This window comes from Phyllobates terribilis, unplaced genomic scaffold (genome assembly GCF_046119375.1).
Source record: "Phyllobates terribilis strain yellow unplaced genomic scaffold, ASM4611937v1 Scaffold_284__1_contigs__length_2488782, whole genome shotgun sequence".
NCBI lineage: Eukaryota > Metazoa > Chordata > Amphibia > Anura > Dendrobatidae > Phyllobates > Phyllobates terribilis.
Window position 1 is genome coordinate 2,942 of NW_027363044.1, and position 144,179 is coordinate 147,120.

Consider the following 144,179-nt stretch of genomic DNA (forward strand, 5'->3'; position numbering starts at 1 on the left):
GGGTCCATCCAGCCCCCCCTTCAGCCCCATGTCCCCATCCATGTCCCCATGGGTCCATCCAGCCCCCCCTTCAGCCCCATGTCCCCATCCATGTCCCCATGGGTCCATCCAGCCCCCCCTTCAGCCCCATGTCCCCATCCATGTCCCCATGGGTCCATCCAGCCCCCCCTTCAGCCCCATGTCTCCATCCATGTCTCCATGGGTCCATCCAGCCCCCCCTTCAGCCCCATGTCTCCATGGGTCCAGCCAGCCCCCCCTTCAGCTTCATGTCCCCATCCATGTCCCCATGGGTCAATCCAGCCCCCCTTCAGCCACATGTCCCCATCCATGTCCCCATGGGTCCATCCAGCCCCCCCTTCAGCCCCATGTCCCCATGGGTCCAGCCAGCCCCCCTTCAGCCCCATGTCTCCATCCATGTCCCCATGTGACCAGCCTGCGACCCCTCCATATATGGATGATGACCAATGCTGGGAACACTCACCCAGAAAAACGTGGCTATTGCACTTGACTTGAAGTTGAAGCAGGGAGAGCTGTAGCCAGGCCTGCAGCCTTGTTTCCAGGGTGATGGTGAGAGAGCAGAGTGCAGGTCACCGCATACTCAGCCCAGGAGCCGGCTTAAAAGGCCAAGAGAGCAGGAGAGAAGAGGGCGGTGCGCGGTGCTGGTGCGGTGTTACATACCCGGACGGGAGCCGGTGTTACAAGGCCAATTCCAAGGGAGCAGGAGCCGGGACTCGAGAGCAGAGCGCGGCGTCGGCGTATCGAAAGCCGGCAGGGGAGCAGGGAGAGGAGAGCGTGACGTCAGCGTGTCACCTGACACAACACAACTGCCAGCCACCAGCGGGAAAGCAGAGCGCGGTGCGTGTCACCGCCCACCAAGATCACGTCCTCCTGTCATGTGACTATGCGCGTCACCCGCTGTCACCACTGAATAGTATGAGTGCCGCACGCGACGCTACATTTTCTTCGGCTGCGCTTTTAAAGGGTCCGCACTTTTTAAGAGCCCCCGCTACCAATTCTCTCACTCTCTCATCGGGGCCCACCGGGAATTTATCACACCAGGCCAGTCCGACCCTGCATGGGCCCATCAGGTAAAGTGATGGAATGAAGTTTTCTCTCCTCATGTTGAAAAATGACATTTTCTGCCACCTATTGATGAGAGAAAAAAAGTGATGAAGATTTACAAACTTCTAACATTAGTCAGTGAAAAACATACAGAACAAGGATGCAAATGGATCTTTTTTTGTCAATCCAATCATTTGAATGGGCCAGTTTTATCTGCAAATCAGATTACAGTCAAACATGTCTCAAATTTCTTTTGTGAACCATCAGCATCAGAAAAGGTCCATAGACTATAATTATTATGTTTTTATAAGCAAAGAAAAGGAACACAATGCAAACTCTAAAATCAGACATTTAAATGGATGAGTTTGGTGGGCAAACAGGGTCTGACTGGAGCACCGGGACACTGGACGATTATCCGGCGGGCCAGGGTCCTTGGCAGGACCTTGAGCAGGACGTAGAGGGGGCCCACTGGTTTCAACTGAATGTGCGTCCGAGGACATTTCATTAATGATCAGTATTGTAATATTCAATCACTATGTTGTAATATCTGGTCCGGTCATGGTGTGGTATTTATCCCTGTATGTGTTATTATTTGGTCACTATGTGGTGTGGACATGGTGTGGTGGTATTTCTCCCTTGTATGTGGAATTATTTGGTCGCTATATGTTGGTAATATCTGGTCTGGTCATGGTGTGGCGATATTTCTCCCTTTTACAGTATGAGGTATTGTTCGGTCACTATGTGGTGGTCATATGTGGTCTGCTCACGGTGTGACGGTAGTTCTCCCTTCTATGTGGAATAATTTGGTCGCTATATGCTGCTAAAATCTGGTCTGGTCATGGTGTGGCGATATTTGTCCCTTTTACAGTATGAGGTCTTGTTCGGTCACTATGTGGTGGTCATGTGGTCTGCTCACGGTGTGACGGTAGTTCTCCCTTCTATGTGGAATAATTTGGTCGCTATATGCTGCTAAAATCTGGTCTGATCATGGTGTGGCGATATTTGTCCCTTATACAATATGTGGTATTATTCGGTCACTATGTGGTGGTAATATGTGGTCTGGTCACGGTGTGGCTGTATTTCTCCCTTCTACGTGGGATTATTCGGTCGCTTTATGCTGGTAATATGTGGTCTGGTCACAGTGTCACGTTAGTTCTCCCTTGAATGTGGTATTATTGGTCTTGAAAAAGTGGATTGTGTTGTGTATAGCAGTCAATTGTTCTCTCTGATATTAGGAGAATAATCTTTATTTAGATTTGTGATTAAATACTTGGAACAAGATGCACTTACAGGAATTCTACTGTGAAAACAAGTAATCACCTTTCCAAAGGATAAGTGATAAGGTATTGATTGGTGGGGGTCTGACTGCTGGGACCCGCACCGATTGGTAGAATGTGGAGCTTTTATCCCCACTAGACTGGAGCAGCATGTGCGACTTCACCACTGATCCATTCATTCCCTCAATGGCTGCGAGCGCTGCTCTTGTTTTTTTCTGGAAGCCCCATAGAGAATGAATGGATCTGGGGTCAGACATCCCACCTGCCGCTTCATTTTAAAATGGGGATAAAAGTGTCCTTTCAGGGATAAAACTTCCCAATTCTGATCAGTGCGGTTTCCAATGGTCGGACCCAAACGATCATTAAGTTATCACCAATCCCGAGGAGCCCAGGGATCGGTGATAACTTGTTTTCACCAAAGAAGCCCTTTAATGCAAACTACCGTAATTGTCCATCCCAGTTGTGCTGTGCGCACAGTAGATGTGCAGGAGCCGCCTGTGTTTTACAGTCGAGGTCCCACTATAATGGGGATAACGGCTAACAGGTATCTGCATCTAGCTGTAGGGTGGGCCCCAGTCTCCCCAGTCCCACGCTGTGGGCAAATATAACCTGTCTGGGCAATTGTAGCCAATTTTGCTGCAAAAAAAGAAAAGTCTTTTTACCTTTTTAGCCATAACTTTCAATGTCTTGGATAAATGTGTAACCCTTTATTAAATTCTGCCTTTATTATGGGGATCTCATGGTAGTAGAGTATACCAGAGGTTGACTATATTTTATTTTTTATTTATTTATTTTTTACTGAAAGATCCACATAAAGAAAAAAAAAAAAGTAAAACAAAATGGAAACCAAAAGAAAATAAACAGAACACACCTTTTTGGTAAATTTTTATACTTTGAGCAGCCCCATGATATAAGCTGGTGCAGGTCACTAATCAGACAAATCCACATGAATGAGTGTAAGAAGTGAATGCAGCACTCACCGCTATAATAAAACATTGTATTCCATCATTAATAACCATCAGCTTCTCACAGAGGGAGGTCAGCGAGTGGTAGATACAGCGCATTGTGAAAGGATTTGGCCCCCTTGAACTTTTCCACCTTTTGCCACATTTCTGGCTTCAAACATAAAGATATAAAATTCAAATTTTTTTGGGAAGAATCAACAAGTGGGAATGAAATTTATTGGATATTTTAAACTTAAAAATAAAAAATGAAAAGTGGGGCGTGCAATATTATTCGGCCCCTTTACTTTCAGTGCAGCAAACTCACTCCAGAAGTTCAGTGAGGATCTCTGAATGATCCAATGTTGTCCTAAATGACTGGTAACGATAACTAGAATCCACTGATCCAATGTTGTCCTAAATGACTGGTAACGATAACTAGAATCCACCTGTGTGTAATCAAGTCTCTGTATAAATGCACCTGCTCTGTGATAGTCTCAGGGTTCTGTTTCAAGTGCAGAGAGCACCATGAAGACCAAGGAACACACCAGGCAGGTCCGAGATACTGTTGTGGCGAAGTTCAAAGCCGGATTTGGATACAAAAAGATTTCCCAAGTTTTAAACATCTCAAGGAGCACTGTGCAAGCGATCATATTGAAATGGAAGGAGTATCAGACCAATGCTAATCTACCAAGACCCGGCCGTCCCTCTAAACCAGTGTTTCCCAAACTCCAGTCCTCACGGACCACCACAGGTCATGTTTTCAGGATTTCCTTAGTATTGCATAGGTGATGGAAGTATCATCAAGGCATCAGGAATTTTCTCACCTGTGCAATACTATGGAAATCCTGAAAACATGACCTGTGGGGTCTGTGAGGACTGGAGTATGGGAAACACTGCTCTAAACTTTCATCTCGAACAAGGAGAAGACTGATCAGAGATGCCGCCAAAAGGCCCATGATCACTCTGGATGAACTGCAGAGATCTAGAGCTGAGGTGGGTTAGTCTGTCCATAGGACAACAATCAGTTATACACTGCACAAATCTGGGCTTTATGGAAGAATGGCAAGAAGAAAGCCATTTCTCAAAGATATCTATAAAAAGTCTCGTTTGAAGTTTGCCACAAGCCATCTGGGAGACACACCAAACATGTGGAATAAGGTGCTCTGGTCAGATGAAACCAAAATCAAACTTTTTGGCCACAATGCAAAACGATATGTTTGGCGTAAAAGCAACACAGCTCATCACCCTCAAAACACCATCCCCACTGTCGAACATGGTGGTGGCAGCATCATGGTTTGGGCCTGCTTTTCTTCAGCAGGGACAGAGAAGATGGTTAAAATTGATGGGAAGATGGATGGAGCCAAATACAGGACCATTCTGGAAGTAAACCTGTTGGAGTCTGCAAAAGACCTGAGACTGGGACGGAAATTTATCTTCCAACAAGACAATGATCCCAAACATAAAGCAAAATCTACAATGGAATGGTTCAAAAATAAACATATCCAGGTGTTAGAATGGCCAAGTCAAAGTCCAGACCTGAATCCAATCGAGAATCTGTGGAAAGAGCTGAAAACTGCTGTTCACAAACGCCCTCCATCCAACCTCACTGAGCTCCAGCTGTTTTGCAAGGAAGTATGGGCAAGAATTTCAGCCACTCGATGTGCAAAACTGATAGAGGCATACGCCAAGCGACTTGCAGCTGTAATCGCAGCAAAAGGTGGCGCTACAAAGTATTAACTCAAGGGGGCCGAATAATATTGCACGCCCCACTTTTCAGTTTTTAATTTGTTAAAAAAGTTTAAAATAGCAAATAAATTTCATTCCACTTCACGATTGTGTCCCACTTGTTGTTGATTCTTCCCCCAAAAAATAGAATTTTATATCTTTATGTTTAAAGCCAGAAATGTGGCGAAAGGTAGAAAAGTTCAAGGGGGCTAAATCCTTTCACAATGCAGTGTATAGGCGACGGCAGTGCTGTGTATCTGCAGGATTCCAGGCCAGTATCTGCCACCCGCTGGATTTCCCATGTGAGAAGCTCTGGGATTTTATTACAGGGAAACTGTCATCAGGTTTTTGCTATGTAATCTAAAAGCAACAAGTCGGGGCAGAGGACCTTATCCCAGCGATGTGTCACTTGCTGGTCTGCATGATGGCATTTTGATATAATCCCTCTTTTATCTGCTGCAGATCTAGCAGTTCCCTGAATTCACAGATTATGTAGAGACCAATGCGGGAAAGTTACCCCAAATGTGATAGAAGTCAGCACTGGATTTTCTGCTTTCAGATCACCTCACAGACCAATGTAAGTTAAGGGACAAGTTCAGATGACGGTTTATCCCACTGTTTTTTGAAAGAAATTTGCCATTAAAACTCATGCATACAGTACAAAAAGAAATAGATGCCACAACCAGGGCCGGCTCCAGGATTTCATGGGCCCCGGGCAAAAGTCTCAGTGGGCCCCATTCACACCTACCACGATTCATGATGCACAGAAATATAGGTATAGTACAATGCTAAAGATTTCACTGACTTCTCACATTACATGAGTGATATCTATTGTAAAGTCTACAACAGCTCAGAAACCGGCGAATCCTCCCAGCGCACAGTTCAGACCAGACAATATAGTCCTCTATACAGTATTATGGGCCCCACGTAGTCCTCCATATACAGTATTATGGGCCCCACGTGGTCCTCCATATACAGTATTATGGGCCCCACGTGGTCCTCCATATACAGTATTATGGGCACCACGTGGTCCTCCATATACAGTATTATGGGCCCCACGTGGTCCTCCATATACAGTATTATGGGCCCCACATAGTCCTCCATATACAGTATTATGGGCACCACGTGGTCCTCCATATACAGTATTATGGGCACCACGTGGTCCTCCATATACAGTATTATGGGCACCACATGGTCCTCCATATACAGTATTATGGGCACCACATGGTCCTCCACACAGTATTATGGGCACCACATGGTCCTCCATACAGTATTATGGGCACCACATGGTCCTCTATACAGTATTATGGGCACCACATGGTCCTCCATACAGTATTATGGACACCACATGGTCCTCCATACAGTATTATGGACACCACATGGTCCTCTATACAGTATTATGGGCACCACATGGTCCTCCATACAGTATTATGGACACCACATGGTCCTCCATACAGTATTATGGGCACCACATGGTCCTCCATACAGTATTATGGACACCACATGGTCCTCCATACAGTATTATGGACACCACATGGTCCTCCATACAGTATTATGGACACCACATGGTCCTCCATACAGTATTATGGGCAGCACATGGTCCTGCATCCAGTACTATGGGCACCATATATTGCTCCATACAGAATAATGGACCGCATATAATGCTCCATACAGTATGATCCCCATATATTGCTCCATTCAGTATAATGGACCCCATATATTACTCCATAAAGTAAAATGAGCCCTATATATTGCTCCATACATAATGGGTACCATATAATGCTCCATACAGAATAATGGAGCCCAAATATTGCTCCATACAGTATGGGCCCCATATATTGCTCCATACAGTATGGGCCCTATATATTGCTCCATAAATAGTGGGCCCAATATATTGCTCCATAAAGAATAGGCCCCATATAATGCTCCATAGATAATGATCCCCATATATTACTCCATACATAATGATCCCCATATATTACTCCATGCATAATGGGCCCCATATATTGTTCAATAGATAATGAGCCCCATATAATACTCCATACATAATGAGCCCCATATAATGTTCCATAGATAATGAGCCCCATATAATACTCCATACATGAGCCCCATATATTGTCCAATAGATAATGATCCCCATATATTACTCCATACATAATGAGCCCCATATATTGTTCAATAGATAATGAGCCCTATATAATACTCCATACATAATGGGCCCCATATATTGTTCAATAGATAATGAGCCCCATATAATACTCATTACATTAAAAAAAAAAATCAAATACTCACCGCTCCTTGCTTGAAGCAGGGCTGTCTCATCAGGGTCTTCCGACTCTCTGCACTGGGACTGCTCAGCAGAGGGTGCTCTGTAGTGACGTCATCGCTCCCTCTGCCCTGAGATGTCACAGAGTAAGAAGACGCAGAAGACAGAGGAGCAGAAGAGGAACAGGGAGAGGTAAGTATTGCAAACAGTTTAAAGCACTGGGGAAGGCCCAGTGCAAGTGCCCATTCGCTGGCATCAGGCCCCGCTGACTCATGGGCCCCATAGCGCGCTGGTGTTCCAGAGGGTGAGTGGGCCCCCCTGCTCGCTCAGGGCCCAGGCACTTGCCCTGGGTACAACACATACGGCACCCGTTTTTAACTGATCCGCTGCAATGATTATGTAGGAAACTGTATTCATTTACAATCATCCACAGCGTGAGAGAAAACAGCTACAACATTACTGAATAAACAGAAACCCTGCAAGTATAAGAAAATGATTTTATTAAAAATATTTTGCATATCAATCCAGTTTGAAAAAAAATAACTTATTAAGCATTTTTTGCAACATAGCAGTCCACATCTGACAGACTCCTGTAACTCTGGACACAGTATAATAGTGTGGCCGCTGTTCTCTAGCAGGACCCTCTAATGATAGAAGCAGGACGGCATACTGGATCTCGCACAACGCTACCTGCACGCCATCTGATTGGCTACTGTAAGTGCTCCAGCCGTATAAAGATCACTATGTATACAATATACTCCGAAAAGATGTCAGTGATTACTGTGAAGTAAAAATATTGTGGCCCCCATTGAGCAGGAATGATTAGAGATGGACGAGCTCCAGTTGGCAGACAGTCAGTGATGGCGGAGAGCTGATCATCTTTACTCGCTGCTCATTAGGAAAGTGGTCGCTTTCTGAAACCATTTGACTCTGAACTCGGCGTCAGACGCCATTATGTAAGAGGCCAATGTCTGAGCGGTTTTTGTGTCCGTTTGTCCTTCCTCTGTTCTTTCTGCCAAAAGATCCTCACCCATAACCTAAGGATTAAAATAAAGTTGAATTGTTCCTAATATTTTTTTAAATTTATCACATGAATTGAATTTCATAAATTAAAAGAAAACTTTCCCTCCGATGTCCACAAAACTGAGCGCCACTACATAAGCCACAAATAGTCTCCCCTCTCTCTCCCAGTCTGTGCAGCGGACGGGAACCATTTAAATGGGTGCAGGGCCGATTTTAGATAAAGTGGGGCCCTGGGGAAAAGTTTAAAGTGGGGTCCCAAATGCTGACATACAGCACCACACAAACATTTAGCTTGTATGTACATGCGCTGAGATCAGGCCGCTAAACGAGCGCAATCCACAATACTGAAGCCGTTCGACGCTTGTTTCCCGACCTCTTTACACCAGCTGAGGAAGAATGATGGATACAGAACAATCACTAATAGATCAATCTGTCCCCATACAGCATCATGTTATCAGCAGCACATCTGCAGGTTACACCGGCCGATGTGCTGCTGAGAACAAGGATTTTTGTTCTGGCATAAACAATCCAATTACTCGATGAATAGGCAGCATTTTGCTTGTTTAGTATAATACATGCCATAGTCCTCCATATTGTATAATGTGTCCCACAGCCCCCCATATTGTATAATGAGGCCCACAGTCCTCCATATAGTATAATACACTCCCGATAGCCCTCCATATAGTATAATGCACTCCCCATAACCCTCTATATAGTATAATATACTCCCCATAGTCCTCCATACAGCCCTCCATATTGTATAATGTGGCCCATATTCCTCCAAATAGTATAATGCACTCCCCATAGCTCTCTATATAGTATAATGCACCTCATAGTTCTCCATATAGTATAATGCACCTCATAGTCCTCCATATAGTATAACGCACCTCATAGCCCTCCATATAGTATAATGCACCTCATAGTTCTCCATATAGTATAATGCACCTCATAGTCCTCCATATAGTATAACGCACCTCATAGCCCTCCATATAGTATAATGCATTCCCCATAACCCTCTATATAGTATAATATACTCCCCATAGTCCTCCATATTGTATAATGTGCCCCACAGCCCTCCATATTGTATAATGTGGCCCATATTCCTCCAAATAGTATAATACACTCCCCATAGCTCTCTATATAGTATAATGCACCTCATAGTTCTCCATATAGTATAATGCACCTCATAGACCTCTATATAGTATAAGTCACCTCATAGCCCTCCATATAGTATAATATACTCCCCATAGTCCTTCATATAGTATAATGCACTCCCCATAGGCTTTCATATTGTATAATGTGCCCCACAGCGCTCCATATTGTATAATGTGGCCCATATTCCTCCAAATAGTATAATACACTCCCCATAGCTCTCTATATAGTATAATGCATCTCATAGTTCTCCATATAGTATAAAGCTCCTCATAGTCCTCCATATAGTATAATGCACCCCATAGTCCTCCATATAGTATAATACACTCCCAATAGCCCTCCATATAGTATAATGCACTCCCCATAGCCCTGCATATAGTATAATACACTCCCTATAGTATAATGCACTCCCCAAAATCTTCAATATTGTATAATGTGCCCCACAGAGCTCCATATTGTATAATGTGACCCATATTCCTCCAAATAGTATAATACACTCCCCGTAGCCCTCCACATAGTATAATGCACTCCCCATAGCCCTCCATATAGTATAATGCACTCCCCATAGCCCTCCATATAGTATAATGCACTTCATAGTCCTCCATATAGTATAATACTCTCCCCATAGCCTTCTAAATAGTATAATGCACTCCCAATAGTCCTCCATATAGTATAATGTGCCCCACAGCCCTCCATATTGTATAATGTGACCCATATTCCTCAATATAGTATAATACATTCCCCATAGTCCTCCATATAGTATAATACACTTCCCATAGCCCTCCATATAGTATAATGCACTCCCTATAGCCCTCCCTATAATATAATGTACTCCCCATAGTCCTCCATATTGTATAATGTGCCCCACAACGCTCAATATTGTATAATGTGGCCCATATTCCTCCAAATAGTATGATACACTCCCCATAGCCCTCCACATAGTATAATATACTACCCATAGTCCTCCATATAGTATAATGCACCTCATATTACTCCATATAGTATAATACACTCCGCATAGTCCTCCATATAGTATAATGCACCTCATAGCCCTCCATATAGTGTAATGCACTCCCCATAGCACTCCATATTAGTATAATGCACCTCATAGTCCTCCATATACTATAATACACTCCCCATAGCCCTCCATATAGTATAATGCACCTCATAGTCCTCCATATAGTATAGTACACTACCCATAGCCCTCCATATAGTATAATACACTCCCCATAGCCCTCCATATAGTATAATACACTCTCCATAGCCCTTCATATAGTATAATGCACTTCATAGTCCTCCATATAGTATAATACACTCCCCATAGCCCTCTAAATAGTATAATGCACTCCCCAAAGTCCTCCATATAGTATAATATACTCCCCATAGTCCTCCATATAGTATAATGCACTCCCAATAGTCCTCCATATAGTATAATGTGCCCCACAACCCTCCAAATGGTATAATGTGACCCATATTCCTCAATATAGAATAATACATTCCCCATAGTCCTCCATATAGTATAATACACTTCCCATAGCCCTCCATATAGTATAATGCACTCCCTATAGCCCTCCCTATAATATAATGTACTCCCCATAGTCCTCCATACTGTATAATGTGCCCCACTGCGCTCAATATTGTATAATGTGGCCCATATTCCTCCAAATAGTATAACACACTCCCCATAGCCCTCCACATAGTATAATATACTACCCAGAGTCCTCCATATAGTATAATGCACCGCATATTCCTCCATATAGTATAATACACTCCCCATAGCCCTCCATATGGCATAATGCACCTCATAGCCCTCCATATAGTGTAATGCACTCCCCATAGCCCTCCATATTAGTATAATGCACCTCATAGTCCTCCATATAGTATAAAACACTCCCCATAGCCCTCCATATAGTATAATGCACCTCATAGTCCTCCATATAGTATAATACACTCCCCATAGCCCACCATATAGTATAATATACTCCCCATAGCCCTTCATATAGTATAATACACTCCCCATAGCCCTCCATATAGTATAATGCACCTCATTGTCCTCCATATAGTATAATGCACCTCATTGTCCTCCATATAGTATAATGCACTCACCATAGCCCTCCATATAGTATAATATACTCCCCATAGTCCTCCATATAATGGAATGCACCTCATAGTCCTCCATATAGTATAATGTACTCCCTATAATCCTCCCTATAGTATAATGCACTCCCCATAGCCCTCCCTATAGTATAATGCACTCTCCATAGTCCTTCATAGTGTATAATGCACTCCCCATAGTCCTTCATATAGTATAATGCTTTCTCCTCAGTCCTTAATAGAGTATAATGCAGCCTCCCTATAGTATAATGCAGCCAAACATACAGTACATATAATATAATGCAACCCATAGATCTCGATAAAGTATAATTGGGCCCCAACCATAGAGTATAATTCCATATGCCTATAATGAATTAAATAAACCATTTTCTGGTCTCCATGGGAATCAAACCCACAACCGCTATCATTGCCGGTAACAACTAAAGCTATGAGCAACAGCCTCTGCTGATATCACTGGGAGGATTTTCGATATTTGCACACTCTGAACCCACAGGCAAATGCTACTGATACATAGAGATACATCTATACATAGCAGTGTATTTTTGTCCCTGTATTATAGAGGGAAATTAAAAGATTTTTTTCCTATAACATTACTAAAAAATAATGAAAAACAATTACAATAATGGCATTTTCATTGAGCTTTTTTAGATAATAAACATCACAAATCAGCAAATACCATGGACATATGTGTTCCTGTACCTATAACGACCCGCACAACACAGCGATCAGACGATTTATGGCAGGGATGGCAAACTCAAATACACAGATGGCCAAAATTAAAAACTTAGACAAAGTCGCAGGCTAATGTTCATATTTAAAAAAATGTCTAGAATTGCAGACGTTTTTCCTTATCAAATATAATGATGATGCTTTTCTTAAAGGGGTTGTGCCACGAACCAAGTACATTTTAATTAATAGATCTTAGAATAAAATAAAACACAATCACAAATAGGGCATACTGGAATAATATAATGTTATGTAAGAGCAGTAAAAAGCAAATGGCCCAATGGCCTAATTTAAATATGTAATAACAACGGATAAAAAACTTTGACTTAATAAATAATACAGATAATAAAGTATGATGCAAACAAAAGTGCCTCCCAAACACAGTATGATACCCTCACAGTGAATTCCTCCACTGTATCATCCATACACACGGTATGATGACCCTACTGTGACGCGAACACAATATGATGCCGCAACTGTGATCTGCACAAAGTCCTCCATACAGTATAATGGGCCCCATAGAGTCCTACATACAGAATAATGTGCCACCTCATAGTCCTCCATACAGAATAATGGGCCTCACATAGTCCTCAATACTGAATAATGGGCCCACATAGTGCTCCATACAGTTTAATGTGCCACCTCATAGTCCTCCATACAGTATAATGGGCCCCACATAGTCCTCCATACAGAATAATAGGCCCCACATAGTCCTCCATACTGAATAATGGGCCCACATAGTGCTCCATACAGTATAATGAGCCCCTCATAATCCTCCATACAGTATAATGGGACCCTCATAATCCTCCATACAGTATAATGGGCCTCATATAGTCACCCATACAGTATAATGGGCCCCACATAGTCCTCCACACAGTATAATGGGCCTCACATAGTCATCCATACAGTATAATGGGCCCACATAGTCCTCCATACAAAATAATGGGCCCCACATTTTCCTCCATACAGAATAATAGGCCCCACATAGTCCTCCATACTGAATAATGGGCCCACATAGTGCTACATACAGTATAATGTGCCCCACATAGCCCTCCATACAGAATAATGAGCCAACTCATTGTCCTCCATACAGAATAATGGCCCCCACATATTCCTTCATACAGAATAATGGGCCCTAGATAGTCCTCCATACAGAATAATGGGCACCACATATTCTTTCATACAGAATAATGGGCCCTAGATAGTCCTCCATACAGAATAATGGCCCCACAAAGTCCTCCATACAGAATAATGGGTCCCACATAGTCCTCCATACAGAATAATGGCCCCACATCGTCCGCCATACAGAATAATGACCCCACATAGTTATCCATACAATGTAATGTGCCACCTCATAGTCATCCATACAGTATAATGGGCCTCACAGTCATCCATACAGAATAATGGGCCCCACATAGTCCTCCATACAGAATAAAGGGCCCCACATATTCCTCCATACAGAATAATGGGCCCTAGATAGTCCTCCATACAGAATAATGGCCCCACATACTCTTCCATACAGAATAATGGGCCCCACATAGTCCTCCATACAGAATAATGGCCCCACATCATCCTCCATACAGAATAATGGCCCCACATAGTTATCCATACAATGTAATGTGCCACCTCATAGTTCTCCATACAGTATAATGGGCCTCACAGTCATCCATACAGAATAATGGGCCCCACATAGTCCTCCATCCAGAATAATGGGCACCACATAGTCCTCCATACAGAATAATGGGCCCACATAGTGTTCCATACAGTATAATATGCCACCTCATAGTCCTCCATACAGTATAATGGGCCCCACATAGTCCTAGATACAGAATAATAGTCTCCAGATAGTCCTTCATACTGAATAATGGGCCCACATAGTGCTCCATACAGTATAATGGGCCCCTCATAATCCTCCATACAGTATAATGGGCCCCACATAGTCCTCCACACAGTATAATGGGCCTCACATAGTCCTCCATACAAAATAATGGGCCCCACATCTTCCTCCATACAGAATAATAGGCCCCACATAGTCCTCCATACTGAATAATGGGCCCACATAGTGCTACATACAGTATAATGTGCCCCACATAGCCCTCCATACAGAATAATGAGCCAACTCATTGTCCTCCATACAGAATAATGGCCCCCACATATTCCTCCATACAGAATAATGGGCCCTAGATAGTCCTCCATACAGAATAATGGGCACCACATATTCTTCCATACAGAATAATGGCCCCACAAAGTCCTCCATACAGAATAATGGGTCCCACATAGTCCTCCATACAGAATAATGGCCCCACATCGTCCTCCATACAGAATAATGGCCCCACATAGTTATCCATACAATGTAATGTGCCACCTCATAGTCATCCATACAGTATAATGGGCCTCACAGTCATCCATACAGAATAATGGGCCCCACATAGTCCTCCATACAGAATAAAGGGCCCCACATATTCCTCCATACAGAATAATGGGCCCTAGATAGTCCTCCATACAGAATAATGGCCCCACATACTCTTCCATACAGAATAATGGGCCCCACATAGTCCTCCATACAGAATAATGGCCCCACATCGTCCTCCATACAGAATAATGGCCCCACATAGTTATCCATACAATGTAATGTGCCACCTCATAGTTCTCCATACAGTATAATGGGCCTCACAGTCATCCATACAGAATAATGGGCCCCACATAGTCCTCCATCCAGAATAATGGGCACCACATAGTCCTCCATACAGAATAATGGGCCCACATAGTGTTCCATACAGTATAATATGCCACCTCATAGTCCTCCATACAGTATAATGGGCCCCACATAGTCCTAGATACAGAATAATAGTCTCCAGATAGTCCTTCATACTGAATAATGGGCCCACATAGTGCTCCATACAGTATAATGGGCCCCTCATAATCCTCCATACAATATAATGTGCCACCTCATAGTCCTCCATACAGTATAATGGGCCTCACACAGTCATCCATACAGAATAATGGGCCCCATATAGTCCTCCATACAGTATAATAGGCCTCACATAGTCCTCCGTACAGAATAATGGGCACCACATGGTCCTCCGTACAGAATAATGGGCACCACATAGTCCACCATACAGAATAACAAGCCAACTTATTGTCCTTCATACAGTATAATGGGCCCCACATAGTCATCCACCCAGAATAATGAGCCCCTCATAGTCCTCCATACAGAATAATGGCCCCAAATAGTCCTCGATAAAATATAATGGGCTCCACATAGTCCTCCATAGAGAATAATGGCCCCACATAGTACTCCATACAATATAATGTGCCACCTCATAGTCCTCCATACAGTATAATGGGCCTCACATAGTCCTCCATACAGAATAATGGATCCCACAACTTCCTCCATACAGTATAATGGGCCCCACATAGCCCTCCATACAGAATAATAGGCCCCACATAGTCCTCCATACTGAATAATGGGCCCACATAGTGCTCCATACAGTATAATGAGCCCCTCATAATCCTCCATACAGTATAATGGGCCCCTCATAATCCGCCATACAGTATAATGGTCCTCACATAGTCACCCATACAGTATAATGGGCCCCACATAGTCCTCTACACAGTATAATGGGCCTCACATAGTCATCCATACAGTATAATGGGCCCCACATAGTCCTCCATACAGAATAATTGGCCCCGCATCTTCCTCCATACAGAATAATAGGCCCCACATAGTCCTCCATACAGAATAATGGGCCCCACATAGTCCTCTGTACAGAATAATGGGCCCCAGATAGTCATCCACCCAGAATAATGGGCCCCTCATAGTCCTCCATACATAATAATGGCCCCAAATAGTCCTCTATTCAATATAATGGGCCCCACATAGTCCTCCATACAGAATAATGGCCCCACATAGTCCTCCATACAATATAATGTGCCACCTCATAGTCCTCCATACAGTATAATGGGCCTCACACAGTCATTCATACAGAATCATGGGCCCCACATAGTCCTCCATACAGTATAATTGTCCCCACATAGTCCTCCATACAGAATAATGGGCATCACATAGTCCTCCATACAGAATAATGGACCAACTCATTGTCCTTCTTACAGTAAAATAGGCCCCACATAGTCCTCAATATTGAATAATGTGCCACCTCATAGTCCTCCATACAGAATAATTGGCCCCACATATTTTTCCATCCCGAATAATGGTCCCCACATAGTCCTCCATACAGAATAATGGGACCCACATAGTCCTCCATACAGAAAAATGGCCCCACATAGTCCTCCATACAGAATAGTGGCCCAACATAGTCCTCCATACAATATAATGTGCCACGTCATAGTGCTCCATACAGTATTATGGGCCCCACATAGTCCTCCATACAGAATAATAGGCCCCACATACTCCTCCATACTGAATAATAGGCCCACATAGTGCTCCATACAGTATAATAGGCCCCTCATAATCCTCCATACAGTATAATGGGCCCCTCATAATCCTCCCTACAGTATAATGGGCCTCACATAGTCACCCATTCAGTATGATGGGCCCCACATAGCCCTCCATACAGAATAATAGGCCCCACATAGTCCTCAATACTGAATAATGGGCCCACATAGTGCTCCATACAGTTTAATGTGCCACCTTATAGTCCTCCATACAGTATAATGGGCCCCACATAGTCCTCCATACAGTATAATAGGCCCCACATAGTCCTCCATACTGAATAATGGGCCCACATAGTGCTCCCTACAGTATAATGAGCCCCTCATAATCCTCCATACAGTATAATGGGCCCCTCATAATCCTCCATAAAGTATAATGGGCCTCACATAGTCAATCATACAGTATAATGGGCCCCACATAGTCCAACACACAGTATAATGGGTCTCACATAGACATCCATACAGTATAATGGGCCCCACATAGTCCTCCATATAGAATAATGGGCCCCACATCTTCCTCCATACAGAATAATAGGCCCCACATAGTCCTCCCTACTGAATAATGGGCCCACATAGTCCTCCATACAGTATAATGTGCCCCACATAGTCCTCCATACAGAATAATGGGCCAACTCATTGTCCTCCATACAGAATAATGGCCCCCACATCTTCCTCCATACAGAATAATGGGCCCTAGATAGTCCTCCATACAGAATAATGGGCCCCACATATTCCTCCATACAGAATAATGGGCCCTAGATAGTCCTCCATACAGAATAATGGCCCCACATACTCCTACATACAGAATAATGGGCCCCACATAGTCCTCCATACAGAATAATGGCCCCACATACTCCTCCATACAGAATAATGGGCCCCACATAGTCCACCATACAGAATAATGGGTCAACTTATTGTCCTTCATACAGTATAATGGGCCCCACATAGTCATCCACCCAGAATAACGGGCCCCAAATAGTCCTCGATAATATATAATGGGCACCACATAGTCCTCCATACAGAATAATGGCCCCACATAGTCCTCCATACAATATAATGTGCCACCTCATAGCCCTCCATACAGTATAATGGGCCTCACATAGTCCTCCATACAGAATAATGGGTCCCACATCTTCCTCCATACAGTATAATTGGCCCCACATAGCCCTCCATACAGAATAATAGGCCCCACATAGTCCTCCATACTGAATAATGGGCCCACATAGTGCTCCATACAGTATAATGAGCCCCTCATAATCCTCCATATAGTATAATGGGCCCCTCATAATCCTCCATATAGTATAACGGGCCCCTCATAATCCTCCATACAGTATAATGGGCCTCACATAGTCACCCATACAGTATAATGGGCCCCACATAGTCCTCTACACAGTATAATGGGCCTCACATAGTCATCCATACAGTATAATGGGCCCACATAGTCCTCCATACAGAATAATGGGCCCCACATCTTCCTCCATACAGAATAATAGGCCCCACATAGTCCTCCATACAGAATAATGGGCCCCACATAGTCCTCCGTACAGAATAATGGGCCCCACATAGTCATCCACCCAGAATAATGGGCCCCTCATAGTCCTCCATACAGAATAATGGCCCCAAATAATCCTCTATACAATATAATGGGCCCCACATAGTCCTGCATTCAGAATAATGGCCCCACATAGTCCTCCAAACAATATAATGTGCCACCTCATAGTCCTCCATACAGTATAATGGGCCTCACACAGTCATTCATACAGAATAATGGGCCAACTCATTGTCATTCTTACAGTAAAATAGGCCCCACATAGTCCTCAATATTGAATAATGTGCCACCTCATAGTCCTCCATACAGAATAATTGGCCCCACATATTTTTCCATACAGAATAATGGGCCCCACATAGTCCTCCATACAGAATAATGGGTCCCACATAGTCCTCCAGACAGAAAAATGGCCCCACATAGTCCTCCATACAGAATAATGGCCTAACATAGTCCTCCATACAATATAATGTGCCACCTCATAGTGCTCCATACAGTATTATGGGCCCCACATAGTCCTCCATACAGAATAACAGGCCCCACATAGTGCTCTATGCAGTATAATGGGCCCCTCATAATCCTCCATACAGTATAATGGGCCCCTCATAATCCTCCCTACAGTATAATGGGCCTCACATAGTCACCCATTCAGTATAATGAGCCCCACATAGTCCTCCATACAGAATAATGGGCCCCACATCTTCCTCCATACAGAATAATAGGCCCCACATAGTCCTCCATACTGAATAATGGGCCAACATAGTGCTCCATACAATATAATGGGCCCCACATAGTCCTCCATACAGAATAATGGGCCCCACATAGTCCTCCATACAGAATAATAGGCCCCACATAGTCCTCCATACAGAATAATGGGCCAACTCATTGTCCTCCATACAGAATAATGGGCCAACTCATTGTCCTCCATACAGAATAATGGGCCCAACATATTCCTCCATAAAGAATAATAGTCCCTAGATAGTCCTCCATACAGAATAATGGGCCCCGCATAGTCCTCCATACAGAATATTGGCCCCACATAGTCCTCCATACAGTATAATGGCCCTACATAGTCCTCCGTACAGGATAATAGGCCCCACATAGTCCTCCATACAGTATAATGGGCCTCACACAGTCATTCATACAGAATCATGGGCCCCACATAGTCCTCCATACAGTATAATGGGCCCCACATAGTCCTCCATACAGAATAATGGGCATCACATTGTTCTCCATACAGAATAATGGACCAACTCATTGTCCTTCTTACAAAAAATAGGCCCCACATAGTCCTCAATATGAAATAATGTGTCACCTCATAGTCCTCCATACAGTATAACGGGCCTCACATAGTCATCCATACAGTATAATGAGCCCCACATAGTCCTCCACATAGTATAATGGGACTCACATAGTCCTCCATACAGAATAATGGCCCCACATAGTCCCCCATACAGAATAATGGCCCCACATAGTCCTCCATGCAGAATATTGGGTGCCACATAGTCCTCCATACAGAATAATGGCCCCACACCGTCCTCCATACACAATAATGGCCCCACATAGTTTTCCATACAATATAATGTGACACCTCATAGTCCTCCATACAGTATAATTGGCCTCACAGTCATCCATACAGTATAATGGGCCCCACATAGTCCTCCATACAGAATAATGGGCACCACATATTCCTGCATACAGAATAATAGGCCCACATAGTGCTCCATACAGAATAACGTGCCACCTCATAGTCCTCCATACAGTATAATGGGCCCCACATAGTCCTCCATACTGAATAATGGGCCCAAATAGTGCTCCATACAGTATAATGGGCCCCTCATAATCCTCCATACAATATAATGTGCCACCTCATAGTCCTCCATACAGTATAACGGGCCTCACATAGTCATCCATACAGAATAATGGGCCCCACATAGTCCTCCATACAGTATAATGGGGCTCACATAGTCCTCCATACAGATTAATCGGCACCACATAGTCCTCCATACAGAATAATGGGCCAACTTATTGTCCTTCATACATTATAATGGGCCCCACATAGTCATCCACCCAGAATAATGGGCCCCTCATAGTCCTCCATACAGAATAATGGCCCCAAATAGTCCTCAATACAATATAATGGGCCCCACATAGTCCTCCATACAGAATATTGGCCCCACATAGTCCTCCATACAATATAATGTGCCACCTCATAGTCCTCCATACAGTATAATGGGCCTCACATAGTCATCCATACAGTATAATGGGCCCCACATAGTAGTCCATACAGAATAATGGGCCCTAGATAGTCCACCATACAGAATAATGGGCCCCACATATTCCTCCATACAGAATAATGGGCCCTAGATAGTCCTCCATACAGAATAATGGCCCCACATACTCCTCCATACAGAATAATGGGCCCCACATAGTCCTCCATACAGAATAATGGGCCCCACATAGTCCACCATACAGAATAATGGGCCAACTTATTGTCCTTCACACAGTATAATGGGCCCCACATAGTCATCCACCCAGAATAATGGGCCCCTCATAGTCCTCCATACAGAATAATGGCCCCAAATAGTCCTCGATAATATATAATGGGCACCACATAGTCCTCCATACAGAATAATGGCCCCACATAGTCCTCCATACAATATAATGTGCCACCTCATAGCCCTCCATACAGTATAATGGGCCTCACATAGTCCTCCATACAGAATAATGGGTCCCACATCTTCCTCCATACAGTATAATTGGCCCCACATAGCCCTCCATACAGAATAATTGGCCCCACATAGTCCTCCATACTGAATAATGGGCCCACATAGTGCTCCATACAGTATAATGAGCCCCTCATAATCCTCCATATAGTATAATGGGCCCCTCATAATCTTCCATACAGTATAATGGGCCTCACATAGTCACCCATACAGTATAATGGGCCCCACATAGTCCTCTACACAGTATAATGGGCCTCACATAGTCATCCATACAGTATAATGGGCCCACATAGTCCTCCATACAGAATAATGGGCCCCACATCTTCCTCCATACAGAATAATAGGCCCCACATAGTCCTCCATACAGAATAATGGGCCCCACATAGTCCTCCGTACAGAATAATGGGCCCCACATAGTCATCCACCCAGAATAATGGGCCCCTCATAGTCCTCCATACAGAATAATGGCCCCAAATAATCCTCTATACAATATAATGGGCCCCACATAGTCCTCCATTCAGAATAATGGCCCCACATAGTCCTCCAAACAATATAATGTGCCACCTCATAGTCCTCCATACAGTATAATGGGCCTCACACAGTCATTCATACAGAATCATGGGCCCCACATAGTCCTCCATACAGTATAATTGTCCCCACATAGTCCTCCATACAGAATAATGGGCCAACTCATTGTCCTTCTTACAGTAAAATAGGCCCCACATAGTCCTCAATATTGAATAATGTGCCACCTCATAGTCCTCCATACAGAATAATTGGCCCCACATATTTTTCCATACAGAATAATGGGTCCCACATAGTCCTCCAGACAGAAAAATGGCCCCACATAGTCCTCCATACAGAATAATGGCCTAACATAGTCCTCCATACAATATAATGTGCCACCTCATAGTGCTCCATACAATATTATGGGCCCCACATAGTCCTCCATACAGAATAACAGGCCCCACATACTCCTCCATACTGAATAATAGGCCCACATAGTGCTCTATGCAGTATAATGGGCCCCTCATAATCCTCCATACAGTATAATGGGCCCCTCATAATCCTCCCTACAGTATAATGGGCCTCACATAGTCACCCATTCAGTATAATGAGCCCCACATAGTCCTCCATACTGAATAATGGGCCAACATAGTGCTCCATACAATATAATGGGCCCCACATAGTCCTCCATACAGAATAATGGGCCCCACATAGTCCTCCATACAGAATAATAGGCCCCACATAGTCCTCCATACAGAATAATGGGCCAACTCATTGTCCTCCATACAGAATAATGGGCCAAACATAGTCCTCCATAAAGAATAATAGTCCCTAGATAGTCCTCCATACAGAATAATGGGCCCCGCATAGTCCTCCATACAGAATATTGGCCCCACATAGTCCTCCATACAGTATAATGGCCCTACATAGTCCTCCGTACAGGATAATAGGCCCCACATAGTCCTCCATACAGTATAATGGGCCTCACACACTCATTCATACAGAATCATGGGCCCCACTTAGTCCTCCATACAGTATAATGGGCCCCACATAGTCCTTCATACAGAATAATGGGCATCACATTGTTCTCCATACAGAATAATGGACCAACTCATTGTCCTTCTTACAAAAAATAGGCCCCACATAGTCCTCAATATGAAATAATGTGTCACCTCATAGTCCTCCATACAGTATAACGGGCCTCACATAGTCATCCATACAGTATAATGAGCCCCACATAGTCCTCCACATAGTATAATGGGACTCACATAGTCCTCCATACAGAATAATGGCCCCACATAGTCCCCCATACAGAATAATGGCCCCACATAGTCCTCCATGCAGAATATTGGGTGCCACATAGTCCTCCATACAGAATAATGGCCCCACATCGTCCTCCATACACAATAATGGCCCCACATAGTTTTCCATAAAATATAATGTGACACCTCATAGTCCTCCATACAGTATAATTGGCCTCACAGTCATCCATACAGTATAATGGGCCCCACATAGTCCTCCATACAGAATAATGGGCACCACATATTCCTGCATACAGAATAATAGGCCCACATAGTGCTCCATACAGAATAACGTGCCACCTCATAGTACTCCATACAGTATAATGGGCACCACATAGTCCTCCATACTGAATAATGGGCCCAAATAGTGCTCCATACAGTATAATGGGCCCCTCATAATCCTCCATACAATATAATGTGCCACCTCATAGTCCTCCATACAGTATAACGGCCCTCAGATAGTCATCCATACAGAATAATGGGCCCCACATAGTCCTCCATACAGTATAATGGGCTTCACATAGTCCTCCATACAGATTAATCGGCACCACATAGTCCTCCATACAGAAAAATGGGCCAACTTATTGTCCTTCATACATTATAATGGGCCCCACATAGTCATCCACCCAGAATAATGGGCCCCTCATAGTCCTCCATACGGAATAATGGCCCCAAATAGTCCTCAATACAATATAATGGGCCCCACATAGTCCTCCATACAGAATATTGGCCCCACATAGTCCTCCATACAATATAATGTGCCACCTCATAGTCCTCCATACAGTATAATGGGCCTCACATAGTCATCCATACAGTATAATGGGCCCCACATAGTAGTCCATACAGAATAATAGGCCCCACATCTTCCTCCATACAGAATAATAGGCCCCACATAGTCCTCCATACTGAATAGTGGGCCCACATAGTGCTCCATACAGTATAATGAGCCCCTCATAATCCTCCATACAGTATAATGGGCCTCTCATAATCCTCCATACAGTATAATGGGCCTCATATAGTCACCCATACAGTATAATGGGCGCCACATGGTCCTCCACACAGTATAATGGGCCTCACATAATCATCCATTCAGTATAATGGGCCCCACATAGTCCTCCATACAGAATAATGGGCCCCACATCTTCCTCCATACAGAATAATAGGCCCCACATAGTCCTCCATACTGAATAATGGGCCCCACATAGTGCTCCATACAGTATAATGTGCCCCACATAGTCCTCCATACAGAATAATGGGCCAACTCATTGTCCTCCATACAGAATAATGGCCCTCACATATTCCTCCATACAGAATAATGGGCCCTAGATAGTCCTCCATACAGAATAATGGGCCCCACATATTCCTCCATACAGAATAATGGCCCCACATCGTCCTCCATACAGAAAAATGGCCGCACATAGTTATCCATACAATATAATGTGCCACCACATAGTCCTCCATACAGTATAATGGGCCCAGCATAGTCTTAGATACAGAATAATAGGCCCCACATAGTCCTCCATACTGAATAATGGCCCCACATAGTGCTCCATACAGTATAATGGGCCCCTCATAATCCTCCATACAATATAATGTGCCACCTCATAGTCCTCCATACAGTATAATGGGCCTCACATAGTCATCCATACAGAATAATGGGCCCCACATAGTCCTTCATACATTATAATGGGCCCCACATAGTCCTCCATATAGAATAATGGGCCACACATCTTCCTCCATACAGAATAATAGGCCCCACATAGTCCTCCATACTGAATAATGGGCCCACATAGTGCACCATACAGTAAAATGTGCCCCACATAGTCCTCCATACAGAATAATGGGCCAACTCATTGTAATCCATAAAGAATAATGGGCCCCACATATTCCTCCATACAGAATAATGGGCCCTAGATAGTCCTACAAACAGAATAATGGGCCCCACATAGTCCTCCATAAAGAATAATGGGCCCAACATAGTCCTCCATAAAGAATAATGGGCCCACATAGTCCTCCATACCGAATAATAGGCCCCACATAGTCGCCTATACTGAATAATGGGCCCACATAGTGCTCCATACAGTATAATGTGCCACCTCATAGTCCTCCATACAGTATAATGGGCCCCACATAGTCCTCCATACAGAATAATAGGCCCCACATAGTCCTCCATACTGAATAATTGGCCCACATAGTGCTTAATACAGTATAATGGGCCCCTCATAATCCTCCATACAGTATAATGGGCCCCTCATAATCCTCCTTACAGTATAATGGGCCTCACATAGTCACCCATACAGTATAATGGGCCCCACATAGTCCTCCACACAGTATAATGGGCCTCACATAGTCATCCATACAGTATACGGGGCCCCATATCTTCCTCCATGCAGAATAATAGGCCCCACATAGTCCTCCATTCTGAATAATGGGCCCACATAAGGCTCTATACATTATAATGTGCCCCAGATAGTCCTCCATACAGAATAATGGGCCATCTTATTGTCCTTCATACAGAATAATGGGCCCCACATATTCCTCTATACAGAATAATGGGCCCTAGATAGTCCTCCATACAGAATAATGTGCCCCACATAGTCCTCCATACATAATATTGGCCCCACATAGTCCTTCATATAGTATAATGGCCTCACATAGTCCTCCATACAGTATAATGGCCCCACATAGTCCTCCATACAGTATAATGGCCTCACATAGTCCTCCTTACAGGATAATAGGCCCCACATAGTCCTCCAGACAGTATAATGGCCCCACATAGTCCTCCAGACAGTATAGTGGCCCCATATAGTCCCCAGCGTCGCAGGCCAAACACAATCACCCTGAGAGCCAGACTTGGCCCGTGGGCCAGAATGTGACACGTGTGCTCTACATAGCGCCCCTGTAGGACTGGTATCTACTACTTTATGCTCACCGTATGGTGGGAATATTGGTTTTTGTACAGCAGTTTTGTCAATGATCAGTATATAGTCAGTACTGTAGTGCTGGTGATATGCGGTTATGGCCTGTTGATATATTGTGTAGTATTAATGGTAGTATCTCTATAAATTAAAATTAAAAATTCTAAAAAAATATCTGATTCATGACGGATAATTGGCACAAGTCCATTAACCTTCATTCAGATGCACGTGGTGGATCACTGAGGCGTCACATCACTTTTTTATATACGATATGTATATCTCTTTTTTTATTTATTTTTTTTTTTCTTTAGTGCAGACACTGAGGCGTCACATCACTTTTTTATATACGATATGTATATCTCTTTTTTTATTTATTTTTTTTTTTTTTCTTTAGTGCAGACACTGAGGCGTCCCATCACTTTTTTATATACGATATGTATATCTTTTTTTTTCTTTTTTTTTTTCTTTAGTGCAGACTACCCCTCACCTCCAATATACTCCTGCGACCTATACTGTATTTATAGTCCGTAAAATGAGAAACTTTGACTTTAGGGAGAGAAACTTTTTTTTCTGCTAATATAATGAGCCGCCCCTGCTGAACACCCTCCTGCTATAGACAGCTCAACTACGGCGAAAATTTAGGAGATTTACCCTGAATACACGTTACCTCTGTCCCTTTTCCCAGAAGCTCATTTGCATATGTCACTGATGGAGCTCAGTGATTGGCTGACACAGTAGCTCAGTAGTTAGTGCAGCCCTGCCCACACAGAGCTTCATTGTAGTCTTCATCCTGCCGCCATAGGCCCGGGCTGCAGACAAACGGTTTATAGTGCGACAGTTATTGTAAAACTTGTTATTCATGATGGATGTGCTCTGCTCTAGGAAACGCCCCAGACATCATCCAGCAGGGGGCAGTGTTAATGCCTTCATCAGGCTCTCTTTCCCAACAGTAAGCAGTGATGGATATCTGCTCTGTCCTAATAGAAAGGGGTTGTCTAATAACTGATGCAGATGGGAGCAGAGCGACCCCATTGATTTCTGCATGATGTGATTTTTTTCTGAGAGCGGTGTACGGACACAAGGACTTACCATTGAGCCCCCACACAGCTTATGCAGGCGCTGCGCACTTCAGAGTGGTCTTTTGACCAATAGGTGCTGGGATCAGGACCTTATATCTCATTGATTGGCAGCATAAACAGCACCTATAATATATACAAATGATTGATACATTTTTTAAGTATTTTTATTTTTTTAAGTGGGAAGGATAGATATCTTTATAGTCTCTAGCAACAACTATGGCTCCAACATCAAGACCGAAGAAAAATGTTTTTTTTTCCTAATCTATAGGGGATTTGAAGATCCAATCTCCTGATCACTTAGATCAGGGCTTTTCAGTCTTCTTATCATTGGGGCTCACTTTTTCTTATGGGGACTTTTATGTTCCATCCCTAACCCTGCCCCCTTTTGGGCTCATCAGAAATTCTCACTTCTAGGTGGGGTTAAAATAAAACCCACTACACTTTTTGTCCAATGGGTGTCAGCACATGCTCCTTTGGGTGGGGTCTGCATCTCTGCTTTGTTCTTACATGAATTAAATAAACCATTTTCTGGTCTCCATGGGAATCAAACCCACAACCGCTATCATTGCCGGTAACAACTAAAGCTATGAGCAACAGCCTCTGCTGATATCACGGAGGATTTTCGATATTTGCACAATCTGAACCCACAGGCAAATGCTACTGATACATAGAGATACATCTATACATAGCAGTGTATTTTTTTGTCCCTGTATTATAGAGGGAAATTAAAAGATTTTCTTCCTATAACATTACTAAAAAATAATGAAAAACAATTACAATAATGGCATTTTCATTGAGCTTTTTAAGATAATAAACATCACAAATCAGCAAATACCATGGACATATGTGTTCCTGTACCTATAACGACCCGCACAACACAGTGATCAGACGATTTATGGCAGGGATGGCAAACTCAAATACACAGATGGCCAAAATTAAAAACTTAGACAAAGTCGCAGGCTAATGTTCATATTTAAAAAAATGTCTAGAATTGCAGACGTTTTTCCTTATCAAATATAATGATGAAACTTTTCTTAAAGGGGTTGTGCCACGAACAAAGTACATTTAATTAATAGATCTTAGAATAAAACACAATCACAAAAAGGGCATACTGGAATAATATAATGTTATGTAAGAGCAGTAAAAAGCAAATGGCCCAATGGCCTAATTTAAATATGTAATAACAAAAGATAAAAAACTTTGACTTAATAAATAATACAGATAATAAAGTATGATGCAAAAAAAGTGCCTCCCAAACACAGTATGATACCATCACAGTGATTTCCTCCATGGTAACCCTCCACACACACGGTATGATGACCCTACTGTGACCCCAACACAATATGATGCCGCAACTGTGATCCCCACAAAGCTCTCCATACAGTATAATGGGCCCCACATAGCCCTCCATACAGAATAATAGGCCCCACATAGTCCTCAATACTGAATAATGGGCCCACATAGTGCTCCATACAGTTTAATGTGTCACCTCATAGTCCTCCATACAGTATAATGGGCCCCACATAGTCCTCCATACAGAATAATAGGCCCCACATAGTCCTCCATACAGAATAATGGCCCCACATAGTGATCCATACAGTATAATGAGCCCCTCATAATCCTCCATACAGTATAATGGGCCCCTCATAATCCTCCATACAGTATAAGGGGTCTCACATAGTCACCCATACAGTATAATGGGCCCCACATAGTACTCCACACAGCATAATGGGCCTCACATAGTCATCCATACAGTATAATGGGCTCCACATACTCCTCCATACAGAATAATAGGCCCCACATAGTCCTCCATATTCAATAATGGGCCCACATACTGCTCCATACAGTATAATGTGCCCCACATAGTCCTCCATACAGAAAAATAGGCCAACTAATTGTCCTCCATACAGAATAATGGCCCCCACATATTCCTACATACAAAATAATGGGCCCTAGATAGTCCTCCATACAGAATAATGGCCCCCACATATTCCTCCATACAAAATAATGGGCCCTAAATAGTCCTCCATACAGAATAATGGCCCCACATAGTCCTCCATACAGAATAATGGGTCCCACATACTCCTCCATACAGAATAATGTGTCCGACATAGTCCTCCATACAGAATAATGTCCCCACATCGTCTTCCATACAGAATAATGGCCCCACATAGTTATCCGTACAATGTAATGTGCCAACTCATAGTCCTCCATACAGTACAATGGGCCTCATAGTCATCCATACAGAATAATGGGCCCCACATAGTCCTCCATACAGAATAATGGGCACCACATAGTCCTCCATACGGAATAATGGGCCCACGTAGTGTTCCATACAGTATAATGTGCCACCTCATAGTCCTCCATACAGTAAAATTGGCCCCACATAGTCCTAGATACAGAATAATAGGCTCCATATAGTCCTCCATACTGAACAATGGGCCCACATAGTGCTCCATACACTATAATGGGCCCCTCATAATCCTCCATACAATATAAGGTGCCACCTCATAGTCCTCCATACAGTACAATGGGCCTCACATAGTCATCCATACAGAATAATGGGCCCCACATAGTCCTCCATACAGTATAATGGGCCTCACATAGTCCTCCGTACAGAATAATGGGCACCACGCAGTCCACCATACAGAATAATGGGCCAACTTATTGTCCTTCATACGGTATAATGGGCCCCACATAGTCATCCACCCAGAATAATGGGCCCCTCATAGTCCTCCATACAGAATAATGGCCCCAAATAGTCCTCGATTCAATATAATGGGCCCCACATAGTCCTCCATACAGAATAATGGCCCCACATAGTCCTCCATACAATATAATGTGCCACCTCATAGTCCTCCATACAGCATAATGGGCCTCACATAGTCCTCCATGTAGAATAATGGGCCCCACATAGTCCTCCATACAGAATAATGGGCCCCACATAGTCCTCCATACAGAATAATGGGTCCCACATCTTCCTCGATACAGTATAATGTGCCACCTCATAGTCCTCCATACAGTATAATGGGCCTCACATAGTCCTCCATGTAGAATAATGGGCCCCACATAGTCCTCCATACAGAATAATGGGCCCCACATAGTCCTCCATACAGAATAATGGGTCCCACATCTTCCTCGATACAGTATAAGGTGCCCCACATAGTCCTCCATACAGAATAATAGGCCCCACATAGTCCTCCATACTGAATAATGGTCCCACATAGTGCTCCATACAGTATAATGAGCCCCTCATAATCCTCCATACAGTATAATGGGCCCCTCATAATCCTCCATACAGTATAATGGGCCTCACATAGTCACCCATACAGTATAATGGGCCACACATAGTCCTCCACACAGTATAATGGGCCTCACATAGTCATCCATACAGTATAATGGGCCCACATAGTCCTCCATACAGAATAATGGGCCCCACATCTTCTTCCATACAGAATAATGGGCCCCACATAGTCCTCCGTACAGAATAATGAGCACCACATAGTCCATCATACAGAATAATGGGCCAACTTTTTGTCCTTCTTACAGTATAATGGGCCCCACATAGTCATCCACCCAGAATAATGGGCCCCTCATAGTCCTCCATACAGAATTATGGCCCCAAATAGTCCTCGATACAATATAATGGGCCCCACATAGTCCTCCATACAGAATAATGGCCCCACATAGTCCTCCATACAATATAATGTGCCACCTCATAGTCCTCCATACAGTATAATGGGCCTCACATAGTCCTCCATGTAGAATAATGGGCCCCACATAGTCCTCCATACAGAATAATGGGCCCCACATAGTCCTCCATACAGAATAATGGGTCCCACATCTTCCTCGATACAGTATAATGTGCCACCTCATAGTCCTCCATACAGTATAATGGGCCTCACATAGTCCTCCATGTAGAATAATGGGCCCCACATAGTCCTCCCCATACAGAATAATGGGCCCCACATAGTCCTCCATACAGAATAATGGGTCCCACATCTTCCTCGATACAGTATAATGTGCCCCACATAGTCCTCCATACAGAATAATAGGCCCCACATAGTCCTCCATACTGAATAATGGTCCCACATAGTGCTCCATACAGTATTATGAGCCCCTCATAATCCTCCATACAGTATAATGGGCCCCTCATAATTCTCCATACAGTATAATGGGCCTCACATAGTCACCCATACAGTATAATGGGCCACACATAGTCCTCCACACAGTATAATGGGCCTCACATAGTCATCCATACAGTATAATGGGCCCACATAGTCCTCCATACAGAATAATGGGCCCCACATCTTCTTCCATACAGAATAATGGGCCCCACATAGTCCTCCGTTCAGAATAATGAGCACCACATAGTCCACCATACAGAATAATGGGCCAACTTTTTGTCCTTCTTACAGTATAATGGGCCCCACATAGTCATCCACCCAGAATAATGGGCCCCTCATAGTCCTCCATACAGAATAATGGCCCCAAATAGTCCTCCATACAATATAATGTACCACCTCATAGTCCTCCATACAGTATAATGGGCCTCACACAGTCATTCATACAGAATCATGGGCCCCACATAGTCCTCCATACAGTATAATTGTCCCCACATAGTCCTCCATACAGAATAATGGGCCAACTCATTGTCCTTCTTACAATAAAATAGGCCCCACATAGTCCTCCATATTGAATAATGTGCCACCTCATAGTCCTCCATACAGAATTATTGGCCCCACATATTTTTCCATACAGAATAGTGGGCCCCACATAATCCTCCATACAGAATAATGGGTCCCACATAGTCCTCCATACAGAAAAATGGCCCCACATAGTCCTCCATACAATATAATGTGCCACCTCATAGTGCTCCATACAGTATTATGGGCCCCACATAGTCCTCCATACAGAATAATAGGCCCCACATACTCCTCCATTCTGAATAATAGGCCCACATAGTGCTCCATACAGTATAATGGGCCCCTCATAATCCTCCATACAGTATAATGGGCCTCACATAGTCCTCCATACAGAATAATGGGCCCCTCACAATCCTCCCTACAGTAAAATGGGCCTCACATAGTCACCCATACAGTATAATGGGCCTCACATAGTCATCCATACAGCATAATGGGCCCCACATAGTCCTCCATACAGTATAATGGCCCCACATAGTCCTCCATACAGTATAATGGCCCCACATAGTCCTCCGTACAGGATAATAGGCCCCACATAGTCCTCCAGACAGTATAGTGGCCCCATATAGTCCCCAGCGTCGCAGGCCAAACTCAATCACCCTGAGAGCCAGACTTGGCCCGTGGGCCAGAATGTGACACGTGTGCTCTACATAGCGCCCCTGTAGGACTGGTATCTACTACTTTATGCTCACCGTATGGTGGGAATATTGGTTTTTGTACAGCAGTTTTGTCAATGATCAGTATATAGTCACTACTGTAGTGCTGTTGATATGCGGTTATGGCCTGTTGATATATTGTGTAGTATTAATGGTAGTATCTCTATAAATTAGAATCAAAAATTCTAAAAAAATATCTGAAAAAATATCTGATTCATGACGGATAATTGGCACAAATCCATTAACCTTCATTCAGATGCACGTGGTGGATCACTGAGGCGTCACATCACTTTTTTATATACGATATGTATATCTTTTTTTTTTTTTTTTTTTTTATTATTTTTTTTTTTATTATTTTTTTATTTTTTATTTTTTTCTTTAGTGCAGACTACCCCTCACCTCCAATATACTCCTGCAACCTATACTGTATTTATAGTCCGTAAAATGAGAAACTTTGACTTTAGGGAGAGAAACTTTTTTTTCTGCTAATATAATGAGCCGCCCCTGCTGAACACCCTCCTGCTATAGAAAGCTCAACTAAGGCGAAAATTTAGGAGATTTACCCTGAATACACGTTGCCTCTGTCCCTTTTCCCAGAAGCTCATTTGCATATGTCACTGATGGAGCTCAGTGATTGGCTGACACAGTAGCTCAGTAGTTAGTGCAGCCCTGCCCACACAGAGCTTCATTGTAGTCTTCATCCTGCCGCCATAGGCCCGGGCTGCAGACACACGGCTTATAGTGCGACAGTTATTGTAAAACTTGTTATTCATGATGGATGTGCTCTGCTCTAGGAAACGCCCCAGACATCATCCAGCAGGGGGCAGTGTTAATGCCTTCATCAGGCTCTCTTTCCCAACAGTAAGCAGTGATGGATATCTGCTCTGTCCTACTAGAAAGGGGTTGTCTAATAACTGATGCAGATGGGAGCAGAGCGACCCCATTGATTTCTGCATGATGTGATTTTTTTCTGAGAGCGGTGTACGGACACAAGGACTTACCATTGAGCCCCCACACAGCTTATGCAGGCGCTGCGCACTTCAGAGTGGTTTTTTGACCAATAGGTGCTGGGATCAGGACCTTATATCCCATTGATTGGCAGCATAAACAGCACCTATAATATATACAAATGATTGATACATTTTTTAAGTATTTTTATTTTTTTAAGTGGGAAGGATAGATATCTTTATAGTCTCTAGCAACAGCTATGGCTCCAACACCAAGACCGAAGAAAAATGTTTTTTTTTCCCAGTCCATAGGGGATTTGAAGATCCAATCTCCTGATCACTTAGACCAGGGCTTTTCAGTCTTCTTATCATTGGGGCTCACTTTTTCTTATGGGGACTTTTATGTTCCGTCCCTAACCCTGCCCCCTTTTGGGCTCATCAGAAATTCTCACTTCTAGGTGGGGTTAAAATAAAACCCACTACACTTTTTGTCCAATGGGTGTCAGCACATGCTCCTTTGGGTGGGGTCTGCATCTCTGCTTTGTTCTTACATGAATTAAATAAACCATTTTCTGGTCTCCATGGGAATCAAACCCACAACCGCTATCATTGCCGGTAACAACTAAAGCTATGAGCAACAGCCTCTGCTGATATCACAGAGGATTTTCGATAATTGCACAATCTGAACCCACAGGCAAATGCTACTGATACATAGAGATACATCTATACATAGCAGTGTGTTTTTTTGTCCCTGTATTATAGAGGGAAATTAAAAGATTTTTTTCCTATAACATTACTAAAAAATAATGAAAAACAATTACAATAATGGCATTTTCATTGAGCTTTTTTAGATAATAAACATCACAAATCAGCAAATACCATGGACATATGTGTTCCTGTACCTATAACGACCCGCACAACACAGCGATCAGACGATTTATGGCAGGGATGGCAAACTCAAATACACAGATGGCCAAAATTAAAAACTTAGACAAAGTCGCAGGCTAATGTTCATATTTAAAAAAATGTCTAGAATTGCAGACGTTTTTCCTTATCAAATATAATGATGAAACTTTTCTTAAAGGGGTTGTGCCACGAACAAAGTACATTTTAATTAATAGATCTTAGAATAAAATAAAACACAATCACAAATAGGGCATACTGGAATAATATAATGTTATGTAAGAGCAGTAAAAAGCAAATGGCCCAATGGCCTAATTTAAATATGTAATAACAACGGATAAAAAACTTTGACTTAATAAATAATACAGATAATAAAATATGATGCAAAAAAAAGTGCCTCCCAAACACAGTATGATACCATCACAGTGAATTCCTCCATGGTAACCCTTCACACACACGGTATGATGACCCTACTGTGACCCCAACACAATATGATGCAGCAACTGTGATCCCCACAAAGTCCTCCATACAGAATAATGGGCCTCACATAGCCCTCCATACAGAATAATGGGCCTCACATAGTCCTCCATACAGAATAATAGGCCCACATAGTCCTCCATACAGAATAATGGGCCTCACATAGCCCTCCATACAGAATAATAGGCCCACATAGCCCTCCATACAGAATAATAGGCCCACATAGTCCTCCATACAGAATAATGGGCCTCACATAGTCCTCCATACAGAATAATAGGCCCACATAGTCCTCCATACAGAATAATGGGCCAACTCATAGTCTTCCGTAAAGTATAGTGGGCTTCACATAGTCGTTCATACAGTATAATGGGCCCCACATAGTTCTTCATACAGTATAATGGGACCCACTTAGTCCTCCATACAGTATAATGGGCCCCACTTAGTCCTCTATATAGTAAAATGGCCCCACATAGTCCTCCATACAGTGTAATGGGCCCCACATAGTCCCCAGCGTCGCTGGCCAAATATAGTAGAGTGTGACGTGTCTTAAAGTGATTTTCCCAGAAGGAAAAGTTAATTTTAATCAATGAATCTTGTAATAATAATTATTTCCACAATTGAATGTATTTAAATAAAATGTTCCTGTGCTGAGATAATCTTATAAATGTGCCTCTGCTCTGTATTGTGTAATGACTGTTTCTGACCGTGCAGGAACATGGTCTGATCATACCACATCTCCTGGACAGGGGAGGAAGCAAAAGAGTATACAGACATTACAGGACAGGATCACAGCTGATTCTTTCTTAGAAGTAAAACATGGTTTAAAAACAGGCAGGGAAATGTTTTACCTCAGAAAATGAATCAGCTGCGTTCCCTGCTGTAATGTCTGTATACTCTTTTCCTTCTTCCCCTGCCCAGGAGCTGTGGAATGATCAGACCATGTTCCATACACGGTCAGACACGGCCATTACACAGGGGAACATTTATAAGATTATCTCCGCACAGGAACATTTTATTAAAACACATTCAATTGTGGAACTTATTATTATTCCAAGATCTATTGATTAAAATCAACTTTCATTAGTGAGAAAACCCCTTTAAGTCTCTTTCACACGTACCGGAGACACTGACACACATAGACCCATTCAAATTAATGGGTCTGCGCACATGTCAATGTGTTTCCACAGACCGTGTGTCCATGGGCAAAACATGCTGACATGTCCGTTTTTGGATGACAGCAGCACGGATCACAAGTACCCATTCAAGTCAATGGGTCCGTGTAAACACATACCGCACACAGATGCCATCCGTGTGACACGTACCGGCGTCTGGGAATCAGCAGTACAGTTAGCGCTGTTTCCAAGCACCGGGTTCTGAATGCTGCCCTCATCACGATTCCCTGGCAACGCTGCGATCAGCACCAGTAGGGGACCATGATGAGAGTAGTAGTGTCTGCTCCTCCAGTGTCCGACTGTCAGAATAAGAATAAAATAAAAACTCCTTATACTCACCTGTTCTACTGTAAGTGTCCACCGCTGTAATCCATGTGACCGCTCAGCAGAGGAGCTGGTGAGAATGAGCCGCTGCAGTGAGTGGGCTGCGGAGCTGCGCTGCACTCAGTGAGTGCCAGGACACCGCTTACTGAGCACAGCTCTGGGGCCAGCTTGCTGCAGTAGTCATTCTCCCCGGCTCCTCTGCCTGAGCGGTCGTATGGATTACAGCGGTGGACACTTAAGACAGGTGAGAATAAGGATTTTTTATTCTATTCTTACAGTCGGACACTGCGGGAGCAGACACTACTACTCTCATCATGGTCCCTGCTGGTGCTGATCGCAGCGCCGGCAGGGAACCATAATGAGGGCAGCGTTTAGAACCCAGCGCTTGGTAACAGCGCTAACTGTACCACTGATTTCCAAGCGCCGGTACGTTTGCTCCTGATGCGGCACACAGCTGCTACATGTGTGCCACACATGGACATGGATATCTCCTGTATGGGTTTTCCCAGTACCAGAAATATCCGGACGTGTGAAACCGGCCTTAGTCTGACTGATTAGTAGGGGGCGTGACCACTTAACATGCTTAGGGCAGCATGAATGCCAAATATGGCCCTGCTGCTGACCATCTTATTGTTAGGCTGCCTGCAGGTGTTTTATAAATTAGCCAGTAGGGCAGCATTGATTCTCCAATATAGAAAAAGGCTTGGATGGTGATATACTCAGCTTCTAGCGTTCCTGTAGATCCAGTGCAGATCACTATGGAGGTCTGCACCAGCTCTGAAAACGATGCTTGCGCCATTCGTAAGTAGAAGGACTGCTACAACCTGTGATTGGCCACAGTGGTCAGGTGATGAGAAGAGCACGTCATCATATGTTTCACTAATGGTGGGCTCTGCTAGTCACTTGCCTGCTGCTAAGGCTGTGTGCCCACGATGCAGAAATGCTCCGGATTTTTCCTGAGCGTTTCTGCATCTCCCTGGCAGAAAAAACGCATGCGGATTGTACATGCAGATTGTACATGCGGATTGTACATGCGGATTGTACATGCGGATTGTGCATGCGGATTGTGCATGCGGATTGTGCATGCGGATTGTGCATGCGGATTGTACATGCGGATTGTACATGCGGATTGTGCATGCGGATTGTGCATGCGGATTGTACATGCGGATTGTACATGCGGATTGTACATGCGGATTGTACATGCAGATTGTACATGCAGATTGTACATGCAGATTGTACATGCGGATTGTTCATGCGGATTGTTCATGCGGATTGTACATGCGGATTGTACATGCGGATTGTACATGCGGATTGTACATGCAGATTGTACATGCGGATTGTTCATGCGGATTGTTCATGCGGATTGTACATGCGGATTGTACATGCGGATTGTACATGCGGATTGTACATGCAGATTGTACATGCGTTTTTCCTGCCAGGGACATGCGGATGTAAAGCGGTCTTCACTTGCATTTCCGCATGTGGGTTGACAAGCGTTTTCCAAGCGATTTTAGCATCACTTGGAAAGTGCTTGTCAACTTGGTCACACTATATAAATCCATGCAAACGGCATGGATTTATATACTGTGACCCCAAAGAATGATTAAAAATAAAAAAATAAATCAATACTTAACTTCCGATGGCCCCCGCAGTCTTGCTTCGCTCCGTCCTGGCTGCCGGCAGATCATGGTACACTGAAGGACCTGCCGACGTCAGCATCGCGTGACCCGTCACATGACTATGACGTCAGCGCAGGTCTTTCAGTCCACCGCGATCTGCCGGCATGGGAGGACGAGCGCAGCGGGGGCCATCAGAAGGTAAATATAACATTTATTTTTTATTTTATTCTTTTTTTCACAGGTTCTATGGTACCCGGGTCCGGAGGAGAGTCTCCTGTCCTCCACACCCGGGTACCATCCGCGCATTGGAACGCATGGATTCTGCATGTACAGATGCAGTGATGCGGATTCCATGCGTTCCAATGCAAGTCAATGGCGGCGAAAACGCAGCGCTTCCGCAAAATAATGCGGATTATCATTGGGGAACATGGCAGGCCTTCTACCATGCGTTTTTTAAGCGTTTCTGCAGCATTTTTGCCGGTGCGGAAACTCTTAAAAAACGCATCGTGGGCACACAGCCTAACAATCACAGACTGAAGTGATTTTGCTACTTCTTGAAAGAGCAGGCATTGCAGTCAGAGCCAGTAGAGACCTCTATTGCAACCTGCACTAGATCAGTGTCTGCACTAGTGTTGAGCCACCCCCGTAGTGTTCGGGTTCGGTTCGGTTCGTCGAACACCTTAGAACACCGTCGAACACCGTTAAAACCAATGGCAGGCAAACAAAAACACATAGAAACACATAGAAAACACCTTCAAAGGTGTCCAAAAGCTGACAAACTGCTTAGAAGACGCTTTCTTTAAAAAAGCCGGCCGGCAATTCAGCAGCGGCATACACCGGTACCCGACAATTTAGACAAGAAGGAATAGAGCCTCACACATAGATTAGATAGATAGAAACATGTCAGTCACATATATATGAAGTACAGTGACAGTGTTGCTTACTGTACTTGTCATTTAGTGTAAAGGATTTATTAAAAAATATAATAGTGTTTTCATGCACTGTCTCTTTAAAAAAGCCGGCCGGCAATTCAGCATCTGTACCCGACAATTTATAACAGACAGAATAGAGCTTCACACATAGATTAGATAGATAGAAACATGTCAGTCACATATATATGAAGTACAGTGACAATGTTGCTTACTGTACTTGTCATTTAGTGTAAAGGATTTATTAAAAAAAATAATAGTGTTTTCATGCACCGTCTCTTTAAAAAAGCCGGCCGGCAATTCAGCATCTGTACCCGACAATTTATAACAGACAGAATAGAGCTTCACACATCGATTAGATAGATAGAAACATGTCAGTGACATATATAAGAAGTACAGTGATAGTGTTGGTTACTGTACTTGTCATTTAGTATTAAAATAAAGGATTTATTATTAAAAAAATTTGGCGTGGGGTTCCCCTTAATTTTAGTCTCTAGCGGAGGTTAAGCAGACAGCTGGGGCAGATGTTTGAAGCCTGGGAAGGGGGTAATACCCACGGAGCTTCCCAGGCTACTAATATGAGCCCCCAGCTGAATACATAGCCTTTACTAGCTATTAAAATGGGGGACCCTCCCAAAAAAATGACGTGGGGTCCCCCCTAATTTAATAGCTAGCAAAGGCTAGGCAGACAGCTGGGGGCTGATATTAATAGCCCAGGAAGGGAGCCATGAATATTGGCCCCCTCCCAGGCTAGAAACAGCAGCCGTCAGCCGCCCCAGAAATGGCGCATTCATAGGATGCGCCAATTCTGGCACTTAGCCTCGCTCTTCCACGCTGCCCTGTAGCGGTGGCAGAGGGTAATAGGGCTGGGGTTGATGTCAGCTTATAATGCCAGCTGACATCAAGCCCAGGTTAGTAATGGAGAGGCGTCTATAAGACACCCCCATTACTAACCCCATAGTCAAAGTTAAAAGAAAACACAAACACCCAGAATAAAGTCCTTTAATTGAAATAAAGACACAATCCTTTATTGTTCTAAATTAAACCATACTTACCATCACGCCCATTCCAGCTGAAGCCAACGATCTCCTGCAATAAAAGAAAAATAATAAAGCAACATCATCCTTACCTTTCCATGGTCCCCACGACAGCTTCAGCTCTGCTACATCGAGATGACAGGCTGGACCGCAGCAGAACGCTGCCATCCAGCCTGTCATCCCGCAGACACAGAAGCGCAGGCATGCTTGCGCTTCACAGTGTCTCTCTGTGAGGGCATCCAGATGAGCCGAGTTAATGTCCAATGAACTCGGCGCACCTCATGCACGTCACTGACAGCGTGGGAAAATTCTCACGCTGAAGCGCTGAGTGCAGGAGAATTCTCCCACGCTGTCAGTGACGTGCATAAGGTGAGCTCATGTCCAATGAACTCAGCTCACCTCCTGCACGTCACTGACAGCGTGGGAGAATTCTCCTGCACTCAGCGCTTCAGCGTGAGAATTCTCCCACGCTGAAGCGCTGAGTGCAGGAGAATTTTCCCACGCTGTCAGTGATGTGCATAAGGTGAGCTCATGTCCAATGAACTCAGCTCACCTCCTGCACGTCACTGACAGCGTGGGAGAATTCTCCTGCACTCAGCGCTTCAGTGTGAGAATTCTCCCACGCTGAAGCGCTGAGTGCAGGAGAATTTTCCCACGCTGTCAGTGACGTGCATGAGGTGAGCCGAGTTCATTGGACATTAACTCGGCTCATCTGGATGCCCTCACAGAGAGACACTGTGAAGCGCAAGCAAGCCTGCGCTTCTCAGTGTCTGCGGGATGACAGGCTGGATGGCAGCGTTCTGCTGCGGTCCAGCCTGTCATCTCGATGTAGCAGAGCTGAAGCTGTCATGGGAACCATGGAAAGGTAAGGATGATGTTGCTTTATTATTTTTCTTTTATTTCAGGAGATCGTTGGCTTCAGCTGGAATGGGCGTGATGGTAAGTATGGTTTAATTTAGAACAATAAAGAATTGTGTGTTTATTTCAATTAAAGGACTTTTTTCTGGGTGTTGTGTTTTTTTTAAATACTTTACTAGAAATTCATGGTGGTCATGTCTAATATTGGCGTGACCCCATGAATTTTGGGCTTAGGGCCAGCTGATAATGCCAAGCTGGCCCTAACCCCTTTATTACCCAGTGAGCCACCGCATCAGGGCCCTGGATGAGTTGGGTACAGCGCCAGAAGATGGCGCTTCTATGAACGCGCCATTTTCCGGGGTGGCTGCAGACTGCAATTTGCAGCGGGGGTGGCCCAGAAAGCTTGAGCCTCCCTGCGCTGCGGATTCCAGCCCCCAGCTGCCTAGTTGTACCTGGCTGGACACAAAAACAGGGCGAAGTCCCACGTCAATTTTCTTTAAATTATTTCATGAAATAATTAAGAAAAAAAGGCCTTCCCTACATAGTTGTGTCCGGCCAGGTACAAATAGTCAGCTGGTGGTTGGGGGCAGCCCGTTCCTGCCTGCTGCACCTGACTGGACACAAATATAGTGCGAAGCCCCACGTCAATTTTTTTTTAATTATTTCATGAATTTCCTGAAATAATTTAAAAAAATTGAAGTGGGGCTTCGCACTATATTTGTGTCCAGCCAGGTACAGCAGGCAGGAACGGGCTGCCCCCAACCACCAGCTGACTATTTGTACCTGGCCGGACACAACAATATAGGGAAGGCCTTTTTTTCTTAATTATTTCATGAATTTCATGAAATAATTAAAAAAAAAATACGTGGGGCTTCGCCCTATTTTTGTGTCCAGCCAGGTACAACTAGGCAGCTGGGGGCTGGAATCTGCAGCGCAGGGAGACCCCAGCTTTCTGGGCCCCCCCCCCGCTGCAAATTGCAGTCCGCAGCCACCCCGGAAAATGGCGCGTTCATAGAAGCGCCATCTTCTGGCGCTGTACCCAACTCATCCAGGGCCCTGGTGCGGTGGCTCACTGGGTAATAAAGGGGTTAGGGCTAGCTTGGTATTATCAGCTGGCCCCAAGCCCAAAATTCATGGGGTCACGCCAGTATTCGACATGACCGCCATGAATTTCTAGTAAAGTATTTAAAAAAAATACAACACCCAGAATAAAGTCCTTTAATTGAAATAAACATACAATTCTTTATTGTTCTAAATTAAACCATACTTACCATCACACCCATTCCAGCTGAAGCCAACGATCTCCTGCAATAAAAGAAAAATAATAAACCAACCTGATCCTTACCTTTCCATGGTTCCCACGACAGCTTCAGCTCTGCTACATCGAGATAACAGGCTGGACCGCAGCAGAACGCCGCCATCCAGCCTGTCATCCCGCAGACACTGAGAAGCGCAGGCATGCTTGCGCTCCTCAGTGTCTGGCTGTGACGGCATCCAGATGAGCCGAGGTCATGTCCAATGAACTCGGCTCACCTCATGCACGTCACTGACAGCGTGGGAAAATTCTCACGCTGAAGTGCTGAGTGCAGGAGAATTCTCCCACGCTGTCAGTGACGTGCATGAGGTGAGCTCATGTCCAATGAACTCAGCTCACCTCATGCACCTCACTGACAGCGTGGGAAAATTCTCCTGCACTCAGCGCTTCAGCCTGAGAATTCTCCCACGCTGTAAGTGACGTGCATGAGGTGAGCCGAGTTCATTGGACATTAACTCGGCTCATCTGGATGCCGTCACAGAGAGACAATGTGGAGCGCAAGCAAGCCTGCTCTTCTCAGTGTCTGCGGGATGACAGGCTGGATGGCAGCGTTCTGCTGCGGTCCAGCCTGTCATCTCGATGTAGCAGAGCTGAAGCTGTCGTGGGAACCATGGAAAGGTAAGGATGAGGTTGCTTTATTATTTTATTTTTATTACAGGAGATCGTTGGCTTCAGCTGGAATGGGCGTGACGGTAAGTATGGTTTAATTTAGAACAATAAAGAATTGTGTCTTTATTTCAATTAAAGGACTTTATTCTGGGTGTTTGTGTTTTTTTTTAACTTTGACTATGGGGTTAGTAATGGGGGTGTCTTATAGACGCCTCTCCATTACTAACCTGGGCTTGATGTCAGCTGGCATTATAAGCTGACATCAACCCCAGCCCTATTACCCCCTGCCACCGCACCAGGGCAGCGTGGAAGAGCGAGGCTAAGTGCCAGAATTGGCGCATCCTATGAATGCGCCATTTCTGGGGCGGCTGACGGCTGGTGTTTCTAGCCTGGGAGGGGGCCAATATTCATGGCACCCTTCCTGGGCTATTAATATCAGCCCCCAGCTGTCTGCCTAGCCTTTGCTAGCTATTAAATTAGGGGGGACCCCACGTCATTTTTTTGGGGGGTCCCCCATTTTAATAGCTAGTAAAGGCTATGTATTCAGCTGTGGGCTGATATTAGTAGCCTGGGAAGCTCCGTGGGTATTACCCCCTTCCCAGGCTTCAAACATCTGCCCCAGCCGTCAGCTTAACCTCCGCTAGAGCCTAAAATTAAGGGGAACCCCACGCCAATTTTTTTAATAATAAATCCTTTATTTTAATACTAAATGACAAGTACAGTAACCAACACTATCACTGTACTTCATATATATGTGACTGACATGTTTCTATCTATCTAATCTATGTGTGAAGCTTTATTCTGTCTGTTATAAATTGTTGGGTACAGATGCTGAATTGCCGGCTGGCTTTCTTAAAGAGACGGTGCATGAAAACACTATTATTTTTTTAAATAAATCCTTTACACTAAATGACAAGTACAGTAAGCAACACTGTCACTGTACTTCATATATATGTGACTGACATGTTTCTATCTATCTAATCTATGTGTGATTCTCTATTCCTTCTATTCTAAATTGTTGGGTACAGATGCTGAATTGCCGGCCGGCTTTTTTAAAGAGACGGTGCATGAAAACACTATTATTTTTTTTGATAAATCCTTTACGCTAAATGACATGTACAGTAAGCAGCACTGTCACTGTACTTCATATATATGTGACTGACATGTTTATATCTATCTAATCTATGTGTGAAGCTCTATTCTTTCGGTTCTAAATTGTCGGGTACCGGTGTATGCCGCTGCTGAATTGCCGGCTTTTCATGTTTCACTGTGAGCAGTTCCCATCGATTTGGGCAATCACTGTAATGCCACAACCACCATGGCTGTGGCATTACAGTGAGTGGCAGACAATCCCTGCATGATTGGTGCTCTAAATAGCGCCAGACATGCAGGACACGCTTTTGGTGCACGAACAGTTATCGAACATAACCTCGAACAGCTGAATTTTTTGCAAATCGTTCGGGTTCGTCGAACAACTCGAACACCGCCCAAAACAGCTCGAATTTGAGATTGGCGAACAGTTCTAGTCGAACACCGCTCATCTCTAGTCTGCACCAAAAGGTGAGTTTAAGGCCACGTGCACATGTTGAGTGTTTGGTCAGTATTTTATCTCAGAATTTGTAATCCAAAACCAGGAGTGGGTGATAAATACAGAAGTGGTGACGAGTTTCTATTATACTTTTCCTGATTGTTTCATTCCTGGTTTTGGCTTACAAATACTGAGATAAAATACTGACCAAATACTGAACGTGTGCACGTGGCCTAATGCCATTTTTATATTAAGACCATCCGTGAGTTAGGGTATGTGCACACGATGCAGAAATGAAGCAGAAAATTTCTGCATCATTTCTGCATCTCCCTGGCAGAAAAAACGCATGCAGATTGTGCATGCGTTTTTCCTGCAGAATACATGCGGATCCACATGCAGATTCACATGCGTTTCCGCATGCAGATTGACAAGCGCTTTCCAGGCGATGTTAGCATCACCTGGAAAGTGCTTGATAACTAGGTCACACTGTATAAATCCATGCAAACAGCATGGATTTATACAGTGTGAACCGAGAGAGTGTATATACTTACCTCCGATGGCCCGCGCTGTCCTGCTCACTCCGTTCTCCCGGCTGCCGGCAACTTTGAATTGAAAGACCTGCCGACGTCAGCGTCACGTGACCCGTCACATGACTCTGACGTCACCGCAGGTCCTACAACTCACTGCAAGTGCCGGGAACCAAGCGGGAGCGCTGTGCGGGCCGACAGATGGTAAGAATACATTTATTTTTTATTTTATTCTTCTTTTTACAGCTTTTTCAATGGTACCTGGGTGTGGAGGAGACTCTCCTCTCCTCCACACCCGGGTACCATCCGCACATTAGAACGCACCAATTACGCAAGTACAAATGCTGTCTTGCGGAATTGGCGCGTTCTAATGCAAGTCAATGGCGGCGAAATCGCCGCGTTTCCGCAAAATTAATTGACATGCTGCGGATTTTTGACCGCAGCGTTAACGCTGCGGAAAAATCCGCATCATGGGCACAGCACATGCGGATTTCCATTGGGGAACATTGCTGCCCTTCTACCATGCGTTTTTCATGCGTTTCCGCGGCGTTTACGCAACTGCAAAAACGCCGCGGAAACGCATGAAATACGCATCGTGTGAACACAGCCTTAAAAATGTTTTTTCCTATATTGCGCAACCTCTTTAAGATTATACCTTAATGGGGTTGTTCAGCCGAGTGCAATTTGCCAAACCTTAAAAGCGAGTAATATACACAGTGTTAGGCTATGCATGAGTTTTTTTGAGATGTTAAAAAACGACAGCTTTTTCAAGGGTAAATTGCTTCAGCAAAGTATTCTCTTTTCCTTTTGGTTTTAGAAGATTTTTTTTCCTAAAGCATTATTTCCTGCCTTCAGATTGGACAGTGCCTAGTTTGGTGCAGTTTCCATCAGGTCACACTTCAAAGAAGTGACATGTACTTTATTTTTTTAGACCAGGATTTTTTTTTCATTTTTTAGAAAAAAAAATCTCATCATCAGCAAAGTGGATTTGCCACAGAAATGAATAGGGAGAGTTTTCCAAGTGTTTTTGAAAAGGTTTTTGATGGGAATTTTGGAAAGCAAAAGCAAAAAAAAGCTCCTAAATAAACTCTGCATGTATATAGAATTAGGGTTTGAGTCTGCTTGCCAATTTGAATAGTCGTCACTTGACCACAAGTTAGCGATTTGTATCCTTATGTCACATGCCAACTAGTTTCTTTTCCTGCCACTCTCAATAGAACACTGAGAGAAGCAGATGAGAATCTAGTCGGCATGTGAGTGCAGCTAAGCAAATCCCATACTTGGGGTCACATGGCGACCACTTGAATTGGCAAGAATATTACACACTATTAGGACTCAATTAACTGCAGTGCTTGCCAAAAATGTTGGGAACCTGACAACTGATACATGCTGCCCAATCCTAGGGTAACCTGCATGTATCAGTCACTGGCTGTAAGATTTCAGCAATGTTTGTTTGACCTGAAACACTGCAGCATTTCAGAGAAAAAGATACTTAAAAAGCCACCTGGACTGAGCTGCACATGTGACTAGTCAGAAAGGCGGGTCCCTGGCAGCTCATCCCTGCCTGCTCCCCTTGAGTGACTGGTCTCTCTCTATGCATGCACACAGGGGACTGGCCTTCTCGACTAGTCACTGCGTGGCTTGGTCCTTGACAGCTTTTAAAGTAAATGCTGTGGCGTTTCAGAGTCAAACATACCTGGCTGTGATAATACAGCCAGTGACTGATACACGCATGGTATCAGTGGACCGGGCAGCATGTATCAGCTGTCAGGTTCCCTTTAAGGACAGGAACAATGAATTTTCAGATAAGTGTTTTAATACCATAGATGGTCCATATTGAACAAGGACTACTTATGGCTGATGTCATCATTTTACTGCTTTTAAAGCCTTTAAAGAAGAGTGGACCAAAAATTCATTTCATAAAAGCTTTAACCGATGAAGTAAAAACCTTCAATGAATTAACCTTGAAAACTGAAATGAAGTCTTTTAAAAGATTCCAAGTATGGACACCTGTCCTGTCTCATGTATAAGAATACACCGTCTCAACAATACAGACAGCAATCTAAGGGATTTTCAAGTGATTCTATAAAATGTGTTGAATATAGAGTTTAGGTGACTTTTATCTAACTTTCAATGCCCATTTAACGCTATCAGAAACGTTCAGCACATGGATCCATATGTATTTTAACTCTTCTTATGCTCTCCTCCAGGTCGTCAACCAGATCTCCAATGTTTTACCAAGGATTTGTTAGGTCTTATAATGTGATTCTTCCTTTGAGAGTACATTCTTGTTTCCCTCCCGCGCTCTTCGCAGCTCCCTTCAGTCAGATGCAGTTAGGTCCATATATATTTGGACAGAGACAACATTTTTCTAATTTTGGTTCTAGACATTACCACAATGAATTTTAAACAAAACAATTCAGATGCAGTTGAAGTTCAGACTTTCATCTTTTATTTGAGGGTATCCACATTAAAATTGGATGAAGGGTTTACCAGTTTCAGCTCCTTAACATGTGCCACCCTGTTTTTTAAAGGGACCAAAAGTAATTGGACAATTGACTCCAAGGCTATTTCATGGACAGGTGTGGGCAATCCCTTCGTTATGTCATTCTCAATTAAGCAGATAAAAGGCCTGGAGTTGATTTGAGGTGGGGTGCTTGCATTTGGAAGGTTTTGCTGTGAAGTAAACATGCAGTCAAAGGAGCTCTCCATGCAGGTGAAACAAGCCATCCATAAGCTGCAAAAACAGAAAAAACCCATCCGAGAAATTGCTACAATATTAGGAGTGGCAAAATCTACAGTTTGGTACATCATGAGAAAGAAAGAAAGCACTGGTGAACTCATCAATGCAAAAAGACCTGGGCGCCCACGGAAGACAACAGTGGTGGATGATCACAGAATAATCTCTATGGTGAAGAGAAACCACTTCACAACAGCCAACCAAGTGAACAACACTCTCCAGGAGGTAGGCGTATCATTATCCAAATCTACCATAAAGAGAAGACTGCATGAAAGTAAATACAGAGGGTTCACTGCACGGTGCAAGCCACTCATAAGCATCAAGAATAAAAAGGCTAGACTGGACTTTGCTAAAAAACATCTAAAAAAGCCAGCACAGTTCTGGAAGAACATTCTTTGGACAGATGAAACCAAAATCAACCTCTACCAGAATGATGGAAAGAGAAAAGTATGGCGAAGGCGTGGTAGAGCTCATGATCCAAAGCATACCACATCATATGTAAAACATGGCGGAGGCAGTGTGATGGCTTGGGCATGCATGGCTGCCAGTGGCACTGGGTCACTAGTGTTTATTGATGATGTGACACAGGACAGAAGCAGACGAATGAATTCTGATGTATTCAGAGCCATACTGTGTGCTCAGATCCAGCCAAACTGATCGGTCGTCGTTTCATACTACAGATGGACAATGACCCAAAACATAAAGCCAAAGCAACCCAGGAGTTTATTAAAGCAAAGAAGTGGAATATTCTTGAATGGCCAAGTCAGTCACCTGATCTCAACCCAATTGAGCATGCATTTCACTTGTTAAAGACTATAAACTTCAAACAGAAAGGCCCACAAACAAACAGCAACTGAAAACCACCGCAGTGAAAGCCTGGCAAAGCATCAAAAAGGAGGAGACACAGCGTCTGGTGATGTCCATGAGTTCAAGACTTCAGGCAGTCATTGCCAACAAAGGGTTTTCAACCAAGTACTAGAAATGAACATTTTATTTACAATTATTTAATCTGTACAATTACTTTTGGTCCCTTTAAAAACAGGGTGGCACATGTTAAGGAGCTGAAACTCCTAAACCCTTCATCCAATTTTAATGTGGATACCCTCAAATGAAAGCTGAAAGTCTGAACTTCAACTGCATCTGAATTGTTTTGTTTAAAATTCATTGTGGTAATGTCTAGAACCAAAATTAGAAAAATGTTGTCTCTGTCCAAATATATGTGGACTGTAACATACCTGGCGGCGTCCTTGCATAGTGGTCCATCTCCCACTGTGCAGGAGCGCGCACTTGATCTCCTGTCCAGAATGTCTCTCTGGCTTCCCTCCATGCTGTCTGTTTGTGTCTGTCTCTGCTGCTTAAGGGCGGCGCCCGATCACTTCCTGCTCTTTGTACCTGCTGTGGGTCACGCCCCTTGTGCGTCCTCAGCCTATTGCTGTCTGACACTTGGTATATAGCTCAGCAGCTCCCTTCTATCCCTGCCTGAGCATAGTGTTTTCCTTCAGTGTGTGCTTGCACTCTGAAGGTGCCAGGTCCTGTCTTTGTTCCTTGTCTGCCTTTCCTGGAGGCTGTATTTCCAGGCCTGTCTGAACTTAGTCCTGTATGTCTCCTGCTTTGCGGTATCAGCTCCCGTGTCTGAACTGTGTCCTGTATGTCTCCTGCTTTGCGGTAATAGTTCCCGTGTCTGAACTAAGTCCTGTATGTCTCCTGCTTTGCGGTATCAGCTCCCGTGTCTGAACTGTGTCCTGTATGTCTCCTGCTTTGCGGTGTTAGTTCCCGTGTCTGAACTAGTCCTGTATGTCTCCTGCTTTTCGGTATTAGTTCCCGTGTCTGAACTGAGTCCTTTCTGTGTATCTTGTCTGTCCTGTCTGAACACGCTCCTAGCCTGTTCCTCCCGCCTTCTAGGGGCCGATTACCTAGACCCGCTCCTGTATTTTGTCTGTCCTGTCTGAACACGCTCCTAGCCTGTTCCTCCCGCCTTCTAGGGGCCGATTACCTAGACCCGCTCCTGTATTTTGTCTGTCCTGTCTGAACACGCTCCTAGCCTGTTCCTCCCGCCTTCTAGGGGCCGATTACCTAGACCCGCTCCTGTATTTTGTCTGTCCTGTCTGAACACGCTCCTTGCCTGTTCGTCCTGCCTCTCTGGGGGCAGTATTCCCAGACCCGCTCCTGTATCCCGCTGCAGTGTCGGTCCCCTCCGTACACTCAGTTCCAGTCTGAACTCTCTCCTATCCTTTACCTGTTTTTCCTCTATGTCCGTTCCCTTCCTTTTTCTGCAGAGTCTGAACTTGTACCTAACTCCTGCCTGTTGTCTCTGTACTCCCGTTTGTGAGTTTGCGGTCCACTCGCTACTTCACTGCAAGTACCCTGTGGGTGTCTGGCTCTGTCTTTCCCTTCCTGTCTGTTCCGTGTGTACAGAGTCCTGTCCTGCCCTGCTTCTGCCCGCTGCTCCGGCAGTCCTGTCCTGCCCTGCTTCTGCCCGCTGCTCCGGCAGTCCTGTCCTGCCCTGCTTCTGCCCGCTGCTCCGGCAGTCCTGTCCTGCCCTGCTTCTGCCCGCTGCTCCGGCAGTCCTGTCCTGCCCTGCTTCTGCCCGCTGCTCCGGCAGTCCTGTCCTGCCCTGCTTCTGCCCGCTGCTCCGGCAGTCCTGTCCTGCCCTGCTTCTGCCCGCTGCTCCGGCAGTCCTGTCCTGCCCTGCCTGAACCCCTCTGCCTGTAATGTTCCTGAGTCCCAGTGTGTACTGGGCCCTATCACGCCTGTGTTCCTACCTGCTAGTGCCTCCCTGTCTGCACTCTAGCTGTGCTTGCCTGTACCCCCCTGCCTGCTTACCCGCCTGCCTGCATACCAGTCGTGCCTGCCTATACCCACCAGTCTGTGTGCCAGCCTACCAGTCTGTTCCTGTATTCCCCTGTGTGGGTCAACAGCCGTGTCCGGGGTCTGTCCTGGAGTAGCACCTGGTCCCTCTGCTCGGTTCCTCCTTGGTGCACTGGCGTCGTATGCCGTCGTGCGACCCTGGTCGGATCGGGTGAATACCTAGTTACGCCCCTCCAGGCATTCACTCTCCAGCACGGTCCAGTGGAATCACTACCAATCACACGCACACGCCGCTTAGCCCGGGCGTGTGCATAACAGCATGCTCAGGCCATGGTTCCCGTTGAGCCCCACGGCCTTCGCCCTCTGAGAAGTTTTCCAGCGAATATATGCATTAAAATAAATAAATAAATTTTTTTTTTCTCTTAGCTGAGTTCCAGGCGAAATTACGCACCGTCCAGATGGATCTATCAGCTCTCATTCCTGCGGATCCGCCACGTTACTATGGGGATCCAAGACAGTGTCGTGCATTTGTGGAGCAATGCATGCTACACTTTAAGGCCTACCCTCTCTATTTTCCTTCCGATTGGGCTAAAGTGGCCTTTATGATGTCTTACCTGGCGGGTGATGCCTTGGAATGGATCAACCCCCTATATGAAACACAGGATCCGATCCTCCGGGACCTAATGGCCTTCCTGGTGGCCTTTCTAATGGTCTTCGATGATCCTCACCCGGAGGCTCCTGCTGAAGCTTCACTTCCCAATATCCCGGAGCAGCCCCAATGGGTAATGTGTGTGGGTAGCGCAATAGTCCTCCAGCCCAATGAGACTACTGCCCACCCAGAATCCTCACAGGGTGACTACGCTTTCCGGAATACTTCTCTCAACCTCAAGAGGCAGTCCAGACGTGCTAGACTTAGAGGCAAGCCGTCACGCCAGGGTCTGTCCTCCCTGAGACCTACTGACCCCAACCTTGAAGTCCCTACTGAAGCTTCATCTCCCTGTATCCCGGAGAAACCCCAATGGGTAATGTGCGTGGGTAGTGCACCAGTTCTCCTGCCCGAAGAGACTTCTGCCCATCCAGACTCCACACAGGAGAACTTCCTGCACCCAGCATCAGTTGCTTCTCTCTCTTTAACCGGTGTGCATGTCCAAGGATGCTCCAAAGCTGTGGTTACCTCAGAGTCTGTGCACCTCTACTACCTGGCGGAGGATCCCCTGTTGCCTCCAGAATCCTCCGGGATACCTCTCGATGACAAATGGAGAGAGACTTCTCTACACCCGGTACTCAATACTTTGTCCGCTTCGTCCTGTGAGCCTGACAATGGGTACCCTAAAGTGGTAGTTACCCCCGAGTCTCTACACCCCTCCGACCAGGCGGAGGATCTCCAGTTGTCTCCTGAACCCTTCGGGGTGCTACCTGGTAGCGAAAGGACAGAGACTCTCCTATACTCTGTACCTGATACCTCGCTCGCTTCGTCCAGTGAGTCCAACCTAGTGTACTCCGAAGCAGAGGTTACTCCCGAGTCTCTACACCCCTCCGACCAGGCGGAGGACCTCCAGTTGTGTTCAGAACCCTTTGGGGTGCCACCTGGTGGTGAAAGGACAGAGACTCTCCTATACTCTGTACCTGATACCTCGCTCGCTTCGTCCAGTGAGTCCAACCTAGTGTACTCCGAAGCAGAGGTTACTCCCGAGTCTCTACACCCCTCCGACCAGGCGGAGGACCTCCAGTTGTGTTCAGAACCCTTCGGGGTGCCACCTGGTGGTGAATGGACAGAGACTTTCCTATACTCGGTACCCGATACCTCGCCTGCTTCCTCCAGTGAGTCCAACCTAGTGTACTCCGAAGCAGAGGTTACTCCCGAGTCTCTACACCCCTCCGACCAGGCGGAGGACCTCCAGTTGTGTTCAGAACCCTTCGGGGTGCCACCTGGTGGTGAATGGACAGAGACTTTCCTATACTCGGTACCCGATACCTCGCCTGCTTCCTCCAGTGAGTCCGACCTAGTGTACTCTGAAGCAGTTGTTTTCTCTGAGCCTCTGTACTCTTCTGACCCGGCGGAGGACCTCCAGTTGTTTCCTGAATCCTCCGGGGTACCACCAGATAACAAAGAGACAGTGACTTTTCCTCATTATGTACCTGATAACCCGTCTATTTTTTCCTGTGAGCTTGACAAGATGTACCTCGAAGCAGAGATTACCCTCAAGTCTCTGTCCCCCTCCAACCCAGTGAACGACTGGTCCTCGAATTCCCTGCGGAAGATTCTGGCAGGCCTGAAGAAGAGGGGGCGTAAGGGGGGAGGTACTGTAACATACCTGGCGGCGTCCTTGCATAGTGGTCCATCTCCCACTGTGCAGGAGCGCGCACTTGATCTCCTGTCCAGAATGTCTCTCTGGCTTCCCTCCATGCTGTCTGTTTGTGTCTGTCTCTGCTGCTTAAGGGCGGCGCCCGATCACTTCCTGCTCTTTGTACCTGCTGTGGGTCACGCCCCTTGTGCGTCCTCAGCCTATTGCTGTCTGACACTTGGTATATAGCTCAGCAGCTCCCTTCTATCCCTGCCTGAGCATAGTGTTTTCCTTCAGTGTGTGCTTGCACTCTGAAGGTGCCAGGTCCTGTCTTTGTTCCTTGTCTGCCTTTCCTGGAGGCTGTATTTCCAGGCCTGTCTGAACTTAGTCCTGTATGTCTCCTGCTTTGCGGTATCAGCTCCCGTGTCTGAACTGTGTCCTGTATGTCTCCTGCTTTGCGGTAATAGTTCCCGTGTCTGAACTAAGTCCTGTATGTCTCCTGCTTTGCGGTATCAGCTCCCGTGTCTGAACTGTGTCCTGTATGTCTCCTGCTTTGCGGTGTTAGTTCCCGTGTCTGAACTAGTCCTGTATGTCTCCTGCTTTTCGGTATTAGTTCCCGTGTCTGAACTGAGTCCTTTCTGTGTATCTTGTCTGTCCTGTCTGAACACGCTCCTAGCCTGTTCCTCCCGCCTTCTAGGGGCCGATTACCTAGACCCGCTCCTGTATTTTGTCTGTCCTGTCTGAACACGCTCCTAGCCTGTTCCTCCCGCCTTCTAGGGGCCGATTACCTAGACCCGCTCCTGTATTTTGTCTGTCCTGTCTGAACACGCTCCTAGCCTGTTCCTCCCGCCTTCTAGGGGCCGATTACCTAGACCCGCTCCTGTATTTTGTCTGTCCTGTCTGAACACGCTCCTTGCCTGTTCGTCCTGCCTCTCTGGGGGCAGTATTCCCAGACCCGCTCCTGTATCCCGCTGCAGTGTCGGTCCCCTCCGTACACTCAGTTCCAGTCTGAACTCTCTCCTATCCTTTACCTGTTTTTCCTCTATGTCCGTTCCCTTCCTTTTTCTGCAGAGTCTGAACTTGTACCTAACTCCTGCCTGTTGTCTCTGTACTCCCGTTTGTGAGTTTGCGGTCCACTCGCTACTTCACTGCAAGTACCCTGTGGGTGTCTGGCTCTGTCTTTCCCTTCCTGTCTGTTCCGTGTGTACAGAGTCCTGTCCTGCCCTGCTTCTGCCCGCTGCTCCGGCAGTCCTGTCCTGCCCTGCTTCTGCCCGCTGCTCCGGCAGTCCTGTCCTGCCCTGCTTCTGCCCGCTGCTCCGGCAGTCCTGTCCTGCCCTGCTTCTGCCCGCTGCTCCGGCAGTCCTGTCCTGCCCTGCTTCTGCCCGCTGCTCCGGCAGTCCTGTCCTGCCCTGCTTCTGCCCGCTGCTCCGGCAGTCCTGTCCTGCCCTGCTTCTGCCCGCTGCTCCGGCAGTCCTGTCCTGCCCTGCCTGAACCCCTCTGCCTGTAATGTTCCTGAGTCCCAGTGTGTACTGGGCCCTATCACGCCTGTGTTCCTACCTGCTAGTGCCTCCCTGTCTGCACTCTAGCTGTGCTTGCCTGTACCCCCCTGCCTGCTTACCCGCCTGCCTGCATACCAGTCGTGCCTGCCTATACCCACCAGTCTGTGTGCCAGCCTACCAGTCTGTTCCTGTATTCCCCTGTGTGGGTCAACAGCCGTGTCCGGGGTCTGTCCTGGAGTAGCACCTGGTCCCTCTGCTCGGTTCCTCCTTGGTGCACTGGCGTCGTATGCCGTCGTGCGACCCTGGTCGGATCGGGTGAATACCTAGTTACGCCCCTCCAGGCATTCACTCTCCAGCACGGTCCAGTGGAATCACTACCAATCACACGCACACGCCGCTTAGCCCGGGCGTGTGCATAACATGGACCTAACTGTAGAATACAGTAGTTAGACTGGATCCAGCTTTGTTCTGGTAGTTATTGCAGCTTTTATCTCACAAGCGACCATTTTAACTCACGGTGAGACAAAATGGGTTCACAGTCATCAATGCTTTTCCCCATTCTTTTCATAAAAGCACACTATTATACTAAACTAATTGATCAAATAATAGGAGGACAATTTTGAAAATGTTTCTGAAAAAGTCATGAAAAGCTACCTTGCTGATAATCTCTGCGGGAAGCTAATGGCATAGTGCTCTTATGATTACTAAGAGAAACACGCAATTCTGTTACTGATATGTAATTGATTCTGACGGATTGCCAAGGGCAGTGTCACACTCTGCTGTGCACTCGTTCTAGAAATGTTGCCCACTTTGCTAGTGTCAGTTAATGGTTACAGTATGTGTAGGAGACAATTGTCGGAGCTTTGGTATTGGTTTGGCATTATACAATAAAAGCATAAAGAAGAGGGCAAGCAGTGATCTATGGACGCTGTCCTCCCATCAGTTCCCAGCATTGACTGAAAATATAATCTCTTAGTGGTGGGCAATTAATATTCCCGAGGGGCCACATGAGAGACAGTTACTATTCTGGATGCCGAACCAGAAGTCTAAAATTAATTCTGCTCAATATTAATATTAACATATTAATTATAATTATTATATATTAATATTAATTGTATCATTTAATATTGAGCAGAATTAAGTATGCTAACACCCTCCCATATACCATATGAGGCTGTGTGCCCACGTAGCGTTTTTCAAGCGTATATGCTGCGGAATTTCCGCAGCGTAAACGCTTGAAAAACGCATGTATATCCGCACCCCATGGTCCCCAATGGCATTCCGCAATGTCAATGCCCATGCTGCGGATTTTTCCGCAGCGTATATGCTGCGGTCAAAAATCCGCAGCATGTTCATTAATTTTGCGGAAGCGCAGCGGAATCAATGTGCGGATGGTACCCAAGTCTGGATGAGAGGAGACTCTCATCCAGACCTGGGTACCAAAGAACCTGTAAAAAAAAGAATAAAATAAAGTTTATACTTATCTTCTGATGTTTTCCCTCCGTCGCGCTGTTGTCTGAAGGACCTGCCACGTCATTGAGTCATGTGACCCACCACATGACTCAATGACGTCACCGCAGGTCCTGCACACAACAGCGTGAGCCGCTCAAGCCTCCGGACGGGGCAGAGAATGCATCAGAAGGTGAGTATAAAGTTTATTTTTTTATTTTTTACCATTCTGAACAAGTTGTCAAGCACTTTTCCAAGTGATGCTTGGAGAAGTGCTTGATAACCCGCATGCGGAAATGCATGCAAAGACGCCTCACAAACGCTTCTACCTGGCGGGAAAACCGCATGTAGTATCCGCATGCGATTTTCCCGCCAGGGAGAAGCGTAAAAAATATGCTTCAGGTCCGCAACGTGGGCACATAGCCTGAGCCTGCACACAGCCCCATATATACAGTATGAGCCCCCACACAGCCTCCTACATACAGTGTAAGCAGGTGACCAGATGCAACGCGCAGGGACAAGGTGGAAGTACCCAATGAAACTGTTTGTGTCCCTAATGTGGCTGGAAATTGTGGTAACTATAGCAATGGTAAATAATAGTGTTGAGCGAGCATGCTCGACACTGCTCGGTACTCGCCCGAGCATCACGCTACTCGGGATATTCGGCGAGCACCGAGCATTTCCGGGTTACTCGGGCGGGAGCTCGGGTCTCCGCCCTGCACGTTTGGTGCTCTTTACAGAGCCAATGAACATGCAGGGATTGCCAGGCAGTCACTGTAATGTCGCAGCCATGTTGTTTGTGGGCATTACAGTGATTGGCTGGCCGCACAGCGTCACCTCGAGTACTTAAAACCGGGCGCCGCCATCTTGGACACAGTCGCTCCGGATCAGACAGTGTAGGCACAGCACTGCTGATTTAGGGAGAGATATATCCTGCGAAATAGTTAGTGTAGGGTCTGTAAAGGCTGCCAGATCAAACAAACCGTCCTTCTCAGGACTAATATCCATCCCAGATATCAGGCAGGCAGGCTGTATAGGAGAGTGGTTATACCAGCAAACGCTGCATTACAGTCCTCTGTGCTCCTGTTGCTGAAATTAATGGACTTAGCTCCAGGTCTCGGGGGGCCAGGAAAAATCCTTTTTTTTTCATATAAATCCTCTTTTTTTTTCCTCCTTCACACTGTACAAATACCCGTCTTATTAACCTTTTGGTGTCCCCCCCCCCCCAAAAAAAAAAAGTGTGTCTCTGATTTTTCAGACACAAATATATCTGTTGAAAATAGTCTGGTGTAGGCCCGAGAAATACAAGTGTGGTTTTGCAGTTCCACGGTTCAAACCTCTGTGTTACCCACTTTTGGACCATTTATATCTAAAAAAAACAGTTTGAGTGTGTCGCTCACTGTTCAACCGCAAATATATATATTAAAAAAAAGTCTACTATACCCTAGTAAACAATAACTGTGGTTTTGCCATTCCATGGTAAAAAATCTCTATTATCCAGCTTTTGGTATTTTTTCCGTAAACAGTAATAGTTTCTCCCTGATTGTTCAGATTGTTTAAAAGAGTCGGGTGTAGGCCAGAGAAACAGAACTGTGGTTCTCCTCTTCCACGGTTCTAATCTACTTTTTTTACCCTTTTTCCATTGATAGTGCGAGTGTCAGCTATTTTACTTCATTTACAATGGGCAAGGCGCGTGGCAAGGGACGTGGAACTGGACGTTCTGGTGATGGTGCGTGTAGAGGACGGGGCCGTGGCCAAGGTGAAAATGTGCCACAACCAACAACCACATCTTCTCGCTCCCACTTCTTGACCGAATTACTAGGGAAGCACAGAACAACACCAGTATTGTGAACTGATCAGTGCGAACAGGTTATTAATTGGATAGCAGATAATACTTCCAGTTACCTGGCACCACCACCTCCGGTCTGTCTTCCACATGGTCAACTCTTAGAAGCCGTGAGTTTCGACCGCATACTCCTCCTCACCCTGATGCTCCTTCCTCCCACCATGCCGAGTGTCGTCAGACAGCAACTGATCCCACACTTGGACACTCTGAAGAGCTATTCACTGGTCCATTTCCAGATTTGTGCCCCTCGCCTGCTCCGCTTGAAGTGGTGGAAGAGGAGATCCCATGTAGCGATGCCCAAATATTTGAACAGCCACGGCCACAGGAAGTCGACGCTGGCAATTTGTCACAAGAGGTGGACGATGACGAGACACAATTGCCAGGAAGTGAGGAGGAGGATCGTGGTGTGCAAGTGGAAGAGGAGGAGGTGGTGGATGATCTAGTAACTGACCCAATGTGGCAGGAGGAAATGCAGAGCGAGGCCAGCAGCACACAGGGTGAGGGAGGCAGAGTACCCCAACAGGCAGGAAGAAGCAGTGTGGTGGCCGAACACAGAAGGCGGGCAACAGTTTCCCGTAACACCAACATGAGGTCAGGAATTTTTTTAAAGACTCTACTGATAACCCCAAAAAGGCCATTTGTACCACCTGCCATGCCAGTATCAGCAGGCGTGACAAAACTACAAGCCTGACCACCACCAGCATGATCAGGCACATGGCAGCAAAGCACCCGACTTTATGGGGCGAACCCCAGGGTCCACAACCCATGTCAGCGGGTGTCACCACTGCTTCTTCCACTGTTGTGCATGCAATAGAACCCCCTGTTGTGTGTGCAAGGCAATCCCCTGTCCATACTGCATGCAAAGATGCCCCCTCCTCTCAGTCTTCACTTGTTATGGCAGTTTCTCAAGAAACAGCATCAACGTCCACCTCCACGTCCCACCGCAGCGTTCAATTGTCCATATCCCAGACCTTTGAATGAAAGCGGAAATTCGCAGCTAACGCCCCACAGGCCACAGTCCTAAATTCGCACATTTCACTACTGCTTGCGTTGGAATTGCTGCCTTTTAGGCTGGTGGAGACAGAATCCTTCCGCAACCTTATGGCGGTGGCCGTCCCTCGGTATTCGGTCCCCAGCCGACACTATTTTGCCCAGTGTGCCATCCCCACACTACACAAGCACGTGTCCCAAAACATCTGCCGTGCCCTCAACAACGCAGTTTCTGGGAGAGTCCACCTGACAACGGACACGTGGACAAGTGCTTGTGGCCAGGGTCGGTACATCTCCCTGACGGCACACTGGGTAAACATAGTGGAAGCCGGGACCCAGTCGCACCTTGGGACGGAACACATCCTCCCCACACCGAGGATTGCAGGCCCTATGTCAGTCAGAGTTGCCCCCACAGTGTACAGCTCCTGCGCATCATCCTCCTCCTCCTCATGTTCAGCCTCTATCTCAGATATCACCACATCAGTTACAAGCTGGAAGCACTGCAGTACTGCCTCCGCCAAGCAGCAACAGGCTGTGCTGAAACTCATAAGCTTAGGTGAGAAACCTCACACTGCTTGTGAGTTGTGGACAGCTGTGAAAGAGCAGGCAGATCTGTGGCTGAGACCGCTGAACCTACATCCAGGCATGGTCGTGTGTGACAATGGCCGTAACCTGGTGGCGGCTCTGAGGCGAGGCGAGATCACACACGTACCATGCCTGGCTCATGTGCTTAACCTCGTGGTTCAGCGGTTTCTTAAATCGTTCCCCAAGTTGCCAGATCTGCTCGTCAAAGTACGCCGCCTGTCAGCTCATTTTCGCAAGTCGGCTACAGCTTCCGCCGCCCTTGCAGCTTCCGGCACACCGACTTGTGTGTGATGTCCCTACACATTGGAACTCCACCCTCCACATGTTGCAAAGGATTTGTGAGCAGAAGAGAGCAGTTGTGGAATACCAGCTGCAACAAGGCCGTCGATATTCAGGTCAGACTCCACACATAAGACCTCAGGAGTGGACCTGGATGTCTGACATATGTACCATCCTGACAAACTTTGAGGATTCCACCTAGCTGGTGAGTGGCGATGACGCCATCATTAGCGTCAGCATTCCACTTGTCTGTCTTTTGCAACGCTCTCTGCAGAGAATTAAAGAGGAGGCATTGCACCCAGAGTATGATGAGATGGATCAAGAAGCCGTAGCGGGCGATTACACACAGCCCAGCCTCATCTCATCCAAACATGCATTGGGGGACAATGAGGGAGAGGAGGAGGAAGAACAGGAGCTGGTATCATGCGCTGTAGACGGTAGTACCTGTACAACTGTCATGCCGTCGGTTCAGCGTGGGTGGCCTGAGGGGAGGGAGTAGGAGGAGGAGGAAGAACAGGAGCTGGTATCATGTGCTGTAGACGGTAGTACCTGTACAACGGTCATGCCGTTCGTTCAGCGTGGGGGGCCTGAGGGGAGGGAGGATTAAGAACAGGAGCTGGTATCATGCGCTGTAGACGGTAGTACCTGTACAACTGTCATGCCGTCAGTTCAGCGTGGGTGGCCTGAGGGGAGGGAGGAGGAGGAGGAAGAACAGGAGCTGGTATCATGTGCTGTAGATGGTAGTACCTGTACAACTGTCATGCCATCGGTTCAGCATGGGTGGCCTGAGGGGAGGGAGGAGGAGGAATAAGAACAGGAGCTGGTATCATGCGCTGTAGACGGTAGTACCTGTACAACTGTCATGCCGTCGGTTCAGCGTGGGTGGCCTGAGGGGAGGGAGGAGGAGGAAGAACAGGAGCTGGTATCATGCGCTGTAGACGGTAGTACCTGTACAACTGTCATGCCGTCGGTTCAGCGTGGGTGGCCTGAGGGGAGGGAAGAGGAGGAGGAAGTACAGGAGCTGGTATCATGCGCTGTAGACAGTAGTACCTGTACAACTGTCATGCCGTCGGTTCAGCGTGGGTGGCCTGAGGGGAGGGAGGAGGAGGAAGAACAGGAGCTGGTATCATGCGCTGTAGACGGTAGTACCTGTACAACTGTCATGCCGTCGGTTCAGCGTGGGTGGCCTGAGGGGAGGGAGGAGGAGGAAGAACAGGAGCTGGTATCATGCGCTGTAGACGGTAGTACCTGTACAACTGTCATGCCGTCGGTTCAGCGTGGGTGGCCTGAGGGGAGGGAGGAGTAGGAGGAAGAACAGGAGCTGGTTTCATGCGCTGTAGACGGTAGTACCTGTACAACTGTCATACCGTCGGTTCAGCGTGGGTGGCCTGAGGACAGGAGCAGGAGGAGGAGGAGGAGGAGAGCATGGTCAGTCGTCATCTTGGTGAGGACACGGAAGTCTTGCCCGTTACCAGTCTGGCACGCATGGCTGACTTTATGTTACGCTGCCTTAACCGTGACCCTTGCATTGTCAAAATATTGGGTGACAGTCATTACTAGTTGGTGACACTTTTAGACCCCCGCTACAAGGAGAACTTTCACTCTCTTATTCCTGAGGTGGAGAGGTCTACAAAAATGGGGCAGTACCAGAAGGCCCTTGCTGCAGAACTGTTAAAAAAATTCCCATCTGAACACGCTAGCGGCAGAGGTCACAGTTCGTTGACCAACCAAGGCGTACAAGCGAGAGAGAGGCAACTCCAATCCAGCAGAGGCAGGGGAACACTGTCAGCATTCTGGGACAGTTTTCTGAGACCCGCCCAGCTTACAGGCCCTGAGGCGCGGGGTACTCTCACAAAGAGTGGAAAGTTTCAAAAGATGGTGAGGGAGTACCTTGCCGACCATACCAGCGTTCTCTGTGATTCCGATGTTCCTTTTAATTATTGGGTATCCAAGCTGGACACTTGGAATGAACTCGCTCTGTACACCTTGGAGGTCCTGGCCTGCCCTGCCGCTAGCGTGTTATCGGAGCGTGTTTTTAGTGCCGCTGGGGGAATTATAACTGATAAGCGCATTCACCTGTCAACTGACAATGCTGACAAGCTGACCCTTATCAAAATGAACAAGGCCTGGATTGGGCCAGACTTCTCATCACCACCAAATGACAGCAGAGTAACATAAAGTCAAATCCAATGTGTTATTTCGGGAGGTGTATTCACATGCACTGCTTCACACCCACACATGGGTATACGCTTCCTCATTTCGGCTGTTTTATGTTCTTCTCCTTATCCTCAGCCTCCACCACCACTATACCACCAGGGTGACCGTGGTCCATGTTGCCATTATTGAAAGTTCCTCCGTCCTTATTTTTGTCAGCTTTTGCTTGGAAGGCATAAGCAAAGACTGTGGGAGACCCACTCCTCAATAATGGGAATAATATTTTTAAGATGCTGTACTGTATGGCTCTTGTAAGGGGCATTAAAAGCATCTTGTTAAGCTACTGCGACCCCCACCACTTTTCCGAGGGGCATTAAAACCGTCTTGTTAAGCTACTGGGACCTCCACATCTCTTCCAAGGGGCATTCAAACCGTTTTGTTAAGCTACTGGGACCTCCACGTCTTTTCCGAGGGGCATTAAAACTGTCTTGTTAAGCTACTGTAACCTGCACGACTCTTCCAACGGGCATTGCATTTCCTCCTAATTTTAGTCAGCTTTTGCTTTTCAATGCAAAGGCGAAAACTAAGGGAGACCCACTCCCCAATAATGGGTAGAAGGGTTTTAGTATGCTGTAATCCACGTCTGTTTCAAGGGGCATTGCAGCTCCTCATAATTTTTGGAAAGCCTTCCATTCACTGCTTAGGCCAACAGTGTACAGGAGACCCAGTTGGTATAAATGGAAAAAACAGTTTAGTTAAGGCCCTCTGACCTCCATGTCATTTCCAAGGGGCATTGGAGTGCCTCAAAATTTTTGGTAGGCATTGCACTCACTGTATGCCCTATAACTGTGTAGCCGAACCGCTCCTTTTGTTACAGAAACATATCCTACAAGACATATGTGGTTGACTGGCCTGATATTGATGTGAATGGTCCCTGTTGCTCCTGCTCTTCCTCTTTTGCCAGCACCTCATCCATCATTTATCACCTGAAGCTTTGTTTTAACAGGAGTCATAGAACTGGGATAGTAGCAAGAAAACATCCAGCAATCCTCGGAGGAGGTAGGATGTGCGCCAAAACGCTGACCACCTCAGGCCTAGCCGCTACTACATACATGCGCTTGCATTCCAAGAAAACAAAGCAGATGCTAACTTCTATCATCATCATGCTCCTCACCTTGGCACTCTCAACTCCCCTGATGGAGAAGCCAGGGCCCACCGGAGGAGTCTGGTTCTCTGGTGGGCTCGTCCAATGCTGCCCTAAAGCTGGCCGGGCTAAGAAAAGTGTGTGGGGAGAATTTGACAGGAGAAATAGGGGAGGCTGGGGACCTGTGTGTGGACACCCGGCCGCGGGGACCGAGTATGGATACCAGGCCGCCAACGCAGCCATGACGTGGTGGCCAGATTCCGCCTCCACATGCCTAAAAGGCCCATTTTCAAGTGCAAGCAAGCAGTATAGTATTGCACCCTGGGGGGGGGGGCGGAGTTGGGTGGTTGGCTGCATATTTGCACTTGCATTGCAAGGAATGGAGGAGGTACAATTGATCACTGCCCTGGACAAGAACTTGCACGGGGATAGTTGCAAGTCTGCATCTTCTGATGCGGCAAAGATGATTTCTGATGGGCACACTTTTAGGCAGTGACCTGGGTGTCAGAGATGCTTCCAGGGGTCTTCCCCATGCTGTTCCCATGTCTTTTCAGCACTGTATGCATGTGTCACACAGCACATGGCCAGATAAGGTTGTAAAATGTTAAAATGACATTTCTCGGTGAATGCATTTGTCACGGTTGAAAGCAATTGCACCTCGAACCAGAGGTGTGGTATTCCACTCCCGGGTAAGGATGGAGTGTGGACTAGGGCTCAGTAAGCTGCATGCACCACACACACCCCATTTCCGAGGGACAGCTCAACGGTGCTCCCACTAGACAGAAGTGCAGGCACGACAGCATCTGTCCCTGGCTGGAGTGGGGAGGGGAAAGTAAACCCAGTGGTGTAGGAGCAGATAGGGGTGGGTCTCTGGGCATAAGTAGGAGCCCATTGGTTGCTAGTCACCTGGGCTCACACACAACGGAGGTATATAAGGTGGGCACCATCTTAGATCAGTGTGCAGTGCAGAGAAGAAGTTAAGAGTGAGAGGAGAAGACAGGAAGCAGAGCCTCTGCATGGGCTCTGCTCCACGGGCAGGCCTTGTCAGGAGGCCGGAGCCTGGGAGAGAGAAGAAGGAACAGAAAGGAAAGCAAGAAAGGAAACAAGGAACAGGAACACAGAGAAAGGCCCAGAGACACGAGTGAAGAAGGAACCCTAAGAACCCACGAGATAACGGGTGAAGGGTTGGCAGAGCAGGGTACCGGAACCCAAATTGGTGGAGGCGACTAATCCTCAGCCAAAACCGGAGGTTGTGACCACATCTTGGTGCGACCCCTCACTACATCCACCAGGAAAGCATACCACATAGGGTCAGGGAAACAGGAGAGAGGTTTCGCCAACAGAAGGCCCGAGGAAGCTGGACAAAGGTGGGTCACTGGTGGGGACGGCCAGAGAAGGGAGCCCTGTGCCACGCTCTGGAATTGCCTGGGAGTTGGTCGAGCCCCTTGCCTGGTGAACGCAGCACGGCTCAGGCGGTCCTTCATGTGCACAAGTGACCTGGATGAGAACTGTGAGTAAAGCATTGGAAACTGCAACCACACGTCTCTGTGTTTCATCGCCGCACCAGCACCATTAGTACTGGGACGCTCACACCATCACTACCATCATCTACTCTAGCTGCTCTGAGGCAATACTTCTCCCGTGGGGAGTTATCCCATTCTTGGCTGCGCATATAACATCAGCCTCAGCGGTCTGCAGCGCAGCGGCGGTCCCCACTGACCGCAATCCATGGGTGGCGTAGTCGGACAATTACAACACAAATAGACTGCCACTGGTTTGACCACCCTGAGCCCCGGACCGGGTCGCCGCCACACGGAGACTACAACCCCCAGCATCCCACAAGAGGACCGGTTCCGGGTTCCCCACGCGGCCTAGGGGGCGAGTCAAATACAAAAGTGCAAAAAAGCATAAAAAAATGCTACTTGCGAACATAGCCCAAGGTGTGGAGGAGTATTTTTGTTTTTGGTTATTTATTTTACCTTTTACACAAGTCTTTACCCTGGAAAGGAACTTCCTTAACATATTTCACAGAAAAGCAGTTTCAGTTTCGTTTTTGAACGTTTTATTGTGAGCCCGTAAAAGTGGCTTAATACCTCTGACCACGTTGTTGACAGCAGTGACCTGGGGGTCAGAAATGCTTCCTGGGGTGATCCCCATGCTGCCCCCATGTCATATGAGCACTGTCACTATCGTTTTGGGCACTTGTTAGGCTTTTAAAAGACTGCCGGGGGTGCCACCGCAAAAATGCTTGGGTCTCCCATAGACTAACATTGGGCTCGCTGCTCGGGTCGAGCACCCGAGTATCACGGCGAGCTCGGCCCGAGCTTCGAGCACCCGAGCATTTTAGTGCTCGCTCAACACTAGTAAATAATGAATAACAGGGTAATTACAGCATGAAATATACAATATCAATCATATAATGAATCCTCAGGTCCACTCTATTATAACAGTCTCTTCTTATATACAGTATTTGTATAGTCTTCTAGCAGGCATGGTGTTCCCGATAACGAGAGTCACTGTACTGTTTCTTCCTCTAGCACAGGCACTAGCGGGCGTTTCCAGTTCTTCCCTCTAGTCCGCAAGAACTCCTGACAAAGTCTAGCAAGGCTCACTGGGCCTCCTTCACTTCTCCCTTTCTGTTGCACTGGCCCAGGCCGACCGCTGTACCGTACGTCAGTGCTGGAAGCAACGGCCCAGCTCACTCGCGCCTCCTGTTGACACAGCTGTCCACCCCCAAGCATAGTTTCCTCAAAATCTTCAGGTATTGACCAACGGCGGATGTCTCTCGTACCCGGTGGGATGAGGGCTGGGGCTCCGGTACTTGGGTCTGATCTTTAGGACTTGAAACTTGTCTTGGGCAGGTCTGGTCTTTGGGCCTTGACTGGCATCATCTGGATTCTGGGGCTTGTTCGGGACTGCCTAGGTCTTGCTTCCAGGCGCGCCACAAGGTTTGCGCTTCCTGTAACGGCCCGGCACCCCGCCCTCAGCATCTCTCAAGACACACATCCTGTCCATCCCTTCTCTTGGCGTCAAGTGTTAGTAGCCGTGAGTCTCGACTGCATACTCCTCTTCACTCTGATGCACCTTCCTCCCACCATGCCGAGTGTCATCAGACAGCAACTGATCCAACAGTTGGACACTCTGAAGAGCTGTTCACTGGTCCATTTCCATATTTGGGCCCCTCGTCTGCTGCGCTTGAAGTGGTGGAAGAGGAGATCCCATGTAGCGATGGCCAAATATTTGAACAGCTATGGCCACAGGAAGGCGACGCTGGCAATTTGTCACAAGAGGTGGACGATGATGAGACACAATTGCCACGAAGTGAGGAGGAGGACAGTGGTGCGGAAGTGGAAGAGGAGGAGGTGGTGGATGATCTAGTAACTGACCCAATGTGGCAGGAGGACACGCAGAGTGAGGCCAGCAGCACACAGGGTGAGGGAGGCAGAGTACCCCAACAGGTAGGAAGAAGCAGTGTGGTGGCCGCACAGAGAAGGCAGGCAACAGTTTCAAGTAACACCAACATGAGGGACGTTGCCAGTACAACCGGTAGGTCTTCCAGAGTCAGGAATTTTTTTAAAGACTCTGCTGATAACCCCAAAAAGGCCATTTGTATCACCTGCCAGGCCAGCATCAGCAGGGGTGACAAAACTACCAGCCTAACCACCACCAGCATGATCAGGCACATGGCAGCAAAGCACCCGACTTTGTGGGGCGAACCCCAGGGTCCACGACCAGTGTCAGTGGGTGTCACCACTGCTTCTTCCGCTGTTGTGCGTGTAAGAGAACCCCCTGTTGTGCATGCAAGGCAATCCCCTGTCCATACTGCATACTCCTCTCAGTCTTCACTTGTTATGGCAGTTTCTCAAGAAACAGCATCAACAGCTACGTCCCACCGCAGCGTTCAATTGTCCATATCCCAGACCTTTGAACGAAAGCGCAAATTCGCAGCCAATGCCCCACAGGCCACAGTCCTAAATTCGCACATTTCATGACTACTTGCGTTGGAAATGCTGCCTTTTAGGCTGGTGGAGACGGAATCCTTCCGCAACCTTATGGCGGCGGCCGTCCCTCAGTACTCGGTCCCCAGCCAACACTATTTTGCCCGGTGTGCCATCCCCACACTACACAAGCACGTGTCCCAAAACATCTGCCGTGCCCTCAACAGCGCAGTTACTGGGAGAGTCCACCTGACAACGGACAAGTGCTTGTGGCCAGGGACGGTACATCTCCCTGACGGCACACTGGGAAAACATAGTGGAAGCCGGGACCCAGTCGCACCTTGTAACGGAACACAGCCTCTCCACACCGAGGATTGTGGGCCCTATGTCAGTCAGAGTTAAGGCCCTGTGACCTCCATGTCATTTCCAAGGGGCATTAAAACCGTCTTGTTAAGCTACAGCGACCTCCACCACTTTTCCCAGGGGCATTAAAACCATCTTGTTAAGCTACTGCGACCTCCACCATTTTCCCAGGGGCATTGATATTGTCTTTTTATTCCACTGCAACCCCCATCACTTTTCCAAGGGGCATTAAAACCGTCTTGTTAAGCTACTGCGACCTCCACGTCTATTCCAAGGGGCATTAAAACCATCTTGCTAAGCTACTGCGACCTCCACCACTTTTCCCAGGGGCATTGATATTGTCTTTTTATTCCACTGCAACCTCCACGTCTCTTCCAAGGGTCATTAAAACCGTCTTGTTAAGCTACTGCGACCTCCACCACTTTTCCCAGGGACATTAAAACCGTCTTGTTAAGCTACTGCGACCTCCACCACTTTTCCCAGGGGCATTAAAACCGTCTTGTTAAGCTACTGCGACCTCCACCACTTTTCCCAGGGGCATTAAAACCATCTTGTTAAGCTACTGCGACCTCCACCACTTTTCCCAGGGGCATTGATATTGTCTTTTTATTCCACTGCAACCCCCATCACTTTTCCAAGGGGCATTAAAACCGTCTTGTTAAGCTACTGCGACCTCCACGTCTCTTCCAAGGGGCATTAAAACCATCTTGCTAAACTACTGCGACCTCCACCACTTTTCCCAGGGGCATTGATATTGTCTTTTTATTCCACTGCAACCTCCACGTCTCTTCCAAGGGTCATTAAAACCGTCTTGTTAAGCTACTGCGACCTCCACCACTTTTCCCAGGGGCATTAAAACCGTCTTGTTAAGCTACTGCGACCTCCACCACTTTTCCCAGGGGCATTAAAACCGTCTTGTTAAGCTACTGCGACCACCACTTTTCCCAGGGGCATTGATATTGTCTTTATTCCACTGCGACCTCCACCACTTTTTCCAGGGGCATTAAAACCATCTTGTTAAGCTACTGCGACCTCCACCACTTTCCCCAGGGGCATTAAAACCGTCTTGTTAAGCTACTGCGACCTCCACCACTTTTCCCAGGGGCATTAAAACCATCTTGTTAAGCTACTGCGACCAGCACTTTTCCCAGGGGCATTGATATTGTCTTTTTATTCCACTGCGACCTCCACCACTTTTCCCAGGGGCATTAAAACCGTCTTGTTAAGCTACTGCGTCCACCACTTTTCCCAGGGGCATTGATATTGTCTTTTTATTCCACTGCGACCTCCACCACTTTCCCAGGAGCATTAAAACCATCTTGTTAAGCTACTGCGACCTCCACCATTCTTCCAAGGGGCATTAAAACCGTCTTGTTAAGCTACTGCGACCTCCACCACTTTTTCAAGGGCCATTGATATTGTCTTTTTATTCCACTGCGACCTCCACCATTCTTCCAACGGGCATTGCATTTCCTCCTAATTTTAGTCAGCTTTTGCTTTTCAATGCATAGGTGAACACTAAGGGAGACCCACTCCCCAATAATGGGCAGAAGGTTTTTAGTATGCTGTCATTCACGTCTGTTTCAAGGGGCATTGCAATTCCTCATAATTTTTGGAAAGCCTTCCATTCACTGCTTAGGCCAAAAGTGCACAGGAGACCCAGTTGCTATAAATGGAAAAAACGGTTTAGTTAAGGCCCTCTGACCTCCATGTCATTTCCAAGGGGCATTGGAGTGCCTCAAAATTTTTGGTAGGCATTGCACTCACTGTATGCCCTATAACTGTGTAGCCGAACCACTCCTTTTGGTACAGAAACATATCCTACAAGACATGTTTGGTTGACTGGCCTGATATTGATGTGAATGGTCCCTGTTCCTCCTGTTCTCTCCTTTGCCACCACCTCATCCATCATTCATCTGTAAGGTGCCCCAGCAAGGTAGTCGTGGGCGAGCTGTAGCCTCCTCTCGCTCTGACACCCTACAGACAATTCGTGTCCTCCCTCTGATGTGTGGCTGTGTATGTGGTGCTCTCCACTTACTTCAAACCATCCGATCACGGCTGTCTCCAGGCATTTCTCTTCTGGGACCAGGGCAGCAATAAATTCAGAGGACACTAAGTTCTTAACCAGAACTTGAACTTTACTTGGGGTTGAGGAATATGTACAATATTTACAGGCAGATATAATGGATAAGGCCCGACAGGTTATTATCTCTATCACAGGCACTGGCAACATCTTCAGCCCTTGTTCCCTCTTTAAGTGAAGCATCTCTGTGACTCTAATCTCTAGCCCAAGAGACTCTTCTGCAATACCAACATTGATCTGGATCCGATCTCTCCCCCACGTCTTAGCCGGGAGTCCTATTTATCTTCCTCTGCTTCCTGCAGACTAGAAGTGCCCCGGGTCCTCACTACCTCTGATGAGTTTCTCCGGCTGGCTAACAGGACTCTTGCTCTTGCGTAGGGAGACTTTCACACTAGTGATCCCACTGTCTGAGGGTATGGAGCTCCCGTCTACCCTAGCAGCCACCATACATTCAGGCTGCCCGTACGGTTCACCGTCCTATCTCTAACTGAAGAATCACTTCCTGATCCTGGAAACTAAACAGAGATTTTCCTAATGTGCCCACCCTCAGTGAGCTGTCTTCACACAGCATTAACCCATCACTGTTTGTAACACTGCCAGCAGACTCAACCTAACATCTGCACCCAGGACAGTGGCATCTTGTGGCTGTTTACAGGTACTGCAGCCCACAAGGAATTATGTCAGGAACAAGCTCTATATCACTCAAGGCTTGATCAGGGCACTAAGTTCCCCCTCCACTCTACTGAATGGACCACTAAAGCTAACCCCTTAGCTTGGTCTACCAACAGTTCAGAGAGGTCTAACTACGGGAACACTTTCTTTAACTACTTCAGTGCCAAAGGAAGGTTACGTCCTTCCCCACTATTACACATCACCTGAAGCTTTGTTTAAACGGGAGTCATAGAACTGGGATAGTAGCAGGAAAACATCCAGCAATACTTGGAGGAGGTAGGATATGCGCCAAAACGCTGACCACCTCAGGCCTAGCCGCTACTACATACATGCGCTTGCATTCCAAGAAAACAAAGCAGACGCTAACTTCTATCATCATTATGCTCCTCACCTTGGCACTCTCAACTCCCCTGATGGAGAAGCCAAGGCCCACCGGAGGAGTCTGGTTCTCTGGTGGGCTCGTCCAATGCTGCTCTAAAGCAGGCCGGGCTAAGAAAAGTGTGGGGGAACTTCCAAGGAGAAATAGGGGCGGCTGGGGACCGTTTATGGACACCCGGCCGCCCCCTGGCGGCTGGGGACCGAGCGTGGACACCCGGCCGCCGGGCGGCTGGGGACTGAGTATGGATACCTCGCTGCCAAAGCAGCCATGAGGTAATGGCCAGCTTTGGCCTCCTCCAAACTAAAAGGCCCCAATTCAAGTGCAAGTTAGCAGTATGGTATTGCAGTCTGGGGGTGGGTGGGTGGCAGGTTGCATACTTGCGCTTGCATTGCAAGGAATGGGGGAGGTACAAATTGAACACTGCCCTGGGACAAGGACTAGCACGGGGATAGTTGCAAGTCTGCATCTTCTGATGCGGCAAGGATCACTTCTGATGGGCACACTTTTAGGCAGTAACCTGGGTGTCAGAGATGCTTCCAGGGGTCTTCCCCATGCTATTCCCATGTCTTTTCAGCACTGTATGCATGTGTCACACAGCACATGGCCAGATAAGGTTGTAAAATGTTAAAATGACATTTCCCGTTGAATGCATTTGTCACTGTTGAAAGCAATACAAAAGTGCAAAAACGCATAAAAAATGCTACTTGTGAACATAGCCCAAGGTGTGGAGGAGTATTTTTGTTTTTGGTTATTTATTTTACCTTATACACAAGTCTTTACCATGGAAAGGAAGTTCCTTAACCAGGGGCGTACATAGAAATCATGGGGCCCCATAGCAAAAGTCCAAATTGCCCCCCCCCCCAATAAAAAATAATAATAAATTCTGCAGTGTAAGTAGAATCGCAGTATATAGGTGCTTTCACAAAGAGCATAGCTCAACTTTTGAAGACAGGGAAATAACATGTCTTGTGGCATGCACATAGTGAATGTGCCCATACTGAAGTCCTTTAGTGTTCTCATCCCTTTTTATCACCCTGTTGATTTAAATATAACAAAACATGCATCCAACACACAGTATTATACCCCCCTACAGTAAATTCCCCTACAGTAACCCTGACACACATGTAGCACCCTGAGGATTCGGCTGCTACAGGGGTATTGCACCTCAACCCAGAGGTGTGATATTCCACTCCCGGGTAAGGATGGAGTGTGGAACTGAGCTCGGTAGGCTGCATGCACTACACACATCCCATTTCCGAGGAGCAGACCGACGGTACTCCCACTTAGAAATGTGCAGGTACGACCGAGTCTGTTCCTGGCGGGAGTGGGAGGGGGGTGGTACATCCCAAGTAGTGTAGGGGCAGATAGGGGGAGCAGCCTGGGTAAAGATAGGAGCTCATTGGGTGCTGGTCACCTGAGCTCACACATAGAGGGTGTATATAAGGTGGGCACCAACTAAGATCAGGGTCAGATGCAGAGAGTCAGTCAGCTGCAGAGAACAAGTCAGGAGCAGAGGAGAGAAGAAAGACCCAGAGTGAGAGAGGAGAAAAGAGAGAGGCCCAGAGCACAGAAGAGAAGGACTCCGAGATCCCAACTAAAATCCCCGGGTGAAGAGTCGGCATCAGGGTACCGGAACCCAAGCTGGTGGGGGTAAAAACATTCCCCAGCCAGAGACCGGAGACCGTGGGCAGCGTTTGCCACGGTCACCCACCACATCCACCCCGAAGGCACACCACATGAAGGGTCAGGGAACCCAGGGCCAAGGGTGTCCCAACAGAAGACCCGAGGGAGCTGGACCTAGGTGGATCACTGGTGGGGACGGCCAGAGAACGGGACAGAAAGAGAGCTCAGGGCCACGCTCCGGACTTGTTTGGGGGTTGGTTGGATCCAGGACCTGGTGGACGCAGCACGGCTCGGGTGGTCACTCGCAGCTGGAGTGACCAGTACAACATCTGCAGTAAGTAAACACCCTTAACTGCACAACCCGACTCTGTCTTCACTGCCGTCTGCACTACACCACCACAACCCCCATCCTCTGCACCTGTCCCCTCTGAGGCTATACCCCTCCCGTTGGGGGTTATCCCACCAAGCTGCGCACCCACCATCAGCCTCAGCGGACCCTGCTGCAGCGGCGGCCACAGTGACCGCATCACAACGGGTGGCGTAGTCGACACAAAAGAACTCTTAATAACATCTGTAGGACTGCCACATCACACTGAGCTTGACGCCCTGGGCACGGGCCGGGTCACAGCCGCTCGGAGACTACAACCCCCCATCTGATCCGGTGCCGGGTATTCCCCTCAAAAAGGAATATGTCCCAGGGGGCGCGTCACACACACACAGTAAGATGACTCCATAGTCCCCCCAGGAAGGTATGATGCCCTCACAAACACCCACACAACATGATGGCCCCCCATATACCCACACTGTATGATGGCTCCCTAGCAACTCCCCTCCTTCACACAGTATTATGGTTCCCAAGAAGTATGATGGTCCCCACAGACCCACATTGTATGATGGCCCTCACAGCTGCCCACACAGTATAATGGCCCACAGGTCCTCCACTGTATCATGGTCTCCACAGGACCTCCATACAATATGATGAAAGTACCCACAGTATAATGGCCTGCACAGTTACCCCACACACAGTATGATGACCCCACAGTAGGCGCCTCCACAGTATAAGGCTCCACAACCCCCTACAAGTCCTGACTGATAAAAAAATATATAAAAATTAATCACCTACCCCTGTTTCCCCAATGAGCTGCTCTATGCACTGTGTGAACGGAGGCGATGCACAGCAGACGTGACATAGTGACATCATGCTTGGTGCGCTGAGACACAGACTCATGGCTGAATGGTACAGCAGGGAGCCTTTAAGCATCTGGTCTCCTAAAGAGCTCAAATGTGGCCATATGATCTGCCGCTATTAGTGGTATGCCACTGGTACTATAGTAAGAGCTATTTTACACAGTGACATTCTTATGTACATATGTGTGACGCTGTAAGCCCTACCCTGGGAGATGGGGGACTCGGAGCCGGGTCCTGTGTTGTAGATGGGGTGCAGCCGTGGCCCGGACCCGCTCCGTGCCCAGGGCCGTCACATTAAAAAGGATGGTATGGGCTTATCCGGGTTGAGTGGCTGATCTCGACTACGCCACCTGTGGCACCTGGTGAAGGCCACCAGCGCCGCTACAGTCCGCTGAGGCATGGTGTTATTGCAGCCATCGTTGTTACTACTCCCCACAGGCGGAGCAGGGCCTCAGGGCAGAGGGAAAGGATGGAGGGGGTTGTAGTCTAGGAGGTCTGGTACTGCGTAGTGCGGTGTAATGCAAAATAAAGAGTCCGGAGGCCATAGGGGTTAACTTCCAGAGTTTTTACTCACGGTGGAGATTGCAGTTGGAAGGCTTCTCCCTGCTCCTCGCGGAGTTCTGCGGTCACCAGAGACGGGGGGGGCGGTGGTCTGACAACCTCTGAGTAAGTCCAGTGTTCAATCAGGACCCCGCCCCAGAGTGTTCCTAGACTTCAGACCGGGTCCTTTCCTGTCTGTGTGTGTGTAGATAGGCCGGGTCTCCCTCTGAACTTCACTCAGAAAAAGGGTACGGGTGGCAGCTCCGCTCCTTCCGTTACCCGGTGGGATCCTCAGGGCCTACCGGACTTCCCTGACCAGGACGTAGAGCGGCAAGGTCAGGTGTCGGGAGCCGGTACCCCTCTTGCAGCCGGAATCCCTCTGAATAAATCAGGTTGGCGAGGACAGGTGGCGTATACCGCTCCGTCTGCATCCCCCTGGGATCCATTTGCGGTGGAGCTACACTCCTGAGCTCCGGGCCTTCTTGGTCATGGTCCTTGACCTGGCTGAGACATTCATTATCTGCAACCTGCCCCTCGACCCAAAGCCAGGGTACGAGGGCCGTGCCTCCATCCTCTGGAGGTCCACACAGGATCCACGCTCAGGGAGGAAGGTCACGATCAAAGAACGATCAAAGAACCCAGAACCAAGATGGCTTTGTATTAAATATGAAATTTAAAGTGTCACTAAAATGTGAATCCTCCACCCTCACCCACTAATTGATTCCCCTATCTCTTGGTTCCCCAGTCTCCCGATTCCCAGTAGGGGCAGCACCTAGTGCCTACTAGCCCCCTCTGGTCGGAGAAGTGAGGTGTTGGATGTGGAGGTAGGGTCCTGACCATCGCACTGTTCTTACCTCAGAGGAGGAACACTACACCCCATTAAAGAGGTGCAGCATCCCTGTGGCGGTCGAACCCTCAGGGGCGCCACATTCCCCCCTGGTGAAACACAGCACGTCCGTGGGCTGCAAAAGAGCAATACCTGGTACAGTTTTTTTTTATATATATATATGAACAATAAACTATCTTCCCTTTATGGGAGGCACTTCTTCTTAAACGTTTCGAACAGCATATAATATAAAAGTACAAAGGTATAAAAATATAAAAGTACAAGAATCATCCAGAGACATTTATGCACAGACAGATGGGTTAAAGTGCAGGGACTTAAAGGCAGTTCAGAAGCACGAGGGACCTGTCCCAAACCCCCAACGTAGGCCCTGGGGTGGCTGCAGGGCATGAAGATCCCGAGTTGGACCTACAGGAGAGCCACTCCAGACAGGTTTTTCTTCTGAGGTCTGAGGTAGAAATAGCCGCGGTTTTACATAAAACCAATAAGGAGCACCTAAAGAGATGCAAACTATTTACAGGGTATGAGTCTGTCTGCTGCAAGTCCGCAGGGCCAAATGTCTCTAGAAACCGGGAATGTAAATTAAAACATAAACACAACCATTACAACTTTAAACAAGTTACAGCCGCTGGGGCTGCTTAATTCTCGGGTCCCCTCCGGGGAAAAGGCTCATTCCTCCCGACGGAGGCTGACCGGTCCTCTAAGGCCGAGCGCGATGGGGCATCACTCCCGGACACCTTGTGGACATCCAGGGCGTACCACCCCCGCACCCCGTGGTGGCGGGTGTACGTGACTATGTCACCCGGGACGAGGTTCCGGCCAGGGTGTCCCTTTTTCAGCCGCGACTCGACGTCCTGCCGGCTGATGAAGACGTCGTGCTCATGCTGGGAACTCCGAATGAATCCCCACCCCGCCTCATGGTGGAAGAGGACAACTTGCCATTCCACACGGGGGCTTGGACGGGTCTTCTCCTCCTGGCGGGCCCGGGACTTTGCAGCCTTGGCGTGCACCTCGAGGCGCTTGCAGCGAATCTCCCTCTGGCGTTGCTCCCGGCTGAGTTGAAGGATCTGCTGATGGCACAGCTCGCTCCTCCTGCGCGCTTCAGCCCGGGTCTCCCGGGGGGAAGCCCATCAGGTCCCCCCCCTGGTTGTCCCAGGCCCACTCCTCAGTCGCCGGCCAGGTGACTGTCGGTGCGGTTAGCGGTGTCAGCAGAGGTTGCTGCGGGTCCTCTGCAAGTGCGGACCGGTCCGGGTTGGGGTCGGTGGATACCCCAGCAGCCTCAGGTATTTCCGAATCAGGAGTTGGACGGCAGTGCAGGTCTCCGCCTATAGCAGAAGCTTGCAGCTCCGGGGCAAAGACCTGCTCCCAGGTGACCGCGCCAGGCAGGAGATACTCGGCCATGAGGTCCAGTACGGGCACGGTAGGTTCAGCAGCCGGGGCAGGCGAAGCACACTCACCCACCTCTGGGCCGCTCACGACCTCTGTCACCGCTTCTCCCTGAGCTTCAGCTCCTTGATGGCGGGTTCGTATGCGCAGCAGCATTTCTTCCTGCCACGCAGCAGACACCGCCTTCTGGGCCTCATCCAGTCTATGTGCAAGACCCGGGGCTTCCTGGTGGAGAAATTCAATATCTCCCGCTGTAAGTATTGTGCCGCTTCGCTCCCTGCCGGGGGAAGGACCTGGGCCAGGTTCGGAAGGTTCCGTTTGTTGCGCTCCAGCAGCATCCATGTCCGCTCCTGAAGGCCGCCAAACCTCAACTGCAATGGCCGCACCTTGTTGTTTTTTTTCTTTTTCCTCCTCTTTTGGGGCGGCTCCAGGGCGGTATGCTGACAGCCACATCTTCGTTCGGCCCATCCATTTTGACGGGCATTACCCCGCGGACAGTTTCTGATGGAAGGGGCGGTCCACACTTTTGGCGCCATGTGGGAGCCTGGTCCACGATAGGAGGTGTTAGAAGACCGTCTTTCTAATACACTATGGCGTCTGTTCTTCTTGGGCGGGCGCCATTTTAAGTGGAAATGACAGTCTAAGGTGTAAGGCACACAGTACCCTGTAGCAATGGGTAATTCCTTCCTTTGCTGCGGGCACACGATCCTGCCGACTACGCCAGTTGAGTGATGCTGTAAGCCCTACCCTGGGAGATGGGGAACTCGGAGCCGGGTCCTGTGTTGTAGATGGGGTGCAGCCATGGCCCGGACCCGCTCTGCGCCCAGGGCCGTCACATTAAAAAGGATGGTATGGGCTTATCCGGGTTGAGTGGCTGATCTCGACTACGCCACCTGTGGCACCTGGTGAAGGCCACCAGCGCCGCTACAGTCCGCTGAGGCAGGGTGTTATTGCAGCCATCGTTGTTACTACTCCCCACAGGTGGAGCAGGGCCTCAGGGCAGAGGGACAGGATGGAGGGGGTTTTAGTCTAGGAGGTCTGTTACTGCGTAGTGCGGTGTAATGCAGAATAAAGAGTCCAGAGGCCATAGGGGTTAACTTCCAGGGTTTTTATTCATGGTGGAGATTGCAGTTGGAAGGCTTCTCCCTGCTCCTCGCGGAGTTCTGCGATCACCAGAGACGGGGGGGGGGGGTCCGACAACCTCCGAGTAAGTCCAGTGTTCAATCAGGACTCCGCACCGGAGTGTTCCTAGACTTCAGACCGGGTCCTTTCCTGTCTGTGTGTGTGTAGATAGGCCGGGTTCTCCCTCTGAACTTCACTCAGAAAAAGGGTATGGGTGGCAACTCCGCTCCTTCCGTTACCCGGTGGGATCCTCAGGGCCTACCGGACTTCCCTGACCAGGACGTAGAGTGGCAAGGTCAGGTGTCGGGGGCCGGTACCCCTCTTGCAGCCGGAATCCCTCTGAATAAATCAGGTTGGCGAGGACAGGTGGCATATACCGCTCCGTCTGCATCCCCCTGGGATCCATTTGCGGTGGAGCTAGACTCCTAAGCTCCGGCCCTTCTTGGTCATGGTCCTTGACCAGGCTGAGACATTCATTATCTGCAACCAGCCCCTTGACCCAAAGCCAGGGTACGAGGGCCGTGCCTCCATCCTCTGCAGGTCCACACAGGATCCACGCTCAGGGAGGAAGGTCACGATCAAAGAACGATCAATGAACCCAGAACCAAGATGGCTTTGTATTAAATATGAAATTTAAAGTGTCACTAAAATGTGAATCCTCCACCCTCACCCACTAATTGGTTCCCCAGTCTCCCGATTCCCAGTAGGGGCAGCACCTGGTGCCTACTAGCCCCCTCTGGTGGGAGAAGTGTGGTGTTGGATGTGGAGGTAGAATCCTGACCATCGTACTGTTCTTACCTCAGAGGAGGAACACTACACCCGATTAAAGAGGTGCAGCATCCCTGTGGCGGTCGAACCCTCAGGGGCGCCACACATACATATATAGTGAAGTCCATATTACGTATAGAGCTTCACTTATAAAGACAACCTTTGTCCATTTGCCGAAATATCAACATCGTGGATGAAATCCCCTGATAAGAAACTGAGCTAACTTTAGGCTATGTTCACATGTTGCGTTTTTGCAGCATTTATGAATTTTCTGCTGCGTTTTACAGTACCAGCAAAGTCTGAGATTTCAGAAATCTCATGCACACTCTTTGTTTTTTTTTTCCTGACTTTTGTCAAAGAGCTGCATTTTTGCAAACAGCAGCATGTCACTTCTTTTAGCGTTTTTCACCCATAGAAAGCAATGGGTAGCGCAAAATTGCAGGTATCAAGTTTTGCTGTGTTTTTGGTGCAAAAACCTGAGGAAGTTGAATCATGTTTCTTTTCATGCACTAAACTTTATCAGCATGCACAAGAAACAAATGTACCCTGACAAAAACGCAGAAAAAAACTCAGCAAAACCTGCTTTTTCTCTACTGCCAAGAGAGCAGGTTTTGGCAGCGGAAAAAAAATTTGCAAAAACACAATGTGTGAATATAGCCTTACGGGTTGTAACCTGTGAAGATTGTGCAAAGCGCATCTCTCTACACTCCACTGTGTTAGCACTCAGAACGTCAGCTGGCTGTGAAGAACAGACTGGCCTGCCGAGAATCTGATCAAAAATATGGATGTGTGAATGAGGTCTTAGGCTGATGGGAGGGGATCAGTCAGATATGGAGACAGTCACCACCTCCAATAGTATATGATCTCCCATCAGCCTAAGGCCTCAATCACACGTGCAATATTTGCATACGAGTGCTATCCATCGTCTTCAAGGATAGCACTCGTACCTGTGATAGTCTATGGGGCCATTCACATGTCTGTGATTTTAGAGACATGCCCGATTTTGATCCAAGGGTCAGATTACACTTGGCCATGCAAGGTCAATGGGTTTGTGAAAAAAAAACGGACTGCACTCTGACATCTCAGTGCAGTCGATTTTTATGGTCTGTAAGAATGAAGAAGGTGGAGAATTGTTTTATTTTTTTATTTCTCCAGATACGAGAACAACGGATGACACTCAGGTCACACTCTGATTAAAGTCCGATCAGAATAATTGGCCATTTTTCTTGTATGTGGAAAAATCAGAAGTGTGAATGAGTCCTAAGGTTGTTTTTAATTAGTAGTGGATCCTACCTGCCCTTTAAATTTGGTTAGACAAAAAAGGGGGTGGGGTGGAAAAGCGCAGTGCTTGTGTGAACCTGTATGGAAGTGGAATATACGTGCAGATACAGTGGTCTGCTCACCTGAGTGGGTTGTGCAGACCGCACAACCCAGGTTAAACAGCTACTGGCGCTGATAGCGCTGCCACGATGCCTTCAGTGTCTCCTCTGGATTAGCAGATGGAGCTTCCAATCATGTGATTCCGGGTGGGGTCACATGGGTGATGACATCATCGCAGGTCCTACAGGTCCTGCAGCTGAAATTGTATCCAGTTCTCTGCAGCCTCCAGCCACAACTCCCAAGGGAAAAGTGAACAGTGTGCAAATTGAAGTGGTCAGTGGGGCGCTAGAAACTGGATAAGGCGCTGGAAAAGGATAAAACAAACCTCTTTATTGAAGTATTAATGCCCACAACACGTTTCTGCAGCGGTCTGCTGCCTTCATCAGGTGGAGTTATGGGAAAATGGCAGAAACAGGCACTTTTTGGCACTGACCACTTCAATTTGCACACTTTAAATTTGGTTAGTCCTATGAAAGAATGGTACATCTTGTTGTTCTTGATGGGCTCCCATGAATTGGCCAATTTATGCACCAAGTACCTTCATTTTCCATATCTCTACGCTTACAGAGGCGACTGTATTCTTTATTATGCAGTGATAGCAGCAGCGCCTGTTCACACTTAATTTATTCTGTCTGGAGGCGATATACATATGACGCGCCCCTGGGCCTGTGTCGCGCTGCGTTGCGCAGGCGGGAGCTTACCCGGAGCCGGATCTGTTGAGGGTTGTAGTCTCGTGGCGGTGACCCGGTCCGTGCCCAGGGAGTCAGACTAAGTGGCGCTGTATCAGCGGTAGATGTAGGACGACTACGCCACCCGTTGAATGCAGCTATGGAGCTGCCGCTGCAGGGCAGACCGCTGAGGCCGGTGGAAGGATGGTGCAGCGTGGATGGTATAACCCCCAACGGGAGGGGTATGGCTTCAGGGCAGCCGACGTGGATGATGGGGGTAGCAGGAATCACTCAGAGACGCTGCGGTGTGATTCAGGGTCTTTACTGGTGACAAAGATAGACCCTCCCGGAGTACTGGCTAGCGATCGGGGCCTGGTCAGTCCTTGAGCAGATGGGATCTCCCCTGGCCAGGCGGAGTTGTAGGCCTCCCAAACTGACTGTACTCTTCTGGCTACCTTGCTAGAGGCGGGTATAAGTAGCCCACGTCCCTGAGTGTACCGTGTGGTGCTCACCCGTATGGCCGGTGACTCGGGGCCTTCTAGTAGCTTCCGCTCCATGACGGCGGTGCTGGTCCCATGCGTGTGACCGTGCCTTCGGGTTTCTTGGCCAGAGGACCTGAAATCCCCTGCCTGACGGATTCTGCTGCTGGGTAGGAGTTAGTCCCCACAGCCTCGGACTCCGGGTCCGGTAAGAAATCTTCTCAGTCAGGGCGAGCTCTGCAGCTGCCAGCCCCTGACTCCTTGTAGCACTGCTCCCACAGAGCTCCTGTTGTTTCTTCCTATGCTGCTTCTCTTCTCTACTTCTGGCATGGCCCAGGAGCTGGGCCCAGCCGGAGCCACAGCTCCCTGTCAGCCCTCCTGGCTGAACTCTCCCTCTGAACTCTCTAACCCTGCCTCAGCCCCAGGTTTATACAGGGGAAGTTCTTCCCCTCCCAGGACTGGGCAGGAGGTGTGGCATGCACAGGATCCCTGACCAAGAGACCTCCCACCTGCTCTCAGACATAACATTGCTTGTTACTGTGGAAACCAGACCCCTGGGGTGCCACACATACATAAACACAGAGGGGTTGTCCAAGTTTGGGCTGAAAGTTTACAATCGCTCTATATGACTACGGTCATCTGAATCCTCACATCATACGCTGTCAGGATTCTTCGATGACAGTGGCAAGAGTAGCTGGTCACGTACAAGTATGTGTTTTGCATATCTGTGGTCACGTGTCGATTAAACGTGCTCGGCCGCATTCAGTTCCCTTGTATTGATCGAGGACGAACACGTCTAGTCAGAATGTGACTGGAAGCATGCAAATTGTTAGAACCCTCCTGTTTGTTTGTTTTTTCCTTCCTGTGTATAGCGGTCATGTGACCATTTGCCTTTATATTACAGCTCCGCCCTTTTGGCTCTGTTGGACTTCAGTGTTGTTTGACTGCTTCTCTAGCCAGGTGCTTCTGTGCCTATCTGGCAGCTCGCTTGGTCCTTCTGGGACCTCTAGTACCCTTTTGTCAGTTTGTATTTTTGTGTTCTGCAACTACTCTGTTTAGGAGGTGTCCCATTTTTGTCCCAGTCCTTAGTTCTTTTAGGGACCCCTCTCCTTTATGCTATAGGTCTCCGTTCAGACTAGCTGAAGACTAAGGCGGGTCTGTTCACTCGGAACAGGCAGCCCGCTACAACGTAGGGATTCAGCTTAGTCTTATTGTAGGGACAGCCTTCCCCTATCTTTCCTTAGTTCATGTTGCAGATCATAACACAAATCACATACTTGTGGTGGCATGACCGCCTGCACGCGATGTGTGCGCTCTGAGGATTCAGAAGTCTGCAGTCATAGAGTGATTGCAGACTTTCATCTCAAGACTGGACAACCCTTTAAAGGGGTTGTCCACTACTTTGACATTGATGCCCTGTCCTTAGGATAGGGCATCAATGTATGATCGGCTGGGGTCCCACACGTGGCATCGCTGCCGATCAGCTGTTATCGTGCCGGTGGCCGCCGGCCGGAAGTCCTTGCCTGTGGTGCCTGGCCGTCAAGTTATAGTGGCGGCCGCTTGTAACTGTATATCCGCCTCCTATTCAATTGAATGGGAGGCGGATGTGCAGTTACGAGCGGCGGCCACTACAGATGGACGGCCAAGCACCGCAGATAAGGACTTGTGGCCGCTGCCGCCGGCATGATAACAGCTGATTGATGGGGATGGGGCGTCCGGGACCCCGGCCGATCATACATTGATGCCCTATCCTATGGATAGAGCATCAATGTCAAAGTAGTGGATAACTTTTTTAAGAGTACATTCCCACTTTCAGGATTTGTTGCGGTTTTCACGCTGCAGAATTTTTGTACTTATTATGTAAATTACTGGACACGCATTTTTACACATGCGGATCTTCCTCAACTAAGCAAGTCTATGAGGAAAGTCTACATGCGGACCCACAAGAGAAATCGACATGCTCGGGGTCTGAAGGACACGCCGCATCTCAGTTTCCGCTGGTGATCCGCTGGTGCACAGAGATGCATAGTGGACAGAAAAGAACATCCACTATGCTGTAACATCTGGCTGTTGCGGGTTTGACGCTGCATAAATATGCAGCGTCAAAACCGCAGCAAATCTTGAACGTGGGAACGTACCCTTAGGCTATGTGCCCATGATCCGGAGCCGCTGCGGGTTTGACGCTGCGTGTTTATGCAGCGTCAAAGGAAAGTCTGCAGGTGAAAAAAAAATGGTAGCTATTCCGCAGCATTGGGGCCGCAGGCTGGTACGCATTGTGCGCACATACAGTGTGGCTAGCTGCAGCAATACTAGTGATTAGTGATGGTCTGGGGTCAGATGTACTCACTCTGACAGCCGTGTCCTTTGCTCTGCTGTGCACTCTGCAGCCTGTCCATTCCTCCTTCAGTTAATCCTTCATTAGGAGTGCATGATCTGCAATGCAGATAAATGTGTGTAAAGAAGTCATTTAAACAATTTATTAATAGGCTTCCATTGTCACAGGTGTCCTAATGTTTAGCTCAACCCTCTGGTCCCAGGTTCAGGATCTCTGTGGTGACTGACAGACACAAGACAGTGGCTTGGTGTGAGGGGCTTCCTGACTTTTTATTTGTTTGCAGCCCTCCTCCCCAGTTACCCTAGATAGTTGGCAGAATTCCAAACACGACCCCTCCCCCCTGCCTTAACACCCGCACATCCAAAACAGGACACAAAGTAAAAGAAATTCATTTACATTTCACACTTACAGTACAGAGTGCCAGTCAGAGACTTACCCTGCAGCCAGGCCAGCTCCCTCTGCAGCCAGTCACAGACTTACCCTGCAGCCCTGCCGGCTCCCTCTGCAGCCAGTCAGAGACTTACCCTGCAGCCAGGCCGGCTCCTCTGCAGCCAGTCAGAGACTTACCCTGCAGCCAGGCCGACTCCCTCTGCAGCAAGTCAGAGACTTACCATGCAGCCCGGCCGGCTCCCTGTGCAGCCAGTCAGAGACTTACCCTGCAGCCAGGCCGGCTCCTCTGCAGCCAGTCAGAGACTTACCCTGCAGCCAGGCCGGCTCCCTCTGCAGCCAGTCAGAGACTTACCCTGCAGCCAGGCCGGCTCCCTCTGCAGCCAGTCAGAGACTTACCCTGCAGCCCTGCCGGCTCCCTCTGCAGCCAGCCAGAGACTTACCCTGCAGCCAGGCCGGCTCCCTCTGCAGCCAGTCAGAGACTTACCCTGCAGCCAGGCCGGCTCCCTCTGCAGCCAGTCAGAGACTTACCCTGCAGCCAGGCCGACTCCCTCTGCAGCCAGTCAGAGACTTACCCTGCAGCCAGGCCGACTCCCTCTGCAGCCAGTCAGAGACTTACACTGCAGCCAGGCCGGCTCCCTCTGCAGCCAGTCAGAGACTTACCCTGCAGCCAGGCCGACTCCCTCTGCAGCCAGCCAGAGACTTACCCTGCAGCCAGGCCGGCTCCCTCTGCAGCCAGTCAGAGACTTACCCTGCAGCCAGTCAGAGACTTACCCTGCAGCCAGGCCGGCTCCCTCTGCAGCCAGTCAGAGACTTACCCTGCAGCCAGGCCGGCTCCTCTGCAGCCAGTCAGAGACTTACCCTGCAGCCAGTCAGAGACTTACCCTGCAGCCAGGCCGGCTCCCTCTGCAGCCAGTCAGAGACTTACCCTGCAGCCAGTCAGAGACTTACCCTGCAGCCAGGCCGGCTCCCTCTGCAGCCAGTCAGAGACTTACCCTGCAGCCAGGCCGGCTCCCTCTGCAGCCAGTCAGAGACTTACCCTGCAGCCAGGCCGGCTCCCTCTGCAGCCAGTCAGAGACTTACCCTGCAGCCAGGCCGGCTCCCTCTGCAGCCAGTCAGAGACTTACCCTGCAGCCAGGCCGACTCCCTCTGCAGCCAGTCAGAGACTTACACTGCAGCCAGGCCGGCTCCCTCTGCAGCCAGTCAGAGACTTACCCTGCAGCCAGGCCGACTCCCTCTGCAGCCAGCCAGAGACTTACCCTGCAGCCCTGCCGGCTCCCTCTGCAGCCAGTCAGAGACTTACCCTGCAGCCAGTCAGAGACTTACCCTGCAGCCAGGCCGGCTCCCTCTGCAGCCAGTCAGAGACTTACCCTGCAGCCAGGCCGACTCCCTCTGCAGCCAGTCAGAGACTTACACTGCAGCCAGGCCGGCTCCCTCTGCAGCCAGTCAGAGACTTACCCTGCAGCCAGGCCGACTCCCTCTGCAGCCAGCCAGAGACTTACCCTGCAGCCCTGCCGGCTCCCTCTGCAGCCAGTCAGAGACTTACCCTGCAGCCAGTCAGAGACTTACCCTGCAGCCAGGCCGGCTCCCTCTGCAGCCAGTCAGAGACTTACCCTGCAGCCAGGCCGGCTCCTCTGCAGCCAGTCAGAGACTTACCCTGCAGCCAGTCAGAGACTTACCCTGCAGCCAGGCCGGCTCCCTCTGCAGCCAGTCAGAGACTTACCCTGCAGCCCTGCCGGCTCCCTCTGCAGCCAGTCAGAGACTTACCCTGCAGCCCTGCCGGCTCCCTCTGCAGCCAGTCAGAGACTTACCCAGCAGCCAGGCCGGCTCCTCTGCAGCCAGTCAGAGACTTACCCTACAGCCCTGCCGGCTCCCTCTGCAGCCAGTCAGAGACTTACCCTGCAGCCAGGCCGGCTCCCTCTGCAGACAGTCAGAGACTTACCCTGCAGCCAGGCCGGCTCCTCTGCAGCCAGTCAGAGACTTACCCTGCAGCCAGGCCGGCTCCTCTGCAGCCAGTCAGAGACTTACCCTGCAGCCAGGCCGGCTCCCTGTGCAGCCAGTCAAAGACTTACCCTGCAGCCAGGCCGGCTCCTCTGCAGCCAGTCAGAGACTTACCCTGCAGCCAGGCCGGCTCCCTCGGCAGCCAGTCAGAGACTTACCCTGCAGCCAGGCCGGCTCCCTCTGCAGCCAGTCAGAGACTTACCCTGCAGCCAGGCCAGCTCCTCTGCAGCCAGCCAGAGACTTACCCTGCAGCCAGACCGGCTCCTCTGCAGCCAGTCAGAGACTTACCCTGCAGCCAGGCCGGCTCCTCTGCAGCCAGTCAAAGACTTACACTGCAGCCAGGCCGGCTCCCTCTGCAGCCAGTCAGAGACTTACCCTGCAGCCAGGCCGGCTCCCTCTGCAGCCAGTCAGAGACTTACCCTGCAGCCAGGCCGGCTCCCTGAGCAGCCAGTCAGAGACTTACTCTGCAGCCAGGCCGGCTCCTCTGCAGCCAGTCAGAGACTTACCCTGCAGCCAGGCCGGCTCCCTCTGCAGCCAGTCAGAGACTTACCCTGCAGCGCGGCCGGCTCCTCTGCCTCCACTAGGCAGCTCTAATGATGGTCGCTCAGGCTGCTCAGCCTCAACTCCTCTCTGCTGTGCATGCAGCGTAGCCATCTAGAGGGGCGTGTCTATCGACAGGACATCCGACGCCGGGCCCCCTGATCACTCGGGCCCCATAGCAGTTGCGTGGTCTGCCTCTATGGACGGTACGCCACTGCCTCTGAGTTTGTTTGTATGTTGTTCGTTTTTGTCTTAGGCTATGTGCCCACGATGCAGAAATGCTCAGGATTTTTTCCTGAGCGTTTCTGCATCTCCCTGGCAGAAAAAAACGCATGCGGATTGTACATGCGGATTGTACATGCAGATTGTACATGCAGATTGTACATGCGGATCGTACATGCGGATTGTACATGCGGATTGTACATGCGCTTTTCCTGCCAGGGACATGCGGATGTGAAGCGTTCTTCACATGCATTTCCGCATGCGGGTGTCAAGCGCTTTCCAAGCGATTTTAGCATCACTTGGAAAGTGCTTGTGACAACTAGGTCACACTATATAAATCCATGCAAACGGCATGGATTTATATAGTGTGACCCGAGAGAATGGTTAAAAATAAAAAAATTAACCTATACTTACCTTCTGATGGCCCCTGCAGTCTTGCTGCGCTCCTGTGCTGGCTGCCGGCAGATCGCTGTACGCTGTACTGAAAGACCTGCCGTCACATGACTGTGACGTCACCGCAGGTCCTTCAGTCCTGCGCGATCTATCGGCAAGCACAGGGAAGGAGTCCGGGGGCCGTCGGAAGGTGAATATAATCTTTATTTTTTATTTTATTCTTTTTTTTACAGCTTTTAATGGTACCTGGGTGTGGAGGAGAGTCTCCTGTCCTCCACACGCGGGTACCATCCGCACATTAGAACGCGCCAATTACGCAAGTACAGATGGAGTCTTGCCAAATTGGCGCGTTCTAATGCAAGTCGATGGCGGGGAAAACGCAGCGCTTCCGCAAAATTAATGGACATGCTGCAGATTTTTGAGCGCAGCATAAACGCTGCGGAAAAATCCGCAGCATGGGCATTGAAAGTGCGGAATTGCATTGGAGACCATGGGGGAAGGTTTACCAAGCGTTTCCCAAGCGTTTACGCTGCGGAAATTCCGCAGCATAAACGCTTGAAAAACGCATCGTGGGCACACAACCTTACTGGATGACATATTATTGTACCCTTTTAATTGCACTAAGTAAAGGTTATATTTTAACTAAACTTTGATACCACTTTGCTTGGATTAATGTCTATAAGGACGTCCTCTGTACAGTAACTTCAATCTAGATGTCTCAGTACAGAGGTGACTAGATGGGAGTTGCTGTACTGAGGTTCATGATCTCTGTGCACTGTACTGTGTATAAGGACGTCCTCTGTACAGTAACTTCAATCTAGATGTCTCAGTACAGAGGTGACTAGATCGGAGTTGCAGCACTGAGGTCCATGATCTCTGTGCACTGTACTGTGTATAAGGACGTCCTCTGTACAGTAACTACAATCTAGATGTCTCAGTACAGATGTGACTAGATCGGAGTTGCTGCACTGAGGTCCATGATCTCTGTGCACTGTACTGTGTATAAGGACGTCCTCTGTACAGTAACCTCAATCTAGATGTCTCAGTACAGAGGTGACTAGATCGGAGTTGCAGCACTGAGGTCCATGATCTCTGTGCACTGTACTGTGTATAAGGACGTCCTCTGTACAGTAACTACAATCTAGATGTCTCAGTACAGAGGTGACTAGATCGGAGTTGCTGCACTGAGGTCCATGATCTCTGTGCACTGTACTGTGTATAAGGACGTCCTCTGTACAGTAACCTCAATCTAGATGTCTCAGTACAGAGGTGACTAGATCAGAGTTGCTGCAGTAAGGTTCATGATCTCTGTGCACTGTACTGTGTATAAGGACGTCCTCTGTACAGTAACTTCAGTTTAGATGTCTCAGTACAGATGTGACTAGATCGGAGTTGCTGTACTGAGGTCCATGATCTCTGTGCACTGTACTGTGTATAAGGACGTCTTCTGTACAGTAACTTCAATCTAGATGTCTCAGTACAGAGGTGACTAGATCAGAGTTGCTGCAGTAAGGATCATGATTTCTGTGTACTGTACTGTGTATAAGGACGTCCTCTGTACAGTAACTTCAATTTAGATGTCTCAGTACAGAGGTGACTAGATCGGAGTTGCTGCACTGAGGTCCATGATCTCTGTGCACCGTACTGTGTATAAGGACGTCCTCTGTACAGTAACTTCAGTCTAGTTGTCTCAGTACAGAGGTGACTAGATCGGAGTTGCAGCACTGAGGTCCATGATTTCTGTGCACCGTACTGTGTATAAGGATGTCCTCTGTACAGTAACTTCAATCTAGATGTCTCAGTACAGAGGTGACTAGATCGGAGTTGCAGCACTGAGGTCCATGATCTCTGTGCACCGTACTGTGTATAAGGACGTCCTCTGCACCGTAACTTCAATCTAGATGTCTCAGTACAGAGGTGACTAGATCGGAGTTGCTGCACTGAGGTCCATGATCTCTGTGCACCGTACTGTGTATAAGGACGTCCTCTGTACAGTAACTTCAGTCTAGTTGTCTCAGTACAGAGGTGACTAGATCGGAGTTGCAGCACTGAGGTCCATGATCTCTGTGCACTGTACTGTGTATAAGGACGTCCTCTGTACAGTAACTTCAATCTAGATGTCTCAGTACAGAGGTGACTAGATCGGAGTTGCTGTAGTGAGATTCATAGTTTGTGTGCACTGTACTGTGTATAAGGACGTCCTCTGTACAGTAACTTCAGTCTAGATGTCTCAGTACAGAGGTGACTAGATCGGAGTTGCTGTAGTGAGATTCATAGTTTGTGTGCACTGTACTGTGTATAAGGACGTCCTCTGTACAGTAACTTCAGTCTAGATGTCTCAGTACAGAGGTGACTAGATGGGAGTTGCTGCACTGAGGTCCATGATCTCTGTGCACTGTACTGTGTATAAGGACGCCCCTTGTACAGCAACTCCATGCTAGCCGTCTCACTACAGAGGTGACTAGCTTGGAGTTGCTGTATGGAGGCTCGTGATGTCTGTGCACTGTAAGGAATATAAGTATGTTCTCTATACAGTAACTCCATTCTGTCTCACTACAGAGATGACTAGAACTGAGTTGCTGCAGTGAGGTACATGATTTCTGGGCACAGTAGCATAGCTTGCCTAACGGACGTATCTAAATAATAATGATTGTGCCTGCGCACAGAAGCATTTTTTGGGGGGCTTGCACCAAGATCCCTTGGAAATGAGCAGTAAACATTATTCTGCATTAATTTATTGATCAAATTGGGGTAAATAAACAGCAAAACAGCTATGTTAGGCATGTGTGAGAAGCACACGATCACTCATGTCTACGGATGGGACTAGCTAGACTATTATTATAACCACGTGCACTCTGCCTAAAGGATAGTAACTCTGCAAAGGGATTCTGTCATAAAGACAAAAAAAGACGGCTCCAATGTAGTACAGGCACTCGGTGCACCCTTGTTGTGCCGGACAGTTCAGTGCACTTTACCACATACTTGCTTTTCTCTAGTCCAGGTGTATGAGCCTTAATGGGGTATAATTGTCCGCACCTAGAAAAATAAATAATTTGAGTGGGGTGAGGGGGGTTGTGCTTCATTCTTAGCAAGACAAAGTGCTATTTTCAGGGACACCATATTTCTTTTCTACAACCCCTGGCAAAAATTATGGAGTCACCGGGCTCGGAGGATGTTCATTCAGTTGTTTAATGTTGTTGAAAAAAAGCAGATCACAGACATGGCACAAAACTAAAGTCATTTCAAATGGCAACTTTATGGCTTTAAGAAACACAAAAAGAAATCAAGATTAAAAATGTGGTACCACATCCTGATCCTCATCTTCTAGTCCTGTTCCCATCCTGGTCCCCTGCGGACATTAGCTGCTGGCCTGTGATTGACCCACAGTTGGCATTGGTAGAGCTGAGCAAAGAGCTTGTCTGTGCACGGCGCCTGCAATATGTTCCACTGAAAAAGTGCTGACGTGCCACAATCCTCCAGGTGTACGGTGCCTGCGGCCTGCATGAAGCAGCCCCTGTGGCCAAATGTTTAAGACCCCCGCTCGAGTCTATAAAGCTACAGCTGCCAATCAAAATACAGGGTGCCATGATATACTGAGGGGCTGCCATTGGTTTGATTAGTTATTCTGTGATGACAGAGTCTCTTTACCCCCTGAGTGATTTCAGACCAATCACCTATTCTGTGGAGAAGTGATAAAGATTTACAAGACAGTGACTTGAAGGGTCAACCTGATATTTGACATTTTTTCTCAACATTTTATTTCAGTTCTATTTTCAAGCAGATCAGGGGGTGTTCATATCCTGAGACGACCATAAGCTGCCCCCAAAAAACTCACTGTCTTCACCGAGGGGTGCGCAGTTCAGGCATAAGAAAGGTATACTCAGTCCATAATATGGATATCCATGGAAAACGGAGGGCTTGTAGTGATCGATGGGTTATTGCATTGTGGGGTGTCTAGGTTCTGCTTGAAAGTATAAGGACATTCACAAATGAAAAAGATATAATACAAGGTTTACTTAAATCTTGCAAATGAGAAAACAGGTGTACTGGTGTGATAATTCTAATAATCCAGGTGCATCTCACTAAATTAGAATATCATCAAAAAGTTAATTTATTTCAGTTCTTCAATACAAAAAGTGAAACTCATATAGAGTCATTACAGACAGAGTCATCTATTTCAAGTGTTTATTTCTGTTAATGTTGATGATTATGGCTTACAGCCAATGAAAACACAAAAGTCATTATCTCAATAAATTAGAATAATTAACAAAAAACACCTGCAAAGGCTTCCTAAGCATTTAACAAGGTCCTTTAGTCTGTTTCAGTAGGCTCCACAATCATGGGGAAGACTGCTGACTTGACAGATGTCCAGAAGGCAGTCACTGACACACTCCACAAGGTCTCAGAGTCTGGAGGAAGAGTGGAGAGCCCACAATCCAAGCTGCTTGAGGTCTAGTGTGAAGTTTCCACAATCGGTGATGGTTTGGGGAGCCATGTCATCTGCTGGTGTAGGTCCACTGTGTTTTATCAAGACCAAACTCAGCGCAGCCGTCTACCAGGACATTTTACAGCACTTCATGCTTCCCTCTGCCGACAAGCTTTTTGGAGATGGAAATGTCATTCTCCAGCAGGACTTGGCCCCTGTCCACACTGCCAAAAGTACCAATACCTGGTTTAAAAACAACAGTATCACTGTGCTTGGTTGGTAGCAAACTCGCCTGACCTTAACCCCATAGAGAATCTATTATAGAGAATCTATGGGGTATTGTCAAGAGGAAGATGAGAGACATCAGACCCAACAATGATGACGAGCTGAAGGCTGCTATCAAAGCCATTTAAAAGTGTACTCAATAGTACAACTAGGACAAAAATTAACTACACATATCAATAAAAGCACCATATGAGGGATGGATAATAAGGGTGGTAGGTAGTACAGACAGACTTGCCCTAAGCAGCCCTAGTGGAGTATCTCTCCCTCCCTAACATCGGAGTGTTTTCACCCTAGTAGTGCAGATTGGTGTCCCCGCTCCTCGGAGGCTGTCCCTTGCTTATCCCTACGTATCCCTAAGCACACACACAAACAATAAACATATTGACCAGCAGTATATACTAGTCATGCCATAATTGACATGCTAAACATCAAAAAATCACACAACATTTATGTCAGTGGAAAAAACAATAAATACACAAATTTATGGATCCCATAAATAATTTGTCAACAAATAAGGACCACCCTCCCTAAATTTTTGCTCATATAGGTAGATAGATAAGAGCAGCAATCACCCACTTATCCAAATGAGTACCATTACATGACAGAAATACTGGTCAAAACACCAAAAAAGAGAAATGGACTTATCTGATCTCTAGTCCATCTGAGGTCACGGTAGATGCCTTGGGCGATGTTTCTTTTAAATCCCTCAATAGGTAACTGTCCAGGACAAATCACAGAGGTTCTACAATGTTTCAAAGTATGGTTCCAAACACACCAGACATCCGCTTTTCCAATCCCTCAAAGAAATATATAGCCATCAGCAAAGAACAAAAGTCCCAACGCGTTTCACCCCCTCCTCGATATGGGGCTCATCAGGGGACAGGGAAATGTTAGAGGAGAGAGACCATAATAGGTGCACCCAGGATAAGTGCTTCCATTCCTATATTTCTTTGAGCGATTGGAAAAGCGGATGCCTGGTGTGTTTGGAACCATACTTTGAAACATTGTGGAACCTCTGTGATTTGTCCTGGACAGTTACCTATTGAGGGATTTAAAGGAAACATCGCCCAAGGCATCTACCGTGACCTCAGATGGACTAGAGATCAGATAAGTCCATTTCTCTTTTTTGGTGTTTTGAACAGTATTTCTGTCATGTAAATGTAGCACCCTGAGGATTCGGCTGCTACAGGGGTATTGCACCTCAACCCAGAGGTGTGATATTCCACTCCCGGGTAAGGATGGAGTGTGGAACTGAGCTCAGTTAGCTGCATGCACTACACACATCCCATTTCCGAGGAACAGACCGACGGTACTCCCACCAGTTTATGTGCAGGTACGACAGTGTCTGTTCCTGGCTGGAGTGGGAGGGGGGGTGGAACATCCCAGTAGTGTAGGGGCAGATAGGGGGAGCAGCCTGGGTAAAGCTAGGAGCTCATTGGGTGCTGGTCACCTGAGCTCACACATAGAGGGAGTATATAAGGTGGGAACCATCTTAGATCAGGGTCAGTCTGTCAGAGTTGAGTCAGAGAAGCAGAGCAGCTCAGCCAGCTCCAAGGCCAAGAGAGAGAGAGAGGAGAAAGAAGGACCCAGAGGGGGAGAAGAGGGAACTCCAAGAACCCAAAATTAGATCAGAGGGTGAAGAGTTGGCACAAGGGTACCGGATCCCAAGCTGGTGGAGGGCCCTAATCCTTAGCCAGAGACCGGAGGTCGTGGGCAGGATCTGCCACGACCACCCACTAAATCCACCCGGAAGGCAAACCAAGAATAGGGTCAGGGAACCCAGAGACAAGGGTTTACCAACAAGAGGCCCGAGGGAGCCGGACTTAGGTGGATCCCTGGTGGGGAAGGCCGGAGAGGAGGACAAGTCAGAAAGGGAGCTCAGGACTACACTCCGGAGTTGCCTGGGAGTTGACCGAGTCCAGGACCTGGTGGACGCAGCACGGCTTGGGTGGTCACTGCTGTACACAGTGACCCGAGCAACACCAGTAAGTAAAACCCTGGAACTGCATTTTATGCCTCTGAGTCTCCTTGCTGCACCTTCACAACCACCATCCTCCACGGCTGACCCCCTGAGGCTATACCCCTCCCGTTGGGGGTTATACTACCGCAGCTGCACACACACCACCAGCCTCAGCGGACCATCTTGCAGCGGCGGCCTTTTGACCGCAAATCAACGGGTGGCGTAGTCGACACTAATAACATCTATAAGGACTGCCGCACACTGAGCTTGACACCCTGGGCACGGACCGGGTCACAGCCACTCGGAGACTACAACCCCCATCTGATCCGGCTCCGGGTATTCCTAACAACATGGCCCAGGGGGCGCGTCATAATGGTACTCATTTGTATAAGTGGGTGATTGCTGCTCTTATCTATCTACCCACAGTACAGACCAAAAGTTTGGACACACCTTCTCATTTAAAGATTTTTCTGTATTTTCATGACTATGAAAATTGTACATTCACACTGAAGGCATCAAAACTATGAATTAACACATGTGGAATTATATACTTAACAAAAAAGTGTGAAACAACTGAAAATATGTCTTATATTCTAGGTTCTTCAAAGTAGCCACCTTTTGCTTTGATGACTGCTTTGCACACTCTTGGCATTCTCTTGATGAGCTTCAAGAGGTAGTCACCAGAAATGGTTTTCACTTCACAGGTGTGCCCTGTCAGGTTTAATAAGTGGGATTTCTTGCCTTATAAATGGGGTTGGGACCATCAGTTGTGTTGTGCAGTAGTCTGGTGGATACACAGCTGATAGTCCTACTGAATAGACTGTTAGAATTTGTATTATGGCAAGAAAAAAGCAGCTAAGTAAAGAAAAACGAGTGGCCATCATTACTTTAAGAAATGAAGGTCAGTCAGTCCGAAAAATTGGGAAAACTTTGAAAGTGTCCCCAAGTGCAGTTGCAAAAGCCATCAAGCGCTACAAAGAAACTGTCTCACATGAGGACCACCCCAGGAAAGGAAGACCAAGAGTCACCTCTGCTTCTGAGGATAAGTTTATCCGAGTCACCAGCCTCAGAAATCGCAGGTTAACAGCAGCTCAGATTAGAGACCAGGTCAATGCTACACAGAGTTCTAGCAGCAGACACATCTCTTCAACAACTGTTAAGAGGAGACTTTGTGCAGTAGACCTTCATGGTAAAATAGCTGCTAGGAAACCACTGCTAAGGACAGGCAACAAGCAGAAGAGACTTGTTTGGGCTAAAGAACACAAGGAATGGACATTAGACCAGTGGAAATCTGTGCTTCGGTCTGATGAGTCAAATTTGAGATCTTTGGTTCCAACCACCGTGTCTTTGTGCAACGCAGAAAAGGTGAACGGATGGACTCTACATGCCTGGTTCCCACCGTGAAGCATGGAGGAGGAGGTGTGATGGTGCTTTGCTGGTGACACTGTTGGGGATTTATTCAAAATTGAAGGCATACTGAACCAGCATGGCTACCACAGCATCTTGCAGCGGCATGCTATTCCATTCGGTTTGTGTTTAGTTGGACCATCATTTATTTTTCAAAAGGACAATGACCCCAAACACACCTCCAGGCTGTGTAAGGGCTATTTGACCAGGCAGGAGAGTGATGGGGTGCTACGCCAGATGACCTGGCCTCCACAGTCACCAGACCTGAACCCAATCGAGATGGCTTGGGGTGAGCTGGACCGCAGAGTGAAGGCAAAAGGGCCAACAAGTGCTAAGCATCTCTGGGAACTCCTTCAAGATTGTTTGAGGACCATTTCCGGTGACTACCTCTTGAAGCTCATCAAGAGAATGCCAAGAGTGTGCAAAGCAGTCATCAAAGCAAAAGGTGGCTACTTTGAAGAACCTAGAATATAAGACATATTTTCAGTTGTTTCACACTTTTTTGTTAAGTATATAATTCCACATGTGTTAATTCATAGTTTTGATGCCTTCAGTGTGAATGTACAATTTTCATAGTCATGAAAATACAGAAAAATCTTTAAATGAGAAGGTGTGTCCAAACTTTTGGTCTGTACTGTATATGAGCAAAAATTTAGGGGGGTGGTCCTTATTTGTTGACAAATTATTTATGGGATCCATTCCTCTGTGTATTTATTGTTGGGTTCAGGTCTGGTGACTGTGGAGGCCAGGTCATCTGGCGTAGCACCCCATCACTCTCCCTCCTGGTCAAATAGCCCTTACACAGCCTGGAGGTGTGTTTGGGGTCATTGTCCTTTTGAAAAATAAATGATGGTCCAACTAAACGCAAACCGGATTGAATAGCATGCCGCTGCAAGATGCTGTGGTAGCCATGCTGGTTCAGTATGCCTTCAATTTTGAATAAATCCCCAACAGTGTCACCAGTAAAGCACCCCCACACCATCACACCTCCTCCTCCATGCTTCACGGTGGGAACCAGGCATGTAGAGTCCATCCGTTCACCTTTTCTGCGTTGCACAAAGACACGGTGGTTGGAACCAAAGATCTCAAATTTGGACTCATCAGACCAAAGCACAAATTTCCACTGGTCTAATGTCCATTCCTTGTGTTCTTTAGCCCAAACAAGTCTCTTCTGCTTGTTGCCTGTCCTTAGCAGTGGTTTCCTAGCAGCTATTTTACCATGAAGGTCTACTGCACAAAGTCTCCTCTTAACAGTTGTTGAAGAGATTTGTCTGCTGCTAGAACTCTGTGTAGCATTGACCTGGTCTCTAATCTGAGCTGCTGTTAACCTGCGATTTCTGAGGCTGGTGACTCGGATAAACTTATCCTCAGAAGCAGAGGTGACTCTTGGTCTTCCTTTCCTGGGGTGGTCCTCATGTGAGCCAGTTTCTTTGTAGCGCTTGATGGTTTTTGCAACTGCACTTGGGGACACTTTCAAAGTTTTCCCAATTTTTCGGACTGACTGACCTTCATTTCTTAAAGTAATGATGGCCACTCGTTTTTCTTTACTTAGCTGCTTTTTTCTTGCCATAATACAAATTCTAACAGTCTATTCAGTAGGACTATCAGCTGTGTATCCACCAGACTTCTGCACAACACAACTGATGGTCCCAACCCCATTTATAAGGCAAGAAATCCCACTTATTAAACCTGACAGGGCACACCTGTGAAGTGAAAACCATTTCCGGTGACTACCTCTTGAAGCTCATCACGAGAATTCCAAGAGTGTGCAAAGCAGTCATCAAAGGAAAAGGTGGCTACTTTGAAGAACCTAGAATATAAGACATATTTTCAGTTGTTTCACACTTTTTTGTTAAGTATATAATTTCACATGTGTTAATTCATAGTTTTGATGCCTTCAGTGTAAATGTACAATTTTCATAGTCATGAAAATACAGAAAAATCTTTAAATGAGAAGGTGTGTCAAAAAATTTGGTCTGTACTGTAGGTAGATAGATAAGAGCAGCAATCACCCACTTATACAAATGAGTACCATTACATGACAGAAATACTGTTCAAAACACCAAAAAAGAGAAATGGACTTATCTGATCTCTAGTCCATCTGAGGTCACGGTAGATGCCTTGGGCGATGTTTCCTTTAAATCCCTCAATAGGTAACTGTCCAGGACAAATCACAGAGGTTCCACAATGTTTCAAAGTATGGTTCCAAACACACCAGGCATCCGCTTTTCCAATCCCTCTTTTCGCCGCACTTCCGCAGAATAATTGGTAGTGCTGCGGATTTTTCCGCAATGATAATCCGCAGCGGAAATTTCCGCATGTGCACAGCACATGCGGATTATCATTGGGGAACATGGCAGACCTTCTACCAAGCATTTTTAAGCGTTTCTGCAGCGGAATTGCCGCTGCGGAAACGCTTAAAAAGCGAATAGTGGGCACACAGCCTAAAAAAAATTATTATAATTAATATTGTGCCAAATTAATTTCACGTGAACTATCACATGATCTATCACAGGGGATCATGTGACATGTCACATGATACATCAGGTGTGTGTGTGTCCTGGGCCCTTGCCACTCTTAATCCACTCCTGGCCCCCTCACACCACCCACACAGCCCCCTGGATGCCCCTCACACCAACCCCCTTTATGCCAGCACAGCATTTATTCACATGGTCAGTTCTCCCCGCCTCAGTCCTCACAGCACAACGCTGAACACGAGCTCCTCATCACCATCCTCCTGTCCCGGCACAATGTGCGCACTGCTGCAGCTGCAGGTGGAATAGTGTCCACTGGACTGAGAAGGCCCCGCCCCTTCCGGTGACATCATGATTCCATAAAATCACTCCTCCCCCTCAAGACATCAACTCCAATCTAGACGCTCCCCTGTTGCTGAGGCGTGGTGACGCTGTAGCTGGGTGATTGCAGTCAGAGTAGTGGTGTTTGGCGTCTGTACTACAGGTAAGAAGATGGGAATGTGCCAAGGTGATTACTACATTCAGGACAATAAGTAGCTAGCTGTAGGTGTGCAGAATCCCACTTCCAATATTGTCAGGGTCTCACACCCCCTGGTGTCGTGGGCTGTCGGGCTCCCGCACCCCCTGGTGTCGTGGGCTGTCGGGCTCCCGCACCCCTTCGTGTCGTGGGCTGTCGGGCTCCCGCACCCCCTCGTGTCGTGGGCTGTCGGGCTCCCGCACCCCCTGGTGTCGTGGGCTGTCGGGCTCCCGCACCCCCTGGTGTCGTGGGCTGTCGGGCTCCCGCACCCCCTCGTGTCGTGGGCTGTCGGGCTCCCGCACCCCCTCGTGTCGTGGGCTGTCGGGCTCCCGCACCCCCTGGTGTCGTGGGCTGTCGGGCTTCCGCACCCCCTCGTGTCGTGGGCTGTCGGGCTCCCGCACCCCCTCGTGTCGTGGGCTGTTGGGCTCCCGCACCCCCTTGTGTCGTGAGCTGTCGGGCTCCCGCACCCCCTCGTGTCGTGGGCTGTCGGGCTCCCGCACCCCCTCGTGTCGTGGGCTGTCGGGCTCCCGCACCCTTCATGTCGTGGGCTGTCAGGCTCCCGCACCCCCTCGTGTCATGGGCTGTCAGGCTCCCGCACCCCCACGTGTCATGGGCTGTCAGGCTCCCGCACCCCCTCTTGTCGGGGGCTGTCAGGCTCCCACACCCCCTCATGTCGTGGGCTGTCAGGCTCCCACACCCCCTCATGTCGTGAGCTGTCAGGCTCCCGCACCCCCTCGTGTCGTGGGCTGTCAGGCTACTGTGCCCCATCGTGCCGTGGGCTGTCAGGCTCCCGCACCCCGTCGTGTCGTGGGCTGTCAGGCTCCCGCACCCCCTGGTGTCGTGGGCAGTGGGGCTCCCGCGCCCCCTCGTGCCATGGGCTGTCAGGCTCCTGCACCCCCTGGTGTCGTGGGTTGTCAGGCTTCCGCACCCCCTCGTGCCGTAGGCCGTCAGGCTCCCGCACCCCCTCGTGCCGTGGGCTGTCAGGCTCCCGCACCCCCTCGTGCCGTGGGCTGTCAGGCTCCCGCACCCCCTCTTGCCCTGGGCTGTCAGTCTCCCGCACCCCGTCGTGCCGTGGGCTGTCAGGCTCCCGCACCCCCTCGTGTCGTGGGCTGTCAGGCTCCCGCACCCCCTCTTGTCGTGGGCTGTCAGGCTCCCGCACCCCCTCGTGCCCTGGGCTGTCAGTCTCCCGCACCCCGTCGTGCCGTGGGCTGTCAGGCTCCCGCACTCTCCCCTTGTCGTTGTCTGTGGAGAAGATTAATACATATTTTCATTTTTCAGGTTTTCTCTTATAAAACAAGATCCCTGAGCTTCTGTCTTTGACTGAAAAAATGGCGTCTGACAAGTCGCTGCTGTCTGCAGAAATGAGCACAAACATGGAGGAAGCGCTGTATGAACAGATGCTGATGAAGGTACGAAAGATGAATTGGAGAGGCCGGCAATCACCGGGTGAATGTCTCCTCCGTCAGCCGCCGGGGGCGCTGCAGTCTCCAACATTTACCTAATGTGTATTGTTGGCTTTAGACCCCTCACAGTTGTACTATTTTGGTGCAGGAAAAATCAGTTTGCAGACCCATCCTGTTCATGTTACTCACTGATTCTCACTTGTTGCCTCATTTCAGGCCAAACAGGAGATACAGAGCAGAATACCGAACTTACCAGAAAGCAGACAGATCAGACCCCAATCGGGTGAGATGGGCGTCCTCTGATTATTATCCAGATTACTTTGTGCATATTATGTGACAGATACCACAGTGGGGCAGTGGGGTCTTATTGACTGCAACGGTCACATGATGCAACCAACGTGGGGGGTCACATCGTTTTTTCTTATACAGTTGGTTACATGTAAATGCTGCTTGGCTTTTGCCAATTTTATTGTATTTTTGTTCAGTTTTTGTTTTTATTTCTGTGTTAGGTTTCTGCATTAAAACTCGCACATCCAAAAATACCAAAATCTTTATTAACATCTGCAAGTCGAACCAGATCCCAGCGTCCCCGGACCTGACGGAGAAGGAGTTAGTCAGCATCCTGGAATCTGATGATCCCTCTGGCTATCGAGTCCCCATGAGCCTTGGAGAGCCCCACGTTGAAGTTGATAATAGTACGTTTTTTTTTAATACAGCGCGTCTCTTTTTAAAGGGGTAGTCCAGAGATATCCTTAAAGGGGTTAAAATAGCAAGTATTACAACTTACTTATCCTCAATGGTCAAAGGTGCCATCTCCACAGGTTCTGGTAGGTCCACTTCCAGTCTGCGGAATAAAGTTTGACATCTTGTTGTTGACTTTTGAACTTTTTTGGTTTAGATTTGGGACTTAAAGGGATTTCCACTACTTGGATTCCCCTTTAAGAACTTATACCACTTATTCATAGCAGCCCTACTAAGGTCAATGGATTGAGTCGGCACCGCAAAGTATCTAAGTCCTGGTGCACTTTGTCCTACAGGTGGATGCGGCTGCACTGCATACGACATAGTGATTAATGGCACCTTCTTTGAGAAAATTAAGGTAACTGCAATTGCTTATTTCGACATACGAGTTGTCTGCTCTCCTTTGTGTCAGCTCCTTACTTTGTATTTTTTTATTAGAATAATGAGCTTTTCAGGGAATTTTTTATCACCGTGGCCATGGAGGGACTAGAGAACAAGTACCAAACGGAGCTGTCAAGAGGTAACGACCGCATCACTGATATTTTCCTTGATTTTTTCCATCGACCACACAAGGACTTGTTCTTTCGTGGAGCAAGTTTACCATATAATATATTGAACATTTTTATGTACCAACCTGTTGTATGGCACCGTATCAAATGCCTTTGAAAAGTCCAGATAGACAACATCCACTAAGTTTCCCTGGTCCAACCTAGAACTTACCTCCCCATAGAATCTTTTCAGATTAGTTTGCAGGACAGATCCCTCATAATCATATGTTTAGGTTATTCTTATTGAGGTGCTCCAGGTTAGTATCTCTTAGCAAACCCTCAAAGATGTTGCCCACAGTACAAGTTAAACTTACCGGTCTATAAATTCCAGGCTCAGATGTTATCCCCTTCTTGAATATTGGTACCACATTTGCTATGTGGGTGTAACACTGGTGGATATGGACCCACTGCCCCACGGGAGGGTTGTGACTAGGTGTCTACTGGGTCTCCACTAGAACCTCTGGTGGTGAGGATAGACTGGGCCGCCGATAGACACCAGGTACCACTTCGGGGCAGTCCCCGGGACTATAGCAGCATTCCAGAGGTACCAGGGTACCAGACACAGGAGAGCGAAGACAAGGACTAGGTCAGACAGTCTGAGATCGGGGCAGGCAGCACAGGTTCAGGATAGAGAAAAATGGCAAGGGGGACAGGGGTTTTTGATACCAGAAAACTCCTTTAACGCTTGCAACCTCTGTTGCTTGACTGCAACTCAAACAGTCAAATCAGTCAGTAAGAATTTAGGGCACTTCCATGGCGATATTTTGCATCAGTATTTGTTAGCAGATGCCAGGAGTGGATCCAAAACAGAAGAGGTGAAAGTGTTTCAGTTACTATTTTTCACTGTGTTTGTTCCCCTCTGGTTTTCAGCTTACAAATACTGATGTAAATTAGTGCCCAAAATACTCACTGTGTGAATGAGGCGAGGAAGCTGCTTGTAGTACTGTAATAGAATTCCTTATTCTGAGGATGAGTGCTATAATTCTTGTCTTCTCTGCTCCATCAAACTCCCCAGAGTAGGGGCAACCCCTGGGGCAAAACTGCTGGCAGCAGATGTCCAGACGTATGACTCAGTGAAGTGTGATGGACCCCGACTCCCAAACAAAATGAATCAGACACATACAAAATAAATACACAAAGCATTGCAATTAGGTGTCAAACGTTCTCAACTTTATTTAAATTTACATGACACCGAAAATGGCACAACCCTCGACTCACGAAGAGTCACCCTCCAGCACTCAGGAGAGGAAAAACCCCTGTGGAGGAAACCTCTAGGGAACCATGGCTTGAGGGCTGCCCTTCCCTTGGGCTTAGAGAGTTAGTGCCGATATATGACGGAGTTTTAGAATTTCTACATATTTACAGAGAACGACATAACAAATATAGACTATTAATGTGATAAACTGGATGTGGGAGAGATATGGCTGCGATATCTGTCACCACATTTGTTGCTGGAACGAATTTAGTTGATCTGATTTCCCAGATGGATCTACCACTTCTCCCTTACAGATCCAGCTCCGTCTCTCAAGAAGTTGGGTACTTGGTTACAGGGGTTGCTCATTATGGATAACCCCTAATAGGATGAGTATCCCCTCCCCCTCCCAATTTATCACCCATTAAAGTCAAGGATCCATCCATGAACTCCCAAAGAAGAGCAGCTGTTTGTACATAGTAACAGAAGGGGATCCTGTTTTGGGGACCCCCCGTTCTGTTACCTTCCCTTCCCCCCGGGGTGTCTAAGAAGACAACCCCTTTCCCTGCTAGAACCTCCAAATTACACCAACGTTGGCATATTACGTGGGGTGGTCAAGCTCAAGGTCCTCAGGCGCATCATCAGTAATGGCGCTGATCGTGGCAGCGCGGCATTCTTTTATGGAATCTTCTTTATGACACTTGTTTATGCCCTCACAATAGTTGTCATGATTACTACAAGGGCTATTACTGATGCAGGGTCCAAGTATTAACCCTTTCATCATTGGTAATTCACTTTCATTATAGAGGCAAATAACTGCACTTGTTACCAAGCAGGAGTCTTATAATTATGGCTTCCCTTAGGCACCATAAGAAATACAGATTATAGAACATACGTACAAGTGTTTCAGGAGTGTTTTGCACTTTTTAGATCCATAGATTGGGCTTATAACTAGCACTTTACAAAGCAGAAAATTAAGAGGAAATTACTTGTAAAATAATATTATAGGGAATTGCATTTCAAGCATTTTCCTAATGTGCATTCTGCATACTTGCATAGTTACATAGGTTGAAAAAGTTTGAACTTTAATGTCCTTGGTCTATCTCCAAAGTTATCCATTTTCTTTTTACTAGATTATTTATAACCCACAATGTCATGTTTTGTTAAAAAAGTATCCAGCCCTTCTATAAATGCTGTTATACTATCTGCCATTACTATATCTTGTGGTTGGCATTCCACAGTCTGACTGCTCTAACTGTAAAGAATCCTTTCCTATTAAGTTGCCAGAATCGCTTCTCCTCCGCTTGTTATGAATGTTCCTGGTGCTTTGTAAGGTCCTGGAAAGTGATAAGTCATGTGCCAGTACTATGCATTGACCACATATGTATTTATACATATAAATGTATATTTATGAAGGAGATGATAATTACCCTTCATAGAGGTGTTACGATCATTCATAAATTGCTTTCATAGGTTTGATCTCCAGGATTAGCAGAGATTTGGGGTGTAAACGTAATAAATAATGAGTAAAACATCAAAGCAAACGAAAAAGGGTTTTTGACCCAAACTGGTAGGTGAGACCGGCTAGCCCCATATTATACGAGGTCACAACCACGTTTCGCCTGAGGAGGGCAGCACTAATGAGTCCTCAGGAGCGCATAACCCTGAAATATGCAGCGATTCTACACTGCCCATTATAAAAGGGTTTAATATGCTACTTACTACCATGTTTTAGCTAAGATACAAGGCATACTTGTAAGGAGAGATGAAAAAGGTGATGGGGGACAACATATAAATATACTGAGGAACTCTATACACTAGTGGCCAAAATTGAGGCAACAACCCCAAGGTTTATAAATTTTTAGCATTTTGCCAATACAAATACAAATTTCATGAATGTTTTTGATTTCACAGTAAAGTTTTTAAGTAGAAATAAAATATCATATAGAAACACAATATTAGCAGGGAATTTGTTCATTTGTCAACAAATTGGACACTATTGTCACTCAGATGACTGTGGGAGAAAAGCCATTGATTTGTCCTATTTTCATATCTAACACTAAATGTTAATACTCAGTTGGATAGCCCTCGGCCTTGATGACTGCCTGGCATCTACTTGGCATGCTATCTACCAGTTTGTGTAAATCAGATGGTGTGATGATATGAAGCCATGATTTGATGATGGCTGCAGTGAGTTCCTGCTTGTGTGAAGCCCGCTGTTTTGACACCGCTCTTTTGAGCCGAGCCCAGAGATTCTCAATAGGATTGAGATCTGGGCTGTTTCCTGGCCAATTCAATAGCTGGACATTTTTGTCCTTGAACCAAGAGAGACATTTTTTAGCTATATGGCATGGGGCTCCATCTTAAAATAAACGGTGTCCTTTCACTAAATACATCATGTGCCGAAGGAATGAGTTTAGGCTGAAGGACGTCCTTGATGTACTTTTCAGCATTAACTGTTCCTTCAATTACCTGCAGCCGACCACCTGCATCTCTGGACACGCAGCCCCCTACCATAACACTCAGAGGAGGCTTCATGGTGGGTATTGTACCCTCTGGCAACCAGTCCTCTCCAGGTCGTCGTCGAACGTAGCGGACACCGTCGCTGCCAAAGATGGATATGCGTGTCTCATCGCTCCATATAACATTTCTCCATTGTTCAATGGTCCATTTACAATGTTCTTTGGCCCCTGCAGACGTTTCTGACGCTGTGAGGTTTTCAAAAATGGCTTTTTACCTGGTATTCTGGCTCTTAACCCCGCGTTTACCAGTCGTCGTCGAACCGTCCGATCAGACACTGTCACTCCGGTGTTGATAAGCTCCTTGTTGATGTTAACAGCAGTTTATTCCCTGTTATTTAGGGTGATTCTAACAATTCTTCTATCAGTCTGAGGACTTGTAGCCTTCTTCCTTTCTCTACCTGGTTTATTCTTTATCGAACCAGTCTCTTGAAACCGCTTACACACTTTGAGAACGAATACATGTAATTGCTTACCTTTTGATGACAAACTGGCTTTAAAATATAAAAACCGCATTTTAATCGCACAATATCTGTCTTAAATCACACCCAGGTCACTATAAACCAACATAGAATACATATCGCAGAAGAGGGCGTGTGTACAAGTAAGTAGGTCAGTGAAAACTTCCATTAAATATTGGTGATGGTGAAAAAGTGAAGGTGTTGCCTCAATTTTGGCCACTGGTGTATAACACAAAATATAAACAAAAAAGAAAGGGAAGAACATTTCTGAACAAAAAACATGTCGCTCGGCAGGAAAATCCCCTTGATATTGCGTTTTTTGAGATTTTTTTTGTCCCGTTCTTTAGAAACGCTGCAAAAATACTGAAAGAATAGACATGAAACTGCTTCAAATCTGCGAGGATTTACTTTTCCTGGTACTATCAAACATAGCGTTTTTGGGAACTTGGAGCTCTATATTACAAATATGTCCGTCCCTCCAGTTGAAAGAAATTAACATTTTCCTGGAGGGAAGTTTATATTTTACATTATGTCAGTTTTTGTCTATCGATGATAAAGTGCAGTTTGCAGCAATTTTTATTGTGACATATACCCAAATCATTCACGAAAATATTTCAAATTCAACGCGCGTCGGGCGGGCCTGCGTGCTCTCACATGCCAGAGCTGAGTTTCAGTTCCAGTCCGACCCTGTTAATCATCTATGGTTTCCCTTCAGAGTGGAAAATGCCGAAAAATCGGAAGTTCCTGGGATCCATTTTTGAACAGAATATCAGAACCAAATCAAAACCGATGATTCAGGAAATGGACACAATGGGGTAAGTCCAAACTCTAAGGTACAAGTCTATGGCATACAGTCTGTAAAAGACGACAGAGTAGGCTGCTGTTGAGCATCGGCGGCTTCTTCTCTGATGTTCCTCGCTCATCCATGCAGTACATGGTCGGCCATTCAATTGATTGGATATCTTATAATACCACATTTCCTCTAGGTACACAAAGTATGAAGAGCGCCACTCCTCCTGGTGATAGGTTATACCCAACAGAAGAGGCAGCGCCACTCCTCATGGTGATAGGTTACACCCAACAGATGGGGGAGCGCCACTCCTCATGGTGATGGGTTACACCCAACAGATGGGGGAGCGCCACTCCTCGTGGTGATGGGTTAAACCCAACAGATGGGGGAAGTTGCAGAATGGCTTGTTATGGTGCAAGAACAATGTGGACATTGTTTTTTTTTTGTTTTAACTATTATGCCTTTATGTTCTTTATTTTTTTCCTACAGACCCTCCCAGCTAACTCCAAGCAAGTCCCTCATCTCAGAAGTTGAAAGGTTTGGGTTACTTTGAGGTTTAATGCATGCATTTACTTTTTTTAGAATCCCATCTTACAAAAGATATAGGATATCCAACTTCTTGGACTCCAAGAATAAGGGGGCTGCAGCCTGGAAGTAACCCCGCTGCCCTTTTTAAAGAATATGCTGGTGTGGGGCAGCTACCCGGATTTTCACTGTGCAGGAGAACTGCAGCTAAGCCCATTCACTTTGCTGGATCTATGCTGTCGTTCCGCTGCACAGTGGAGGCCATGATGCCAATGTGCAGGGAATGACTGTGAAAGGGGCTGTTCCTCATTACCAGCATCAGTGCCCCTTTATTATATTAGAGATTGACCCCAACAGATCATAAATTGATGGTGTACCCTTGCAATATACTGCTGCCTTCCTTTTTTTTATCAGTTCACCCGTGAAACCAGATTACATGATTGTGGCGGAACCTCCTGTAGGACACCCAAGTTTTCTGGTGGCTGAAATCTCTTTACCTAAAGTGGTGAGACCCTCAGATGTGGTTTAGGATTGTGACCTTTTTGCATTTCATGTGATTTCCAAAAGTCTTCCCTTATTAAAAGTCTGTGCCAACCTCGTGCTACCGGTCCTCCTCTGCCAACTTTTATCATCACAGCTTTGATGTGTCCACAGTAGCCAATCGCTGGCAGCTGTGACACATTTACTGGATGATGATGATATAATTTTTTTTTCATACCATGGTGGGTTGTTTGCAAGCTGTTGGAATTGGAAAGAAGATCTCTGTAAACGACTCTGTCAGCAGAGAACGACTGTTCAAACCAAGCACAGACGCCCAGTGCTTCACGGCGGGACCAGTCATTTATATAAGCCTTCCCCCCTGCTTGTTTCCCCTCCATCTCCACCATCACCTCTTCTTTGACAGTTCTGGCTTCATAGATCCAGAGAGGAGATAGAGGGAAAACAAGCTGGTGGGAAGATGTATATATTATTATTATTATTATTTAATTATATAGTGCCATTGATTCCATGGTGCTGGTGCATATAAATGATGTTATAATGATGATAGAAATGATGAAAGAGGCTTGTTGCAATAGTGTAGAACACGCCGCTCTTTATTTTTTCTATATTAATGCGACATTTGGAGGAATCGCACAGAAAATGCTTTAAATGTATTTATTTTTTAATTTGATTTTTCTCATGTCCATGATTCACATTGCGTTAAATGAGGCATAATGAAGATGAAGAATGTTTCAGCTAATGTAGCCTTCATCAGACAGGATAATGTAGCTTAAGGGGACCCACTTGGTTAAATATAGGGGTCAGTTCTGGTCTTCCCAAAAAGCAGATTAAGTAGTCACCACACGGGAATCTGGTGATTACTGGGTTTGCTTTTGGGGACCCCAGATTTCTTCATATAACCGAGTGGGCCTTCTGCCTAATGAAGGCTACATTATGTGAAATTCTGGTACCATTCATTATGCCTCACTTAAAGGGGTTGCCTGGCAATTTAATATTGATGACCTATCCTAAGGATATTCCATTAGTATTAAAGTGGTGGACAACCCCTTTTAATGCAGTGTGAATCCTAAAAAATATTTTTCAGCATTTTCTGTGAACAGTTCCTCCACGTGTCAGATTTAATGTAGGAGACGTGTGGAGCTACACAGTAACTTCTAGTTGGCCACGTATCAAGATAAAAGTTTAGATTTTTGTGCACTTGTTGGTTACAACTTTCTTTCCCGTACAGAAGCATTCAGCGACATAAGCGTTGTTACTACGCTGGTCTTCTCTTTACAGTCTTCTGCTAGATCTCTTGTATTGGACTTGGGTGAAGACAGAATAGTCAGACGTCCCGATTTGTATCATCTAGACGTCTTCATTCCTTACAATATCATCCAAGAACAAAGTGGAGCTCAGTTCAGCAAGGACAGTAAGGTGAGACAATTAAGCAAAGCTGGACATGTCTTCTAGCCCATTCTGAAATCTCCTTCTTAAAGAGGTTCTCTGAGAAAATGTATAAAATAAAATTTTAAAAAATGTATACATTTATTTACCAAAAATAAATTGTTTTAATTAGTGGATAATTCTATGTGAATACTTTTATGCCCAAAAATGGCAAAAGTATTCTTGGAGTGATACCTTTATTGGCTAACCAGAAAAAAAAAATATATGCAAACTTACAGAGCACAGAGGCTCCTTCTTCAGGCAATATTACAAATGAATTCTTAACATTTGTAATCCTGCCTGAAGAAGGAGCCTCTGTGCTCTGTAAGTTTGCATATATATATATTTTTTTCTGGTTAGCCAATAAAGGTATCACTCCGAGAATACTTTTGCCATTTTTGGGCATAAAATTATTTCCATCAAATTTTCTGGCTAACACGGTACCACAATATAAATTTGTACTGTACATCACAATTAGCGGATAATAATTGCGTATGGACATAATGGCCAACGATGTCAGCAGCCATCCATCCTAGATGGGTGAAGGTAAACTGTTTGAGACGGACATCTCTGACCTACCTGTCGGAATCAAGAACGTGCATCTATGTCATTGATTGACTGACTGATCACGTCCATGAGTCAACATGTTGTAAACCTGTCATGATGAGTGAGCAGATAGGATGCTGCCCCTCACCCTGACAGGAACTTATCTATCACAACATATAGTTGCCCAGAGACATCTGAATGCATCGGCTTTCCTTTATGCCATTCATCAAACATGTCGTATATTTTGTGTATAGCGAGTCACAAGCCTCGCACTGCTCTGCGTCTTATCATTTGGTTCTATGAGCTGCAGTAAAACGTGACGTATATTCCAGGTGCTGACGATCACAATGCCGGTCCAGCCAGCATAGCGGTGGGCTCAGAAGATCAGCTTTGGAAAGCGTTCCTCTTATATAGATCCAGTGGATCCTACTTACATTTGCTGCTGTTTACATTGTATGGTTACAATTCTATTTAGACTTCAATATGACTCCAGAATAAATTTTTGTCTTTCTTATACTTGCCGTATATTTTTCCCAAGGAAGGGGTTTAGGTATTGTGTTTTTTTTTTTTTTATTTCTACTGTAATATTTCATAATATCTGTGAATAAGTCTTGAAAATAATTTGCATCGAAAAGGTTGAGATCCTCTGAATCTACAGGGATTTTTAGGAATTAAAAATCTACAGCAGTAAATCTGCAGCAGAATTTACATTTTGCACCATGTCTGGATTTAGTAGCAGCTGCCCCTTTAAATGGAATATGTCAGCAGGTTTTTGCTATCCCATTTGAGAGCAGCATAATCCGAGGCCCTGATTCCAACGATGTATCACTTACTGGGCTGCTTGGTGTTATTTTGATAAAATTGCAGGTTTTTTTTTCTCATGCAGATCTCTGAATGCTGAGCTCTGTATAATAACCCCACCCACACCTCTGATTGGCAGCTTTCTGTGTACACTGTATTTAAACTGCCAATCAGTGGTGGGGGGCGTGGTTGGACTACCTGGCTGCAGGTTTACTAGTCCTCTAGTGATAATCTTCTGCTAATAAAAGTGTGATTTTTATCAAAACTACAACAAGCAGCCCTGTAAGTGAGACGTCCCTAGATTGAGGGTTCAAGGGGTCAATGTGTCAAAAGACCTTTATTATAATAATTTGGGTACATGGCGGCAAAGAAAAGAGCACACACACATATATATAGTAATACCATATAATAGTGAGGAGGTATAATGTAAATATTTGAATTGCAGAGACACCAGGGCTAAATAGTAGTAGCTCCAATTGTGCTAATGCATACTGATAGTATATCCTAGGTCACATAGTAAAAGGATATAATCCTAAATAATAAAAGCCAATATAGGCATTCCCAAGATAATGACCTTATGGTATATACATATCAAGGGATGTATTATATCCAAGTAGGTTAATTCCCAAGTAACAATAATGTTGTATTGGATTCATTCATACCTGGTATATATTGTCTGCACGTCTTGCAATAGCTCTGGGCTCGGTGGTCCTACTCCTAGTGTGGCGCTCACCCCATCATGCTGCTCTCAGAATAGCCAAGAAAAACCTGCTGACAGATTCCCTTTACAAATAGCTGAAATGGCTCCTAGATACCAGAGAAGGAAAACGTTATTAAAACGGTTTTGTTTCCTAAATAGAAAAGCAAATTAAACACCACTGGATAATGTGGTGTGTGAAACCGTCCATTGGATTGCTGTTTCGGGTGGGCTCAGGAGCAGAGCCCCCATCCTACACAGCTGACATCTTGCTGTAACAGCAGCGGCCAGAGCGGAGCGTCAATCACTGCTGTTTAACCATTTATATGCCGTCAATCACTGATGGCAAGTTAAATAGCGCAATCACCGGTACGCTATGCAATGTTACTAGAATTTTTTTTTTACTTTTCCATTTCCTTGAATTACTTGTTGTGATTTGCGGATCCATTGACTGGCCACGTGGAAAGGCTGCAGCCGATCATTCATGTCCGTAGCAGATACACATTTACATGTGTAAATAGGCCCTTATAGAAATCAATCAATAGAACGTATACCTGGATATCCAGGTTTATCCTTTGCATACATTTAAAGAGGTATAAGTCATGGCATATTACTAGGATGTCATTCTTGGGGGTCTGACAGCCTGATTTAGAAAGAAGTGGATGCATTATTTTTTTCACGCTCCCAATTTAACAATTTGAGTACAGTTGGATCTATTGTTTTTTTTATTTTTTGCACTATGGGTGGGTGGTTGGGAGCACAGCTGTGCAGGAAAAAAAAAGCTTACAGGTTCTCAATTCCTTCATTCTTGGGATCGGTGGCGGAACCACAGGTCGGACCATCGCCAATCAAGATATTATATCCCTTCACACTCATCATTGCTCCCAATTAACAATTTGAGTACGTGCATTTTTTTAGGGTATTTTTGCGCAATGGGTGGGAGCACAGCTGTGCAGGAAAAAAAGCTGATAGGTTCCCCATTCCTTCTTTCTCAGAATCAGTGGATGGAACATCGCCAATCACAATATTATATCCCTCACACTAATCGTTGCTCCCAATTATCAATTTGAGTACGGTTATACCTATTGTTTTTTTAGGGTTTTTTTTGCACTGTGGGTGGTTGGGAGCACAGCTGTGCAGGAAAAAAAAAAGCTGATAGGTTCCCCATTCCTTCATTCTCAGGATCAGTGGTGGAACCAGAGGTTGGATCATCTCCAATCAAAATATTATTTTATTCACACTAATCATTGCTCCTAGTTAACAATTTGAGTACGGTTGAACCCATTGTGTTTTTTTGGGGTTTTTGTTTTTTTTTGCACTATGGGTGCAAGTTATTGTAATATGTGTCACCGTAAAAAAAAAAACTAATAGTGTCTCCTGATTGTTCAGACACAAATATATCTGTTGAAAATAGTCTGATATACACCAGTAAATTATAACTGTGGTTTTGCTGTTCCACGGTAAAAAATCTCTATTATCCTGCTTTTGGCATTTTTTGCTGCAAAGAAAAACAGTAGTAGTGTCTCCTGATTGTTCAGACACAAATATATCTGTTGAAAATAGTCTGGTGTAGGCCCGAGAAATACAAGTGTGGTTTTGCAGTTCCACGGGTCAAATCTCTGTATTATCCTGCTTTTTTGCATTTTTTGCTGTAAAGAAAAACAGTACTGTCTCCTGATTGTTCAGACACAAATATATCTATTTAAAATTTTCTGGTATACCCCAGTAAACAATAACTGTGGTTTTGCCATTCCACGGTAAAAAATCTCTATTATTCACCTTTTGGTATTTTTTCCGTAAAGAAAAACAGTAATAGTTTCTCCCTGATTGTTCAGATTGTTTAAAAGAGTCGGGTGTAGGCCAGAGAAATAGAACTGTGGTTTTCCTCTTCCACGGTTCTAATCTACTTTATTACCCTTTTTCCATTGATGGTGCGAGTGTAAGCTATTTTACTTACTTTACAATGGGCAATGGGCAAGGCGCGTGGCAAGGGACATGGAAGTGGACGTTCTGGTGATGGTACATGCAGAGGACGGGGCCGTGGCCAAGGTGAAAATGTGCCACAACCAACAGCCATATCTTCTCGCTCCCACTTCTTGACCGAATTACTAGGGAAGCACAGAACAACACCAGTATTGCGAACTGATCAGTGTGAACAGGTTATTAATTGGATAGCAGACCACCACTTCCGGTCTGTCTTCCACACGGTCAACTCTTAGTAGCCGTGAGTCTCGACCGCATACTCCTCCTCACCCTGATGCTCCTTCCTCCCACCATGCCGAGTGTCGTCAGACAGCAACTGATCCCACACTTGGACACTCTGGAGAGCTGTTCACTGGTCCATTTCCAGATTTGTGCCCCTCGCCTGCTCCGCTTGAAGTGGTGGAAGAGGAGATCCCATGTAGAGATGCCCAAATATTTGAACAGCCACGGCCACAGGAAGTCAACGCTGGCAATTTGTCACAAGAGGTTGACGATGACGAAACACAATTGCCAAGAAGTGAGGAGGAGGATCGTGGTGCGCAAGTGGAAGAGGAGGAGGTGGTGGATGATCTAGTAACTGACCCAACGTGGCAGGAGGACATGCAGAGCAAGGCCAGCAGCAGACCGGGTGAGGGAGACAGAGTACCCCAACAGGCAGGAAGAAGCAGTGTGGTGGCCGCACACAGAAGGCCGGCAACAGTTCCCCGTAACACCAACACGAGGGACGTTGCCAGTACAACCTGTGGGTCTTCCAGAGTCTGGAATTTTTTTAAAGACTCTGCTGATAACCCCAAAAAGGCCATTTGTACCACCTGCCATGCCAGCATCAGCAGGGGTGACAAAACTACCAGCCTGACCACCACCAGCATGATCAGGCACATGGCAGTAAAGCACCCGACTTTGTGGGGCGAACCACAGGGTCCACGACCAGTGTCAGCAGGTGTCACCTGTTGTGTGTGCATGGCAATCCCCTGTCCATACTGCATGCAAAGATGCCCCCTCCTCTCAGTCTTTATGGCAGTCTCTCAATTGTGTGCAAAGCAGTCATCAAAGCAAAAGGTGGCTACTTTGAAGAATCTAGAATATAAGACATATTTTCAGTTGTTTCACACTTTTTTGTTAAGTATATAATTCCACATGTGTTAATTCATAGTTTTGATGCCTTCAGTGTGAATGTACAATTTTCATAGTCATGAAAATACAGAAAAATCTTTAAATGAGAACGTGTGTCCAAACTTTTGGTCTGTAATGTATGTACCATCTTGACCAACTTTGAGGAGTCCACCAAGATGGTGAGTGGCGATGACTCCATCATTAGCGTCAGCATTCCACTTGTCTGTCTTTTGCAATGCTCTCTGCAGAGAATTAAAGAGGAGGCATTGCAGCCAGAGTATGATGAGATGGATCAAGAAGCCGTAGCGGTCGATTACACACAGCCCAGCCTCATCTCATCCCAACGTGCATTGGGGGACAATGAGGGAGAGGAGGAGGAGGAAGAACAGGAGCTTGTATCATGCGCTGTAGGCGGTAGTACCTGTACAACTGTCATACCGTCGGTTCAGCGTGGGTGGCCTGAGGACAGGGGGGAGGAGGAGGAGGAGAGCATGGTCATTCGTCATCTTGGTGTGGACACGGAAGTCTTGCCCGTTACCAGTCTGGCGCGCATGGCTGACTTTGTTACTCTGCCTTAACCGTGACCCTCGCGTTGTCAAAATGTTGGGTGACAGTCATTACTGGTTGGTGACACTTTTAGACCCCCGCTACAAGGAGAACGTTCACTCTCTTATTCCTGAGGTGGAGAGGTCTACAAAAATGGGGCAGTACCAGAAGGCCCTTGCTGCAGAACTGTTAAAAAAAATTCCCATCTGAAGACACTAGCGGCAGAGGTCACAGTTCGTTGACCAACCAAGGCGTACAAGCGAGAGAGAGGCAACTCCAATCCAGCAGAGGCAGGGGAACACTGTCAACATTCTGGGAAAGTTTTCTGAGACCTGCCCAGCTTACAGGCCCTGAGGCGCGGGGTACTCTCACAAGGAGTGGAAAATTTCAAAAGATGGTGAGGGAGTACCTTGCCGACCGTACCAGCGTCCTCCGTGATTCCTCTGTGCCTTTTAATTATTGGGTATCCAAGCTGGACACTTGGAATTAAATCGCTCTGTACGCCTTGGAGGTCCTGGCCTGCCCTGCCGCTAGCGTGTTATCGGAGCGTGTTTTTAGTGCTGCTGGGGTAATTATAACTGATAAGCGCACTCGCCTGTCAACTGACAATGCTGACAAGCTGACCCTTATCAAAATGAACAAGAGCTGGATTGGGCCAGACTTCTCATCACCACCAAATGACAGCAGAGTAACATAAAGTCAAATCCACTGTGTTATTTCGGGAGGTGTATTCAAATGCACCACTTCACACCCACACATGGGTATACGCTTCCTCATTTCGGCTGTTTTATGTTCTTCTCCTTATCCTCAGCCTCCACCACCACTATACCACCAGGGTGACCGTGGTCCGTGTTGCCATTATTGAAAGTTCCTCAGTCCTTATTTTTGTCAGCTTTTGCTTGGAAGGCATAAGCAAAGACTGTGGGAGACACACTCCCCAATAATGGGAATAATATATTTAAAATGCTGTACTGTATGGCTCTTGTAAGGGGCATTAAAAGCATCTTGTTAAGCTACTGCGACTTCCACCACTTTTCCGAGGGCCATTAAAAGCGTCTTGTTAAGCTACTGGGACGTCCACCACTTTTCCGAGGAGCATTAAAACCATCTTGTTAATCTACTGGGACTTCCACGTCTCTTCCAAGGGGCATTCAAACCGTCTTGTTAAGCTACTGCGATCTCCACCACTTTTCCGAGGGGCATTAAAAACATCTTGTTAAGCTAGTTGGACCTCCACGTCTCTTCCAAGGGGAATTCAAACTGTCTTGTTAAGCTACTGGGACTTCCACGTCTCTTCCAAGGGGCATTCAAACCATCTTGTTAAGCTACTGCGATCTCCACCACTTTTCCGAGGGGCATTAAAAACGTCTTGTTAAGCTAGTTGGACCTCCATGTCTCTTCCAAGGGGAATTCAAACTGTCTTGTTAAGCTACTGGGACATCCACGTCTCTTCCAAGGGGCATTCAAACCGTCTTGGTAAGCTACTGCGACCTCCACCTCTTTTTCGAGGGGCATTAAAAGCGTCTTATTAAGCTACTGGGACCTCCACCACTTTTCCGAGAAGCATTAAAACCGTCTTGCTAAGCTACTGGGACCTCCACGTCTCTTCCAAGGGGCATTCAAACCATCTTCTTAAGCTACTGGGACCTCCACATCTCTTCCAAGGGGAATTCAAACCGTCTTGTTAAGCTACTGGGACCTCCACGTCTCTTCTGAGAGGCATTCAAACCGTCTTGTTAAGCTACTGGGACCTGCACCACTTTTCCAAGGGGCATTCAAACAGTCTTGTTAAGCTACTGCGACCTCCACCACTTTTCCAAGGGGCATTAAAACCGTCTTGCTAAGCTACTGGGACCTCCACCACTTTTCCGAGGGGCATTAAAAGCATCTTGTTAAGCTATTGGGACCTCCACCACTTTTCTGAGGAGCATTAAAACCGTCTTGTTAAGCTACTGGGACCTCCATGTCTCTTCCAAGGGGCATTCAAACAGTCTTGTTAAGCTACTTAGACCTCCACGTCTCTTCTGAGGACATTAATAGCGTCTTGTTAAGCTACTGTGACCTCCACCACTTTTCCGAGGGGCATTCAAACCGTCTTGTTAAGCTACTGGGACCTCCACGTCTCTTCCAAGGGGCATTCAAACAGTCTTGTTAAGCTACTGGGACCTCCACGTCTCTTCCAAGGGGCATTCAAAGCGTCATGTTAAGCTACTGGGACCTCCACCACTTTTCCGAGGGGCATTAAAAGCATCTTGTTAAGCTACTGGGACCTCTACCACTTTTCCGAGGAGCATTAAAACCATCTTGTTAAGCTACTGGGACCTCCACCACTTTTCCGAGGAGCATTAAAACCATCTTGTTAAGCTACTGTGACCTCCACGTCTCTTCCAAGGAGCATTCTGACCGTCTTGCTAAGCTACTGCGACCTCCACCACTTTGGCGAGGGGCATTAAAACCGTCTTGTTAAGCTACTGGGACCTCCACGTCTCTTCAAAGGGGCATTTAAACCGTCTTGTTAAGCTACTGGGACCTAAACGTCTCTTCCAAGGGGCATTCAAACCGTCTTGTTAAGCTACTGCGATCTCCACCACTTTTCCGAGGGGCATTAAAAACGTCTTGTTAAGCTAGTTGGACCTCCACGTCTCTTCCAAGGGGAATTCAAACTGTCTTGTTAAGCTACTGGGACATCCACGTCTCTTCCAAGGGGCATTCAAACCGTCTTGGTAAGCTACTGCGACCTCCACCTCTTTTTCGAGGGGCATTAAAAGCGTCTTATTAAGCTACTGGGACCTCCACCACTTTTCCGAGAAGCATTAAAACCGTCTTGCTAAGCTACTGGGACCTCCACGTCTCTTCCAAGGGGCATTCAAACCGTCTTCTTAAGCTACTGGGACCTCCACATCTCTTCCAAGGGGCATTCAAACCGTCTTGTTAAGCTACTGGGACCTCCACGTCTCTTCTGAGAGGCATTAAAAGCGTCTTCTTAAGCTACTGGGACCTCCACCACTTTTCCGAGGGGCATTAAAACCGTCTTTTTAAGGTACTAGTACCTCCACGTCTCTTCCAAGGGGCATTCAAACCGTCTTGTTAAGCTACTGGGACCTGCACCACTTTTCCAAGGGGCATTCAAACAGTCTTGTTAAGCTACTGCGAACTCCACCACTTTTCCAAGGGGCATTAAAACCGTCTTGTTAAGCTACTGGGACCTCCACCACTTTTCCGAGGGGCATTAAAAGCATCTTGTTAAGCTATTGGGACCTCCACCACTTTTCTGAGGAGCATTAAAACCGTCTTGTTAAGCTACTGGGACCTCCATGTCTCTTCCAAGGGGCATTCAAACAGTCTTGTTAAGCTACTTAGACCTCCACGTCTCTTCTGAGGACATTAATAGCGTCTTGTTAAGCTACTGTGAGCTCCACCACTTTCCCGAGGGGCATTCAAACCGTCTTGTTAAGCTACTGGGACCTCCACGTCTCTTCCAAGGGGCATTCAAACAGTCTTGTTAAGCTACTGGGACCTCCACGTCTCTTCCAAGGGGCATTCAAAGCGTCATGTTAAGCTACTGGGACCTCCACCACTTTTCCGAGGGGCATTAAAAGCATCTTGTTAAGCTATTGGGACCTCCACCACTTTTCTGAGGAGCATTAAAACCGTCTTGTTAAGCTACTGGGACCTCCATGTCTCTTCCAAGGGGCATTCAAACAGTCTTGTTAAGCTACTTAGACCTCCACGTCTCTTCTGAGGACATTAATAGCGTCTTGTTAAGCTACTCTGACCTCCACCACTTTCCCGAGGGGCATTCAAACCGTCTTGTTAAGCTACTGGGACCTCCACGTCTCTTCCAAGGGGCATTCAAACAGTCTTGTTAAGCTACTGGGACCTCCACGTCTCTTCCAAGGGGCATTCAAAGCGTCATGTTAAGCTACTGGGACCTCCACCACTTTTCCGAGGGGCATTAAAAGCATCTTGTTAAGCTACTGGGACCTCCACCACTTTTCCGAGGAGCATTAAAACCATCTTGTTAAGCTACTGGGACATCCACCACTTTTCCGAGGAGCATTAAAACCATCTTGTTAAGCTACTGTGACCTCCACGTCTCTTCCAAGGAGCATTCTGACCGTCTTGCTAAGCTACTGCAACCTCCACCACTTTGGCGAGGGGCATTAAAACCGACTTGTTAAGCTACTGGGACCTCCACGTCTCTTCAAAGGGGCATTTAAACCGTCTTGTTAAGCTACTGGGACCTAAACGTCTCTTCCAAGGGGCATTCAAACCGTCTTGTTAAGCTACTGCGACCTCCACCACTATTCAAAGGGGCATTAAAACCGTCTTGTTAAGCTACTGGGACTTCCACCACTTTTCCGAGGGGCATTAAAACAGTCTTGTTAAGCTACTGGGACCTCTACGTCTCTTCCAAGGGGCATTCAAACCGTCTTGTTAAGCTACTGGGACCTCCACTTCTCTTCTGAGGGGCATTAAAAGTGACGTGTTAAGCTACTGTGACCTCCACCATTTTTCCGAGGGGCATTAAAAAAGTCGTGTTAAGCTACTGGGACCTCAACGTCTCTTCCAAGGGGCATTCAAACCGTCTTGTTAAGCTACTGGGTCCTCCACCACTTTTCCGAGAAGCATTAAAACCGTCTTGTTAAGCTACTGGGACCTCCACGTCTCTTCCAAGGGGCATTCAAGCCGTCTTGTTAAGCTCCTGGGACCTCCACGTCTCTTCCAAGGGGCATTCAAACAGTCTTGTTAAGCTACTTAGACCTCCACGTCTCTTCTGAGGACATTAATAGCGTCTTGTTAAGCTCCTGTGACCTCCACCACTTTTCCGAGGGGCATTCAAACTGTCTTGTTAAGCTACTGGGACCTCCACGTCTCTTCCAAGGGGCATTCAAACAGTCTTGTTAAGCTACTGGGACCTCCACGTCTCTTCCAAGGGGCATTCAAAGCGTCATGTTAAGCTACTGGGACCTCCACCACTTTTCCGAGGGGCATTAAAACCGTCTTTTTAAGGTACTGGGACCTCAACGTCTCTTCCAAGGGGCATTCAAACCGTCTTGTTAAGCTACTGGGACCTCCACGTCTCTACCAAGGGGCATTCAAACCGTCTTGTTAAGCTACTGCGACCTCCACCACTTTTTCAAGGGGCAGTAAAAGCGTCTTATTAAGCTACTGGGTCCTCCACCACTTTTCCGAGAAGCATTAAAAGCGTCTTGTTAAGCTACTGGGACCTCCACGTCTCTTCCAAGGGGCATTCAAGCCGTCTTGTTAAGCTCCTGGGACCTCCACGTCTCTTCCAAGGGGCATTCAAACCATCTTGTTAAGCTACTGGGACCTCCACGTCTCTTCTGAGAGGCATTAAAAGCGTCTTGTTAAGCTACTGTGACCTCCACCACTTTTCCGAGGGGCATTAAAACCGTCTTGTTAAGCTACTGGGACCTCCATGTCTCTTCCAAGGGGCATTCAAACCGTCTTGTTAAGCTACTGGGACCTCCACCACTTATCTGCGGGGCATTAAAAGCGTCTTGTTAAGCTACTGTGACCTCCACCACTTTTTCGAGGGGCATTAAAACCGTCTTGTTAAGCTACTGGGACCTCCACGTCTCTTCCGAGGGGCATTCAAACCGTCTTGTTAAGCTACTGGGACCTCCACGTCTCTTCCAAGGGGCATTCAAACCATCTTGTTAAGCTACTGCAACCTCCACCACTTTTCCAAGGGGCATTAAAACCGTCTTGTTAAGCTACTGGGACCTCCACCACTTTTCCGAGGGGCATTGAAAGCATCTTGTTAAGCTACTGGGACCTCCACCACTTTTCTGAGGAGCATTTAAACCATCTTGTTAAGCTACTGGGACCTCCACGTCTCTTCCAAGGGGCATTCAAACCGTCTTGTTAAGCTACTGGGACCTCCACGTCTCTTCTGAGGGGCATTAAAAGCGTCTTGTTAAGCTACTGTGACCTCCACCACTTTTCCGAGGGGCATTAAAACCGTCTTGTTAAGATACTGGGACCTCCACGTCTCTTCCGAGGGGCATTCAAACCGTATTGTTAAGCTACTGGGACCTCCACGTCTCTTCCAAGGGGCATTCAAACCGTCTTGTTAAGCTACTTGGACCTCCACGTCTCTTCTGAGGGGCATTAAAAGCGTCTTGTTAAGCTACTGTGACCTCCACCACTTTTCCGAGGGGCATTAAAACCGTCTTGTTAAGCTACTGGGACCTCCACCACTTTTCTGAGGAGCATTAAAACTGTCTTGTTAAGCTACTGGGACCTCCACGTCTCTTCCAAGGGGCATTCAAACCGTCTTGTTAAGCTACTGGGACCTCCACGTCTCTTCTGAGGGGCATTAATAGCGTCTTGTTGAGCTACTGTGACCGCCACCACTTTTCCAAGGGGCATTAAAACCGTCTTGTTAAGCTACTAGGATCTCCACGTTTCTTCTGAGGGGCATTAAAAGCTTTTTCTTAAGCTACTGTGACCTCCACCACTTTTCCGAGGGGCATTAAAACCGTCTTGTTAAGCTACTGGGACCTCCACCACTTTACCAAGGGGTATTAACACCGTCTTGTTAAGCTACTGGGACCTCCACATCTCTTTTGAGGGGCATTAAAAGTGTCTTGTTAAACCACTCTGAACTCCACAGCTCTTCCAAGGGGCATTGATATGTTGTTTTTAATTAACTCTAACCTCCACGACTCTTCGAACGGGCATTGCATTTCCTCTTAATATAATGTTTGTAATATGCTGTACTGCATGGCTCTTGTAAGGGGCACTGCAAGTTCCTCCGTCCTAATTTTTGGCATCTTTTGCTTGGAAGGCATAAGCAAAGACTATGGGAGACCCACTCCCCAATAATGGGAATAATGTTTGTAATATGCTGTACTGCATGGCTCTTGGAAGGGGCATTCAAATCGTCTGGTTAAGCTACTGGGACCTCCACGTCTTTTCCGAGGGGCATTAAAACCATCTTGTTAAGCTACTGTGACCTCCACGTCTCTTCAAAGGGACATTAAAACAGTCTTCTTAAGCCACTCTGAACTCCACAGCTCTTCCTAGGGGCATTGAAATGTTGTTTTTAATTACCTCTTACCTCCACGACTCTTCCAACGGACATTGCATTTCCTCCTAATTTTAGTCAGCTTTTGCTTTTCAATGCGAAGGCGAAAACTAAGGGAGACCCACTCCCCAATAGTGGGTAGAAGGTTTTTAGTATGCTGTAATCCATGTCTGTTTCAAGGGGCATTGCAGTTCCTCATAATTTTTGGAAAGCTTTCCATTCACTGCTTAGGCCAACAGTGTACAGGAGACCCAGTTGCTATAAATGGAAAAAAACGGTTTACTTAAGGCCCTCTGACCTCCATGTCATTTCCAAGGTACATTGGAGTGCCTCGAAATTTTTGGTAGGCATTGCACTCACTGTATGCCCTATAACTGTGTAGCCAAACTGCTCCTTTTGTTACAGAAACATATCCTACAAGACATATGTGGTTGACTGGCCTGATATTGATGTGAATGGTCCCTGTTCCTCCTGCTCTTTCTCCTTTGCCACCACTTCATCCATCATTCATCACCTGAAGCTTTGTTTTAACGGGAGTCATAGAACTGGGATAGTAGCAGGAAAACATCCAGCAATCCTCGGAGGAGGTAGGATATGCGCGAAAACGCTGACCACCTCAGGCCTAGCCGCTACTACATACATGCGCTTGCATTCCAACAAAACAAAGCAGATGCTAACTTGTATCATCATCATCATGGTCCTCACCTTGTCACTCTCAACTCCCCTGATGGAGAAGCCAGGGCCCACCGGAGGAGTCTGGTTCTCTGGTGGGCTCGTCCAATGCTGCCCTAAAGCAGGCCAGGCTAAGAAAAGTGTGTGTGGGGATGTTCCAAGGAGAAATAGGGGCGACTGGGGACCGTTTATGGACACCCGGCTGCCCCCAGGCGGCTGGGGACCGTGTGTGAACACCCGGCCACGGGGCGGCTGGGGACCGAGTATGGACTCCCGGCCGCCCCCTGGCGGCTGGGGACTGAGTGTGGACACCTGGCAGCCGGGCGGCTGGGGACTGAGTATGGATTACAGGCCGCCAATGCTGCCTTGACGCGGTGGTCAGATTCCGCCTCCACGTGCCTAAAAAGGCCCAATTTCAAGTGCAAGCAAGCAAGCAGTATGGTATTGCAGCCTGGCGGTGGGTGGGTGGATGGCAGGCTGCACACTTTGCTTGCATTCCAAGAAAACAAAGCAGATGCTAACTTGTATCATCATCATCATGGTCCTCACCTTGTCACTCTCAACTCCCCTGATGGAGAAGCCAGGGCCCACCGGAGGAGTCTGGTTCTCTGGTGGGCTCGTCCAATGCTGCCCTAAAGCAGGCCGGGCTAAGAAAAGTGTGTGGGGGGATGTTTCAAGGAGAAATAGGGGCGGCTGGGGGCCGTTTATGGACACCCGGCCGCCCCCTGGCGGTTGGGGACCGAGTGTGGACACCCCGCCGCCGGGCGGCTGGGGACTGAGTATGGATACCAGGCCGCCAACGCTGCCATGACATGGTGGCCTGATTCCGCCTCCACATGCCTAAAAGGCCCAATTTCAAGTGCAAGCAGTATGGTATTGCAGCCTGGGGGTGGGTGGGTGGTTGGCTGCATATTTGCGCTTGCATTGCAAGGAATGGGAGAGGTACAATTGAACCCTGCCCTGGGACAAGAACTTGCACGGGGATAATTGCAAGTCTGCATCTTCTGATGCTTCAAGGATGACTTCTGATGGGCACACTTTTAGGCAGTGACCGGGGAGTCAGAGATGCTTCCAGGGGTCTTCCCCATGCTGTCCCCATGTCTTTTCAGCACTGTATGCATGTGTCACACAGCACATGGCCAGATAAGGTTGTAAAATGTTAAAATGACATTTCCCGGTGAATGCATTTGTCACGGTTGAAGCAATACAAAAGTGCAAAAACGCATAAAAAATGCCACTTGTGAACATAGCCCAAGGTGTGGAGGAGTATTTTTTTTTTGTTATTTATTTTACCTTATACACGAGTCTTTACCCTGGAAAGGAACTTCCTTAACTGAAAGCAGTTTCATTTTCGTTTTTGAACGTTTTATTGTGAGCCCTTAAAAGTGGCTTAATACCTCTGACCACGTTGTTGACAGCAGTGACCTGGGGGTCAGAAATGCTTCCTGGGGCGATCCCCATGCTGTCCCCATGTCATTTTAGCACTGTCACTATCGTTTTGGGCACTTGTTAGGCTTTTAACAGACAGCCGGGGATGCCGCCGCGAAAATTCTCGGGTCTCCCATAGACTAACATTGGGCTCGTGGCTCAGGTCGAGCAACCGAGTATCATGGCGAGCTCGGCCCGAGCTTCGAGCCCCCGAGCATTTTAGTGCTCGCTCTTCACTACTAAATACCCTTCATTATTTATTATTTTTGCACTTTGCGATTAACCCATTCACTTCCGGTTACTTGGGTATTTTGCTTGTCTTTGGTTTTTCTTTGTCTAGTGGCCTTGTGTGAACATGCATTTACATTTTGCATGCACATCAATTTATGTTTCAGTTCAGACTTCTAGGTTTTTTCTTTGTAGTTCAGTGTGCTTTAGTACATATAAGGGTGTGGCCGCCCTTTGTCTGAGCTGAAATGTTTATTCTGCCTCAGGTCTATGCTTCTACTAGGGGGTCAGTCTCTCTGCCCTTATCCATATGTACGTCACTTGACAAATGGTAAGGTTTTAATATTAGAGTTAGGACTGTCCCATAAGGGTTGCCGTGATGTGGCGGGATAGCTTTTGCATTATTTTTATCAAAATTATGTTAACTAAATACCCTTCATTATTTATTATTTTTGCACTTTGCGATTTACCCATTCACTTCCGGTTACTTGGGTATTTTGCTTGTCTTTGGTTTTTCTTTGTCTAGTGGCCTTGTGTGAACATGCATTTACATTTTGCATGCACATCAATTTATGTTTCAGTTCAGACTTCTAGGTTTTTTCTTTATATGCTATATATGCTGTATGTGCGGGAAGGGAGCTTGTATGTACACTGTTTGCTATGTATGGGGGAGGGAAGCTGTCGGACAAAGAGGGGTCCTGCAAACATCCAACTAATGGCCCCCCATATATATTACAGGAAGGTAAGTCAAACCCAAGGAATTTTGCTGGAGCAGCCGACCATGTGCTGTGTATGGGGCCATCTCCCCCACACATATAACCACATTCATGTATATGGGGGAGTCGGGATGTGTTGTGTGGACAAGCGTCCGGTCTAAAGCTAACTAGTGTATGGGCACCTGAGACTAAGGCAAGTTATCATCCAGAAAGTCTTTCTCCAGCCTGCTGAAAAAATGCCGGATAGAGAAAGGCTTTTATCACCTAAGCCAGATCTCACTGGAGGGGAAGCAAGAAGAAAAAAGGAGAAATGTAAAATAAGACACAAGTCCAGACAGTTGTCATCCAAAACTTTATCTGGTATCGACCAAGAAAATTACAATCAGTAAAAGTATAATCCACATTTAGGAAAAACACAGATGAGCTGCGGGACCATCGCTTCTTCTTCTGGGACTTTTTGGCGGACAGGTTGCTCTGCTGTCGGAGGCCTTTCTTGTTCTTGGACTTCTCCTTCATGTGGATTCTGAAGACTAGGAGGCTCCTGAGGGTCCATCTCTCCTGCCGGCAGCTCAGAGTGACTTGGAGATATGTTTCCTTCAGTCCAGGAAAGCAAGAGAGGAAAAAGATGAATGTGATGTAATAACAAGACAAACCTAAAAAAAAACGTATAAAAAATCATGTAACTGCAAACTGCACAAAAATGACCCCAATAACGTAAGTGCTGTAGTATTAAAGAACCTGCAAAACGAGTGGTGTGAAAAGACCTGGGACTTGTCAGAAATATGTAATGTTTTGTCTAAAATGACAAAAAAAAAGAAAAGATTCAAGGGATCAGCAGCATTTTATAACAGGTAAAAAATATACAAATTTGTGACAAGTGATCGGTATTAAGTATTGTGGATGATAACCAGACGTTTATTTCAAATGAAGAGTTTAATGAACGTCTTGTATTTGGCCAATTGGAACCTTCCCGGAAATGTCTGCGCCGGTGATAAAATTTACTTACTAATAGAGTTCCCGACTGGACACAAAGAACTGCAGCTCATGGAGGAATGAAGCTTCTTTCCTTCTCAGCCAAGAACTTCTTATATCAGTCCCGTACGGCCTCTATCATGTCCTGATATCTAGCAGAAAGAGAAAAAATCAATTATAAACTAAATAAAATTTATTAAAGAAAAAAAAACCTCCTGCAAACATGAAGCATTTGTAGCAAAGCACAGCCATTATTTACACAGCACAATTGTTTTACTTTATTCTATATTAGTGGCCGCTCTGTGCAAAAACTTGTGGGAAATTACTGCAGCACTAATATTGTCCGTCCAGAGAGCACCCAAGTATTCCCCAATTTCTGACTCCACCGCCCGATTGCCCTCACAAGCACAATGCTGCACCGCTGTCACCTGCCTGGTACAGGCTCCTTTATAGGGTCCTTTCAGCTGTTGTTCACCAAGATGTGAAGTAATCCGAGTACAGGGTTTCCCATGTCTGAGTGCAGGGGTGGAGAGCAGAGAGGATCAGACAGGGACAGGCCCATACACAGACTGCTGGTATATAGAGGACAAATCTCGCTGAACAGCAGCTACAAGAAGCTTCTGGATGGGGGCAGTGGGGGTGAGACAGCACTTCAGCAACGTGTTTGGGAGAGAAGTAAGAATATAAGCAAATGAAGAATATTTATAAAGTTCACAAGTCTGCAATGTGAGGAGGATAATTACATGAAGAAAACCCTCTAGGTGCAGCGTCGGCAACCGGAAAACCGCCCCAAGGTCCACCTGTGTCATCAGCGCCCCCCCTGCTGGACCCCTAATCAGTTGTACTGCAGACTCAGATGATTGATAGTGACACTAGGTCAGCTCTTTCCCTATGGCGGCACTAGCTGACCATCCTGTGGATAGGACAGGTGCCGGATCATTCAGTCCTTTCCCTCTTCCCCAACGTGAAGCAAACAGCCCCCTGACCAGACAAACATCCCCCTGACCAGACAAACATCCCCCTGACCAGACAAACATCCCCCTGACCAGGCAAACATCCCCCTGACCAGGCAAACATCCCCCTGACCAGGCAAACATCCCTCTGACCAGGCAAACATCCCTCTGACCAGGCAAACATACAACCCCTTATTTTCTTTCCCATTTTACTTCCTTTATTAATTTCTCCTCCAACATTACTGACAACTCCAAGTTCGATAGTATGATAGTCTCATCTCCTGCCTTTGTATGTGGAGGAGACAATAAACAGCCGTATACATCCTAAACCTGTCACAAGGACTTTCTCTGCAACTCCCTACTCTCAGCTGTCCCCCTGTAACAATCCACCTTTTTCTCTTTCTCGCTCATACATTTCAGACACTTTATTAACATGTTAATCATATTTCTAAACTTACTGCATTCCACTTCATCTGATCATACATCACCGTTTAAAAGAATCACACTCACTTACTTGTCTGCTGCTGTAATTCTTGGATTGTTTTCTTGCTGTTACTTGGTCTTATTTTGCTGTTTGCTGTCCTTAAACCACCATCTGCCTCACAGTGTCCACATCTTGTTCCACCGGGTCGCTCTTTTGATCCCTGCAACAACAGACACTATGCGAGTATGACTTCACATGTGACATTTCCAAGTCCCTTTACCATTGTGGTGCCAATGGAGTACCCCTTTTCTCATTATCATGCCCCCGAAGCACACAATTTCCCGCTAGCATGCCACCGTAGCACACCTTTTCCCGTTAGTATGCCACCGGGCACACCTATTCCCGTTAGCATGCCATAGGAGCACACCTATTCCCGTTAGCATGCCACCGGAGCCAACCTTTACCATTAGCATGTCACGTCTCCACGTCTCTTCCAAGGGGCATTCAAACCGTCTTGTTAAGCTGCTGTCACCTCCACCACTTTTTCGAGGGGCAATAAAACCGTCTTGTTAAGCTACTGGGACCTCCACGTCTCTTCCGAGGGGCATTCAAACCGTCTTGTTAAGCTACTGGGACCTCCACATCTCTTCCAAGGGGCATTCAATCCATTTTGTTAAGCTACTGCGACCTCCACGTCTCTACCAAGGGGCATTCAAACCGTCTTGTTAAGCTACTGCGACCTCCGCCCCTTTTTCGAGGGGCAGTAAAAGCGTCTTATTAAGCTACTGGGACCTCCACCACTTTTCTGAGAAGCATTAAAACCGTCTTGTTAAGCTACTGGGACCTCCACGTCTCTTCCAAGGGGCATTCAAACCGTCTTGTTAAGCTACTGCGACCTCCACGTCTCTTCTCAGGGGCATTAAAAGCGACTTGTTAAGCTACTGTGACCTCCACCACTTTTCCGAGGGGCATTAAAACCGTCTTGTTAAGCTACTGGGACCTCCACGTCTCTTCCAAGGGGCATTCAAACCGTCTTGTTAAGCTACTGCGACCTCCACCACTTTTTCGAGGGGCAGTAAAAGCGTCTTATTAAGCTACTGGGACCTCCACCACTTTTCCGAGAAGCATTAAAACCGTCTTGTTAAGCTACTGGGACCTCCACGTCTCTTCCAAGGGGCATTCAAACCATCTTGTTAAGCTACTGGGACCTCCACGTCTCTTCTGATAGGCATTAAAAGCATCTTGTTAAGCTACTGGGACCTCCACGTCTCTTCCAAGGGGCATTCAAACCGTCTTGTTAAGCTACTGGGACCTCCACCACTTATCTGAGGGGCACTAAAAGTGTCTTGTTAAGCTGCTGTGACCTCCACCACTTTTTCAAGGGGCAATAAAACCGTCTTGTTAAGCTACTGGGACCTCCACGTCTCTTCCGAGGGGCATTCAAACCGTCTTGTTAAGCTACTGGGACCTCCACGTCTCTTCCAAGGGGCATTCAAACCGTCTTGTTAAGCTACTGCGACCTCCACCACTTTTCCAAGGGGCATTAAAACCGTCTTGTTAAGCTTCTGGGACCTCCACCACTTTTCCGATGGGCATTAAAACATCTTGTTAAGCTACTGGGACCTCCACCACTTTTCTGAGGAGCATGAAAACCGTCTTGTTAAGCTACTGGGACCTCCACGTCTCTTCCAAGGGGCATTCAAACCGTCTTGTTAAGCTACTGGGACCTCCACGTCTCTTCTGAGGGACATTAAAAGCGTCTTGTTAAGCTACTGTGACCTCCACCACTTTTCCGAGGGGCATTAAAACTACCTTGCTAAGATACTGGGACCTCCACGTCTCTTCCGAGGGGCATTCAAACCGTCTTGTTAAGCTACTGGGACCTCCACGTCTCTTCCAAGGGGCATTCAAACCGTCTTGTTAAGCTACTTGGACCTCCACGTCTCTTCCGAGGGGCATTAAAAGCGTCTTGTTAAGCTACTGTGACCTCCACCACTTTTCCGAGGAGCATTAAAACCGTCTTGTTAAGCTACTGGGACCTCCTCGTCTCTTCCAAGGGGCATTCAAACTGTCTTGTTAAGCTACTGGGACCTCCACTTCTCTTCTGAGGGGCATTAATAGTGTCTTGTTAAGCTACTGTGACCTCCACCACTTTTCCGAGGGGCATTTAGACCGGCCAGTTAAGCTACTGGGACCTCCACGTCTCTTCCAAGGAGCATTCAAACAGTCTTGTTAAGCTACTGGGACCTATACCACGTTTCTGAGGGGCATTAAAATCATCTTGTTAAGCTACTGGGACCTCCACCACTTTTCTGAGGAGCATTAAAACCGTCTTGTTAAGCTGCTGGGACCTCCACGTCTCTTCCAAGGGGCATTCAAACCGTCTTGTTAAGGTACTGTGACCTCCACGTCTCTTCCAAGGATCATTCAAACCGTCTTGTTAAGCTACTGCGACCTCCACCACTTTTCCAAGGGGCATTAAAACCATCTTGTTAAGCTACTAGGATCTCCACGTTTCTTCTGAGGGGCATTAAAAGCGTCTTCTTAAGCTACTGTGACCTCCACCACTTTTCTGAGGGGCATTAAAACCGTCTTGTTAAGCTACTGGGACCTCCACATCTCTTTTGAGGGGCATTAAAAGTGTCTTGTTAAACCACTCTGAACTCCACAACTCTTCCAAGGGGCATTGATATGTTGTTTTTAATTAACTCTAACCTCCACGACTCTTCGAACGGGCATTGCATTTCCTCTTAATTTTTGGCTGCTTTTTCTTGGAAGGCATAAGCAAATACTATGGGAGACCCACTCCCCAATAATGGGAATAATGTTTGTAATATGCTGTACTGCATGGCTCTTGTAAGGGGCACTGCAAGTTCCTCCGTCCTAATTTTTGGCAGCTTTTGCTTGGAAGGCATAAGCAAAGACTATGGGAGACCCACTCCCCAATAATGGGAATAATGTTTGGAATATGCTGTACTGCATGGCTCTTGTAAGGGGCATTGCAAGTTTCTCCATCCTAATTTTTGGCAGCTTTTGCTTGGAAGGCATAAGCTATGACTATGGGATACACACTCCCCAATAATGGGAATAATGTTTGTACTATGCTGTACTGTATGGCTCTTGGAAGGGGCATTAAAAGCCCCTTTTCCGAGGGGCATTCAAAACGTCTGGTTAAGCTACTGGGACCTCCACGTCTTTTCCGAGGGGCATTAAAACCATCTTATTAAGCTACTGTGACCTACACGTCTGTTCAAAGGGACATCAAAAGTCTTCTTAAGCCACTCTGAACTCCACAGCTCTTCCTAGGGGCATTGAAATGTTGTTTTTAATTACCTCTAACCTCCACGACTCTTCCAACGGACATTGCATTTCCTCCTAATTTTAGTCAGCTTTTGCTTTTCAATGCAAAGGCGAAAACTAAGGGAGACCCACTCCCCAATAGTGGGTAGAAGGTTTTTAGTACGCTGTAATCCACGTCTGTTTCAAGGGGCATTGCAGTTCCTCATAATTTTTGGAAAGCCTTCCATTCACTGTTTAGGCCAACAGTGTACAGGAGACCCAGTTGATATAAATGGAAAAAACGGTTTAGTTAAGGCCCTCTGACCTCCATGTCATTTCCAAGGTACATTCGAGTGCCTCAAAATTTTTGGTAGGCATTGCACTCACTGTATGCCCTATAACTGTGTAGCCAAACCGCTCCTTTTGTTACAGAAACATATCCTACAAGACATATGTGGTTGACTGGCCTGATATTGATGTGAATGGTCCCTGTTGCTCCTGCTCTTCCTCTTTTGCCAGCACCTCATCCATCATTTATCACCTGAAGCTTTGTTTTAATGGGAGTCATAGAACTGGGATAGTAGCAGGAAAACATCCAGCAATCCTCGGAGGAGGTAGGATATGCGCCAAAACGCTGACCACCTCAGGCCTAGCCGCTACTACATACATGCGCTTGCATTCCAAGAAAACAAAGCAGATGCTAACTTGTATCATCATCATCATGGTCCTCACCTTGGCACTCTCAACTCCCCTGATGGAGAAGTCAGTGCCCACCGGAGGAGTCTGGTTCTCTGGTGGGCTCGTCCAATGCTGCCCTAAAGCAGGCCAGGCTAAGAAAAGTGTGTGGGGGGGATGTTCCAAGGAGAAATAGGGGCCCCTGGGGACCGTTTATGGACACCCGGCTGCCCCCAGGGGGCTGGGGACCGTGTGTGAACACCCGGCCGCGGGGCGGCTGGGGACCGAGTATGGACACTCGGCCGCCCCCTGGCGGCTGGGGACCGAGTGTGAACACCTGGCAGCCGGGCGGCTGGGGACTGAGTATGGATTCCAGGCTGCCAATGCTGCCATGACTCGGTGGTCAGATTCCGCCTCCATGTGCCTAAAAAGGCCCAATTTCAAGTGCAAGCAAGCAAGCAGTATGGTAATGCAGCCTGGCGGTGGGTGGGTGGCAGGCTGCACACTTACGCTTGCATTCCAAGAAAACAAAGCAGATGCTAACTTGTATCATCATCATCATGGTCCTCACCTTGTTACTCTCAACTCCCCTGATGGAGAAGCCAGGGCCCACCGGAGGAGTCTGGTTCTCTGGTGGGCTCGTCCAATGCTGCCCTAAAGCAGGCCGGGCTAAGAAAAGTGTGTGAGGGGATGTTCCAAGGAGAAATAGGGGCGGCTGGGGACCGTTTATGGACACCCGGCTGCCCCCAGGCGGCTGGGGACTGAGTATGGACACCCGGCCACCACCTGGCAGTTGGGGACCGAGTGTGGACAGCCCGCCGCCGGGCAGCTGGGGACTGAGTATGGATACCAGGCCGCCAATGCTGCCATGACATGGTGGCCAGATTCCGCCTCCACATGCCTAAAAGGCCCAAGTTCAAGTGCAAGCAAGCAGTATGGTATTGCAGCCTGGGGGTGGGTGGGTGGTTGGCTGCATATTTGCGCTTGCATTGCAAGGAATGGGGGAGGTACAATTGAACCCTGCCCTGGGACAAGAACTTGCACGGGGATAGTTGCAAGTCTGCATCTTCTGATGCGGCAAGGATGACTTCTGATGGGCACACTTTTAGGCAGTGACCGGGGAGTCAGAGATGCTTCCAGGGGTCTTTCCCATGCTGTCCCCATGTCTTTTCAGCACTGTATACATGTGTCACACAGCACATGGCCAGATAAGGTTGTAAAATGTTAAAATTACATTTCCCGGTGAATGCATTTGTCACGATTGAAGCAATACAAAAGTGCAAAAACGCATTAAAAATGCTACTTGTGAACATAGCCCAAGGTGTGGAGGAGTATTTTTTTTTTGGGTTATTTATTTTACCTTATACACAAGTCTTTACCCTGGAAAGGAACTTCCTTAACATATTTCACAGGAAAGCAGTTTCAGTTTAGTTTTTGAACGTTTTATTGTGAGCCTTTAAAAGTGGCTTAACACCTCTGACCACATTGTTGACAGCAGTGACCTGGGGGTCAGAAATGCTTCCTGGGGCGATCCCCATGCTGTCCCCATGTCATTTGAGCACTGTCACTATCGTTTTGGGCACTTGTTAGGCTTTTAAAAGACAGCCGGGGATGCCGCCGCGAAAATGCTCGGGTCTCCCATAGACTAACATTGGGCTCGTGGTTCAGGTCGAGCACCCGAGTATCATGGCAAGCTCGGCCCGAACTTCGAGCACCCGAGCATTTTAGTGCTCGCTCTTCACTACTAAATACCCTTCATTATTTATTATTTTTGCACTTTGCGATTTACCCATTTACTTCCGGTTACTTGGGTATTTTGCTTGCCTTTGGTTTTTCTTTGTCTAGTGGCCTTATGTGAACATGCATTTAAATTTTGCCTGCAATTTATGTTTCAGTTCAGACTTCTAGGTTTTTTCTTTGTAGTTCAGTGTGCTTTAGTGCATATTAGGGTGTGGCCACCCTTTGTCTGAGCTGAAATGTTTATTCTGCCTCAGGTCTATGCTTCTACTAGGGGGTCAGTCTCTCTGCCCTTATCCATATGTACGTCACTTGACAAATGGTAAGGTTTTAATATTAGAGTTAGGACTGTCCCATAAGGGTTGCCGTGATGTGCGGGATAGCTTTTGCATTATTTTTATCAAAATTATGTTAACTAAATACCCTTCATTATTTATTATTTTTGCACTTTGCGATTTACCCATTCACTTCCGGTTACTTGGGTATTTTGCTTGTCTTTGGTTTTTCTTTGTCTAGTGGCCTTGTGTGAACATGCATTTACATTTTGCATGCACATCAATTTATGTTTCAGTTCAGACTTCTAGGTTTTTTCTTTATATGCTATATATACTGTATGTGCAGGAAGGGAGCTTGTATGTACACTGCTTGCTTTGTGTGGGGGAGGGAGGCTGTCGGACAAAGAGGGGTCCTGCAAACATCCAACTAATGGCCCCCCATATATATTACAGGAAGGTAGGTCAAACCCAAGGATTTTTGCTGGAGCAGCCGACCATGTGCTGTGTATGGGGCCATCTCCCCCACACATATAACCACATTCATGTATATGGGGGAGTCGGGATGTGTTGTGTGGACAAGCGTCCGGTCTAAAGCTAACTAGTGTATGGGCACCTGAGACTAAGGCAAGTTATCATCCAGAAAGTCTTTCTCCAGCCTGCTGAAAAAATGCCGGATAGAGAAAGGCTTTTATCACCTAAGCCAGATCTCACTGGAGGGGAAGCAAGAAGAAAAAAGGAGAAATGTAAAATAAGACACAAGTCCAGACAGTTGTCATCCAAAACTTTATCTGGTATCGACCAAGAAAATTACAATCAGTAAAAGTATAAACCACATTTAGGAAAAACACAGATGAGCTGCGGGACCATCGCTTCTTCTTCTGGGACTTTTTGGCGGACAGGTTGCTCTGCTGTCGGAGGCCTTTCTTGTTCTTGGACTTCTCCTTCATGTGGATTCTGAAGACTAGGAGGCTCCTGAGGGTCCATCTCTCCTGCCGGCAGCTCAGAGTGACTTGGAGATATGTTTCCTTCAGTCCAGGAAAGCAAGAGAGGAAAAAGATGAATGTGATGTAATAACAAGACAAAGCTAAAAAAAACATGTATAAAAAATCATGTAACTGCAAACTGCACAAAAATGACCCCAATAACATAAGTGCTGTAGCATTAAAGAACCTGCAAAACGAGTGGTGTGAAAAGACCTGGGACTTGTCAGAAATATGTAATGTTTTGTCTAAAATGACAAAAAAAAAGAAAAGATTCAAGGGATCAGCAGCATTTTATAACAGGTAAAAAATATACAAATTTGTGACAAGTGATCGGTATTAAGTTTTGTGGATGATACCCAGACGTTTATTTCAAATGAAGAGTTTAATGAACGTCTTGTATTTGGCCAATTGGAACCTTCCCGGAAATGTCTGCGCCGGTGATAAAATCTACTTACTAATAGAGTTCCCGACTGGACACAAAGAACTGCAGCTCATGGAGGAATGAAGCTTCTTTCCTTCTCAGCCAAGAACTTCTTATACCAGTCCCGTATTGCCTCTATCATGTGCTGATATCTAGCAGAAAGAGAAAAAATCAATTATAAACGAAATAAAATTTATTAAAGAAAAAAAAACCTCCTGCGAACATGAAGCATTTGTAGCAAAGCACAGCCATTATTTACAGAGCACAATTGTTTTACTTTATTCTATATTAGTGGCCGCTCTGTGCAAAAACTTGTGGGAAATTACTGCAGCACTAATATTGTCCGTCCAGAGAGCACCCAAGTATTCCCCAATTTCTGACTCCACCGCCCGATTGCCCCCACAAGCACAATGCTGCACCGCTGTCACCTGCCTGGTACAGGCTCCTTTATAGGGTCCTTTCAGCTGTTGTTCACCAAGATGTGAAGTAATCCGAGTACAGGGTTTCCCAAGTCTGAGTGCAGGGGTGGAGAGCAGAGAGGATCAGACAGGGACAGGCCCATACACAGACTGCTGGTATATAGAGGACAAATCTCGCTGAACAGCAGCTACAAGAAGCTTCTGGATGGGGGCAGTGGGGATAAGACAGCACTTCAGCAACATGTTTGGGAGAGAAGGAAGAAAATAAGCAAATGAAGAATATTTATAAAGTTCACAAGTCTGCAATGTGAGGAGGATAATTACATGAAGAAAACCCTCTAGGTGCAGCGTCCGCAACCGGAAAACCGCCCCAAGGTCCACCTGTGTCATCAGCGCCCCCCTGCTGGACCCCTAATCAGTTGTACTGCAGACTCTGATGATTGATAGTGACACTAGGTCAGCTCTTTCCCAATGGCGGCACTAGCTGACCATCCTGTGGATAGGACAGGTGCCGGATCATTCAGTCCTTTCCCTCTTCCCCAACGTGAAGCAAACATCCCCCTGACCAGACAAACATCCCCCTGACCAGACAAACATCCCCCTGACCAGGCAAACATCCCCCTGACCAGACAAACATCCCCCTGACCAGGCAAACATCCCCCTGACCAGGCAAACATCCCCCTGACCAGACAAACATCCCCATGACCAGGCAAACATCCCTCTGACCAGGCAAACATACAACCCCTTTTTTCTTTCCCATTTTACTTGCTTTATTAATTTTGCCTCCAACATTACTGACAACTCCAAGTTCAATAGATTGATAGTCTCATCTCCTGCCTTTGTATGTGGAGGAGGCAATAAACAGCCGTATACATCCTAAACCTGTCACAAGGACTTTCTCTGCAACTCCCTACTCTCAGCTGTCCCCCTGTAACAATCCACCTTTTTCTCTTTCTCGCTCATACATTTCAGACACTTTATTAACATGTTAATCATATTTCCAAACTTACTGCATTCCACTTCATCTGATCATACATCACCGTTTAAAAGAATCACAATCACTTACTTGTCTGCTGCGGTAATTCTTGGATTGTTTTCTTGCTGTTGCTTGGTCTTATTTTGCTGTTTGCTGTCCTTAAACCACCATCTGCCGCACAGTCTCCACATCTTGTTCCACCGGGTCACTCTTTTGATCCCTGCAACAACAGACACTATGCGAGTATGACTTCACATGTGACATTTCCAAGTCCCTTGACCATTGTGGTGCCAATGGAGTACCCCTTTTCTCGTTATCATGCCACCGAAGCACACCATTTCCCGCTAGCATGCCACCGTAGCACACCTTTTCCCGTTAGTATGCCACCGGGCACACGAATTCCCGTTAGCATGCCATCGGAGCACACCTATTCCCGTTAGCATGCCATCGGAGCACACCTTTACCATTAGCATGTGACCGCAGCACACCTTTTCCCGTTGGCTTGCCACCGGAGCACGCCACTTTCCCGTTGGCTTGCCACCGGAGCACGCCACTTTCCCGTTGGCTTGCCAACGGAGCACGCCACTTTCCCGTTGGCTTGCCACCGGAGCACGCCACTTTCCCGTTGGCTTGCCACCGGAGCACGCCACTTTCCCGTTGGCTTGCCACCGGAGCACGCCACTTTCCCGCTGGCTTGCCACCGGAGCACGCCACAGTCCCGTTGGCTTGCCACCGGAGCACGCCACAGTCCCGTTGGCTTGCCACCGGAGCACGCCACAGTCCCGTTGGCTTGCCACCGGAGCACGCCACAGTCCCGTTGGCTTGCCACCGGAGCACGCCACTTTCCCGTTGGCTTGCCACCGGAGCACGCCACTTTCCCGTTGGCTTGCCACCGGAGCACGCCACTTTCCCTTTGGCTTGCCACCGGAGCACGCCACTTTCCCGTTGGCTTGCCACCGGAGCACGCCACTTTCCCGTTGGCTTGCCACCGGAGCACGCCACTTTCCCGTTGGCTTGCCACCGGAGCACGCCACTTTCCCGTTGGCTTGCCACCGAAGCACGCCACTTTCCCGTTGGCTTGCCACCGGAGCACGCCACTTTCCCGTTGGCTTGCCACCGGAGCACGCCACTTTCCCGTTGGCTTGCCACCGGAGCACGCCACTTTCCCGTTGGCTTGCCACCGGAGAACGCCACTTTCCCGTTGGCTTGCCACCGGAGCACGCCACTTTCCCGTTGGCTTGCCACCGGAGCACGCCACTTTCCCGTTGGCTTGCCACCGGAGCACGCAACTTTCCCGTTGGCTTGCCACCGGAGCACGCCACTTTCCCGTTGGCTTGCCACCGGAGCACGCCACTTTCCCGTTGGCTTGCCACCGGAGCACGCCACTTTCCCGTTGGCTTGCCACCGGAGCACGCCACTTTCCCGTTGGCTTGCCACCGGAGCACGCCACTTTTCCGTTGGCTTGCCACCGGAGCACGCCACTTTCCCGTTGGCTTGCCACCGGAGCACGCCACTTTCCCGTTGGCTTGCCACCGGAGCACGCCACTTTCCCGTTGGCTTGCCACCGGAGCACGCCACTTTCCCGTTGGCTTGCCACCGGAGCACGCCACTTTCCCGCTGGCTTGCCACCGAAGCACGCCACAGTCCCGTTGGCTTGCCACCGAAGCACGCCACAGTCCCGTTGGCTTGCCACCGGAGCACGCCACAGTCCCGTTGGCTTGCCACCGGAGCACGCCACTTTCCCGTTGGCTTGCCACCTGAGCACGCCACTTTCCCGTTGGCTTGCCACCTGAGCACGCCACTTTCCCGTTGGCTTGCCACCGGAGCACGCCACTTTCCCGTTGGCTTGCCACCGGAGCATGCCACTTTCCCGTTGGCTTGCCACCGGAGCACGCCACTTTCCCGCTGGCTTGCCACCGGAGCACGCCACTTTCCCGCTGGCTTGCCACCGGAGCACGCCACTTTCCCGCTGGCTTGCCACCGGAGCACGCCACTTTCCCGCTGGCTTGCCACCGGAGCACGCCACTGTCCCGCTGGCTTGCCACCGGAAGCACGCCACTTTCCCGCTGGCTTGCCAAGGGAGCACGCCATCATCCATTTAATAAAATTGGCCACACTTAGCTTTTTCTTTTATATAATGGGCCCATATAGTTTTTCATTGAATATATTGGGCCCTACATAACCTTACATTTAATATATATAATCGTCTTATCATGTCTGTCTGTCTGTCCTTCTGTCCAGGACGTCCTGCGTCGCTGATTGGTCCGACCGTGGTCAATCAGCGACGTGGGATTTCAGAAAAAGATGGCGGCCATTAGCAGCTCATCTGCCGCACGGAGGTCAGCGGCGATGTAGCCGGGAGATGACTGGGGCTAGCCGGTCAACTCCCGGTTGCTCGCAGCAGAAGTACCCCGACCAGCGGCGCCGCTGACCTCCATGCAGCTACCGTCGGGAGATCAGCGGTTAGGGCCGCTGATCTTCCGACGGAAAGTGTGAAGGGAGGACCGGGGAGCGGCGCCACCGGTCGGGATACTTCTGCTGCGAGCAGCCGGTCATTTCCCGGCTGCTCGCAGTGGAAGTACCCGCACAGGCAGCGCCGCTCCCCTGTCCTCACTAATACGATTCGGCGGCCACGACCAATCAGCGATATTGGCTCCAAATTTAAACACCGCTCTGCACAGAGGTCAGTGGCGATGCAGCCGGTCATCTCCCGGCTGCTTGCAGCAGAAGTACCCCGACCTGCGGCGCCGCTGACCTCCATGCGGCTACCGTCGCTAGATCAGCGGCTAGGGCCGCTGATCTCCCGACGGCAAGTGTGAAGGGAGGACCGGGGAGCGGCGCCGCCGGTTGGGATACTTCTGCTGCGAGCAGCCGGTCATCTCCCGGCTGCTCACAGTGGAGGTACCCGCTCCCCGGTTCTCACTAATACGATTCGCTGATTGGTTGCGGCCGCCAGCCGTGACCAATCACCGGTTTTGGCGCCAAATTTAAACATGCTCTCCGGTCCTCACTAACACGGTTCGCTGATTGGTCGCGGCCGGCCGCATACATATTCTAGAATACCCGATGAGTTAGAATCGGGCCACCATCTAGTTTAATATGATGGGCCACAAATTGCCTTCTAGTTATTACAAGAGGTCCTGCATAGTCTTCCATTTATTTTAATAGGCCCCATATAACCTTTCAGCATCTGAAACAATGGATACTGAAAGCCTGTGCTAGCATTTCTTCTGCGGTGTTGCTATCAGTGTGTCAAGAGTGGGAGAAGAGGGTTGCATTGACAATCCAACACAATGGGCAGCACTTTAAACACATTTTATAAGTGGTCATAAACTTGTAAAAAATTCATGAAAGAATAAAGTTATGTTAAAACCAAGCACACCATTGTATTTTCTTATGAAATTCTCAATGAGTTTGATGTGTCACATCACCCTCTTCCCATTGAAAAAAATAAAGTTAGATCCAAAATGGCCGACTTCAAAATGGCCGCCATAGTCACCACCCATCTGGAAAAGTTTCCCCCTCCCATATACTAATGTGCCATAAACAGGAAGTTGACATCACCAACCATTCCCATTTAATTTAGGTGTATCCATATAAATAGCCCACCCTGTATTATTACCATTTTTATTATTGCTGTACATACTGTAGCTTTTCATTTAATTTATTGGGCCCCATATAGGCTTACATTTAATATAATGGGCCCCACATAGCCTTCCATTTAATTTAATGGGGTCCACATAGCCTTCCATTTAATTTAATGGGGTCCACATAGCCTTCCATTTTATTTAATGGGACCCACATATGTTTTTATATAATATAAAGAGCCCCACATAAGCCCCTAATTAATATAATGGGCCCCACCTTGCTTTCCATATAAAATAATGGGTCCCACATAGCCCTCCCTTTAGTTATGATGAGCCTTACATATCACACCATTTCCCGATGGTCTGCCACCGAAGTACACCATTGGCTGCTGGGGTGCCACTGGAACACACTCTTTACAGTTGGGGTGCCAACAGAGCACACCTTTCACCATTAGCATGCCACCGGAGTACACTTTTTGCCACTGGCATGCCACTGAAGCACACCCTTTACCATTGGAGTACCATCGGGCACACCCTTTACCGTTGGTGTGCCATCGGAGAACTCTATTTCCCGTAGGCCTACCAGAGGGGCCCAATATGTGACCTTTTTTGCTTACCACCGGGGCACCCATCTTGGGCTTTTTAGCTTCCACCGGGGTGCACTCTTTGGCCTTTTAGCTTACCACCGGGGCACCCAACTTGGGCTTTTTAACTGCGACCGGGGTACACTCTGACCATTTTGCTTACCACCGGGGCACTCATTTTAGGCTTTTTTAGCCTGCCACCGGGGTGCACTTTTTGGCCTTATTGCTTACCACTGGGGCGCACTCTAGGGCTTTTTAGCCTACCACCAGGGTACATTCTTTGGCCTTATTGCTTATCACTGGGGCGCACTCTAGGGCTGCTCAGTCTGCCACCAGAGTCTACTCTTTGGCCTTTTTGCCATTGGTGTGCCACCAGAGCACACCCTATGACGTTGGAGTGCCACCGGAGCACACCCTTTACCTTTGGAGTGCCACCGGAACACACAATTTGCCATTGGCAAAAGTATAATGGACCCCCACATAGAATTCTATAAAGTATAATGGCCCCCACATAGCCCTCTATATAGTATAATGAGCCGCACATTGCCTTCCATGTACTATAATTTAATTTATTGGGCTCCACATAGCTTTTCATTTAATTTATTGAACCCCACATAACCGTCAATTTAATATAATAGGCCGCACTGGACTCCATTTAATATATTGGACCTGACATAGCCTTCCATTTAGTAAAATGGGGCAAAAATATCCCTCTATTTAATATAATGGGCACCAAAAAGCCTTCCATGTTTTATATTGGGCACCACATAGCCCTCTATTTAATACAATTGGCCCCACTTAACCTTCCATCTAAAATATTGGGCCCCACATAGCTTTACATTTAATTTACTGGGCTCCATATAGGCTTCCATTTAATATAATGGGCCCCACATAACCCTCCATTTAATATAATGGTCCCCACATTGCCTTCCATTTATTATAATGGAGCCAAGATACATCTCTATTTAATATAATGGACAAAACACAGGCTTCCATTTAATATAATTGGCGCTACATAGCCCTTTATTTGATAAATGCGCCTCACATAGCCCTCCATATAATATTATGGGCCCCGCAACGCTTTCCATTTAATTTAATAGGCCTCACATAGCCCTCAATTTAATACAGAGGGCCCCACAAAACCTTCCAGATAACATAGTGGGCCCCAATATAGCTTTCTTTTTAATGTATTGGTCCCCACATAGCTCTCTATTTAATATAATGGGCCTCACATAGCCTTCCATTAAATATCATGGGCCCCATATAGAATTTATCATATACGTAGATGTCCCTTTAAGATAACGGGCCCCACATAGCTTTCCCTTTAATATAATGGGCCCCACATAGATTTTATTATTATATAATGGGCCCCACATAGCTTTCCCTTTAATATAATGGGCCCCACATAGCTTTCTCTTTAATATAATGGGCCCCACATAGCTTTCCCTTTAATATAATGGGCCCCACATAGCTTTCTCTTTAATATAATGGGCCCCACATAGCTTTCTCTTTAATATAATCGGCCCCACATAGCTCTCTCTTTAATATAATGGGCCCCACATAGCCATCCATTTAATATAATGGGCCCCACATAGCTTTTTCTTTAATATAATGGGCCCCACATAGCTTTTTCTTTAATATAATGGGCCCCACATAGCTTTCCCTTTAATATAATGGGCCCCACATAGCTTTCTCTTTAATATAATGGGCCCCACATAGCTTTCTCTTTAATAAAATGGGCCCCACATAGCTTTCTCTTTAATATAATGGGCCGCACATAGCTTTCCCTTTAATATAATGGGCCCCACATAGCTTTCCCTTTAATATAATGGGCCCCACATAGCTTTCCCTTTAATATAATGGGCCCCACATAGCTTTTTCTTTAATATAATGGGCCCCACATAGCTTTATCTTTAATATAATGGGCCGCACATAGCTTTCTCTTTAATATAATGGGCCCCACATAGCTTTCTCTTTAATATAATGGGCCCCACATAGCTTTCTCTTTAATATAATGGGCCCCACATAGCTTTCTCTTTAATATAATGGGCCGCACATAGCTTTCTCTTTAATATAATTGGCCCCACATAGCTTTCTCTTTAATATAATGGGCCCCACATAGCTTTCTCTTTAATATAATGGGCCCCACATAGCTTTCCCTTTAATATAACGGGCCCCACATAGCTTTCCCCTTAATATAATTGGCCCCACATAGCTTTCCCTTTAATATAATTGGCCCCACATAGCTTTCCCTTTAATATAATGGGCACCACATAGATTTATTATAATATAATGGGCCCAACATATCCGTCCCTTTAATATTATGGACCCCACATAGATTTATTATAATATTATGGACCCCACATAGATTTTATTATTATATAATGGGCCCCACATATCCGTCCCTTTAATATTATGGACCCCACATAGATTTATTATAATATGATGGGCCCCACATAGATTTATTATAATATAATGGGCCCCACATAGATTTATTATAATATAATGGGCCCCACCTAACCCTCCAGTTTATACACTGCAGTCGCTCTCTTTCTTCTCTTCTTTACCTAGTCCAGTCTTTCGTGACGACTTCCCGCCATGATTCGTCTTTGCAGTTTGCTGTCCAGGTTTCGGCTGCTCCGCACTTTTCAGCAGATCACCGCACTCCTGAAAAACAAAAATGTTACAAATATAAGCGACTTAAATAAATAATGCCGCCCACTGTGCCACCAAATGCAAATATGTGCCACACTGTGCCCATGAGTATATCATTCACCACAATGAATCCTGCTCCACTGAGAATATAAATCAGTCACTAGCTTGTGCCCCCGTTATAAATAGTGTTGAGCGAGCACTAAAATGCTCGGGTGCTCGAAGCTCGGCCCGAGCTCGCCGTGATACTCGGGTGCTCGACCTGAGCAACGAGCCCATGTTAGTCTATGGGAGACCCGAGCATTTTTGCGGAGGCACCCCCGGCAGTCTGTAGAAAGCCTAAAAAGTGCCCAAAATGATAGTGACAGTGCACAGATGACATGGGGACAGCATGGGGATCGCCCCAGGAAGCATTTCTGACCCTCAGGTCACTGTTGTCAACAACGTGGTCAGAGGTATTAAGCCACTTTTACAGGCTCATAAGAAAATGTTCAAAAACAAAAGTGAAACTTTTTTCCTGTGAAATATGTTAAGGAATTTCTTTTCCAGGGTAAAGACTTGTGTATAAGGTAAAATAAATAACCAAAAACAAAAATACTCCTCCACACCTTGGGCTATGTTCACAAGTAGCATTTTTTATGCGTTTTTGCACTTTTGTATTGCTTTCAACTGTGACAAATGCATTCACCGGGAAATGTCATTTTAACATTTTACAACCTTATCTGGCCATGTGCTGTGTGACACATGCATACAGTGCTGAAAAGACATGGGAACAGCATGGGGAAGACCCCTGGAAGGATCTCTGACTCCCAGGTCACTGCCTAAAAGTGTGCCCATCAGAAGTGATCCTTGCCGCATCAGAAGATGCAGACCTGCAACTATCCCCGTGCAAGTCCTTGTCCCAGGGCAGTGTTCAATTGTACCTCCCCCATTCCTTGCAATGCAAGCGCAAATATGCAGCCAACCACACACCCACCCCCAGGCTGCAATACCATACTTCTAGCTTGCACTTGAAATTGGGCCTTTTAGTTTTGAGGAGGCCGAAGCTGGCCACTACCTCATGGCTGCTTCGGCAGCGAGGCATCCATACTCAGTCCCCAGCCGCCCGGCAGCCGGGTGTCCACAGCTGGTCCCCAGCCGCCTGGGGGCGGCGGGGTGTCCATAGACGGTCCCCAGCCACCCCGATTTCTCCGCGGAACATCCCCACACACTTTTCTTAGACTGGCCTGCTTTAGGGCAGCATTGGATGAGCCCACTAGAGAACCCGACTCCATCAGGGGAGGTGAGAATGCCAAGGTGAGGAGCATGATGATGATAGAAGTTAGCATCTGCTTTGTTTTGTTGGAATGCAAGCATAAGTGTGCAACCTGCCACCAACCCACCCCGAGGCTGCAATACCATACTGCTAGCATGCGTGCACTTGAAATTGAGCCTTTTAGGCATGTGGAGGCCAGAGCTGGCCACTACCTCATGGCTGCTTCGGCAGCGAGGTATCGATACTCAGTCCCCAGCCGCCCGGCGGCCGGGTGTCCATGCTCGGTCCCCAGCCGCCAGGGGGCGGCCGGGTGTCCACACTCGGTCCCCAGCCGCCCCGCGGCCAGGTGTCCATAAACGGTTCCAAGCCGCCCCGATTTCTCCGCGGAACATCCCCACACACTTTTCTTAGACTGGCCTGCTTTAGGGCAGCATTGGACGAGCCCACCAAAGAACCCGACTTCTCCGGTGGGCCCTGGCTTCTCTATCAGGGGAGTTGAGAGTGCCAAGGTGAGGAGCATGATGAGGATGATAGAAGTTAGCATCTGCTTTGTTTTCAAGGAATGCAAGCGTCCTCTGTTTGGACGTCTTCAAACAGAGGCTGGACAGACATCTGTCTGAGATGATTTAGTGAATCCTGCTTTGAGCAGGGGGTTGGACCAGATGACCCATGAGGTCCCTTCCAACTCTACCATTCTATGATTCTATGATTCTATGTATGTAGTAGCGGCTAGGCCTGAGGTGGTCAGCGTTTTGGCGCATATCCTACCTCCTCCGAGGATTGCTGGATGTTTTCCTGCTACTATCCAAGTTCTATGACTCTCGTTAAAACAAAGCTTCAAGTGATAAATGATGGATGAGGTAGTGGCAAAGGAGAAAGAGCAGGAGGAACAGGGACCATTCACATCAATATCAGGCCAGTCAACCACATATGTCTTGTAGGATATGTTTCTGTAACAAAAGGAGCGGTTCGGCTACACAGTTATAGGGCATACAGTGAGTGCAATGCCTACCAAAACTTTTGAGGCACTCCAATGCCCCTTGGAAATGACATGGAGGTCAGAGGGCCTTAACTAAACCTTTTTTTCCATTTATGGCAACTGGGTCTCCTGTGCACTGTTGGCCTAAGCAGTGAATGGAAGGCTTTCCAAAAATTATAAGGAACTGCAATGCCCCTGGAAACAGACGTGGATTACAGCGTACTAAAAACCTTCTACCCATTATTGGGGAGTGTGTCTCCCTTAGTTTTCACCTTTGCATTGAAAAGCAAAAGCTGACTAAAATTAGGAGGAAATGCAATGCCCGTTGGAAGAGTTGTGGAGATTAGAGGTAAGGTAATTAAAAACAACATTTCAATGCCCCTTGGAAGAGCTGTGGAGTTCAGAGTGGCTTAAGAAGACGCTTTTAATGCCCCTTTGAAGAGACGTGGAGGTCACAGTAGCTTAACAAGACGGTTTTAATGCCCCTTACAAGAGCCATACAGTACAGCATCTTAAAAACATTATTCCCATTGTTGGGGAGTGGGTCTCCCATAGTATTTGCTTATGCCTTCCAAGCAAAAGCTTCCAAAAATTATGAGGAAATGCAATGCCCGTTCGAAGAGTCGTGGAGGTCCCAGTAGCTTAACAAGACGCTTTTAATGCCCCTCAGAAGAGACGTGGAGGTCAGAGTGGTATAACAAGACGGTTTTAATGCCCCTTACAAGAGACGTGGAGGTCAGAGTGGTATAACAAGATGGTTTTAATGCCCCTCAGAAGAGACGTGGAGGTCAGAGTGGTATAACAAGATGGTTTTAATGCCCCTCTGAAGAGACGTGGAGGTCAGAGTGGTATAACAAGACGGTTTTAATGCCCTTTACAAGACACGTGGAGGTCAGAGTGGTATAACAAGACGGTTTTAATGCCCCTTACAAGACACGTGGAGGTCAGAGTGGTATAACAAGACTCTTTTAATGCCCCTTACAAGAGACGCTCATTATTCTGGCATTTGGCAAATATTAAAAATGATGGTAATCCTAATTGACCTAAAATGGGAAAGGTTTATTCTGATTTCATGTCAGATATTGAGAAAAACCTGCAGATGTGTCTATTTATACAGTGTATGGAAACTTCTGATTTCAACTGTGTATGTATGTATATATATATATATATATGTGTATAATATATACACGGCGAAGCTCACACAACACAACACCCACAGCAGAGGAACGGGCTGCACACACACCTGCTCCTGTCAGTGCTGTGAGCGCTCCTCATGTCGCTGCTGGCTCCGCCCCTCATGTCGCTGCTGGCTCCGCCCCTCATATCGCTGCTGGCTCCGCTCCTCATGTCGCTGCTGGCTCCGCCCCTCATATCGCTGCTGGCTCCGCCTCTCATATCACTGCTGGCTCCGCCCCTCATATCGCTGCTGGCTCCGCCCCTCATGTCGCTGCTGGCTCCGCCCCTCATATCGCTGCTGGCTCTGCCCCTCACATCGCTGCTGGCTCCGCCCATCAGCCGCTCACAGTCCTCAGCA

At 47.2% G+C, this 144,179-nt stretch overlaps 3 long non-coding RNA genes across 4 annotated transcripts; 2 read left to right on the plus strand and 1 right to left on the minus strand.

The window, feature by feature from the left end:
- Positions 1-969: 969 nt before the first annotated feature.
- Positions 970-96,419, minus strand: LOC141220359 (uncharacterized). Of its 2 annotated transcripts, none has more exons than XR_012288661.1 (3): positions 96,231-96,419; positions 81,983-82,068; positions 970-1,146 (listed from the first exon to the last, which is right to left on the minus strand). It is a non-coding gene; the product is annotated as an uncharacterized lncRNA (long non-coding RNA). The 2 variants fall into 2 exon arrangements; XR_012288660.1 differs by lacking the exon at positions 970-1,146 and adding an exon at positions 8,082-8,311.
- A 34-nt stretch (positions 96,420-96,453) lies between these two features.
- On the plus strand, positions 96,454-98,565 carry LOC141220360 (uncharacterized). Its single transcript, XR_012288662.1, has 4 exons — positions 96,454-96,549; positions 97,861-97,991; positions 98,202-98,268; positions 98,495-98,565. It is a non-coding gene; the product is annotated as an uncharacterized lncRNA (long non-coding RNA).
- Positions 98,566-98,580: 15 nt separating this feature from the next.
- LOC141220361 (uncharacterized) lies at positions 98,581-99,248 on the plus strand. The gene is made up of 3 exons (XR_012288663.1): positions 98,581-98,680; positions 99,023-99,084; positions 99,165-99,248. It is a non-coding gene; the product is annotated as an uncharacterized lncRNA (long non-coding RNA).
- The last annotated feature ends 44,931 nt before the right edge of the window (positions 99,249-144,179 follow it).